Source organism: Cyclopterus lumpus, chromosome 4 (genome assembly GCF_009769545.1).
Source record: "Cyclopterus lumpus isolate fCycLum1 chromosome 4, fCycLum1.pri, whole genome shotgun sequence".
Classification (NCBI taxonomy): Eukaryota; Metazoa; Chordata; class Actinopteri; order Perciformes; family Cyclopteridae; genus Cyclopterus; species Cyclopterus lumpus.
Window position 1 is genome coordinate 20,200,789 of NC_046969.1, and position 108,882 is coordinate 20,309,670.

The window sequence follows — 108,882 nt, forward strand, 5'->3', positions numbered from 1 at the left end:
AGTACTTGCTTTGATTGAAAATGATATTGGTAGTAGTAATTTTAATCATGTATTATAAGCTGCTTAGAACTAGTTGGGTATTAAAACGGGTCATAATTCTCTATAACTATTTAGAATTGCTGTGAAAACATCTCCTCAAAACAACTGTATTTATTCACGTTCAGAAAAATCGACCTTGCTCCGGAAATTTTTTCTATTGCTTTTTTCACAGTGTAATATTTGTGTTCTGTGCAAAAGTATTCATGAGAAAACCCCAAACCGTGATACGATCTGAACCGCGAGCTTTGTGATCCAAAGCAAAAGAAACCTTTTGCTATTTTCCATCACAAAATACAGCTAGCTAGCTAACATCAGCATGAGCAATTGAAGGGCAGAAGATTTTTTTTCATATATATTTCTAAAACAGAATTTCGGTCTGAGAAAGAAACTGGGTGTACGTTAATTGACGGATTTATACCAATTCATAGTCAGTGACGTTTAAAAAGGCAGCACTTTACCCTTCTGGGATGATGTGGGCTTGTACTGTCAGATGATAACGGTGTTTTAGCTAAATGAGGGCCAGTGATAGTAATAATGAGTGTGATTACCACAACAAAGACTAATTGAGAGAGCAATAGTGAATAGATGCTCGAGAAAATCAGCTGTACCTCCATCATCTGTAATTGACATGCACAACGTGACGTATGCTATATTCATGCGAACAGACCCACATAAACACACAACAATAACAAGGAATCATTGTTGTTGCCTCCAAATAAAGTCGAGACGGGCACTCAAACGGACATAAATAAAGTTGTTGGTGATGATGATTGGTTGCTCTTGTCTGTCTCAGCCAGTGTGACGTGGAGTAGAAGGTGGAAGAGTGGACATGACAAAGCAGTCGAGACAGTCGGCCGTCATCGACCGGCTGGGATGTATCTCCTGGATGATGTCAGCTAGAAGAAGCATACGTTTGAGATCAAGGTATTAACTGAATTAACTTGTTTTTTATAATATATCTCAATGAGACCAAACGCATCACAAACCATTGTGAACCACTGAGTTGAGTGCATATGTGGTCCTGTGAGCTCAAATGACATTTATCGAGTACGATCACATTTTACACTTAAAAGAACATTCCACAAACAGATAAAATGCGTTTTAAAACAAACAAGAATTTTGAGATCTGTATTGTTGTCAGAAAAAATATAATACTTAGTATTCGGTTTATTGGTGTTTTTAAACAATTGGAGCTTTCACTTTTTGCTTGTATCGATGGCTCGAGATGTGACCCCCTGCGGAGGCGAGACCCCTTTTGTTCGTCAGTCAGTGGGCTTTTGGTGAGTAATGCCGGCTGTTGGCACCCACATTGAGCACATGTCATCTGTGGGCTGAGATGTTTTTTGGTTACAGTGATTGGATCGGCCGCGTGCACGAGAAGAGGACAACGCAAAACTAAAGTCTCTGACACAATAGGCACTAACAGGAGTGTCGATCTTGCACTGCACACTGAGTATAAAGTAGGTGTAAAGTCCAAGCGCGAGCTCCTCTCAGCTCAAGTTGCACAATGGGTACCTGTCAAGGACTACTTTTTTATTCATTCAGCCAGTAGGATTGAATTTCAATCACTGCCTCAGTGCGGGTGTTCCTGAAGTGCTCATGTCATGGTAACTTCACAGAAAAGGGATATTTTTCCCTTGAATGCGTCATTCGGTAGAGCAGATTATAACTCATTATAAACAGTGAGGGAACAGTGATGAGGACTTATTGAAACGTCAGAGCAGAGGACTCACCATGGCCGTGTGCTGCCTCTTTTTCAGTCCAGCTACACAGAGAGAAAGTCAACATTGAAAAGGCATTTCATATTCATCTTTTATTTTACGTTCAATTTCAACCTGTGCCATTGCGCCTCTATTGGTTATTGATGAGAGTGTGTCCGCTCGGACAGATGCTCACACAGACGACTCCACCCAGCCGAGACAATTTGACGACTTTCCGTCAGGGGGGGGGGAGCGAGCAGCATTCTCGCTTCTGAGTACATTCGTTCGCTCGCACCGGGCCGAGGGCAGAGGAGCTTGATTGGTCACAGAGCCGTGAGAGACACAGATAGGATTCAGACATCCAGCTGCGTTTGAGGACTGAGTGTGATGGTGGTGATAGTGATGGTCTAATTTCCACGTGTTTTGATGCTCCGTTTCTGTAATGGACTGCCGATCTGTCCGAGGTGTCCCCGCCTTCTGTCCGGCAAACTGCAAAGTATTTTCTGTCTTGGCATGAACCTATATCATGCAACAATAGGTTTTGATCGTATTTGACAATGAAATCTTGAATACTGTTCAGCTTAATATGTGCAAAACATATCCCTAAGTCCTAAATACTTAAAGCAAACCCTCAGTGTGTTACTATTACTCATGAGACTACAGCTAGCAGCCAGTGAGCTTCTGTCCAAGAGTAACTAAATCCTCCTACCAGCACCTCTAAAGCTTGCTAAGAAACACTTGTTTATTTCATCTGTATGAAAACAAATATGGTATGGTTTAAACAAGCAGGATGATGCAGGTAATATAGTATAACATAGAAGTGGTAATTAGTGAGCTTTAAAGGTGCTGGTTGAACCAGGCCGTCTGTTTCCATGGTGCCAATGTGAGCTTACTGTCTATCTAACTCTCCCCCAAGCAAATAAGCCACTTCCCAAACTGTCAAACTGCTCCTTTAAGCTTTTAAAACTTTAAAGACCAATATTTCCATTGATAATATATCTTCACCTGTTGCATCCGTTATTTGTCTACTCTTCATGTTCCATACCCTCCATTTTCTTCTTTTCTTCGCCCATCCTCTCTCCTCCAGACTCGCCTGGTCACATGGTCTCTGGCTGCAGATTTAGGGGGAGCGAGGGGATTAGCTGTAGATTTTTTTTTTTCCTTTACTCTCCGTAAGACAAGAGAGTATAGATTTCCTTCACAACCTGGCTTATTAAAGGAATACGTCACCCACATAATAAACATTTCTACATCAATTATTCACCATGTGTTTACCTTGAATTCCTGAAGAAAACCTGTTTTCCTTGCATGCCTTGACGGTCCATGGACAATCCGAAACACAATGCAGGGTGTGTTATTCTGCTTTAGCCCCCACAATCACGGCTCACTTTACATTGCAGCAGCTTTTCTTGAATTTAAAGGCGATGTAATGTGCATTACCTTTCACAATAACACGCAGCGTTGATAAAGACGAGCCAGCGAGACTTCCGAAACACAGTAACACAGATAATGAGCCTGCACGTTTTTTTTTTCCGATTTAAAATGTATCATTTATTGGAAGAAGCTCTATCAAATGTGTTTTCATTGTGTACAATAACAATTGTTAAAAAAAAAGGTCACACTGTGTGGCACCCAAAGCTAATTGAAGTCTTAACATTTAGATGAGGGTATTACACAAAGACCAGATATCAGCCGATTAACCATCTGCTCTTTCCTGTTCCAAACTATCATTATATCAGCCTTTAAAATCGGGCAGCCTCTAAATCTAATCATTTTCCTGAATATTTTATGTGACGTTCACTCACACAGTCCATACCCACCATGTCCTGACTATTGTGTGACTCAGCCCGAGTGCCCTTGTTCAGTCCGCCGCCCGGTAATGATCTTTAATAATGATCTCTGCCGGGTTTTTTTTTTGTTTTCAGCTTGCTGTCTGCACCCTTTTTGGACTTGTTTGCTGACCTATTACTTAACCTGAAATGTAAATACAATTTATTCATTCGCGTTTGCCGATTCTGCTCGGTCTGGCCAACGGAAAAAACATGTCGGAAAAAACAAACTTCCCTCAGTTATTTATACACAGAGTAGAAGACAGAACAAACAACATACTTCATTGTCTGTGGCAAAGGTCTTGAGCAATATATTTGTGACCTCCGTGGCATGTTTGACGTAATAACCGCAGCTCGAGTGCAAAAACAAGAACTCTCAGGACAAACTAATAGACCTGTGAGTTAAATGCAGAACATAACATATCAGAGAGAGGAGTTTGAATTGCTTTTACCGCAGCAAAGTCACAGATGGATCAACCACAATGCTCTTCATCTTCACACAACAACCTCACTAACTGCGTACACTCCCTCACGACAACAATTCATGCTTCACATCTTGTTCTCCAGTATTTGACAGTTTCTCAGACACAATTTCATGGCTTTCTCTTCCTGAAGACTAAGATGTACGTCAGTCTGCCCCCCAAATGTTTCACCTCCACCACGGACATCTATTTGATTAATTATCTCGACGTAACTGTGTGGACATGAGTTTAACAGGAGAAGGTGGAGAAACAGTTACAATATAGCAGCAAACGATGAGTTGTCGTGATGAAATTGCCTGAACTTCTCGTGAATGTTGTTGTCAACTTTTCACAGAGTCATGACAAACCTTCTGGACAGTTGGTTACTTGGATAGTTACCGAATTTGACCTTTTGGCCTCTTCTCCAGTGTTTGGAAAAGGAAAACATGTTCTTCTGTTTGCTTTCTTGATTTTTACGGTGTCTTTGATCCGTTCAATCTGTTGTGTCGTCCAACGTGACCACGGGGTGAAATCCAGCCGGTGCTTTTGGTGACGGTCTATACATTAACTGGGAGTGAACCAAGACCTGAGCTCAGTGATGGAGCGGGGAACTGAGGGCCTTCTGGGAATTGGTGCTGCCACTCTCTTTAACAATAACACCCAACTCTACAGTCAAGAGGAATTCAACCCCCTCACCCGAACTTAACAAACCCATTTTGGGGATGAAAGAAACGTAATTTGGTTCAATTAGCAAAGTAATGTGGGCCAAGCACCCTTTTCAAAAAAAAATTCCCTTTTTTGCACAAACTCACACATTTGGCTCCACAATCAATACACTTCAAAAGAACAGATGTTACAAAAAATGTCCCACAAGAGTGTGATTTGATTGAAGTTTGTCATTAGCGACATCAATAAGTGCCTAAATGTGCTTTTAAAGTGCTTTAAAAACAAAAGCAACAGGTAGCTTGTGTGGGAAAAACAAACGTCCGGAATATATCAGTGTTCCTCTGTCGCTGGTGAAAGAATCTGCCTGCAGATGTGATGAATACCTGCAGGCAGATTTTTCATTAGAATCCAATACTCGTCTCTCACACCAGCCCTCCTCACCCCTCCTCTCTCTCCCCCACAGGGAGCATTATCTCTCATATTTTCTCAACCTCATCCTCCATCTCTTTTCCCAATCCCCTCTTTAATTTCACCTCTAGTCTGCTCTCACACACACACATACACACACACACTGCGTCATGGCCAGTATCTATAAATTACATTATACTCTCATTTGCTCACTGTTGGCTGTTGCCACAGTAACAGTGTTAAGATAATAGTTTAACATAATGACAGAAGAATGAACCAGAGACAAACCTGTTTAATAAAATATGATGATCAAACCTAAAATGAAATAAAGAGGTCCCAGGTGGACCTACCTGCTGCTCATGCTGAAACAGCTTCACTCTCACACTAATATTGGGTTTTTATCGTTATTTTAAATATTATTATCAAACTACCATGTTCACTCTTAATTTGTAAAATCCATATAGGACAACAAAGTATTCTTTATATTTAATCAGGCAATCTCAGTGAGATTAATGTCTCCTTTTCAATAGAAACCAGAGAACAAGAAACATTCCCAGGAACGCAATAAGCTAAATATCAGCTGCTCTTGCTGTGGAAAAGAAACCAGTCGGAGACACAAAGCACAAGCTGGAGCAAATCCAGAGAACTCCGTAGTTGCAACTGGGAACAAAATATTGCGCCACAGCCTGCCGAATGAATCCTAAAAAAAAAACAGGAATATTAAAGTGAACTGATTTAAGCTGCGGAATATATTTTCCGGTTTCTACAAAGCCCCCTGCGACACATGAGGAGAACGTTAAGCTCTGTGGTTGAATTATTATTTTTGTCTCCACAGTCTTTTGTACCTTTTTGCATCAGATATGTTCTAGTGCAGAATCTTTTGTATGATAAAAAAAGTCCTCCAACTTGTCTCTGCAGGAGAAAGAAATTAACAACATCCTTAGAAACCCAAAATAAATCCCTCCACAATCACAGGTGTATTTGAAAATGAGACGGGGTCGCCGGAGAGAGCCTGCGTCACCGGCTCCTGTAACTCAGTGCAATCTCTCGTTTCTTTCATCAGCTCCACTTGAATTGAAATGCGCTCCGGCAGATGACTGTCCACATTTTAAGATAAATCTGCATCCACTGCAACACTTCGTATCCATAATATCCACCTATGCTTCTAAAATTGTAAAGAGGATCGAGTGTGTTGTAGCTCAATACCTATCGTCACTGTTATTAATTTAACTCTACATTTTAATAGTGAACTACTGTTGGACACAAGGAAAGACAAAATTCATGTCACACTGCTACTGTTAATATTGCTCTGGTTTAAATAGTACCACAGACCATGTTCCTGAATGGTAAACCAGGTAAATGGACCTGTGCTTGTGCACTACATGACATCATTCACACCCATTCATACACTGATGGGATGGATACGGGAGCAATTTGGCGTTAAGTGTCTAGCCGAAAGACACAGCGAAATGGAGTAGCGGAGCAGGGGATCGAACCGCCGCTCTGATTGACGGGGATGACCCTGCTCTATCACTGAGCCATAGGAGTCTGCATTGTAAATGAAATAATAACAGGTCTTATTTAGGTAACTTTATACTAGACTATATTAGGGATGCATTATGTTAGTTAACTTCATATACGCTGCACGGTGGTGCAGTGCCTGTCGCCTCTCAGCAAGAGGGCCCCGGGTTCGGATCCCGCGCTGGGCGGTCCTTCTGTGTGGAGTTTGCATGTTTTCCCCGTGTCAGCGTGGGTTCCCTCTGGGTTCTCCAGCTTCCTGCCAGTCCAAAGACATGCAGTTCAGGTTAGTTGGACTCTAAATGTCCCGTAGGTGTGAATGTGAATGGTTGTGTGTCTCTACTTGTGCCCTGTGAAGTGAACCCCGCCTTCGCCCAATGTCAGCTAAGGAACTTCATATACTGTGTTTGAAAAAAAATCAATGAGCATTTGAAAAGGCAAAACTGTTCTCTGTTTTTGTTATGATAACAATAAATCATCACTCATCACTTGAAAAACTTAGCTGAAAAACTATTTCATTATTCATGCTAGATCAGAAGGAACGTTTTGTAAAGTTACTGAAACTACTTTTGAATCTGAACTGATGATCGATGCAACAAAAGCACTTTGTATTCTTCAGAGCCCTGCGGTACCTTAGTAAACATTTTTATTATATATATATTGCTGTGTAGTCGGGTCTCTTGGCTGTGTGTGTTTCCTGCAAACTGCCACACTTAATGAGCTGTTGATTGTTAATCTGCACTGTTTATAAAGGTTTAATTAATGTCTTTTAAATGCCTTCCTGCACATGGACACATAGTTGTTTGATTATACAAAGTGCTTCGAGTCTGGACCATCAAATTCCGTTATTTGTCAAATTAGGTCCAGTTTATATACAGTATTGTACATCACTATTAAGATAAGATGATTTATTCTGATTGAGCAGGATTTTATTAATACAAAATTAAGTTTTCCCCTCAATATGGAAACACAGAGCTTTACTGTTTCTCCTGCAGCACTCAGATCGTGCTCACCTCGTTACTCACATCTTTAGACCTTTAGTCTAAATATTCTCTTTTATTACAGTCCAAAGCCCTTAATGCAGTCACTCTGTCTCTTAAGACTCAGTTCTTTGCACCTCACGGCCCCGTGCTGCCCCGCTGTTGTCTTCGCTGCAGACAGCTTCCCTCATGCTTCACACCCCGGCTGATAAGAGGCAGAAGGAGTGAGACAAACACAGGTGGGGGGGTTCAGGAAGAGCAGAGAGGTAAAAATAGGGGAGGTTAGAAGGGAAGATGGGGTGAAGGAAAATGAAAGAGCAAGACAGAGAGACACCGGTCCAGACGAAGAAAGGCCGACAGTCAGCGCCATTTCGTGAGAGAGAGAAAAGGAGTGGGTGGACAGGCTCTGAAGGAGGTGGGCGGCAGTGGAGGGGACCCCGGGGGGAGGCCAAAAGCTTCCTCGCTCCTCACTTCCAATTTTACTACCCCTTCTATTCATTTGAGGGCGACGCATAACGATCCTGCTCCTCCTGTGAAGAAGTGTGCATCATCGTCTGGCTCTGGTGTCTCTCTCCTGCTTTAATAGTTGAAATGATATCAGTCTTTGAGGCATCTGAGTCAACAAAGGGTCAGTATTTGCATTGTTATGAGTCTGTTGATTAAGAGCGATGGGCCCGGAGCTGCTCTCCTCTCCATTACCTGTCTAATTACACCTCTGGTGATGAAGGAGAGAAGAAGGGAAACCTCATTATCTCTAAAAGCCTTGTCGCTCTGGTTTGGAGCAGCAGCGTGTAAAGATTAGATCTGGACTGTCAGTTTTCACTGAGAATATTTTTTAAAAGAACAATGACAGAACAAAAACTGGTGAGAATTAAATATTAACCATTAAAAATGTTTGACACATTGCAAGCTGAGAGGCCACATATTCTTTTGTTCTTCATTTTTTGGATCAAATTGTTTTTGAACACATTATAAAAAACAGTGTTTGACAAATCATTTGGTGTTGTTAAAAATGCGTGAAGAACGATGCATTCACCTCGTACTGTTAGCCACCACTGCTCTCACGTATATGATGCGTGCAGTAGCCGGTTTTAATAATTAATGTGTTGGTATCCGTAGAGGCATCGGTGATGCTGAACCCTGGTGCTACTTGTTTGTGTTATCGCCGACCCCGAATTAAAACGTGGGTGTACACAAAATCAAAAACTGTAGCTCAAAGCAATAGTTTTATGCAATATGTTTTGTGAAGTATGATCTTTAGCTTTTCTGACAAAGGTTAGATGAAAAGATTGCCATATGTGCGGCAAATATGAAGCTCCAGCCAGCAGCTGGTGAGCTTAGAGTCGCACAAAGACTGGAAATCAACACCTTCACTAAGCTTTCAGTACCAATTATTTCATCAAGGCTTGATCATGAATGTACAGGAGATGTGTGTGTGTGTGTGTGTGTATGTGTGTGTGTGTGTGTGTGTGTGTGTGTGTGTGTGTGTGTGTGTGTGTGTGTGTGTGCTTGTTTGTGTGTGAGCTGCATGGCTATTCTGGTTGTTGTCTATCGAGCGATGGAGATGCACGTCGCCTGCTTTGTAAAATCCATGAGTCTTTTCCACCGCAGCAAAACAGAAAAAGAGAAATATTAGTTCCTGGATGTTACTTCAGTTTTATAAGTACGACAACTACAGAGATCAAGAAGGTGTAACGCACACTGACTCAACTCCACGCATGCTGTATCATTTGTCAGTAACGGTTCAGAAGCTTGAGAGGTTGCATTGATTTGCATCATGTGTCGGCGCTCTATTCAGTAATAAAATGTATTGGGTGAAGGTTAATTATAACTTCAACATCAAGAGTTCAAATATAATCATGTCAAATTTAGTTTTCGCAGGAAATATTATATATATATATATATATATATATATATATATATATAATATTAAATGCAATTACATATTTTGTATACATTTGAATTATATGTTTTACACAAATAACCAGTATAGATGTTATAGCGGTGTCACTCCAACACTGGAATTTACCATGTGTCGTGTTTTGTGTGTGTAAAAGAAAGCAAACATTGAATCACATGAGATATTAAATGTTCTTCTTTCATTTAATGCATCGATTTCAAGCGGCAGATCAAATATTTTTGATTTGGAGACAGAGAAAAAGAAGCTCGCCACACAGAATCTGAATAGTTTTAACCTCCTGTGGACTTACTTGATACTTTTTCCTCATGCTCCAATGTTGTGGCCTGTGCTACAAAACCAGTAAAACAGACCACATATTAACAAAACAATTTTCTATCATGCGTTCTAATGTAAAAATCTCCATTTCTTTGGATGGAGATGCTGGGGAGCGACTGCTAGTCTAATGACATTCATGTCTGAGAATGAGGGGAACCCTGTTGAGATGAATGCTGAAGGCCCCCTCGCGTCGGGGAATGTCTCTCTGCTCATTTTAGTTATCCACAACTTTTCAAAACCCCCGCAGAGATTTTAGTGTTTTGACGACAGTAAAGCTCACCGAGTCATGGAATCAGCTGTTCTGCTAAAAGTGCAAACTCCCCATTATTATTATGAACAGGGGAAGACTCCTTAAACCTCATTTCGCCCCAAAATGTTCATGTTTTGTTCTAATAACATTCTAACATTTTGGGATCCCAGTAGGAATGGCCAATGTATAGATATCATATTGATAAATGACACTGTAGATTTTGGATATCGTAATAAGTGTTGTCTTTTTCCTGATTTTAAAGCCGTGTTACAGTCACGTGTTAATGAATTAATTGGTTTATTTAATTACCAGTCTATATCCACATTACTGACGAGTTAAAAAAAGGTTAATTTGCAAATATTTTGAGAAAGCACTCAATCGTCAGTCTTACATCATCTTGCCATATCGATCGATACCTCAATATTTGGTCAAAAATATTGTGATTACGGCTGAAACGATTCCTTGGAGTAACTGTCTAAAGATCATCAAAGCTTTGTTTAACCTTCGTTAACTTCATAACACAAGGTCTAAGCAGCCTGTAATGTATAACACTAATGTGATCAAAACACAATAAATAGAAAATACAATAATTATTTCCTGCACATTGATTTTTCTTAAAAAGGAAACCAATTAGTTGTTCCATCTTATTTTTTTCTTTTGGATATTTACAGTTGCTCCTTAATAAATCAAAATTATTATTTATAATACGCTTCCTCAATTAATCAATGGCATATTGATTACTAAAATAATGATAGTCATTTTTCATCGCCCAGCCCTCGATCCAAGTAGTTGCAGATTCAATCACCCAATCAATGATAAAGTTAATGATCCGAATCATAGAAACCTGGTACAGTATGACAGTCATAACATATTGATAGTAGAATGTGATTTTTCTTGTCACATCAAAGCACAGTGATGTAATCACAGCCATGATAGCTGCTTTAATTGGCTCAAGGAGGGTTTTTATTGCACTGATAGGAAGCAAGACAGGAAACGGAGGACCCCAGGTAAACACAGGAAGTCCTCCGCCTCTGGCTAAGTCGGAGGGAAAAGGACATTCGAGACGGAGAGGTACCTTTGTGCTCAATCATAGATTTTAAGCATTACATTTCCCCCTGAAGTGTCTCCAGCCTCTGTATTCATTTGCACAGCGCTTTAATCTGGGCTTTCTCTCTGTGCTGCAGAGGGATTCAGCACCGAATGTCGCACCGCGGTGAAGTTGTTTTATTTTGTTGGGTCTTTTTGTCTTGTCATTTCCTGTTTTATTTTGAAATAGTAACTCTCCTCGCGTTTCAGGTCCCTTGTCCTTCCTCATGTGTCACCTGTCTGATTGTCTTGCCTAATTCCTGATTGTGTCCACCTGTCTCCACTTCCCTCATGTGTACTTATAGTCGGCGTCTTCCCTTGTCCTGTGCCAGTGTGTTCGTTTCTGTCCTTGCGGCCCCTCTAGCCCTGCCATTGTACCAAGTCTTGAAATACCAAGCCATCGTTTTCCGTTTTCATTGGATTCCTCCCAGAGAGTGATTTTTGATTTTGTATGTTTTTGTGTCTAAGATTTAGGTTGTTTGTTAAAGTTTTCATAGTCTTTTGTTTCCTCCATAAGGAGTGATTTTGGTTTAGATAATCTTTCGTAGTGCCTCCAGTTTTTAAGGAGTGTTTTTGTTTTCCTCCAAGAGTGGAGTGATCTTTGTTTTTTGATAATCTTTTATAGCCCTGCTTTTTCCTTTTTCCTTTTTGGAGAGTCCGTCTTACAAATAAAGACAACTTTACCTGGAAGACCCTGCATTTGTGTCCTGTGTTCTGCCCGGACGTGACACCGAAGACGAGATGACAGCTGAACCCCCCTAAACACGAGCTATTCAGTGGCAGAGGAAACCCGACCCGGAGATCATGATTTGACATTTGTAAAATAAAGAGGATTCATTGTGTCACGATTCATCATCCGAGGTCTCGGGTTACCCTCTGTCCTTAATTAAAATGTGCCATTGTTAGTCTGGGCCTGGAGCGCAGAGGAGGCATTAGATGATGGTGAGAAAGTAGAGACAGCTGTGAGTTGTTTTATTAGAATAATAACGAGACGAAGCAATGAAATATGTGTGCCTTTATGCGCCGGTAAATTTCAGGCAGATGCATTATTGCACCTTGTTCCTACATTTAAATAAAACTTCTCAACATTCTCAAGTTAAGAATCACTTTAAGAATGCCTTTATTATTGGTTTTCTGACGCAAGTTGTCATTTTGTCTCATGTATTATTGTTGGTTTCACCTTATGCTCAAGTTCACACACATAGATCCACAAATACACAACAAGGTGATGGACATATTCCTGCAGGTCACCCAGACATGCCTCGAAAATATTATTACCGTGTTGTTAGGCACGGGTAAGTGCTCCATAATGTGTTGCTTTGAAAGGTCGAGAGTGCATGTAAATAACCACCCCAACCACCACGATGCTCTCCACTTATCTCAAGTAGAGACGTACTTTGTGTTTTCTTCTCAGATTCTACCATGGGTGAAGTTGGGTTCGCCTTCACTGGTTTCCCTTGCTGAAAGAAATAGTTCAGCATTTCGTCTTTTCATGTTTTTTATAACACTTCGATGAGAAGATTCATACCGCTTGTCTATTATGGAGCTCGAGCCAGAAGAGCTTCGCTTATCTTAGACAGGAAGCAGGAAGCCTGGCTCCATCCAAAGGTTAAAGATCCTCACCAGCAGCTCCAATTTAAAGACAACCAGACTGTCATATAAAATTAGTGTCGCTAATACTTCAATATTTAAATATTTGTTTATTTAATGCAAGGTCATATTGCCATCGCAATATTGAACAATGTTATCGCACATCACAAATTTACCCTCGCATCGTGCAGACCGACTGTACCTTCATATCTAAAAGTGCATTACTTGAGCCATTGCTTGTAGTGTTAGCACTGTTAGCACTGTTAACACTGTTAACACTGTTAGCACTGTTAGCACTGTTAGCTCAGCTGTTGACATGTTAAAATAAATTAATATAAATGCTTCCAAACTCGTATTGAGCAACTCTAACATACAGACATGAGTATGATCGATGTTGTTGTCTTACTCTTTGCAATAAAGCGAATAAACGCACGACATGTCAAACTGTTGCTTTACTTTAAAATGCTGGAAATAGTTTTCGGCAAATGTGTATATTTATTTTTGCCGTATCTATCTTGTGTAAATATGGGTAAGTCTGCAGGTATTTGTGTGTCACAGCCCTCCACAGATGGAAGTAGCCTCATCACAGCTCTCAAAGGTCAGGCTCATCCACCTCGTCTAATCAAACAGCCATTAGTGTACAAAATGTAAATAGGCTCCCCAGATCTCTACACTGATGCATGCAGGTTACAGCCCCTCTGTCACAACCCCTTAATTCAGCCACATAGACACACACTTTTGTTGGGCTCAGTTTCAAGGAACCTTCTCTCGAGGTAATTACACCATTATATTCATCTATTTCTGTAATTATACCTCCAGCAAACACTATGCCCCGTACCACCGAGCAGAGAGCCTCTGAATCAGTGGATCAAATGTCTTCGGTTCCCCCCTGGAGCAGGATTTATTCATTTCTTCTCTTTTCATTCAGCATAAAAGGATAGAACCTCTCTGGTTCTCCTTGATTGACATTAAAACTTGTTCAGGACAATTTAATCAGGACTATCGACTGATTAAATTCCAAGAACTTAATGAACTTAATGTTAATCCAACTGTAAAATCCTAAAAGATGACTCTTTATGATTTAATGTGTACACGATTTAAAAACATAACTTTCTTTGGACTTCAAAGGCTCTGTCGCGAGAAGTTATTTTATGTGGGAATCATTTGACAGATTTAATTTATGGTGCCCCCGAATAAATAGTCTATTTGACGATTCGTAATCGACACTCAGTGAGCCTGCGCTCCTCAAACCAACACGACATCCCTGAGCTTGTCAATTCATTACTTAAACCTTTTAGTTTTTTCTAATGATTGAACATCCTAAAATATGCATTCATATTTAATAAACAGACATGCTGGAGCTTTATCATGCGTGACCTAATGCAGATGAAGTCGAGGTATGGGCTAACCAGTTCTTGAATGTTTTTTCAAAGGTTTACCTTTTTTAACAGACTTTAAACTAAACCGGAGAAGATGTGGGTGATTCACCAACATGATAAGTAGAAAAAGTAAAAGATGGTGTCTACTTATATCAAACTGAACCAACAGAAGATACACTTAATTGCTCCGAGCTTTGTGGGAGGCTGGCTCATGTTGGAGAAAAGCCACCATGTGTGCCGAAATTACAGTGAGCATCTGCGTCGTGTTTTCAAAATTCTCTCAGAGATACTAAAAGACAAAAGACTGAGGCAGATGAATAAGAGAAAAAACATTTTTCACCCATTATGAGATGGTTTGTTTTATTGTTTATTACCCTGCTTGCTGTGAAACCTCTGGGACTTAAATTGTAAGGGGGAGCAAACAAAGTTGTTGACAATATCTCTGATGTATCACTTTAGCTTATTTGGCTTTATGGGACAACGACAGAGTGTCCAGTATGATGATGTAAAGACAGCTCAGACGCAGGAGTCCAGGTGACCAGTCCACTTCATACTACCATCAAACCAACACAATGAATCCCTTTATCATTAATTAATAATTGTCAATAGTTTTATGTAAGTTTTTGACTTGCAGAGGTACACATATTCCAATTCCTGACCCCACAGATCATAAAGAAACAAGGAACCATGTTGGTATTACATCCCACATACTGTATGTAAGGATCATGCTAACATTATTCATGTTCTTTTAACATAGAAGTATTGATATTAAAGTGACCCATCCCCTTGTTGATTAAAATACGCTTAAAATGTTCTGTTTCAAGCCGCACACGAGGACACTGAGCTAAGACGGTGATTAAAACTGATATTGGACTCAATACAAACCATCAAATTGGACTTTTGTATTCATTGATTGACACTTACTTATTTGTGTTAGTCCTCCACGTCTGCAGCTTCTTTATTGTTGGGACCAGGATTCAGCACTTTACCGATAGACCGCTCAGGGTCTGAATCCAGAGCGTTTGCTGTTCTCAGATCTGCTTCTCCAGGTCACTTCCTCATTCATGAAAGCATAAAGACTGAGAAAGCGGAGAAGGCTGAGAATGTAGAAGGCAGAAAGAGATGAAGACAAACGGAAGGATTGGTACATTTAAAAAATCAAGGGGAGATAAACAGATGCAGATAGACTAAAAGGAGAACCAGTGGATGAGAGCAGGAGGGAGAGCCAGAAAAAAGCGAGAGGGCCAGAAAAAAGAAATGATTGATGCGAAATTCTGCTGCCTGTGCTGCCTGAGCCCAATTTCAATGCCATTATGCTATATAATCATTATAATGATGCATCATTTAGCGCTCTGTAGTCCTGCTCTGACTGGTGCAGTCGCACCAATCCAGAGCTCCGTTCCTCCACAACGCCTTCCCCGCTCTCTCCTGCTCCTGTGGATCCAGACAAAGGGCGAGAACAAAGGCCGCGTGTGGGCGCAGCTGATTATCCTGAAGGCTAACGGGCAGCTAAGATTAGGAGCCCGCACTCTGGGAAAAAGGCCAGCTGACGCGGTGATGATGGCGTCATTTCTTCCTACCGTGTTCGTACGGAGGTCTTCATACAATTCATAAGACTTGTGCTTTTCTGGTTTGATACAGTAACTTACTTTGAAGTCATGAGGACAAACTGATCTTCTTGGTGAATGTGCATGTTTGATTTAATAAGTTCATGAGGTTGGTTGTTATCACGTTGCTGGTATTGTTTCTCACTCGCATTCCTTACTGAAATTAATGATGATGCCACCGAGAGACAGGACCCAAACGCCGACAACGTTGAAAATAAACTTTATCCTTCACTTAACCAGTGGAACTACTTAAATTGAGGAATACGAGGTCTAACACAAGCAATCATTAGGGATCTAACCAGGACGGACCAACACTGGGGAATGAGACAAACAGGGTTTAAATACACAGGGAAGGTGCAGGTGATTGGACACAGGAGGAAACAATCAGGGACAGGAAGTGCAGGTAAACAGAGGACACGAGAGACGGGGACTTCAAAATAAAACAGGAAACAATAAACTCCAGATCCTGCCAGATGAAGAGAGAAACAATAGTTCAATAGTCTTTATAATGTTTAAAAAGACCCAAAAAAGTTATAATTCAAAGAGATGAGGGAAGAAAAAGAAAGGAGAAAAGATCCACATTCAAGTGTGTACCACTCGTTAAACACTCTGGGAAGCTGTTTCTCATTCAATATTTATAAAAGCTGCACATGTTATCCATGTGGTGTACATTTGGGTAACTTGAATCATCTTTCTTTCATTTCCGCTGCATGGCTGTGTCTTGGCAATAATGTGATGCCCTCGGAAATTGTTACCCGAGGATCCAAAGTTTGTGGCACTCTCTCTCTCTGACTCCCAGGTGGTAGAATACGCTCGTAAAAAAAATCAGCCACACGCCATCTGTCTCTGTAATACTCATTACTCTCCTCCTGGAAGGAAACACAGAACTCCTGCTAACTCCCTGCAGCTTCGAGGCTAAATAAGCAGTCCCACACTGGAGCCGGCTGGCAGAAATAACACACAGTGGATGAGTAACCGACTTTCAGACTTGTTCATAAGCTGTGTGGCGCAGACGTAACAGGAATCAGGAATCGTGTGACCACTGGACCAAACATGGGTTTTATAAAAGCTTAATCAACTGCTGGATAAAACCATCAGCTAAAATCCCAGTGGCAGTGGCTTAAAGGATTACATAACCCCCCAAAATGACCATTTGTAGATCAATAACTGACCCTCTTTTCTTGGATTTGTAAAGAAAACATTTCTCCTGCCATGCTTCCACTATGAAAGAATCCCAAAACATAGAAAGCCTTTGATGAATTTGATTAAATGGGGGATGCATTTAATAAACTACATCAAAACATCGGATTACAGTCTCTCAAACAACTCGAGCAGTACAACCCAAGTCTCATCGAGTTGGATGCTCACTGCATTTTCCCTAAAACCTTACTATTTAGAAAATGTCTCACGCTAGCTCAGTGCTTGGCTCCATCGCCAATGTCCATTTATTTTATTTAATTTGTAGAAAAAATGGTTTGTACAAAAAGGTTTGTACAATCTTATTTCTATTAATCGATTTAAAAATAGTTGTTGATTGCAGCCAAAGTCAAATGCATGCACAAGACTTCTCTTCCCCCTTGAAATATGTTATCTGTTCTTTTTATGTAAATGAAGGTAAAACATGCGTCTGAAGAGCCAGAAGTAGCATTACATTAAATGTACATTAAAGTGCTCCACTGAAGAAGTGTCACGTTCTCTCCTCAGCCTGTAATTGTGCAGGACAGACAGCCAAAGCCACTGTTGGAGAGTTCTCCCAGAGAGCTGCTGCTCTACGTTCTCTACATGCACCGCTGAGTGCCATAATTACTTCTCTCACATTTCAGGAGCCTGTGCAGCACCACTCACGTGGAGAGGTTTCAACATTGCTCCACCAGTCAATTGCATTCGCAGGCAAATTACGTGGAGGAACATGGAGACACATGTTTTTAAAATGTTTTATTCTGGTACAAACGCAACTGCATAGGAGCCAAAAAAGGACACGTTAAATGTCTTATTGAGATAAAGTAGACTGTTGTTGGTATTACTGCCCCGTGTGGCCAAACGCGGTAATACAGTGTTAATGAAATGGCACCTGAAATAGTTGTTTAACAGGTTTAAATAGGTTAAGTTACAGTTATGTTGGCCTCACACAATTTCAAAAAAATTTTGTAACGACGATGCTCGACCACAGGAATCCCTGATCAATTCTTCTGTTCAGGAAGCTCCAACGTTTGTCGGCACAAATTAGCTAAGAAGCCGGCTCTAGCTAACGGGATTTATGAGCGACAGTCCTCATTGTAGCGACAGTCCTCATTGTAACTACAGTCGCCACATAGAAACGACAGGGCTGCTTAAGTCTACCTTTGTTTGAATTAAAGGACTCGCTGTTGCAAAATGACCTATTAATGATATGGTTACTCTGCCGCCGCTCTCATTGTAAACTGCATATGGAATGGAAAGTTCAACAGACGTAGGAACAGTTATTAAAGGCTGAGTGCATGAAAGCTAAACATGAGGATTCTTGAAGACATTTGAGCTACGAAGCCTTTTGTTTTGAACTTATTGCATTTATTGATCAAACACCAGCTTCTTATTCTCAGACGTTTTTGTGAACCTTTATTGAAAACCATTTGCAAATTCTCTCTTATTTGCACCGCCCTCCCCACCACCGTCACTCCAGACAAACTAAAACTAAATTAGTCCTTGCAGAGTAATACAACCCGGAGCTTTTAAAATATTGTACGGACTGAACTACAGCTCTAAGCCAGACCAGAGTAGACTATGTATCCCCCCGGGGAGGAGGAGCGGGCCACCAAAACAAACCCTCTTCATTTAATCTGCTCACTTGATGCGGATCTCATATCTCGACGGCGTCTCCCCCAGCTACAAATATATGTGTTTGTACTTTTCCATTTGGTTGGGTGTCAGCGGTCAGGGACGATAATGAGGTAAACAGTGTATAGCTCACTGAGTGAGTGGAAAAAATAACTTTTTGGAAACTTTAATGTTATGTACTTGCGTGAGAGGAGGAGGAGGTGAAGGAGACATACAATACATCAACGTTAATAACGGTTTGTGTGTGTGTGTGTGGGTGGGTGTGTGTGTGTGTGTGTGTGTGTGTGTGTGTGTATCTTGCTGTGACATTGAGCCCCAAGGGAGATAAGAGCAGATGATCGGCGGTCTCGCTCTTCCTTTAGTTTTGTGCTCCATTAGATTAAATGATGAGAGTAATAAAAAAACACAATAGCTTCTTGTGTTGCAGGAAGACAATTGCAGCAGCTGAACACAACTTCATTGTCTTTTATATATATATATATATATATATATATATATATATATATATATATATATAAAATGACATTGAATATATTTGAATATATTGTTAGTAACCTCGGTGGCTCTTTATAAACTTGCCTCTCTTTATGCGATTCATTGTATTTTACATGATCAGATGACCTCTTGTGCAATAAAAAAGACTCTTTGTTGCAGTTAGTAAGAAATAACTAGTGTTTTTATTTTATTTGTAATTCACAGAGAATTAGATTATAAATGTACTAACCTCATAAATCCAAACCTTTGGGGATTTCAGCTTCAATTCAAATTTGAATTAAAAACCTTTTGTCTCCTTTTTTGTAAAATTGTAAGTTAAATGAAGGTGGTTTCCTGAAAGCTTTCGGGGTTACAAGTGTATGATGCAGCATATTATTTATGTCAAGTAACTCCGGCACATAAAGCTCTCTGAGCGCTGCTGTGGGACTCTGGGATATCGTACCCGGTGCTCTCAGACAGCGATGTGGTGTGTTCATGCTGCGCCGTCGCCGTGGTACCCGAGCAGCCTCCAGTTCCTAATGACCCGTCTGTGTGGCAGAGATTTAGAGACGCGTACAAAAGTAGAGACACACCAGGGGAGCCGCGACTGCAATTCATCTTAATTTTAATTGGGAACATTTGATGTACTCCCTCCTCCACGTTAATAAACCAAAAGCCCGACAGCAGTTTCTAAAAAAACTCATCAATACACAAAGTGCAGGCAGAGCCAGGTGTTGCTGAGCAGAGAACACTTCAGAAGATGTATTGTCCTTCTTTTTCCTCTTCCTTTTCCTCTTTTTCACCATTGACAACATCAATGCCATCATGCAGCTGAATTATTTGCCGTGATGATATCTCCAACAACATCAACAAACAATAAGCCCATAAACCGGCTGGTTATAGAACATGAACGGAAGTAAAGAGCAACATTACTTTCGATTTTATTACTGAATAAAATCTCGATTGTGCTTCTTTTTTTTTTTTTTAAATGTCAGAGACAAAAAGCAGGTCAAGGATTTATCGATCAGCTATCAGACTCTTGCCCCCTGTGAGTCGAGCAATGTTCTCCAAACAGCACACGGCGAGGCTACAAAGGGCCGGCTGCTGTTGCCAATTCTGGAGCTGTTTTAGGAAAAAACCCAAGTGGAGTAAAAAAACGTGTGCTCATATGCTTCGATGGCTTCGAAAAGACCTGTCGAAGAAACCCGCCTCTGCCCCTGTGGAAAGGCGCCGGGTGGGTACAGTGGTGGGATCCAATTCAACATCACAAACTACAGCTTCGACAATCAGTTTCATCTGAGCCTCTCTGAACGTTCACAGCCTCACTTCGCTGCCAGGCTTTGGGTCTCATTGTGTTCTACAGGTGTTTATATTATCGCGGCTATTTTTACCCACTAATCTTGACAGGGAATTGCAGTGATTGCAGCCGCGCTAGAGTCTGGGTCTACATCTTTATATGTGTGCAGCGTGTATGTTTGATAAGTGCACAGCAGGCGTGTATCTGCTTTGAGGAACATTGTAGGAAATGGAAAAGCTTTGGCCCTCTCTTATCAGCAACAGACAGTCCACAGCAACAAACCAGGCAGGAAAAAAGGATTTTTAAAAAGCCCACCGGCTAACCTGCGCTGCACATCTACAGCTCTGCCTCCGCACAGGAGATCACACACGCTGCTGGACTTCTCCCCAGTCGCTCAGCACCCAGGGGAGCTGAGCAAATGTAAACCGGGGTTAAGGCAGGATGGGCTTGACGGGAACAGCGATGGCAGCTGACGGAGTTCGTGGGTACGTCGTTTGAGATTTACATGAACAAATCCCTAATTATCAGCAATGGCCACCAAAGCCTGGCCTCCCACCTGTTGTCAAATCCCCTCATCTTTGCCAGCATAGACACTATTTAGGAGACTTGCACACGGTCTCAGAGGAATTAATCATTTTAAATGTCAGCCATGTGATGGAACGTACGCTGCATTGTGTGATCGAAGGAATACAACGCACAATTGGCTAACCTCCAGTTTAAACACCAATGGGGCTGTGAGGTGTCGTAAAACACACAATCATTGGTGATGCACTCAGTTGTGTTATCCCTTGCGGGCCGCACCGGCCAACAGGTTAAGAGTAGTGAGCGAGGAGTCAGCAGTCAGTCAGGTATTGCCCTGTATTGGCACAGTACGGTTGAGTTTTTGCATGTTTACGCTGCAATAAACTGAGTTATATGAATAAAAACAAATATCTTGCACGTATATGTCCTCGTGATTTAGTGTTCTGCCCCCAAATTGTTATGTGTTGCATCAGATACACCAAGTGGTGTAGAATGGTATTGCAATTTGGTTCTTATATTTATCCCTCCTCTCTTGCCGTAGTTAGTTCCTTTTTGGTTTCTGACTCTATTTTGAGGACATGCTGCAGTTACTTTTCACTTTCACTGTTTAGTAGCTTTGGAAGGTCTAAGTCTGTACGTACTCAAGATGTAGCATGTACATATCTACTCCAATATATTATCTGTGTATTTGCTGTTTTAGTATAACATTTATATTGTAGTAATATATGCTAATCCCAATCTCAATGAACATCTATGTTAAAATTATCTTGTTTTTTCTTTCATTATGGCTATTTGCTGAATCATAGTTTTATATTGTGTATACGTGTATGTGTATAGACAGTTATATTTCTACAATTTTACAAAGAAAAGAAAGATGCTCACTAAAAGCCTGACACTCTACTACAGATTCCTGGGTCTTTATTTCATGGATCTATATACTGTAATATATCTGCTAAACTTTCCTGTACAAGCAACAGCAGAATAATTGGTATATTTTTTATTTTAACCTGCAGGAAGTTGCTCATGTTAATGTTGCAAATATAGTGGAGTGGAGGTAACCATTAAATACCAAGGCACCTTCACTGCAGACAAAACTGTTGGACTGAGGCAGAAGGACCCCAAACATTGTGACCGTTTTCCCCTTAACGGATGCAACACCTGTGTTTGAAATGAGTTCGGCGTGAAACAAAATCCCACGTGTCAATCCGGTGCAAACCCAGGTGTTTTATTTGCAAACTGCGAGTCACAGCGAGCGTGTGATTGCAGCCGCCTGCAAGATGAGTATTAGTCTTGGTGACAGAGAACACACAGACACACACACACACACACACGCACACACACAGACAAAGGGAAGCAAAAGGGGTGCGTTTCAAAAGTTGCTTTTTAATATTAAACTAGAACACAAAAGAATTGCCAGCTTCCTCCACCTGAGTCTACACCGAATCATTCACTGTCACCCTATGAGAGGAGGTTTCCCAAAGCCAAAAAAGTAGTTCTCTAGACAATCAGTTTGTGCTGTCGGTAAACAGCACAGCAAATACAGCAGTTGAAACTCAATCAAAGGTAGTCATCAGTAAATGTACAGTAACATTGTGTAGCAAGTGTGGAGATCAAAACAACTTTATATACAATGAACAAAAGAGCAGCCGAAACCACAAAACAGACACACTGGGAGCTAATGTTCGCCTCCCATCAAGGTCAGCTATTTTAATGAATTTTAATGTCCACTCAACACTCAATGATGCAGCTGATGGGGGGAAAGTGTAACACGGCCTCTAATCAAAATGCTAAAATTCCCATCTCGAAATATAAATAAGATGCACTGGGATTTCAGACCTCATTGTTAATATGATTTATCCATAACCGGCAGATCGCATGTTGGATTTTTTTCTTCCAGCGTCTTCTGTGCTCAGGTTCATGGTATTGAGTTTTGCATAAATGGTATTGAGCGTTGCATAATCTGCTGTTGGCTTTATTGCTTTACGGAGACTGAATGTTCAAGCGTACAAAACAGGCACATTTCAGATTCTACGACCATTTGTATATTTGACATTGTGAAAAATAGAGCGTTAAGCACTGTAAACAGCTTTAGATGATTTTTTGGGCACTTTACGGCAGTGGAAACGAGTTTGAGCCTTGACACCTTATAATTTGATATGGCAAACTTTTGTGTTTAAACTATTTACTCATCCAGCAGTTAAGAAATGCTAATTCATTAATTAGAAAATGTTATAAAAAATGTAATTACATTAAAAAATATATATATATATATTTTATTTGTTAATTTTTTTAATGACATTTTCTAATTAATATATATATCCATCCATCCATCCATTTTCAATACCGCTTATCCTCATTAGGGTCGCGGGGGTGCTGGAGCCTATCCCAGCTGACATAGGGCGAAGGCAGGGGACACCCTGGACAGGCCGCCAGTCCATCGAGGGCACATGTAGGGACATACAACCATTCACTCTCACATTCACACCTATGGGCAATTTAGAGATCAATTAACCTGCAGCATGTCTTTGGACTGTGGGAGGAAGCCGGAGAGCCCGGAGAGAACCCACGCTGCCACGGGGAGAACATGCAAACTCCACACAGAAGGACCGCTCCGACCGGGAATCGAACCCGCAGCCCTCTTGCTGTGAGGCGACAGTGCTAGCCACTACACCACCGTGCAGCCCTAATATATATATATGTATATATATATGTATATATATATACATATATATATATGTATATGTATATATATGTATATATGTATATATATATATATATATATATATATATATATATATATATATATATATAGTTTCCACATTTTCTACAACTAGGCCAACTTGTCTTTCGTCCACATCACATTAGATGCACCTGTTGTGCTTTTCGCTTGTTTTTTAACACAGTCTGTATTTTATCCACATGCAACACCATTAAACAAAGGCACAATAACCCACTGGTGGTCACGCAATCTCTCCCGCACACAATAATTTAAGGAGGCGGTGCCGAACAGATGGCAATACTGCCAGCGTGAGACAACTAGTCAATAAGGATTTAGGCTCTCTGACGAAGACTCCGTGTTGACGTTGATCGCAGATAGAAAAATCCCCCAATTCAGGATGTCTGATAATAAATGGTGCAGTAGATTGTAACTCATGTATTGCCATTCATGTTACATAATAGAAAACGTGTTTGCGTTTACAGTTTATGTTTGAACCCAAGTGTACCTGGTGGACCCAAATGAAATGTGAGTGGCAGGTTGGTGTATCCAAACACTTGTAAAAGTAATTACTCCGTTAATGGCAGCCGAGTACTTCATAGCATCTCTGCCTCGGCTTACGGTTCAATTCAGTCATTGCACAACCAAACACTCAAAATAGAGAGGGGGGGGGGGTATACTGCTTCGTCGCTCCCTGATCAGAAGTCACTTAAGTCGAGTAGTCTCTCCCAATCTCCCTAAACGTCTTCATGTTTTCTACTTGAGAGGAAGAGGAGGAGAGAGTGGGGTGGTGGAGGTGAGAGATGAGAGATGAGTACGAACTTGGCATTTTGTTCTCCACCGTCCTCCTTCAATAAGACTTGATGAGGGAGAAGAGGAGCCGGAGGAGGAGGAGGAGGGGACAGAAGCATGGAGGATGGACGATGGTCAGATTTTTGCCTCAGAAAAAATAAAATCCTAGAAAAAGAAGTGACATTTTGGCCTTCGCCAGTGGAAGTGAGGCGTGCAGGCGGAGTCCAGAACCCTCGTTTTCCTCAGATGACTCCGTAGTCCCTGAGAGACTTGAGCAACACCGTGTCCTTGATGTCGCTGAAGACCCTGCGGATGTTGTTGGTGTCTGTGGCGCAGGTGAAGTGCGGGTACAGAGTCTTCCACTCGTCCCTGTTGTCGTGGTTGACGGCCTGCTGCTCGTACAACTTGCAGATGTAGTTCTTGGCGTCCTCGGGGTCACGCCTCTTCCCTGTAAAAAGGTGTGAGAAGGACAGTGAAAGATGAATTTAGCTTGGGTGTCAGTCAAATGCCAGAAAATTAACTATTATCGATTAGTTGTTTGTGATTTCTTTTTTTAAGAAGAAATACCAAATGTTCCTTTGTTCCATTTTTTTCCTCTTTGTCTTATGTGATAACAAATCAATATTTTCAGGTTTTTGTTTTTGGACTGTTGAGAGTCAAAAGAAGCTATTCGAAGATGTCATTTTTGTTTCAGGAGATTGTAAAAGGAACTTTCTTCATGATTAAAACTAGCTGTTCATTGCAGCCTGAATAAATAAATACAACTGCTAGAAGACTAGATTAAAGATTAACTACCATATCTTCAGTATTTCCTGAATAATGAAAGCACAATCAGAGTAACTTCCAGGCACCATTCAGGATATTTGCACATCTCTTAGTTCATTAATCCTGCGTGATTATCACATGAAACAACATGTTGTTATAATGCAACAGTATTATCAAACAAAATTAAGCGAGGCTACAAATACAGAAACATAATCCCTCATTATTCTCTTCACCTTGAGACAAAAGAAAAAGCTCTTCAAAAAGTTCTGCTTCATAATTTCCCAACCGGAGTCATTTTGTTGGATGAAGAGCAGTTGCAGCTCACAAGTGCAAATTGAATGACAAGATGATTGCAGGCAGTTTTCATAACCACAGTAATACAAATTCATTGTTGGGACTGGCGGGCATTTTCTTGAGTTTTCTTGTTTATTATTTCTGTAAATAGTTATTACACGATAACTGCCTCTGTTATGCCATCGGGGTGTTGTGAGAAGACGTAAAAGCAAAAGCTGAAGCACTGAAAAAAAAGCCTGCTGGATAAAAAACATTGGAGCATCACCATTACAGAAGGGCAACGAGAGAGGATCCCATTTATTAGGGGACGGACTAACTAATAAGAATTGTACTTCATTGATTAAGTTCATCATTCTTTCAATTAATCTCTTTAATGGAAAAAAATTGTGCAAAACAAAAGTTCCCATGGCCCATAGTGACGTCGTTAAAGTGGCTTTTTTTGTTCAACTAACGACAAACAACTTTGTCATATTAGATAGTAAACTAGACATTTGGGGGTTTTGAACTGATGGTGAAATAAAACAAGCTATCGTAATAGATTACCTCGGGCTGTGGGAAATGCTTTTTATAATCAAAATGAGCGAATAATCGAGGACATAGAGAGACAATCTAACTAAAATAATCATTGGTTGCGGCCATAAATCCAACAGAAAAAGCTGGGAGCAGGCGATTGTGATATTGCTCGCTCGATAAATGACTTCTGCGTCACCAGAATAATCATTTAATCCAGCGCCAAGCTTCTCACTGTGTTAACATCTTATAGGACTCCTGCAAGGCTACTTTAACAACAGCAGCCTTCACGTGTCGTTACAGCGGTTAGAAAGGCCCACGGTCTCCACACAGGAACACGGCAGCATCAGCAGCAAACAGCAGCCAGAGCTGGGAGCAGCTGTTGTTAACGTTAAATGGACATCAAGTAGCTTGACCCTGTATGAGTCACTATTTTAACACTGGTGGTGAAACACTGTGGTCACACTGCATAACACACACACACACACACACACAAACAATTACCACCTTGCACTCAGATTTAGACCCAGGGTTTAGCGGGGGGTGGGTGATGGGGGGATGGATGCAGGGCTTGTGTGAAGCTCAGTATCGGTCTGGGTTGCCATGGGTAACAGAGGGAGAGAGGGTGGAGGTTGGGGGATCGCATGGTGGTGGGGACTGTTAGGGCACACCAGCAGAGCTACAGGCTGCAGCCACATCATTAAGCACACCAAGTACCTGAAAGTGACTCATTTGCAACTGTGTGTGTGTGTGTGTGTGTGTGTGTGTGTGTGTGTGTGTGTGCGTGCGAGAAATAACGCTCGCTATAAAAGATGTAATGATAGCTGGCTATGCTGACACCAGGACAGTGATGGAGAGTTCAGACTCAGGGACACGCTGCGGCTGAAATCACTATCATTTTTTTTTTTTTTTTTAAAGACACATTATTGCTCGTGGCTGCAGCAGGATGTGAGGAGGTCGCTTCAGGCCCAAAGCAAATTGGTCAGAAGAGGAAAACAACATTGCAAGCCTCGTATTTATAGCTCTCAAAACTAATCATCCACGATTGTGTCCGCTTCAAATAATCAAGACTGTCCTACGAATGATATTTATTTATTTGTTTTATTGCTCGGTGGGAGAACTGAACCAAATATAAGGGTTTACCATCCCGGTCCGAATTGACTTGAGCACATCTAGAAAACCCGTTACTATAGTGACTCTTATGCTACCCTAGAAACACCTTCAGGATTTAGATTTTAGATTTAGACTTGGATTCAATTCTGCTTCACTTTACTGCGATGTGGAAGTGAACATTCACCCAGACCTGGATGGAGATTAGCATGTTTAATACGTGGTTAAAGTCAGAGGGGAGCCTGCATGAAACCCGATGCTGCCTTTGTATGAAGACGTTAAAATTAGTGACATTAGGAAATTATTGTTTGGTGGCGGTACTTTACAAAATGTCAATGTGTAATATTTCAGTCTGGAAAGCGGTGGCCATTAGTACCATGTTACCTCGATAACAACAAACACACACGGGCATCCTCAGCTTACCTGTGAAGCTTGGAAAGTATTTCTGCAGGTCAGAGGTCTGCACTTTGTCTGTCAGGATGTCAGTCTTGTTGAGGAAGAGGATGATGGAGGTGTTGAAGAACCAAGGGGAATGGATGGTGGTGTAGAACAAAGCCAGACTCTCATGCATACGGTTCTGAAAACCGATATGGGGGGGGGGGTTAATGAATTTGTTGGCAGACTAAAAAGTGGCTGCGACAGATAAACGGCTTAGTGCGAGAGGAAGGGAGGGAGGGAGGAAGGGAGGGAGGGACATAAGGAGCCAAGGGCTAGAGAGGCTAAGGGAAGAGAGAGGGGAGGTTTTCTTGTGCAAGAGTGAAACCTGCTGGTGGACGGATGAAATGACTACAATGAAATAGGTTTGGATGAGACACACAAGAGAAGATGGATGTATGGATGTACTACTCTACTGCATTTCAGAGGTTAATACATCACGTTCTATTTACTATATTTATATAACAGCTGTAGTTACTAGTTCATTTTAAAATCCTCCTATCAGTTGATGGAATATGTTACATTTTTAAAGATGAAACGACCAAACCGTTTAGAAAGCGGGTAGAAGTGGCTTCACCTCGACTAATTACATTGTTAAATGTCTGTATATGTTAATGCTGTAGTAATAATAATCCAATAATATAGGTCCGCAACTAACAATTATTTTTAGTTTTCTGTCACTGAACTACGACTATTAATTGCTGCAGCTCCACAAAAACAAACTGTATACATACCAACATTTGTGTCTCTTCTGCATAATGATGAATTAAATACTTTTACTTCTAATAGAGTCTTCTGGTATAACTACTTTTACTTCAGTAGAGGATCTTGGTTCTGATAGGTGAGGTTGTTTCTGTTATTTTGTCCACCTGTGGTAGACAGAGTGTCGGGAGACAGACATATCTCTCAGTGCTCTTACAATGGTATCCTTCTCCTCCAGGACCTGGTCGTACTCGCTCAGGGAGGCCAGGAAGATGAGGGAGGTGACGTCTTCAAAGCAGTGGATCCACTTCCGACGCTCTGACTTCTGACCGCCCACGTCCACGATCCTGTCAGGAAGAGTACAGTTTGAACCCTCCGACAAGAAATCGAAACGGGCAATCATCAGTGCTACGTCTGTTCAAAATGAACATGTACGCAGAGTATTATCCATCCGGTATGGTTCTGGACTTCACAAAGCTGAACAAAGCTCTGACTACGAGGTTAAAGTGGCAATAGGCATGATGTAATGGCTGTAGAATGATGACACGCCTTTTAGATTGGTTCCCTATAAGCCTCACTTTCACTGTGAGATTATGTCTTCTTTTTTTATAACACAAAGGAAGAGGATAGTGCTTTTGTTTACCTCGGTAGCTTTCCCCAGTAACTAAAGAGTATCAGTGTGAGCAGACATGGCCTGTGTTGGTAGTAGCCAACAATATCACCACTTGGAAACGTTGGGGCAGAGGGAAGTTGTCTGTTTACACTTCAAACTTCTGTGATGTCTACACTGTTCACCTGATACGGACGGAAACGCAGTCACATCAACCTCAGTGTTGTTGCCTAATCGACAAAACCCTGAAATATTCCGGTTAACAGATGATCACAAATAGGAATTGTCGTTTCATTTTGATGTTTGACTCGTCGAACCGAGTCAGAGCTTTTCTTCCGTTCGGATGTTTTGATTCAGAGCTATACCTCGTGATTTAAGAGCAGGTGTCATTTCATTTGGGAACACGGTGTTCCATCCAAAGTGAACTTTGATCTTTTGTCTGCTTGGCTGTAGTCAGATCCTCCTCTGGCTTCAGAAAGAAACATGTTATAAATAAACCCGGAGAGCGACACCTCTTTGTACGGACTCAGAAATGTGATCCGGTTGCATCCGAACGGACAAAGCTTCTTCTTCTTCTTTTTTTTCCTGACAGGTTGGTAGTCTGAAGACCGGTCACCTTAGTGTGATGGTCTTGATGGTGAAGGAGTAGTCGTGGATGCCCGTGGTGGGGAATCGAACTCGCAGCACGTCCTGTTCTGTGGGGATGTAGTCCGGGGCGGAGATGCGGTCCAGGTTACTCATGTAGCTGACGGGGAGAAGAAGAAAAAGAACGTCTTTCTCATGAGTCTGTTTTGAGCGCGAGTAAAACACATTGCCTCATATCGTTTACACCAAATCAGGCCTCAACCGTGTTAAACAAATGGAAGTGACACAAGATATACGATGGTATATATGTGTGTATATATATATATATATATATATATATATATATATTAAAAAAACAGTGATTAAAAATCCAAGAAGGGAGTAGAGTGAGTCCATATCTCCCTGTGTACAGGCGACAGCTTTATGGCCAGTGTTGATACAAGCTGTCATTAGCTCCTGCCTTGTCTCTTATCACACACACACACACACCGGGATGATTGAGCTGCTGGGTACATACAGCAATAGAAAAGAGAAAACAGAGGCAGGCTGAGCCTTTGTTCTGTGACACATCAGATACTTTCAGCGTGAGGCTCATGTCTAGTGGATGTTAAATCTTTTGACGCGGATTCAAACGACTCGACTTGTTCAGGGTTTTCTAAACAATTCGCTTCTTCAGAGACTCGTTGATCAACTGGTGGTTTTGAATGGAAAAGAAGAAGTCTGGATGCAGTGCAGTGTGTAAAGAACTAGCCCCCTCCAGTGGCGTCAGTGCAAAACCACTACGAACTTGTTCTGGGTGATACAATGACAACCAAGGATGTGGGGCTGAAACGAAGCGAGGCCCTCTTTTTAAGATAATATTAAGATTGTTTGCTTTGTAATCACAAACATAAAAGAAAACTACAACTGAGAATAAAAAAAAAAATGGAAACTAATAAGTACACACAGCTTCTCTTGCCTTCAACGGTTAGAAATAAATTCAACTTTTCTAGACGGACAGTTTTTCTTTCGCCGTGTGTCCACTTGCAAGTTTGGGTACAAAGGTCAGATGTGGCATAAACAAACAATATAACAATATGTCGCCGCACGGTCTTTTGTCATACACCGGTTAGTACAGAAACGGTGACGTTGTCACTGCAGTTGTGTTAATAATATTTCACTTTTTAGCATGTTCCGATTGTTTTATTTACACCTCTTTGACTGAATGATAATGAATGATCTGTTTGTGTCTCATTCTTGAAGCAATCTAGTGACGCAGACAGTTTTAGTCACTTGGCAAACAATTGACAACAACGACTTCGGTCACTGAACATAAGCTGGTTCTGGAAAACGGGAATTTTCTGTCTTACTGTATTTCATGCTAACTTAAATATCGATTGAATGATTCATGAGATTAATAAATTATGACGTGAACTTCTAGTCATAATAATATAAGAATATACCCTTTGACACCACCTGAAGTGTTTGCATTTCCTTTGATCCTAGATGTCTCTATGGCAAAGTATACAGTAAAAACATGTACCACAGTAGAGTATTTCCATTTGGTCATTGAGGAGGTGTGATCTCCCTCTGATGGCCTGTCCTAACTCAGGGTGGGGTACAGTGTACGGAGCTTTGAGCTACTCACTACTCCGTGGAGTCCAGGAGCTGGTACTCGCAGCGCCGGCTGTAACAGACCCGGAGGCCCGAATCTGACCAGAGGCGGCGGACTGCGTCCACGTAGCCTCGCTCCAGCTGGCTGACGTGCACTGTGTTGATGTCCTGCAGCCACTTGGCGTAGATCTGGAAGACGGCGAGAGAGATCGGCACATACAAGTTTGTGCGGCAAATTTCTTTTTGTGACGTTTCACAAAGCTCTTCGGTGCTCATGGAGATACTGCCTGCTTCTTTGTATAGACGACAACACGCTGAGTGTGTGTTTTGATGCCTTATGTTTAATGTGGGCACAATCCCGCGACTCCAGTGAGTGCACTTGCCCTGATGCCCGCACACCTGTGCTGACCTATTTGTTTGTCTGTGTGTGTGTGTGTGTGTGTGTGTGTGTGTGTGTGTGTGTGTGTGTCTGTGTGTGTGTGTGTGTGTGTGTCTCTGTGTGTGTGTGTGTGTGTGTGTGTGTGTGTGTGTGTGTGTGTGTGTGTGTGTGTGTGTGTGTGTGTGTGTGTGTGTGTGTGTGTGTGTGTGTGTGTGCTCCTCCAGTCTAACGATACCTGCAATCGATCGTTCTTGTGCTCGGATCCACACAAACAAAAAATACTTTTGGTTTGGTTTCAGCCAATCGCCGCAAGATTATACATACAGCAGCAGCTACAACCCATACAGCCTGTAGGTTCGCCTGCCTACAGACAAGTTGGAACACAGAGATATCTGAGCCCTGTGGCTAGCAGCTAGCAGCTAACAGCTAACAGCTAGGAGCTAACACCGCGAACAACAGCAACAGTGCTGACAGAGCTTCAACCGGTGGGGGGCGTTGTGCTTCTGCGACAACGCGGCCCCGCCTCGTACCTCGTTCTCTGGGTTGAAGTAGGGGATTCTGAGAGAGGTCATGGCTCCTGTCATGGCCTTCATGGCTGTGAGAATGTTCTGGAAGATGCATTTGGCAAAGGTCCTCCTCTCCTCCTCTGAGAAGCCTCGTCCGTGGATGATCCTCATCTGTCGGATGAAGGTGGTTTTCCCGCTCTCACCGGTACCTAAGAAAATAATAATGATCCAAGATGATTATTACAGTTTTGGCATCGGGGCCGCTCAGAGGTGTTGGCGCTATCGGCTCCCTGTGTGTTTATTCATGCTTTGCCTGTGTCTTTGTGGGTTCCTTCCAAGTTTCCCAATGTGCGGCTTTAGGAAAGAAGGGTAGCGCTAAAAATCCAAGTTGTCAGAAGCTGAATTTGAACAAGACAATACAGTGAGTTATGACAGACGTCATTTCTCAGCTACTTCTGCAGTGAAGGGACGAAAAGATAACATCAGTAAACCACAACAGAAGAACAAGGTGACGCTGTTGAACCGGACGTCACTCTAGTAGATGCATATTTTCTCCCCGCTGTTAATTTTCAGCCCCAAGGTCAAATAGTGTCTCAGATAAATAGACCCACTTTATTTAGTAGATTATTGTATTGACACTTTACGGCTTCCTTTGTTGTATCTATTTTTCTGTATCTCATCACACGGAGAGGTCGACAGGCTGCAGAGCAACAGTGATTTAGTTGCTGTTGAGCGTGTTCTCTGTGGATGTGTATCAATCAGCCATCTGCAAGAGGAAACTGAAACTCTTCTTATTCCACGAAACAGCCTTTTGAAGAATAGCATTTATTCCTCCAACCGAACAGTGTTTTATTGACAGTCCTGTTCCCGTACACAAACGTTTGCTTACTGTCATGCTCTGCAGTGATGCGGGAAATGAAACTGGGCAATGATTCAATGTTATTGTTTACTTTCCACATCATGGCAGGGTTTCCCCCAGGACATTTACCGGAGGTGGTTAAACACTATGTCTGTATTGCCCCAAAATAAGACTGCAAGTCAGTGAAAAAATGCATCTTTCTGTACCTCCTGTGCTAATGACTTCAAACTAAAACAAAGAGAGAAATACAGCGATCCGACTTTCTCAGTCCCGATAAGCAAGTGGTCTAAACTTTTTTAATTCCAGTATACAATGTATAAAGTATACAAACATAGAATCTCATTGAATAACTCTGCCCTATTGTCATTGATACGCAATCCAGCTATTTGCGTCATTGTCGACCCGATATCTGATATCGGTATACATATCAGTGCATCCCTATGTGTACCTGCATGTACCTGTGTACCTATCTGACTCCATTGGGACATTAAGCAAGGAGTGCCTCTGTAGCTAAGTTGTCACCATAACTGTAATGCCCTCGGTTAGAATCCGGCCGTGGGTGTGTGTGGGTGTGTGTGTGTGTGTGTGTGTGTGTGTGTGTGTGTGTGTGTGTGTGTGTGTGTGTGTGTGTGTGGGACCCCACCCCACCCCTCACCCCTCTCTCTCTACCCCATTTGTCATGCCCTCCATCCAAAAGTCATCCAGTCAGCTGTGGAGAAGGCTTGTATGTTTTAGTGGTTTCAGGTACAACCGATCCCAATCTGGACCATACTTTACATACTCACACTGTGACACACATCACATAGTGTTCTCAATTGGCTACCAAACAGGCTACCAAACAGGCCCAGCAGTTTTAATTTGCATGGCGGCCGTGCCTTTATCGTGGCCTCAAGTGTCTCATGTGTATTACATATTGTATTTGGTTAATTCATCTATTCGCTTTTCACAGGCCTCATATACTGTCTCCATTAACATACAAGGTGAACAAAGGTGCTCTGTGTGCAATCACTGACCCAGCAGGAGGATTTTAATTTCCCTTCTCTCCTTCTTCTTCTGCTGCTTGAGGATCCTCTTGATCTCTTTGTCCACAGCCATGTTTGTCTTCTCCTCCTCGGACAGACAGCACACACACCTGCGGTGGCACCAGTGCCAGCAGCCCTCCATGGTCAAACCCACTGAAATGAAACTGTTAATGAATAATCAGCTTTATTTAATGAGCCGATAAGGAGCGATCATAAACACGTCGCCAAGTTGCCCGGTGTCCGTTTGATGTCTTTGACGTTTTTACTTTCTTGGTAACTCATTAGACCTGTCAGGATTTAGTCTAACACACACACAAACACACACACACACACACACACACACACACACACACACACCGGAAATGTCACTTTGACAGTAATCTGCGCCTATAACAAGAGTTGTAAAGCCGTCTTTGACAAATTCACCTGATTGAGTGTGTTTTAAATCAACTTCTGCCGCTGTTGTAATTCAAGTTGGTTCAAGAGGGAGTTTATGAAAGTTACAAACAAACAAAACAATAAAGCTCCTAACCTCCAAATCAGTCCGTCACACTCCCTGAAGTCGAGCCGGTTGACACTGATTGTTCCTCGCGGTCCATTTCCCACGGTGTCCCCCAAGTCCACGTCCACCTGCGGCTAACGGCTACTGTCGCTGCGGCAAGCGAGCGGCGTCATTGGCCCCGCTGACAACGGCCGATAAACCAGCTCTTTTTTTTTTATGGGGGTGTTTTTTCAGCCCACTCGAAACAACCTGCCGCTCGAGAAAGTCCACCGCGCCTACAGAGGAATGTTCAGTCTCTGTGGTCCGCTGGAAACACTCTGTATCAGGAATGCGCTGTGGGCGACGACGCGGCAAGAGAGCGGCAAACAGCCGCGGCAGCGCCGGAAGTCACACGATCGTGCCTACAAAATAAGAGCACGCAGTTGCTCTTCTACCTAGTTGTTAAGACAACAATGCGAGAAAGAAATTAGTTTTTTTTCTTCTCATTGTAAAAGCGTACTTAAATACGATGTCATACATACTTTCTTTATCTGTGGATTGCCATATTTTGCTAGATTTACATGCAAAACATATGATCATTGTGTGCAGTAAGGTGCAATTTCATGTAATATACTACCTAATAGTATATTTTTGTTTTAAACATATCTCTCACAAGGGCCATTATCTACATACGCACTTAAAGTACATTTTGTGTAAAATACTGCAATACTTTTTACATACGTTTGGAATTATTTACTTTCTCTAGGAATAGAGCATTTCTTTTCATGCAGAAAAAACACCTGCTACATGACATCCCTGAATTGTGACCAAGCGTGCAACATGCTCTAGAAGTTGAATCCACTGTACCTAGTGCAGCAGTATAGTTATTCCCCGACAGTGTGTGATTCATTGTTGATACTGACCACTCCTCTGATATATTGTTCCAAAGCAAATATCAGTAAGTGGGTCACAAGTGGGATGATGACGTGAATGGATGTGTCAAAATACACAATGCTTTTCAAAAAAGCCGAAACAGCTACTACAAGTGTTGACAGTAAATGTAATTGGCTAATGTCTACAACTGGGTTTTACATGACTTAAGTTTCTGGTTCATGCGGTCCTTTTGACATTGTTGGCACTGACATGAAAAGTCCAGTTCATGATGCATGATTCTCTCAATCACATACATTTATTTGGTTTGTGGCACATGGATTTATTTATGACATCAGAATCAATTTATGTGGCATGGAATAATCCCTGGAACCCTGAGCATGTAGCCGGAGTCTGTGTTTTAGGATATTAATGTTTATCTAAAAGAAGATCAAAAAAGTAGAACAAGTCAAAGGTTATTTATTCATTTTTGTTCATGTGTTATCTATGTTTCTGTTCCTGTATGTCTTTAGTCGAGTATATCTTTTTCAAATAAAGTGATTGTCTCTGTAGAACTATTTAACTTCGGTGTTTAATTTACTTACAGTACTTTGGTGTTTTGCACGAGCCGGCACCAAAGTGCTGAGCCTGTTCAAACAACAGACTTATTTTGAAAATCGCTTGCCGGAAGTTGTGATTGTTTAATTAAGTTTGGTTTGACAGCAGTATGAATGAGTGCGCTGCGCTGCGGATAAAGTTTCGGCTGCTGAAGAGGCTCCTCTGCTTCATGTTTCAGCTGAGGGAGAGCGAGTGAAATCACGGACTGAAGTTTCACAGTTATTATTTATTACATAAGCTGATAGTTTCAACTCAACATTGCCAGATTTTTAGCTCATAACAGTTTTTATATTATATATTATTATTGTTGGTGCTCAGTGTACATTTGGAAACGTAACTGATATTAATTCCAAATAATACAATATAACACATAAGAATACTAACATCTAAAGCATTTACATGCTATAAACACATATATAATGATATATCAGGACACCCACACAATAAAGCGCAGACTCTATAAACTCAGAAATACTAAACGCATGAGTGTGAATCACAGTGTCAGAGCAGGTTATTAATCACCCTGTAGGTGTTTTTGGGTGCAGAGATGAAGAGTACAAGAGGTATTTTGTTGCTCCTCCTTGGCTGCTTATTTGGGTGTCAATCTTTTGTCTCGGCCAGCAGAACCGGTTGGTTCAGGCTCTCATGGTCTCATATAGAGATCACCTGAGCTCTGCATTGCCATGGAAACAAGGTGAGGTAAAAGCCCAAGAGGGAGGTGTGTGTGGACATAAGTTTAAATTGTTTATATTTCCTGCGTTTATAAAAGCGTATGGAATACAATTGTGTCAAGAGGTGTTATTCCTGTAATGTAAGTGTGTGTTTGATATTTGAGTATAAGGAGATATAACACATCCCTATTGTTTTTGAGGATACATGTTTGTATTTGATTCTTTGAAAGACAGCTTGTATAAATCATACATCATTTATGTATATGAATTAGAGTAAATCAAGTAGTTTTTTTTCCATAAAATACAGTCTAGTAATCATAGCAATGTGTTAACATCTGTAAACGTGTGCTTCGACAAATGTGTGTGTGTCAATTTCCATTGTTTAAGGAATTTTCCCCTCCACATTCTATGGCATGAAAGCGCACGCGCGCGCGCGCGAGAGAGAGAGAGAGAAGGAAGAAAAAAGACAACAAAAAAATTCGATCAGGGAATTCAGCAGGCGTGGGGTGATGCAGGAACAGGAAGAGTTGCCTCATCCTTCCAGTTACAGGAAGTTATCGGTTTCTCTCGTGTTCTCATGGGGCATGAGGTGATTACTCTGACTCTCCAGGAGTGACACAGCGCTCCCTCTGAGGAGGTGGTGCTCCGTGCAGGTGTCGTTTCAGCACCGTCGCAGGAGGAGGAAGAAGAAGAAGAAGCGCGAGGAAGAGGAGACTTTGTCCTCTGCCTGCCGATCAATTATTAATCTGACACCGTGACACTCTGCAGATGATGGAGCACCGCAGTCTGTTTCCTCTCGCTTCTGCATTCAAACGGTTGCTCAGCAAGACTGAGGAGTTGTTCACGTTCAAACAATTCAGATTCAATCAAAGTGCTCTTTAATGGTTCCCTATAAAAGCCATGTGAAAGGGGACCCCTTTAAAGTATACAGCAGCGTTAAGTTATGTGAAAAGAATGTAAACATGTCGAGCACAATATTCATGTATCATCTTGCGACCCCTGAGATGTATCTTGCGACCCCTTGGTGGGCTCCCACCCCACAGGTTGGCAACCACTACAGGACAGTATTTCTTTGAATCAGTTCATTTGATTTGACATTAGATTACAAATACTTTAACATAATGTCAGGAGATGGCTTAACCAATGAATTAAAATGCGAAGAAGAAGAAGAAAAAGAGACTCAATTAAAAGATATACTAAAAAAAGATAACACTGTTTTACGACATATATAAGTGTTTGTGAAGGAGGTTCAAAGTGAGTGAACATACAATCCTCTCTGAAGGCTGAGCTGAGATAAGGGAAGGTCAGGCTGTAATCTCATGAGTCATAACTGAGGATCTTCCTGATCGTACCGAGAACCAGTTTGTTGATATCTGATGTTGTTCGTTCTTTTGGTTTATTATCTCTGGCAATTGAGCTTCGGGAGTTTAAACCATGAATTGTATTCACATAGATTCACATCTATTTCACTTCTTTTTTTTTTGGATCGAACTATTGAAATGTTTTAGGGTAGTTGATGTGATTGCTGTACTCCACCTATGACAATATCATTGTCTGTAAATTAAGATTTGAATGTGATTCAAAGCCTCGTATACATTCACGTGGATGTTTCTTCTCCTCGAGTGAGTTCCAGATGTTTAGGTGAGGCACTTCTTGAAAGGAGGTCAAGACACACGCAGCACTTATTTTCATGAGAGGACCTTTTTAAAAAAAATGTTGCCAGATTCCTTTGTAGTTTATTCAACCTCAGGCTTGCGACTACATCCCATGTCCACAAGATGTCACCTCACTCAACACTTCTGTCTGCCAGCTCATTGACACCTCAAGGTGTCAGATACAACTAGGAGGGAACCCTTGGCCAGCGTCATAATCACTGCCATTCGGTGACTTTATGAATGTAAAGTTCAGTCACTAGAGAAGCATTTTGACATCTGCATTCACTTTTTGAAAAACAGTGAGTTAACAACTCTCTACTGCAGTGGTGGAAAGTCACTAACGACGTTTCTTCATGCTGTACTGAGGTTCAACTTTGAGGTTCTGCTGCTTCACTTGATTATTTTCTATTTTCTGCCACTTTTTCTACTTTTTCTTCACTTCATTTGAGAGGGTTTTTTACTCCATTACCTTGATTTGACCGCTATGCTAACTGTGAAATATGATACAAATATGTTACAGATTAAATACCCCAACAGTGTAAAAGGTAGAGTAGAATGCAAATAAAAAGGGTACATTGAAACAGAAGAAATTAAATCCAAAGAAGACATATTGAAACATATTTACATAAAAACAGAGTACAATAGGAGCTACTTTAAAAGATGGAACAGGAACTGGATGGTGAGTGCTGATAGATATCAATAGATATACATTTTGTGTGCGAGCTGGCTTCAAAAAGGAGCTGCCCTTCTTATAATGAATATATTTTACAGGGACAAACTATCGTTACAGATGTTTTTAATTGCACAGGGGACTCTATCATCTTACCTTTAAATTCAAATTAAGCTTTTCTCTCACCAGCGACACAATGTTGGTTACATGTTAATTCAAAAATACTAAAAATAATAATCACAATAAACGATAATTCTAATAAAAGGATAATTACATTTTATTTTTTTGGTAGTGAGAGGAATGCAAAAGTAGCTCAGAAAAGAGGAATTCCCTGTGACCCTTGTGGGGCCCCACAGGGTGGAGTGGAGTATGAGGGTGGCAACTATATTGGTTGGGGTTCATATGGCACACTCTTTTTTTCCACTGCATCTGAATTTTTGTCCCAGTTTAGATAAATCCATACAAGCACAACCGAGTAAGAAACCGTAGGAGCCGATCTGCAGAGAGGCCAGAAATGTGGGATTGGCATCTGAGGAGGCCAATCGCATTCCAGGGATGGCGCTGTTACATTAACCAATATACTGTATGGTAATATAATAACATAATACTCCAATTGGCACTAGTCTGCGTAATTCAATTCAATTTTCAATTCAGTTTATTTTGTATAGCCCAAAATCACAAATTAGTCTCAGAGGGCTATGCAATCTGTACACATACGACAGACCGCTCATCGGATCAGGAAAAACCCTTTCACAGGGCATCAGCAGGGCCATGGCAGGAGGCAGGGCCAAGGAGGCATGAGGCATCGCGAAAGAGGACAGACCAATGAGGTCGGCCTTTGAGGCAGGAGGCACAGAGAAGGAGGCAGGGCCATTGGGAAGGAGGCCAGGTCCAGGCCATAGGCAGGATGCAGCAAGCCGGGGCAAGGAACCAGGTCCAATGGACCCTATGAGACGTGAAGTCACAAAGACTCCGGGGAGGAAGTAGAGTTAGTAATGTGCAATGGAGAGATGTAAATGCATCCATAAGGAGAGAGAGAAGAGTAGATAGGAGCTCAGTGTATCCTAAAACTTTATTTTTATTTTTTAGTAGTCCTGGCAACGGGGACGCTGGTGAAACTCCCTGCTGGATGCTGTCCACCGCTGGACAGCACGCTGCTGCCTGGACAATCCTGGACAACTGGCGTTGGCTGGCTAGCCGACAGTCTCTTGCTGGTTGGCCGGCGGTCTCTTGCTGGCCGGCGGCTGCCGGCGAGCCGACCGACTCCCTGATCCATGCTGTTGCTCTGAGGCTGGTTGCCTCTCAGCGGTCCTGGTGCTCCGGTGGTCCGGTCCGTGGTTGGCGATTGCATCCTCCCTGGCTGGCATGTAGTGTTCCACCTCACAGCTCCTCGGCCTCAACAGCTTCTCTGCTCCTCCGTTCATTTCGGCCATCGTGGCCCTTGGACTCCTTCGTCGGGCCCGTTGCATCCACAGAGCCTCCCGCGGAGGGTTTGTTTGCTCCTGGCCTGATCGCTCCACGCTTTCCATCCCCTCCCTCTGGTCGGCCGAGCGCATCGCTGAAGCTCTTCATCACAACAACAGTCCCCAAGAGCGAGATGGTGGCACGAAATTAGGAACTGTTACAGCTCCCCCAGCACCCTCTACTCTTCCTGCTGACTCCACTCCCCAAAATCGGACTGGTACACTCCAAGAAGTTGTCCTTTTATGCAGTTCTTTGGTTCCCCTATTTTAGTTTGTCTGTTCTGCTTTATTTTGTATTTGTAATTTTCTATTTCTCTATTGTGTTCATTGCCTATATGGCATTGTCTCCTTTGCCTCATGTATTTTCTGAAATATTTACTTGTATTGATGTTATGTTTTTACCTTGCTTCTATGTAGAGCACTTTGTAAACCCTGTTTTTAAAGGTGCTATATAAATAAATGTATTATTATAAAACGTCCCCCCAGCTGCCTATGAGCCTATAGCAGCATATTTAAGGGCTGGACCAGGGCAAACCTAATATAGCCCTGTTAGGAAGGCTGGGAGCCATGGGGGCAGGACTCAAAGACAGACTCGAAACAAGGTAGTCAGGTTCAAAAACAAAGTCTTTACTTCAGGCAGGGTTCGGTACACGGGTAATCAGAGAGGCAGGGGTATCCGAATCGGCAGGCAAAGAGTCACGAGTGGACAGAAACCGGTCAAAGCACGGGAAGGCACACAGGGGTTAATCGCTGGTAAGCTCATGGAGGTTAAGAGACACACTGGCAAAGAACAAAACGTAGACACAGATGAAATACACAGGGGAATGAGACACAGATGCAAGCAATGAGGGCGGGGCTTGCAATCACACAGGAGGGCGACACACAGGGAGGGAGGAGTCTGAAACGAGAGACAAGGTGGGTGGCAGAAAACACAACAGAAACAGACAGTGACAACAAAAACTACCCAGAAGGTCTGGGCGTTACAAGCCCTAACTATAAGCACTATTAAGAGGAAAGTCTTAAGTCTTAAATGTGGTGACTGTGTCTGCCTCCTGGACTGAAAGTGGAAGCTGGTTCCATAAAAGAGGAGCTTGATAACTCAAGGCTCTGTCTCCATCCTATTTTTTAGGACTCTAGGAGTTGTTTCATTTTCAAAACGTAAGGTACACTACTGTATTATACTTCTACTACGTTTTAATACATTACTGTACATTTATTTGTCAGATTTTTTACTTTACAGATTAAGATTTTACAGGCACGCTTGTAAAATACAATATATTGTGATAGATACTTTTTTTAAAGTTATGTAATCACTAATAACGATCCTTTGATATGAATGAACACGTGTACATGCTTGTGTGTCTTATGTGTAACATTACAAAGTAAATGCAAGGCTTTATGTTTATTCATAGGTTTTCTGGAAACCATGAGACACTTGACGAATCAGGAAAAGCCTTTTCAAATATTGACAGTATCTGTGGCGTGAACTGTTTTGTTTGATGACAACGTGTTCTTTTTGGCAGAGAAACAGAGTTGATATAGAGGTAGAATTAAACTTTTTAAATTGGAATTTTTGCTAATGTGGGTTCTATTTTGTCACGAAATGTTGCTTCAAGCTTTGTGTTGCAGATATTGGTGGAAGAAAGAAATCATTTCTGAATTAAAAGTACTAATACAACAATGTGAAAATACTCTTGCATTCAAAAGTCCTTCTTAAATAAAATTACACAAGTATAATTAGCTCTAATTATAACTAAAGTGTCAAAAGCAAAAGTAAAGGTTCCACATAAAAATGTCCCCCGGCTGTGAGTGACATATCGTTCTATGCAACAATGTGTAAGCATTTGCACTCTTGCAGCTGCTTGAAGAGGCTGGTTTTATCTCATAGAGTTAGGTACTTTAGTGCAATATTAAACAATTTTATTCTTAAAAAAACCAATGTATTTTTAGGCCTGTGCTCGAAAATTGCATACCCAATCTAAAAAGGGAGTTATCTCTGCAACCACAAGGGCTATCTGAATACTTTGGGTGTTATAATAAAGGCCACACATGTGATCTTTTGTTCAGATGTGTAAATATCAGTCTATATGTTACTGGTTAAAGAGTAAATGAAGATGACACACAGCAATGGTTATTATATTTTTACAATTATTTTAGTTGGTGTTTGAGTTGTGTTTGAAGTAACTGACTTATTCTTGTAGCCCGGTTCCCATTGTTTAATTTGATGTTCAGCATTATGATATTTGCTCAAAATTATGCAATATTGATCCCTAACTATGCCACTAGCCCCACCAATGAATAGTGTTTTTTTCTATATGTAAAACAATTTATCCAAAAAGTAACCACATAGCTGACAGAAAATCATAAAAAGTACAATATTTGGCTGTGACGTATCGGGAAAATTAAATATATAGTAACATGAAATAGAAATAACCAAGTAAATTCATATTTCAAAATAGCAAGCTACTACATATTTTAACTTGTGGATCTTTGCATATTCATTGGACAATTGTGCCTAAAACTACCACCTGGATAGCTCTATGATTTTAAATTCAGATATATTGTACATATTTGAACAGCATCTTTTCATATTTGTATTGTAATGTTTTCCCATTTCATATTGATAGTTCTTTATTTTTCATTTTTTATTAAAATTCTTGTTATGATGTTCATGTTATGCACCAATATGCCAAAGCAGATTCATTCAAACGCACTTATCTGCTTGCAGGTAGACGTTTGAATACTTTTCAGAGGTGGACTTGTGACACTGAAAAGGCCACAGTAAAGATCAACATCTGTCATCATCAGGATGAGCACACAGTTTGTGGAGGCTCTGATCTTTGACAGGAGATGGGCGTTGCCCGTCCAGCCAAATGTCTGTTGCTTTCGCTGACACGCCTCCGAGAGGAAGACTTCCTCTCAAGCAAACTTAGGAAGTTAACCATCCGGCAAAAAACCGCCTCAAACGCCCACAAGCGCCGTTCTCATTCGCCGTGCCGCTTGTCCATCAATTATATCCCGAGCGACGTCAGCAGCAGCGCTACACCGGGGCTGAGCAGTGGGTGACGAAGAGCAATCACCACCACCACCAGGAAAAAATACCAGGAGCGATAAAATGCACGGACTACATGGGTCCATTTGACAGTCAAATAGACGGTTGGGTGTTTTGAGGGTTCGTTACTGGCGACGCCTTTTTGGGGAAAAACTATTTTAATACAATAAAGGTGCTCTGTCAAGACGAGCGTTCTGGTTTTTAACCAGTTGGCTGCTTTTTTTCCAGGGATGGCTATCTGAGCTAACCTAGCTAGCTAACGATTAGCCTGCCCGTTTAGCCCCACTGGTCTGTTGGCGTCTCCAACGACTCTCAGCGCGGTTCTAAAGCGGTACTTTTCGGTCGGTTCGCTCCCAACGGTTGTCGTCCCGTCGAGTAGCTCGTGGCAGCGGGCGAGCCTAACCGTTTGTTCAGTAGATGGACAGTTTTGACGTTTTGCGCTCGTCGTCACTGCGCGGGCGTACAGTGTTGGTTTCGGGGCGGCTAGCCTTGTACTCGGCCGGGCAACCAGCGGAGGGATTGTACAAATGTGGCAGCCAGTACTGTCCCACTGTCTCTGGGAACGAAGTTGGTAATTTGGAATAAATAAAACGGATTTCTTTTTTTTATTTTTTACTTGTGGTCTTAGTTAAGGAGCTCCGTTGAGAAGATATTTAACATATTGGGACGCTGACAATCCATCAAGTTGTCACGTTAGCTTGGTGACAACGTTAGCAGTATTTAGCCTTACAAGCTAGTGGACGTTACCCAAACTAATTTCTTTTTTTTCTTTCTTCTTTCTTTCCGGAAAGTGTATACAATATAATGGTTATTTCCAGATTCGGTAGTCATCTCGGATGTTTGCGGACGTGTGGCGTTGCAAAATTGTGTGTGTGATCGGCGGTCAGTGCCTGTAGGATCTACAAAAGACTTTGACGTAGCTGTCAAATATTTGACACTTGACAACAGTTTTGCCATCAGCAAGACGGCCGAATCCTGCACCGAGCCGTTCACGCTCCATTATCAGCGTCTGGATATATAACTTGTTGAAATCGGACTGTTGCTCATTAATTGATACTCGTGTGTGTGAGAGAGAGAGGTGTAGCCCGGGGGCCCTTGTCAGACGGGCTTTTCAGCTCATGCGGTGATGACTTTAGACTCCATGATGGCTTGTTGCCTGAGTGAAGAGGGAAAGGAGTCCAAACGAATCAACGCAGAGATCGAGAAACAACTCCGGCGAGACAAAAGGGACGCGAGACGGGAGCTGAAGCTGCTTCTGCTGGGTAAGCTGGCATGCACGGGTTTCACAGACCGCCTCACATTAGGACATTTGCACTTCTTTGCTACTTCTTGACGAGACACACACACACACACACACACACACACAGGGCCAAATGCTTTTGCATCAATGCTATTGATTTGATTGTATTGTAAAGGATTTGCATGCAAAACACTGCAACCACAATTGCACAAGCCACATGTTACCAGTCACCACAGGATTTGTGTGTGATGTGAAATGCAAATCAAAATTCAGATGGTTACTCCCCCCTCTAACGGGTGCTCTTAAATATATGAATGAAATTTCCAACAACATGCTGTCTGTACTGCGGTCATAGCTCCCATCTTGGGTCAGTCCTCTTTCTGCTTTTACCTCCACAGCTTAATTAAAAGCCCTCTGACATTGTCAGGTTCATGACAACCTTATAAGCAAGACGTGTTAGACGACCACTCGCAAGATGCAGGAGGCTGTCTTCACTTCATGTAGTCTGACCTCGTGAGATGGTTTTTCCGGCTTCATTTTGGCTTTGTTGTGATATTGCTGCAACTCACAAAGCATAAATGGACACACTACTGCATCAGAAAATGGGTTGTAACATTTGAAGTCTGTTTCTTTAAATCGACTCCATTTAATGTCACGTAAATATACATGGTTATCCTCCGAGTATAAATATGTTTGTTAGTTAAGTTTAGCTTCTCCCAACCAGCTGTGAACATTTCCCTCTTCTTCCTGTCGTCGCCTTCCCCCTTACCATAGTTTCACCTGCCTGTTAAACATGGCTTTAATACAGATTACGAGTTTGTTTTAATTAAGTCTACGACAAGAGAGACCTAATTCTCTTGGTGTCTGGTCCAGAAAAGGCCTTTGCTGAGGTGTCCCACTTGGGAGAAATGCATGTTCTCCAAAGAATAGGCTCTGCCATCCACAGACTCATTTTCATGTTTAAAGAGGAGTTGCAGAGATGTTGTGCGTTTTTATGAAATGTTATATTGACAGAGAAAGCTGTTTTGCTTATGCCACACAACTTGAGTCCAAGTTTAGCGTTGGCTACAAACGGCATCACTATAACTTGCTGAAGTATTATGCATTGAGTACACTTCAGTAACTAGTTTGTCACAAGTGACTGAATTCACACTGTCTGGCTTTTTAGGATGCAACAACGTCCACTGAAAGGGATAGCAGTGTATAAATGTGCACATTTCCTTGCTGTGGGACTAATAAAGGATCATCTTATCGTACGAAAAAACAATGAATGACTCTGTTCTCAAACAATTCATGTTTATGAGTCGCATCATTGTCAGAGCCTCAGGGGAGCTGTACTTGTTGAATGCGGAAAAATAATAAGTTGCATCTTTGCTAACAGAAGATGTTCTTTTATTAGCAAGTTGAGTAGTGGATGCCTAATGGGCTTAGAATATGACCCATAATATCTTTGCAGAAAGCACTTTCCACATGCACATTGTTAAATGGATGGCCAGATGTTGAAACGGTATAAATCCACCCTATTCTCCAAGATGCAGCAGTAGTCTTTACTCCTTTCACCTTAACTACGTCAGTAGGTGTTACGTTGGAAGTTTCAATGAAACAGAAATGCGAAAAGGAGCACGCTCAAACTGTGGCAGCTGGCGGTGACACTTCCTGTGGCAAGCACAGCCAAGATCTTTGTCATATTTAACTCAATTTGATGTAGAAATCTATTCTGTGTTTAACCTGTGAGTCAAATTTCCCTTTAGGGACAATCAAATTTAAGTTGTGCACATGATGTTTTTTGTTTATAGGTTTGAACCATTACCATGCAGTTTCAGGTGCATTACCACCACCGTCTGGACCGGAGTAGGGAAACCAGATGCAGTCCTATTTGTGATCTAGTTATCTCAGACGTCGAACACGTATACGTTGCTATGGGTAAACATACGTGTTTTAAATTGTGACTATAAAGGGCAGATGGGGCTTTTGATTAGAGGATTGTTAAATACTGCTACAGCCTGATCTGTAGATGTGGGTCAGTGGTTGGCAGGTCTGTCTTTCAATCAGAGGATTGGCGGTTCGATCCTCTGCTTGCCCCAGTCGATGTGTCCTTGAGCAAGACATTCGACCCTGAATTGCTCCCCTAAGCTGTTCTACGGTGTATGATTGTAAGTCGCTTTGGATAAAAGTGTTGGCTAAATGTAATGTGACGTCTCAGTGGGACTGAATGTTACGTGATATCCTTCATGTAAAATGGCAACCAAAAAGAAAATGATGGTTGGCAACACAAAAGGCATCTGTTGGCCAACATATCGCCAAACATTGATTAGAAATATAAAAGTGTTGTTGGCTGAGTGTTATTGTCCTTCCTTTCCTGCTCACAGATGAGATGCTGGGATGATGACTCACTCCAAGATATTGATTTGGAAGACATCCCTTTTCCGTCCTCGCAACCTAAATATTTTTTTCCGTTAAATGCTTAAGTACAATTTGCAGGAGTCATTTTTGTTTCGGCTTGTGGTGGGAGTCTGCTGTCATTATTTAAGCTTGTGTGAACATTATCTAAAGTCTATTTAACCACTACATTGTGAGTTATAGTGCACTCTGGTTGTCTCACTTCATTTGGAACCTATTATAGACCCCTTTGATCCTTTTTTTTTTTTTTTTTTTTGGACCTTCACGCAAAGTGTATCTTATGTTTTTGACTGTATATCGCGTCTTGAATCTTTTCTCCAATGGCTTGTGACTGCTTAAATTCACTGTTTGACAAATTGGGAAAAGAGATAACAAACTTCAATGAAGAAAGTTTTGGGGATTTGCTCACTAATGTTGCAGCTGCAACCAAATATTTCTTAAAACCATTTATTTAACTTGTTATAGTTTGTTGCAGTGAGACATACTTTCTTGTGACCTTTTAAGGAGCAGTGCTGTTTTATTTTCAAGAGTCTTTTAAAAAAAATATATTTTAAAGCACATACAACTATTTCAGCTGTTTATCAGCAACGGGCAGGCTTTCCGCAACAGTGTGGTTAGCTAGTGCATGGTAGAAATGCCGACTTGAGGAGGAACCAGGGTCAGAGCAGTGCTCTGCCGCCTGCTGTAGCTAATGAAAGTCACAAGTAATTATGTGTGTGCAGCCGGAGCCCAGGGAGCTGCAGTAAAGACACCTGTTTGTGAGCTGTCTTCAGTACGGGACCTTTTTTCAAATTGTGGGAATGACTGTCGAACTGCTGATGTTCATTTTCACATTGATATCTTCTCTAACTGAAATTGGCAGATGCACACGAAAGTATATTCTCGTGATGACCAAATACTTTATTATTCATGTGATTTCATATTCTCGGGATTGTCTGGCAAGCATGTCTTTTATGACTAGAAACTTAACTCATAACATGTAAGTATCTCATAACGAGAGGAGAGAAGAAAAAAAAAAGCACATTCGTCATCGTGGCGGTGTGCAAACTAACTCGAGACTTCACTTCAATGTGGATCCACTGTTGACTGAAGGCTCAGCCATGAATTAAAAAAAAAACCTGTAAAACGTGACGAGGCATACTCTACACACTGAAAGGAAAAACCTTATTTTGCTTCAGATCTCCACAAAAATCACACCAAAATACCTTTTTTGAATTCACTTTTATGTCAATGAAGTTGTCACTCGCAGTCAGACTAAATCAAAAGAATCGTTTTTTTAAATCGTTCAGCCCTATAGACTAGGGATTTTGAAAGTCTTACACCGTGCACCACCCTCAGTCAATTTCACCAAAAACTGCTGGCTGAAAATGACACTATACAGTGAGACTGAACCAAAACAGTGAGCTGAAAAGATGCCATTGAGCTTAGAAGAGCTGGACAGGTGATTATCTGAGCTCACTAAATGACCCCTATCGCATACATGTATTGTAATCCATTGCTTATATTTAAATACTGATGAAAGCTGGTTTCAGCATACCCATTCATAGGTTTTGGGGTATTTGTGGTTCATCAGGTCCCTGACTTTTGATCTAGTTGGAATTTTACCTAGAATTTCCTCGTGCCTTTCATTTAAATGCAGCGCCACATGCGTGTTTATTATGGGTTTACAACGCCACTATGAGCATCTATGAGCAGAGTCATATTGACGACACCGGGAGACGATTCTGTACTCCTGAACCAGCTAAGGCCCCGGGCCTCATGATATTTACCTGAATTCATAATTGTGTGTGTGTGCATGAACATCTACATACGCACACACTTCATCTGTCAATGTGCACACCGCTCAAACAGGCCAATAATATCTGGGTTAATGAGTGTTTGTTTTTTGGCAACACCCAAGGATGTCTCATGCATGGACCCTACCTACTCCTATTATGGTTTCTCTTAGTAAGTCTTTCAGTAAGCCAAACAGATAAGCCCTGTGTTAGCCATATTTATTTGGATCCTTGTTAGCTGCTGCCAAGGTAACGGCAGGCATTGCAGAGTTTTGTAGAACTAACAAAATTGCAGACTATACAGATGAACAACCCACACACGAGAGGATAGAATGACCCCAAAGAGACTTGCTTTTTAGACTGTGAGAACAGTGGCATTGTGGGACATTGTAGGACTGGCCTGTGGTACCCAGCTATCCTCACAGGTGCACTAGCACTGCTGAAGGCAGAGTTGGCAGATCTCTTTCTGTATCCTTACTCCCACAACTGTATGTCTAACAGCGCTGACTGACTCTCAGCCAAGGTTGATAATGCTAATCGTCACCCACGTGAGCTTATTTCCAAGAAATTTCTCAAATTGCTGAACTCGTGCAGCCTGACCTGGTGTGTGCCAAGTGACTGCCCAAGTGACTGCCAGTTAGTTTAGGCAAATGCATATTGGTTTATGTTATATTTTTTTTTTTATAAAACATTTTTTTTCATCCACCACTAAAGTCTCATGTCCTTTCAGTTCTGTTCCACTTAGCAGTAAATTGTGTCTAAACAGATCAAACCCTTTCAACCTGGCTGTACATCACAGCTATCAGTGGGATACTGAATACATGTTCATAATGCTGCTCAATAAATTACTGCCAGGACATCTATTTATTTCTTGACCCAATATGACTTGCATGGCACCATTTTCCTGTCAACAGGAAGCATTGCCTGCCAGTGGAGGTCTAACATTGTATTTATTCTGGTGCGCGTTAGATTATAGTTGTCAAGTGTATTACTGATGAAAATCAGTTGGTGATATTTGTGATTAAGTAATTTACATTTACTTTTAGGCGTTGTTACTTTTCACTGTCATATTTAATAATACATTTTTTTTGTCTTGTCAGACCAAAAAATAAATGTATACTTGCTCCAAATCCACTGTGATGTTTATAGTCCAAAACTGAAAATAAAACCCTTTTTACATTTAAGAAGCTGAAACCAGATCATTTGGGGTATTTTTGCTTGAAAATGTACTGAAACAATTAAGAGATTATCTAAATAGTTGCTGATTAATCCAGCATAATGCCGTGTTTAGTTATCCGGTTATAGTAGTAGATATCATATGTCTCCTGTGTGGCTTTTTATACATAAGGCAATGCTTGTGAAGATTGACATCTACTTGGCAAGACGAGTTAAGTAAACGCAATGTCCGACAAAACTAACAATCTTTTCACAAAATGCTTTACTGACTATCAACGCAACTGCTGCAATATCAGCTATGATTAAGACACACAATGTGATGACTAACTGCCTCTGCTTTGCCTTCACAGTGTGAGACTTTCATACTTAATGTTTTGCAGAGTTTATCTGGAAATTATACTTTGTGGTCAGTTTATTAAGGAACACACGATATATAACTAATGCAGTCTTGAGGTTTACGCGGTGTTAAAACTTTTTTATTTTGTGTGCCGTAATGTGTGTTGCCGTTTCATTGCCTATTACTGAGAAGGCTTATTTTCTTTTTGACCACCCCATTTATATCAATGGATGAACCATGCTGTGAAAAATGCTGCAGATAAACATGGGAAGAAATTCCATCTGACCTTAAATGGCCAATCGTTAGGATTCATGGGGGCTTTATTAGTAATAATAGTATTTATGACTTTTCATTTATCACCTGAAACTAAGATTGTTTTTTGTTTTTCGTAAGTTTAAAATGAGCCCTTCACATCTGATGTCTCCATATGAAAGAGGTCCCCTTAACCGAGTCCGCACCGATAAACAGACCACCTCCACCCAGGCTCTAGAAGGGGGCTTTTGTGGTTTTGCGTTGCCGGCCACCGTAGTCCCGAGACACGCTTGTGAAACTGCAGTAACGTGAGCTGCAGAATGCAAACCTGTCTGAATGCCGTTGCTCCTAAAGTCGTGTTATTATGGTAATGATGGCCTCTGAGCGAGGGCAAATGGCGTTACCAAGGTTTTGAAATCGGCGGCTCGCATTACCGCAGCCTTGGAAAGGGAGACGTGAGAGGAGGGGGTATTCATTTGGTAACAGTCTGCACCAAATCCTAGGAAAAAAAATCTTATATTTTTATTTCATTTTCATGTATAAAGTTTTAGTTTTGTTTCCTCATTGCTTTTAGTGTACATGTACTGTAGCAGACATCCCCACCATCTATTTAGAGCCATTTGTATGCAGCCCTGAGCTCCTGGGCCTGGCAGATTGAAAAATTGAGTTTCACAATGTGGTACGAAGGCAAGGCAAGTAGGTGTTTGTAGTTCCTCACTGTTTATCTGGCAGCGCTGTAGGTTGAGCAAACTAAAGTTGACACACCCAGAGTTTCGGCTGAGGCAGCAAGGCCCGTGAGAGACTGCCCAGTGCAGCATTTGTTTTATCGTGCGTCCAAAAATCTAACCGTTCTGGATACCTAAAAAGCGTCAAAGTTATTTTTGTATGTTTACACAGCTACGCATTAGCAGAGGGCAAGTTCCCAACTCAGTCTTGGACTAGGAAGAAGGAAGTGAAGTTGAAGACGGTTCACAATGGACTGAGGAACTGCAGCAAAAAACCTCTGTACAGTGGGAAATACTGTTTCAGTATTTTTTTTAAATTAAATGGGAACCAAAATAGGCAACATGATTTCAAATGGACATGTACGTGCTTTAGAAGGAAAAGTATGCTAGGAATGATCTAAAAACTGGAATTGAAATCCTGTGCTTACTTCCCCCCCTCCCCCCACCCCCCTCTCGCAGTCTCTCTTTCTCTTTCTCAGCATAGATCTGTCTGTCTCTTGTAGTCCACTTGCTCCACACAGACATTTTAAACATTCAAATGTAACTCTGGGACGATGGATGTGTTTTTTTAAATTTTAAGGTCAGTTCGGAAAGAATATGACGGGAAGGGAATATTATATTCATTAATATGTTTTCATTAGTGTATAAACTGAGACTTGTGATTTTGTTAGAATGAGCCCTTTTATATCTACATGGGGAGCGAGACACTATCAGCCATTACATCCACCTATATCTATGAATCTGTCAGTTTTGGCTGACTATCGGGCCTTGTCACTAAACAGCTGTATAATACAGTGGTTTGTTCTCCACCTTCTTGGTCCTCCTGTCCACCTATTACCAATTTTCGTTTCTTTCATGTCCCATGTGGTCTTGTATCTGTAGCTATACACGCGCACACACACACACTTCTTAAGCAAGCAGGTCATACTGTATTCATAGCAGCTGCACACTGAAGCATCTGCCAATATGATATATACAAGTATTGTGACACTCTGTCAATGCACAGACGGTAAAGTTGGCCAAATTGTGTTTTTTTTTTTTATCTGCAGATCTGGAATCGGGCTTTTGATAAAACAGTTTTTAGGATTTGAGTAACACGGTAATGTCAAAGTTCCAATAAGCGCGGGTTGGTATTATTCTTAAATGTTTTGGTTATATTTGTTGACATTGTCATGACATGCCGACAGCAATTGATGAATACAATTCTCTTGCACGCAATGATCACACGGAAAGGAGCCCTAAAGGGACAGATGCCGCTAGATTTAGCCATTTTTAAGCTAGTGCTGCAAGCTACTTTCATTGGAAAAGGGTTTGCATTACTGGGCTGGGTTTTTAGATTGGATCCATTTTTTTTTTTTTTTTTTCTTTTGGTAGTTTTTCAAGATTTTCAAGTTTATTTTTTGTGTTTCCACCAGATCTCAAGAACCAAATTAGGTGAATTATACAGATAATGGATATGCACAGACTTTGTTTAATAGGGCATTCATGTTGTGTTTTATGACTGAATGTTTGCAAGTGTGAAGTTTTGAGGATACCAGCAGAAGTGGGGGAAAATACCAGGAACACCTGTTCACAATCGGTTGAATTTTTTTTTTTCTTCCTGTATCTTTCTCTTCTAATTACGTACTTGACTGCATTGAATCGACAAGTTAAAAGCAAAGTATGAATATATTCTAAAAAAACTCTTTCGGTGCTTCAGCTAGTTTAATGGTCCAACACCTAATGTCTAATTTGGCACCTGGTTGTAGGCTCACTGACTCTCTTGCACTTTCTCCCTTTGACAAAAAGTTGGGGAAATCTATGACAAATGTTTAAACACGTGACAGCGTATCATATAAAGTGATCTTGATCTGCAAAGTAACTAACACTTTCATAGAAATTAAGTCGAATGAAAAGTACATTATGTTCCCTTGAGTAATTTCTTTAAAACATTTTTTTTTATTGTGCAGTTTGTTACTTTCCCCACTGCCTGATATTGATACAGTTAGTGCCTGCTTGTTGGGTTTGTCGAATCAATGCTATAAACCACAATGGTTCTGGTCCAACAGAACTTTTTGAAGAGTGGTACCAAGACTCGGGCACTAAACCCAGAGCTCTGCTCCGACAGTCAAAATGTTCTTGGAGAAGTTCCTGGGGATGAAAAGAGACGCCAGACAGTCATTCAGTTCCTGTACAGTCAGACAGGCCTTCAGCGAACCTTTCCCAACACGGAGCTGAAGTGGACATCGCTTCCTGTTTGAAGCGATGTCCACTTTTAGTTTTAAGGAATCATTTACTTAGAGCTCCCTTTGCCTCCACTCTGTCACACCTCCTTCCTTTCCCTCTTGTCTCCTCGACTCCCTTTTTGTTCTTTCCCTTTCAACGTGAATGCCAAACCCTGCTTCAAGTTATTTCTCTTTATGTAAACCACAGCTGAAATGTCTGCCGTGGCCTTCGGCTGGCCTGACCCAATGAAACGTATCTGTTTTTAAATATTTTCTTCCTGTTCTTTGTGAGTTAATGGTTATTTAACAGAATGACTAATACCCCGGTCTTGTGTTGCAAGGTACTTAAAAAAGGTATTGTGATACCCGCTATGCCGTTAAAAAAACAAATAAGGTACTATACCCTATCTTATTAGAAGTCGTAATCATAAGTTGCGTCAATGTGCAACAGCAGGTTAGTTTGTGTGTTCAGCGTCCTGCCTCCAGTCCCTACAGGCATAGTGGCCACGACAACCCTTTTTTCCCTGACAAATGGGAATAAACATAATTCATCTAACATCATGCACATGGTTTGCATTTATATTGTTTCAGTGTTTCCCATAGCCCATGAAGACGTCCTTAATGTCTTGTGTTGGCCACAACTCAAGAGTATTCAGTTTACTGTCACAAAGGAGTGAAGAAACCAGAAAAGTATTCACATTTGAAAATCTTGAGTCATCGAATTTTGACCTGTCGTGTTATCTATCTAGATTATTTTTGTGTGAGTTGCCTAGTTTTTGAGATATCGGCCCGTCGAGATGTCAGCTTTCTCAAATATAATCGGACTATATGGCGGTTGGCTCAGAGCGCCAAGAAAAAACATTTGAACATCCTCAACAGCAATGTCTCTTTCCGGATATCAAGATAATCCACAGACTATTTTATTTTAACCATCGTTCTTACACTACAGTTAAGAAGAAAAATATTTATTTTAGATTTTGTGGTAACATTTCAATTATGGATTTAAAGTTGTGCGCTTTCAAAACCTAAAAGTATCCTCTATTCAGAAGAAAATGCTCTCAAGATTCAAATATTTGTCTATTATTGGGTTTCATAACCTTTTAATTCCCATAGGCTGGGAGTAGAGTCCTGGCTGAGGACATTGTGGGATTAAAAAGAAATACACGCTAAAGTTGCATGTTTGAGGCTCTGTGAAGACGTACTCAAGCATATCAGCTGGTGTTTTCTGCCATGTATTTATGAGTCCAGGACAGGAGTTGCCATGGCAACTAGCATTACCCCTCAGGAGTAGCTCCAGTGAATGTACAGTAGCTTGTCAGTGATAGATGCTTCTGCTGGGTTTTCCATCTAGGCCGGAGAACAATGGGATCTGTTGAACAGACGGGTCCATTTTTATTTATATCGTCCAGTATTACAAATCCCAAATTTCCCTAATGGGGAACAGTATGTTCAGCGTTTGACACCCTCTGTCCCTTTTGAACCTGGCTTGTCATCTCTCCTTTGGTTTGTGTGTGTTTGGAAAATACAAACACACAGGAATACACACACACGTGCTCGAACAACAAAGCTGGCGTATTTCTTCCACGTAACCTCCCGTTATTTCTCTGCTTGGCAATTTATGAAAGCAGAGAAAATGTACCCTCTGTATTTTTCTTTTCTTAAGCCCTCACATCTCCCTTCTCTCCAGCGTTTTAGTCAATGGTAAAGTGAACTCTCCAGTGCTGTGTCCTGACGATTGCTATTTATGTCCCTCTCTCAAAGACATACTCTGTCTGAAGGGGAAACTCCAATGTTGCCTGACCTGCTTTCCACAGTGAGAGATCCTGTGTGGTTAGATGACAGGCGTCGCTCAGGGCACTCCTTCACTGTACACTCAACTGCTCTTCTGTCAGCGACAGTCACAGTTGACTCTCGTCATCCTTGGAAGACATTTCGGCTACTTTTATCTTGAATACCAGCTGTACTTTATCGCACAAAGCACATTCCTTAATCTAATCAGCCACTACAGTTCTGTCTGCACAATGTGGCCATTAACATGCGCGGTGTGCAGCTTTCCCTGTTATGTCACTGTTGGACACATTGGAGGCTGTAGACTAAAACATGTCCTCTTCAGTACACAGTGTCGCATCTGTGTTTTGCCGCTTTGTGGTTATATTGGCTGTTCCACCATTCCGATCCAGACCGAAAAATCTAATCGTGAAAGTTTGGTCAGATATTCATGGTCATTAGAGGATGATTCCCACTGACCTTTCTTTTAGCGCCACCATGAGGTTGACATTCTTAAAGTGTCTTAAACTCTTCAATGAATTGCCAAAATTAAATTGTGTCCAGCACTTTGGTACACGTCAACTAAATGACTTTCCCATGAGCCTCATCTGTTCTTTGTGTTTCTTGTTAACAATCAAATATTAGCACGCTAACGCACCAAACTAACTTCTGTTTGTGCTACATTAGTGTATCTGCATGCATGCATGGATGTCATAAACGTTTGTCAGCATATATGGTTTGCAGGTGCAGTCTGTGTAGTTATTTAGATTGTGTTTAACTTTTTTGAAACGTCCATGAAATACCAAACATTGCTCATGTAAATCAAATAGCCTTGGGTTATGTATCGGTTCAAACAACATACCGTCTGTAATTTGATTGGCGTCACATGGTATCTTTTAGATTTGACTTTGATTATACTTGTACATTTATTTTATAGCAAATAAAGTAATATTGAGATGAATTTATATTGAAAATAACTGTAGCAGCCCTAGTTAGGACCAGCAGGACAAAGACATGAAGGAGGGAAATCGTAGAGAATACGTTTAGCTGAAGCTGCAGTGACTCAGGCTTTAATGTTGAGAGAAGTGAGATGGAGATCAGTGGTGGAGAACTTGAGCAGGATTGTAGAGGAAGAAAATAGGTGGTGGATTGGGGGTGGAATAGAGGTGGTCTGAAAAGGGCTGCATAGTGAAACTCGGAAGTTGGGTTTTACCGCGACCTGCCTTAACTTCTGAATGTCCCTCTTTAGTTGATGTCCTCCGTATACAAAACTCAGACTCTTTTATCCCGACTGTTGCGTCCCCGAAGCTTGGAGTGGTAGCTTGCTCACTAAATATCTGCATGTATAGATCCAGCTGTGGAAGCTCTCTTGGAGAAGTTGGTGTGTGAGGGATCTGTGGGCTTCTGTGTATTTTTTTTTTTTCTCTGACTAGGTATTTCTGTGCATGTGCCTGGTCACTGCGATAGAAAAGTGGAGTGAACTCTGTTTACCCGGCTCTCTGTTGAGCTGAGGTGAGCCGTGCAGCCCTCGTGTGGCTACTATGGGCTGCTCCACTTATACAGCAAAAACAGTGATTAAATTTCATTGTTGCATTGCACATTTGGCCACATATATTTTTAGACTTTGGTTTATGTCCCTTACTCAAGATTTCGAATCTCATATTTCTTGATCACGAGAAGTGCATACAACCCTTTAGTAAGTAACATTAGTTAATTTTTGAAAGCTACTAAAGATGTTCTAGTTTTTAATGAGATGAAAAGGTAATTCAACAAAAAGGGAGCCAGGAGATGACCCCATGTGGAAGACTGCCCGTTCAGCGAACTAGCCTGTACTGGTAAAACCCAGACCGCGTTGGCATTGAGGTCTGGCTCACTGCCTGGGGGCATGATGGTGTGGATTCTTTCAGTCTTGTGTATCAGCAGCAGGTTGGAGGTGGACGGGCAAGGTCAGCGTGTTGCAAAGGCTGGCCAATTTATTACCACAGAAATATGAGTTGTATAAAAAGGCTCACATTTGACCGACATTTTTATCCTTTGTGGACTTTTGAGGGAACTGCTTAGAATCCTACTGTTGGTTTGCTCTGAGAAATACATTTGCTGACTACATTATTGTGAAAGAGCTACTTCACGTTTTTAATTTATTTGGAGGGTGGCTGGATTAGAGCTCATCTTGGGGTATTGTAGCGTTGGCCACGTTTTCAAGCAAATGTTTGAATTTAATACATTCATACTTGTTCTACTGATTTCTAGCATCGATGCCTCATTTAGCTAGTTTCACATTATACACTCTTTAATTTTCATAAAAGTCTGCACAAGAATTATCACCACGTCACAGGTTAGTTTTTTCCAATTGTTCGTGAGCACTGTAGGATACTAGAGTGTCCTACAGTGCCTACGGCTCAGTGCACTGTCAGCAAATGCCTGTATCCATTTATGAGCGTCTTTGAGTTGTCGTCTAACCACCCGTTTCTTTTTGTCTTCCTTTTTTAGGTACTGGAGAGAGTGGCAAGAGCACCTTCATCAAGCAAATGAGAATAATCCATGGGTCAGGCTACACAGATGAGGATAAGAAGGGCTTCACCAAACTGGTTTACCAGAACATCTTCACCTCAATGCAGGCCATGATCCGGGCAACTGAGACCCTCAAGATCCCGTACAAGTACGAACAGAACAAGGTGCGTACTTTGTGTACCAGGTTCACACTTCCTTAGAGCTAGCTCAAAATTCAGTTCACATTAGAATTAACTTAACTAAGTTCCTAGTCCCAAAAGAATTAGCTAGTTTACGTTAATTTCCTGCGCTCCATACTCGTCGGATGCCGAGTGTCAGGCGTGAGTCAAAACCTGCGTGCACATAGAAACAGGTGCACACACAGAACAGTATCTGCAAGCTAGGAAAAGCATCTTTCCGACGAAGCACGTGCACAAATACGGTTGCACAAGCTTTGGGCTGTGACCAGCTGCCTTAATGCTCACAACTCACTTGCTGGTCAAGTTAACTTCTTTTTTTTAAAGATAATATTTTAGGCGTTTTTACCTTATTTGACAGTGTAGAATCGGAGACTGGAAATGGAGCTGGAGTCAAACCGGGGAGGTTTGGCCTGCACTGTAAGTTTAGTTTGAGACTTTGGAGACGTGGGTTGGAATAGACAGTGGCTGATGTCTCCGTTCTACACCTGTGAGTGGCATGTAAAATAGTGTTTGTCTTTTACGCTTAACATGTTGATTAGTTGCAAAAGGATATGTTCACCGTTCAATGAACACACTCTTTAAGCAGGTCATGCACAACGCTGATTTAAGGATGAAAATGTTCTTTTGGGAAATGAATATCCACGTCCAAATACTTGGTTATACTTGCTAGTTTGTGAGGCACATGCACTGCTGAGCAGCTACTGCACTTTATACAATTCCCACGCTTCCTAAAAAGACAACTAAAACAAAAACGTAACAAAGTTCATGGGAGCTACCGGCTGCCGTTAATACATTTCCGTGTTTTTGTTAAAAGTGTGCTTTTCTTGTCTTGCTTTGTTTGTTGTTCTCCCAGAACAATGCCCAGGTGGTGCGTGAGGTGGACGTGGAGAAGATTTCATCATTCGAGCAGCCGTACACTAGTGCGATAAAGATGCTGTGGGCTGACCCTGGCATCCAGGAGGCCTATGATCGCAGGAGAGAATACCAGCTCTCTGACTCAACCAAATAGTATGTCTGCTAGAATTACTTAATGTGTAGATGCAGCATCACTCACTGTGCAATTGTGAAGATATCTAATAACAGTTTCCAATGTAAGACACGTGGAAAGAAATCACAGATGCATAAAAAAAGTTGCCAGATGTTCAGAGACCTTTTTCAGCAGCTTCCTCACTGTGGTATCATGCACTCGACCCGAGGAAGGGAAGAGAGTTGAGGCACATGAGCCGAGTCATGGAAAAGGAAATGTTGGCAGATTTATAAACGACTCCTAATAATATCCGAGCTAATTCCAACCTACATTAATCCATTTCAGACTTATGGCTTATGGCTCCTTTAAAAAGTTGAGGATTGGGGGTAAAATGAAAGCGTCTACCTAGTTTGAAGAACTACAACTGGCTCATGCAATATATATTTGTTTGAATGTTTTGCAATTGTAAGTGTTTTTTTATAAGTCTGATCTTTGTGCATGAGGTCTCGTACTGTGGAGACTGTTGTTTTGCCCACATGTGCATCTTTATCATATGCTCCTTCCACAGTTACCTTAGTGACTTAGAGCGAATAACATCAGAGAGGTACATGCCCACTCAGCAGGATGTGCTGCGGGTTCGAGTGCCTACCACCGGTATCATTGAGTACCCATTTGACCTGGAGCACATTATCTTCAGGTACTGGTGTCAAGTGCTGCCGATGATGTCACTGGTTGGCTTGCTACTCAACAGTTGGCCAGCCAGTTAAAAACCGTCGCTGCCGTTATCTCCCGTCTACTCTGTGCTGCACAGATCTCAGCACTTTAACACATCCCTGATGGTACACTCTCAAAGACTGGCCTCAAGACCTTTCAAGTCTCGCTAGAAAGGCAGTTGTTTTTATTTCAAAGTTGGCTTCTTGTGTGCTACATCATCTTTTTGGAGTAGAGTTCAAAGTTCCTGCTTCCTTAAACCTTCACCTTGAGCACTTTGAGGGGAAGCAGATGATACACTTGAGGAATGTTTTGTCTTTGGGAGCTGGCATCAAGGATGAAGCTACATTTCTGAGAACTTGGGGTAGAGGTACAAAACGTCATCTAATCCCTTCATAACTCTTGGGAACGGCTTTCTGCAGTTAAATCTGGACTGATCCACTTGCTTTGGGAGGGGGTGTGCTGTGTCGGCTGTTATTCTTCACTTCCTCTTTCCCCCCCCTCTGTCTTTTGTTGTCCTTCCTGTCTCTAGCTATCTAAGTGATCTGGATCGTATTGCTGAACCGTCCTATCTACCAACTCAACAGGACGTGCTTAGGGTTCGAATCCCAACCACTGGGATCATAGAATACCCTTTCGACTTGCAAAGCATCATTTTCAGGTAGAAGAAGAACAACACTACTTTGACTAACTAACCCTACTTCTTTTTTCATTTTAAATCAAAAGGCCACCTTAAGTCAACATCTTTGTCATCTACAACATTTCTTTATGTCCTAATGTTGTCTAAATATATGTCCCCAGTCCATGGTATTAATTGTAGTCATAGAATTTATTAGGGTTGATCCAGAATAGTCTACTATTAGACGGTTTGATTTAAGAAGTCTGATACGACTACCAGTCTCGCAGTCAAATCGTTGCTCTGGCGGAACAAATCTGGTCATGAAACGAAAGATTGTTCCATTCCAGTTGTATCCCCCATACAACTGGAATGGAACAATCCTTCGTTTCATGACCAGATGTCGGTCTCATTTTTGTCGTTAGTAGGTCAAAACAAGCAATTTGATGACTTGGGGAATTGTGGGCATTTTTTAAAACATTTTTTTTTTGGGGGGCAAACAGTTAATTTGCTGTTATAGCTTATAATGGAAATAAACATACTTCTACACTTAAACATATTAACGGCAGTCTCTAATTTGCCACAGTAAAAACAAGCCTAGATTGTGTAATTGTAAGAAGCTGTGTAAATAATTATGTACAAATGCTTCATGACTGCTCGAGCGGTACGCTATGAAGTTTGCATGTTTAGAAAAAAGGCTCATGAAGACCACAATGTTATAGTTTTTCTGTGTAGTCCAGACGCATAGCCTCCAGGACTTGGCACAGAAACAGTCTTAGGACCCGCCACCAATACGGAGAGCAGCTTCCCTTCCTCCATCTCTTGCAACAAAAAAAAGAAGATGAGAAGATGGAGTTGGACACAGTGAACAAGAGCGATTACAGAAGAGTGCGAATCGATAGGAAGCCATCATGTCAGCCCCCTCCTACGCTTGGCAAGGCTAGAAATAACTCTGCTTGCAATGAGGTTGTGCTGAAGAGGTTCCCAGCCTCCCTGCTGCAGCTAGCCGATAGGCTCGGCTCGGCTGTGCTGCTGCTGGTGAATCACTACATGCTCTCAATGACATCAGTCTTGTGTTTAGTGGCCGGAAATACATATATGAAGTGGAAATAAATGTAAGATCTCAGGTTTTATTGGAAAAAGAGCCCCATTATTGAGGTGTCTTTTAGTTTCGTGATTCATGAGGATGACTTGTCGTATTCATGTCATTTTAACATGGAAGATACTCTATTTTGGATGAAAAGTTTCTCAGGCTTAAGCTCATGTATAGTAACGAGCACATGTGGCGTTATACTGCCTCTGCTTACAGTTGAGGGCCGTAGCTGCAACAAGGAAGCCTTTCATATACACATCTCCATTAGACTTGCTTCCTTCTCTGCTAATTGGCTTTTGAAATCTCAGAAAATGTAATTTCACTTGGCCTATTCAGCATAGGAGAGCTTAGCGTACTAAGTAGGTCACTCATCCTTTCTAGAGAAAGAAAAAACGGAGGTTGTCTGATGTGAAGGGGTTTTATTTTAGTCTTGCTTTTCTGGAGGACATTTATCAATGCCCTCCCTCCTTCTGACTGAGTTCACCTTTTTGTGTTGTGTGATCAACGTTTCACTTTCTTTTGAATGATATTGGGTGAAGACTTGAACTGGAACGATCACAATTAAATTAATTGTAGTTAACAGTTTAGTTGGTACATATCAACAGATCAAACAATCTGACTTTTACCTTTCTGCTCCGCTTATCTACAGCATTAGCGTTTCAGTCAATTTCTTTGATTTAATTACATTTTCTCAAACTCATCTAAACAAAAACATTTAAGTTGAACTTTTTGTTAAAACCAGGTCATTCGAGAGTCAATCCACATCTCCTACCTCCAGAATTGAAACCCATTCGATAAGCTCATGATTACATTTCTCGCATTCTTCTTGATTTTCATATTTAATATTCCACCTTTTCCTCTTCTGTTTTCTTTGAACAACCCCCCTTGTCCTCCAAGCTCCATCTGTTGCTCCTCTCATATCCTTCACGTTTAGTACCTTTTTGTAGGCACTTCTAAACAAACTTATTTCTGCTGCGAGGACTCTCCTGCGTCTCCTTTTGAGGAGAAAGGGGTTGCATTGTTTGTACACACACATGCACACTTCCATGTAGTTCCTCTGGTTCTGCATAGAGAAGGTTTGCTTTGTCCCCTCCATGATTCACGCTGCAGATTCTCCGTTCACGTTTCTTCTGTTTGTATTATCAGTGCAAAAGGGGTGTTTGTCTTGAACTACGCAAGGCTCATTTGATACAAGTTATGTTAAACTAGTAGCAATAGTGAGACCACACTGCCCTTGAAATGGATTGATTGGGTACAATGCTTGGTGGAAATTACATATTTAGGACATACTATACAAGACCATAGCCTCTTTGCACTGATACATTTTCTACTTGAAAAACATAATCCTGTCTTGTGAACCTGCTTCCTTGGCTGTTGGCTTTAGGGTATAACACAAGTTCAATCTTTGAGATAATGTGTTTTTATCATTTCTTCTCTTTGATGTGATTCTTTTTCCGCCACCTGTTCCATTCAGGATGGTGGATGTGGGGGGTCAGAGGTCAGAGAGGAGAAAGTGGATCCACTGCTTTGAGAACGTCACCTCCATCATGTTTCTGGTGGCGCTCAGCGAGTACGACCAAGTCCTGGTGGAGTCGGACAACGAGGTGAGACGGAGACACAGAAGTAGTTGTGATTTCTGAACGGTTGAGTGCATGCGCAACATTTTATCAGGCTGCATTCATAATGAGGCTTCAAGTCCTGTCATATTTTAACATGACGTCACAAGACATTCTCTGGATTTCTCTCCAAATTCAGCGTCTTAAACATCCTACAGCTGGAATAGGATATTCAAACATAAATTGCAATAATTCACATTATTTGGACAAATGTTGTTCACCAGCTGCACTACGTAACATTTTTATATTAAGCGTGAATTAATTGACTGTCAATCACCAGACTCTCATTACCTATCAGCTCCATAAAGTGTTAAAGCGGGTTTCAGCCTATTGTTTAGGTTTTACAAACCCCGGCTTTAATGTTTTGGTTCATTCACATGGCTCTCATGACCTTAATTTCTATCCACAGAAACAGGCAGCAGCTGTTTTCAGTAAAATACAACAAAATGTTTATAAAGCTCTGATGCTCATAGACCAAAATAGATGAAAGGAGATTGAATATTGGGCTTGCGTTACACCACTTAAATTGAATGCTAATGTTGCTCTGTGTCTGCTGGATGTGTAAGCATGCTAACACGTTCACCATGTCAATTGTCTACGGTCATAATACGTCAATGTTGTGTTCACAGCGTAGGCTCTCTCAGCACACTCCACGGCTAAATAGTCCGTAAATGTCGTTGGCGCTCTCCTCTTTGACTGTTGAGATAGGAAATAATAAAGCTAATTTGATCGCCCCTGCATAGCCTCTACTCCTCTCCTGACAACAAACCCTTTCTCTGACCAGAGGCTTGTTTCATGAAGGGAGCTGAACGTACCCACGATGTCTTTAAGGTATCTGACTACTAACTAACCTGAACAACCATGATTCCGCTAAGCGGCCCCACGAAGCTGGTTATCAACTCGGTAATTCAACCCAGGTTTTTCCAATCTCTGCTGTCAGCAGAGCGGCGCATTTTAAAAAATAAAGAGAGAACTATAATATCGGAAAAATACGTAGAAGTTAAACGCATGATTCAGGCTGAAAGTAACATGGTTTAAACTGCCAAATGAAGGAAGGACAGCAGGCAAAATAAATCGCCTGCTGCGTGAATGCTTAAATTAACAGATCTAATGCAACAACACACACAAGTGAATATATGATGAGGGAATATATTCTGATTTTCTTTTAAAATGTTCCTCAAGTCCGTTTCACACCCCCGAGGTTACAGATGAAAGAATAAGGCTAAACTATTGTCCCACGCCATCAGAATGCATCTGCAACACATTAGCCAATATAATTCATACATATAATTCTAGTCAGATCTATCGTGCTGTAGCTGACAGTGATATTATACATCTGTTCATTTATTCAATGATTCATTGCCATTGATTGTTTGTTTAGTCTGGATTAGGACTTTGACTTCTTTGTCTTTGTGTAAAACTCATTTACGATCTACGCACCGAGCTTTGATTGGTCAGTGGGCGGTGCTTTTATACAAGTTGATCTGTTATCTCTAACATAACCTGCTGCGGAGCAGGTCAGGTGTTCAGCATAAGTAACCATGGTGATCTATCCTGGTAAGAAGTGAACCTCCGTTGTGAAACTGAAAACCCAGAGTTAACCCTGAAGTTACCTCGATAACCCCAAATCCTGTTTCGTGAAACAGGCCTGCGGTCACATGACAAATGGGTTTCATAATCCAGGCCCAGCTGCCTGCTCGACTCACTTCATGTGCGGCAGCTTCGTGGTCAACCGTGTCAATGTTTGTCCACTTTGGCAGGAGTTTAACGCACACATACTGAACTTTATCTTCACTGGGCCTGCTCAGGTGGAGAGCCGTTATTATACACACAAGGACCTTTTTTGCAGGTTGCTGTTTATTTTCTTTTTTTCTGCTTGTAATATACCGTGTGGTCGCAGGTGGTCGGCCCCGCCGGACAATTTCGATTCTGTTACTGAGCTCCGTTTCTAAATGGTTGCCGGCTGAGACGAGGCCGGGCGGCATTCGGGCATCGTGGTCTGCAGAGATTATCCTGTCGTGTTGACAGGCTTGAGACCGAGACTTTGACCCTTCGGACCAGTCGGAGCCTGACGAGATTGTTTTCAAACATCTTTGATTTCATCGGGTCTCGTCTGGCCGGGGTCATATTGTGTCTTGCCAAGACTAAACCTGGGGAGTGATGTTTGCTTCCAAGGAGTTTAGCTCAGAATAAGGAAGAAGAGTCATGTTTGACAGCGCCTCTAAGCTTTTAGTAGTTTACGTGAGTAGGTTCCCAACTCCACTTGCTATGTTTTCTTTGGAGGAATACATCTTATGTTTGGAACGTTTCTCAATTAATTAAAATACCAGGGAAAGTCTTGAGCCATTTTTGGGGTTGTTTTGACAATCTTGAGTGTTCCCTGACTGTTTCTCATCCATTACTACAATATCCTGTATTCTGAGTACATGCTACATTCCAGTTGATGTCATCCAGCTACAAAGTCTGACAAACGCAAAACTAATACGAGAGTATTTGCGTCTCTAACTGGCCATTGATCCCAGCTAAGCTATGTTAATGTTAGTAATCATAATGAGAGGTGAAGGTAACATATAATATTGCAAGTTTTAATAAATCAACTTAAATGTTTCCTGGTTAAATGTTTCATGTATTTGTCTTTGAAGAGAAACTGAATGTTGGTTTCATTTGGCTGCATTTGTATTATTGCTGTCGACTGGATTGTTTTTCAGTTTCATCTTTGAATTAAGTCCCGCTATGGCAGACGTCCAGGGACCCTTTCACCAAACACAGAAGGTGTATTGCACTGGAATTCGGTTCCATTGGTCATTGCTATTAGCGCTGTTCAGCTTCAAAGTTTTATAAAATATAGTTATAGGTAAATGGCAACCGAGGTAGAAAAAACAGCTAAAAAAGTAGGAAATGGGGGCTTTACTTTCTCACATTCAGACTCGCCACCAGTAAAGTAACCGGCACACACTTTTCAGCACTGCGTTCAGTTATTCCCAACAATGAACAAAGGTCTGTTCATTGTTGGGGGCTGCTAGTTGAACGTTAACCCCAAAACTTTTAATAGAGAGAATCCTAATGTAATGAAATGTGTACCGTGTGAAATGTATATTAACCCGTAGTATCTGTACATAGGCCAGAAATGATCAAACCTCTGCTGCGTTCAGTGTAGCGCGAGCTGAATCTGAGAAGTATGCTAAATGCATCCTAACCTTGTGTTCATGTTCCTGCTTTCTTTTTCTGTCTTGTTAGAATCGAATGGAGGAGAGTAAAGCCCTGTTCAGGACCATCATCACATATCCATGGTTCCAAAACTCCTCCGTCATCCTCTTCCTCAACAAGAAGGACTTGCTGGAGGAGAAGATCATGTATTCTCACTTGGTTGACTACTTCCCAGAGTTTGATGGTAATTTGACTTTTTATTTTAATTTCTTTGACTAGACATCTTAACGACAACATTCATTGTATTTAGTCTGCCATCCCTGCATGGTTGTGTAGTGTAGGACCATGCCATGTTCAGCAGTGAATTATATTCAAGCATTAATTTAATAAAATATCCACACAGGGGGGAAGTTGAGCCATCGGTCAAGCTCTGTCAGTAATGCTGTGGCTATATTATTATTATTATTATTATTATTATTATTATTATAATATTTTTTTTAAAGGCTGTTTACATTCTGAACACCCAACTTGCTTCTTGCAACTGCTTCTAATCTTAACCTTGGAAGTGGCTGTATCTATCCCATAATTGTCAGTTTCATTACTTGCACACATCGACAGGAACCTTTCACTTATATCTTTGATTGTACAGTGACACCCTGTGGTTATGATGATGTACTACAATGTAAACTAATATATTTGACTGAACAAGCTAGTTCTGTTTAATGTTATTGTTAGGACGCTCATATTTTAAATAATGCTGATAAATGACACACACAAAAACAATACAGGTTAAATTATGCTCAGGTGATGCGACACAAACAATGGTCTGCTCTTCTTCCAGGCCCCCAGAGGGACGGCCAAGCGGGTCGGGAGTTCATCTTGAAGATGTTTGTGGACTTGAACCCAGACAGTGACAAGATCATCTACTCCCATTTCACATGCGCCACCGACACGGAGAACATCCGCTTTGTCTTTGCTGCCGTCAAAGACACCATCCTGCAGCTCAACCTCAAAGAGTACAACCTGGTGTGAAAAGAGAAACGAATAAGAGAGGAAGAGAGAGAGAGCGAGAGAGAGAGAGAGAGAAAGAGAGAGCAAGACCTGCAGCCCCCACCCCCCACCCACACACACAATGCAGAGTCCACTTCTAGAAACACACACACACCTGCATGCAACACACTGCTGCTCAAAGAGTTGAGCGTTGCTTCATTCTTTACCAGAACAACACCACGCTCTGTCCCCACTGAGCTCCCTGGTTGTTTTAAAAGAATGGTTATCTTCTTTGTGGTTCTGATAATTGCTCCTCTTGTACAAACACAGATATATATATATATATATATATATATATATATATCTGTGTGTATATATATATATATATATATATATATATATATATATATATATATTTATTAAAAAAAACACAACACTCCCTCCATTTGTCCCCCCTCTCTTTTTGGTCTGGTTCTGGTCTGCTCCAGGGATCCTCCTGATCCTCATTCGGGCCTGGGCCCTGCTCACATGTTTTCTGTCTTTACACTACATTATCACCAGTGCTTGTGTGTTCGAGGTGGGTAGAGGGCCTTCTGTGGGTAGACGAGGCTTGAAAGAACCAAGGGCTCTTTCCACTTCTTCTTATTTAACCCATGCATGCTATACACTACAGCAGGAGGGCATGAGGCCAGACTGCAGAACCTGGACTCTGCTGCTGTGCAAAGGATAACTAATTATGATGATGATAGGAATATATTATCAGGCAGTGCTGGGGTGCAGTGAGGTACTTGGTTCCCCTGGGTATTGAATTGTGTATTTTATTTTTTATTTTCTTTTGTTCACTCTGCCCCAGAAGCTCTGTTGAATGTAAATAATGTTTTCATGCTCGACAGACGACTACACGTTCTCTGTAGACTTTAAATATGTTCATGCTATGTTAACTTCTTGGTTATATTATTACTTTTGATCTTCAGTTACAATATAATTGAAGATGATTACTCCAAGGAATGCAATGCTCCTTTTCCAAGTGTTAACATACATGGGGAAACTAAGAATTAAGAGACAACACTATCGGTATTTACATACTGTTTATCAACACACATTGTATCACATTGCCAAATTAAAACCACCTACTTTTTGTTTCTGTAAATATAATTGCGTAGCTAGTATCCTGTTCACCTCCTTAAGTGTGCAGATACTAACAAATGTATTTGGAAACCGTTTTTGCCAAAATTGAAGTGCTTCAATAATTAAGTGGATCCTTCAGTCGTCGATGGCATAACAATTCTCTTTGTGTGGCATTTCTTCACGTCGACTGTTGTCCGAGACACACACACACACACACACACACACACACGTATTAATTAGTACTGTGATTTATTTTGTTCCCTTTAGATGGTGAGAATAATCTTCCTGTGCACAACAAATGATGCCAGATCAGTACAGTGCAATAGTCGGTTGTAGATGAGGTTCTTGCCCTGCAAGTTAGTTGGTCTTTGATCATCCATATGGCTTCTCTCTGTAATCCACTTTATTTTGTTATATTATTGGGCCAACATTTGATGAACTGTAATGGATAGCAAGAGAGTAAATGGTTCTGTTTTGTATGTCTTATTTATCAAACAGATCTGAGTATTGTTAATACAGTAAATGAGACTTCCTCCCTAGTTTCAGCTCAAAGTTTTTCCCAACTGAGGAGACGGGAGGAGATTTTATACTGCTGTGAAATATCAAAACAATTTTATGGACAAGTGTTCTATCTTTCTAATGATACTTCATGTATTTAGTTATCGCAATTCTGTTTTGAAATGTTTGGCAATGGGGGGGCGGGGGGGGAGAAACATTTTCCATGTTGGGTTTGTGCTTTATGCAAATAGGAACATGAAAACAGACAAAAAAACGTAGTGGTTGAATATTTACCGTTCAAGGATGCTTGCATTTTTATTTTTATTTTAATTGTGAAGGATATGTGTTGGACTTTGGTACCAACCCCATATCGTGTCTCTGGCCTAGTAGTTGTTTGAATATTCCATTAAGCTGAACGTTGATAGGTGGCTATTTTTGTCTTCACAATGTAATTCAGGTAAGTTTTCATCACAAGGGCTACTAGCAGCTTTGGTAGAAATTACATGACTCTATGAACGGCATGGAGCAAAAGGTGCAATTAATTCACGAGGGAGGGGGGGCAATGAATGAATAAGTGTGTTGGCATCCTGTTGCGGGTGATGGCCGCAGGTTCAGTGAAGGAGGAATGCAGCAGTCCACAGATGCCTACCCGACGTTCCCGAGGGGGAAGTCTGCTGGCTGTCTGGCTCTTTGTTCACCATCTTTTGGCCTTTAGAGGAGGAGACTGGCTAACGACGGACGCTTCGGGGGTTTTCCTAGGTGCAATAGCATGTTTTTAGTGTCCTGGCTATCGCTAAACTAACCATCCTCTTACTGTCGTGAATTATATGCTGATCTTCTTGGCTTTATAATATTTTCCACTATGTGGTTATGCATATTTGGCTTATCTTCTCATTGGTGGTGTATCCGTGTTTTGACTTTGGCTGCGTTGGAGCGAGACGAAGGGGAGATCTCGGGACATTGTGACCTTTCTGTGCACATTGAGAGGGCTGAAGGGGTCAGATTAAACATCAAAGAAGTTATTTCAGATCCTGCCGTACTCCCTCTGTGCATCTTAAGAGTTTGCCAAAAAAGGTTTACAAATGGAGAAAAGCAGTATGATCCGAGTTTTAGGGGGATTTACCCACCTATGTATTACTTAGCCTTGGTTTTTATTCACATGTACCCAGTGTGTGTAATTTTCACATCTTTAGTGTAAATGTGTACATTGTGTTGATAAAGCCATCATCTTTAGACTGTGTGCATCCTGAGACACTTAATGAAGAAGGGACGTGTGTATTTATGCCAAGTGCCATAACTTTCCATGAGCTGAGACGACATTGGAGATGTTGAATAGCGCCGACTTTGACGAGTCCAGTTATTCCTGCGGAGATCTAGTTTTTCCAGCGTGCGTTGGTCGTGGGTTAATCTTTGGTGCTTCAGTAAACATTTAAAGGCCTTTTCTTGACCAGTTTGTCCCGTGTACAGGGCGACACTTTTCACACTCACTCGCTAACAGAAGTCACAATTCAGCACCTTTTCAGTTTGCAATGAAGAGCTTATGTATTTTGATATGCGGATGAATAAACTAGCTGTCAAACTGTAACTGAGCTTGGAGAAGTTTTGTGTTCTGCTTTACTGCGGGGATAACATGGTGTTGTGTGTGTGTGTGTGTGTGTGTGTGTCTTTCTTAAATCCTCAGTTTGGCTTTTCAGGAAGCACACTTCATTCCCCTGAACTATGAGTTCCCACCTTATGGGCAGGTGTGTGTGGGTCTTTTTATTTTTAATTTCTTTTACTTTGAAGTTATTGTGTTTGTAGATGAGCAGCTGCACAGCGACTGGACTTCTGTGAGGATGATTAACAAAAGTAAGGTGGCCACAACCGGCACCGGTGTTGGCATGATGTTGTCCTCTTTTTAAAACGTTTGGAATCAGATGTCACATGCTTACTATTTGTGCAATTCATGCCTCGTCCAGTTGGGCCCCTCGCAGCCACAGGACCAACACAGGAACACGTCACACGGTTACCCCACCAGTAATTAGTCAACAGCAGAGCTGAGTCATTTCCTCTTCCATTGATTTATATTGCATTTGCTTTGCGTAGATTGCATTGTTTTAGGGGGTTTGTACGACGATCCAGTTCAAAACACTGCGCCAAACAAATTAAGTGAGCCATAGAAAAAAATCTGAAAAATTAATAATTTTGTCATATCCTGACCCAGAGCTCGAAGGTAAAACTTTTTTTTTTCTCCCCTAAATGAAGCTTGTGTGTCAAGCCTCAGTATTAATGTATTTATTGAAACACTTGTTAAGTGAAGGTACTGAAATGCCCATTATAATATTTTGGTGGTTATAATTGAGAGCGAGTTAGTGAATGAATGAATCTGCTGTGCGTTTACATGTCCGCCATTCTCTGCTCTTATAACCCCCCCCCCCCCCCCTCCTCCTCCTCCTTAACTTGATTGGACTGCGTGTTCTCTCCCCGGGTCGAAGGCACTGAAACTGCACCACTGCAATGGGCCTGCATTCATGCAACTTACATGTCCGTTCAAGCGCGCTCGTTGGTACTCTTTGAGGTATGTGTGTGTGTGTGTATGTATGTGTACACTTTTAATGGCTATTGCTTATGCTTGAGATCCATTCTGATTAGAGGGATGGACATACAGTGATATTAAAAGCTCTCTTTGCATCTTTTATTTTGTTTCTTTTGTAAGGTTGACACGCCTTACTTAACACGTGTATTTAGGACCACTTAAGATGACAGACTTTTTTTTAAAGAGTAAAAAAATAAACTTTGTGTAGTGGTGTACAAATTGAAAGTAATGTATTTTTGTTTGATTTCTTTCCTCTTTTTTTTTTTTTTTAAGTATACCAAATGTAAATGATGTACAATGAGTGTGCCAATCCCCTTTCTTTGTAAAACCAGACTCTTAACAAGTGCCAATGTTGTGAAAAGTCAGAGGGCCTGTGAATTTCATGGTCCAGTTTTTAAAAGAAATAAACACTTAAGTATGTGATTAATTAACTAAAAAAAGGACAATTTTATTCTATATTTAAGATTATTGATGAACTGCTGTTTTTAAAGATAAATGTCATTTTAATTGCATGTGTTTGTCAGGTTGGGGAGGGAGTGGGTGGGTGAGATACTGTATTCATGCAACACCCTCTTGAAAAGGGTCCTAATGGTTATTGATTTACAGTATTTTAGCCATATTTCTCTTTTGTATGTTTCATTTCAACCACTGTTGCCTGAACCTCATTCAAACATGAAAATGATTTTCATAGCCTTCTCCTTTTAAATGTTTTAAATTGGAATAAAATATGTTCCTATACTCTCTCTCATTGCTTCCTTGTACATTTCCTTTTGGGTGAGAAAGTGTTTGTTTTACATTGTGATTGAAGAGCCATACACATGTTTATGTCTATACATTGTGTGTACTTTACATAACTGCCAACAATTTTCAGACCACACTTTTTAATCTGAATGCGTTTCCTTACCTTCTGGTAAATTGTTATTTTACATTCTTTTCAGTACAATGTTTAAATTAAGATGATTATCATCCAACACAAACTTAACTTTGAACAAAAAAACGGTGGTCATAGAGCTGGATCTCCACATTTAGTTGAATACCTTTTGTGGCATTATTCAGTAGCTCCTGCAAGAGGGAACGCATCTGAAGAACTACAGCATGCTTTGAAAAAAATGGTTAATTGGCAGCTCTAATATAAACTCCACATGTAATTTGTATTAAATGGACTGAAATGTGCACATATTCTGGTGTGTCCCTGTAGCAGCTAATGTGACTGTCTAGTCTTTGAAAAACAGTGAACTCCTGCTTGTAAATTAATGTGAATCTCAATTAAGATTTCATAACCAACGGAATAACAATACACAAGTTACAGTTGTTGCGAGAATAAATAACAGTTATTGGAAGAGAAAATTATACAGGATTTAGAGCATTAATATAGCGCCAAACAATTTACTGTGTACTATATACAGTGGATTTAAAAAAAAAATAAAACATTTAATAGAACTTCTCAGTATTTCAAAAATTCTGGCTACGGCACAATATGGATATGACAAATATAGGTGTTTATTAATACTGCAAACTCTGCATACTTATCGATTTGCTTACTTGAAGTTTTTTTTTTTTTTAATGAGTTTTGTCCATTCTGTGAGGTGACTGAGGCATTTACAGCCATAGACTATTAAAAGGTTATATTTATATTCATATAATGTATGTTCGTATTATTGTAGGGGCTTGACCTGCGCGCAGATACTTACACCATGACATACACACACACACACGCACATCACGCCTCCAGTGACCGCGAGGCTGTGCGGTGAACTGTCCACGCGAGGCGCTCGTTGCCCAGACATCAGCCGGCTGACGGCGTAGATCCGCGGCGTGTAGATCCGCGCTCCCCGCTCGTCTACCCGCCGTGTTTCTGTGTGGGGCGTTCAGCTCTCTACCCTCCAGCTCCGGGAATTGGACTGACTTTCTAGCTTCGCTGCCGCTGACAAATCCACTGTTTCTCCGGCGACTTCCTCGGATAAAACGTTCAGAGTCTAACTGAAGCCCGAACAGCTTAATTTGAAGTTGATTTGCCGTCTGAGCGACAACCCGGAATTTTTGTTTCCTCCCTGTCCGACTCGCGCGACTTCTTTGTAGCCGTTGGACGGAACGGAGTTTCAACTTAAAACGAACCCGCAGACATTTTGTTATTTCTGAGAATTACAGCGGTTTTTTTTTTCCTCCTACTTTTTTTTTTATCAACGTACTCGCGGCTGGTGGAAAGAGCGAGCGAACTGAAAAGCTTTTTTTTTTTAAAAGACCACCACAAAAGCGAAGGAGGACACCATTACTCTCCCCGCTCACTAAGCTAAATCCAAACACCGCTGGGTGCGTAACGTTTTTTTTTTTTTAATTTACATGCGTTGAGCTCTCATCGCTGCCGCTCGTGCGTTGAGGCGGAAGGCTTTGCAACTGCGATGGATCATTTTGACTGACAGCTTTTGAAGAATTAGCTAGCTTAGCCAGCGAGGAGCACTTGGTGGCGGTTTCCTGTTCACAGACGCGACGCAGTAAAGACGGGACAGGTTAAAGACTAATGGTCTTGCTTCACCCGAGACGAGACACCGACTCTTTCACCTCGCGAACGACGGCAAAGTGCATCACTTATATTCGGCTTCATTCTTTTTCGGGAGGGGGGGTCGCTAGCTCCTGTTAGCTAGTCATCTTGCTAACGCTGGACGGCTCCTGTGTTCGGCTAGCTTTGGACAAAGGACCAACGCAAGGAGACATATAAACACGGGGCACTCAGTTGATCGTGTTAAGGAAGGAAAGCAACAAACAAGGAATTGACATGATGTTTCCACAATCAAGACACTCAGTAAGTGGTTTTTAATTAATTAATTGTTTAATGTATTTATTCCTCCAGAATGTAGGTACTGGCTCTCCAGTAACAACCAACTGATTTATCCAGGCAGGTTAGCTAGGTAGGGACATTATGCATGCGAGTTGTTTTGTTGGCTGCATGTTGTAATTTAATTGGAGGTTTTTATAAGAAACTGTTTTTTTGGGGCGGGGGCAGTAGTCACGTTGTTTTTATAACTGCAGTGTTTAGTTCTGGTAAGTTCTGCAGAAGATGTGTTGGTTGGGGATTATAGAGACACGATGGGAGAACCCCCCTTTTTTTAATTTAGAGTTTAAACTTTTTTTTCCAGATGATGGTGTCCTCCAAATTAAACAACTCTAATGAATGCTGTCATATTTCACGGATATATGATTTTTACACCCTTGTGTCAGTGTATTTTCAATGTGGCTGCATTCTCTAAAATGCCATAACTATATATATATATATATATATATATATATATATATATATATATATATATATATATATATATATATATATATATATATATTACGGTTTTTGGCTGTGGTTTCTTGTAACAAAATACAAATTATGTTGTCACTGTCATTTTGTGTATACTGAACCACAAACAAAACTGTCCACTATTATGTGCAGGTAGGTGTTTTATGATAGTAAAAAAAAAAACATCTCCGCAATTCCCCTAAATCTCAAGTTTCCATGGTAACAGAAACTAATTCCAGGGCATGCAAGTATCAGTGATGAGAGCCCATTGGTCAAATATTTATTTTTAAGTGACTAGAAATATCCAGTTGTGTCAGTACTGCTCTGGAGCTGTGTTGAAAATAATGTGTGTTTCTGGCCAACTCAATTGGCTGCTTATGGCGCAACAAGAAACTTGTCTGAAACGGAAATATGGTGACATACCTGTATTTCCACCTCCCATTTTTGCCTGCCATTTCACCTTTCCCCTTTCAAGGGCAAATCTAACAAAAGGGCATTTGTTTTCGGCCCGACGCAGGTTAACACAACACCAAGAAGACTGTTCTGTTGCCAGGGACTATGCCCTCTGCTTCTCCCTGGCAACGTCTTGTCACCACCACGAGTACTTTTGCTGCTCAAAGCGGAAGAGTTGTTTGCCGAAGTTAGAACCTGAATGTCTTTTGTGACTTGAATGGGTTTGCCCTTTGGCGGTCAGTGTGTGTGGCAGCCTGATTGTGGCACTGCTGCTGAGCTGATGTGTGTTCCCAGACCAGGGCACAGAATGTGAGGATTTGGGAACCTCTGGCCTCGCTTGTCAAATGACTGAAATCCTGTATAAGCTGTGCTTCCTACCGAGTTCACCGTTGGTGTTCTGTAACTGATGAGGTAAAAAGATGTTTGGGCTGTGTTCTCAGAAATCATATCTTCAATCTAATATATGTCACTCTATTGGGGGCTCTATTTTAGATTAAAAGGGCAAACACAAATTTGGGATATAAAAGCCTTCGTACTTCTGCTCAAAAACTCAACAGTGAACATTTCACATTTGCAGTTGGAAGTTTAGTCCCCATTATCTTCACCGTGTGTCCCCCCCGGCCCCCACCAGAGGAAACCTTTTAGTCAGGCTGTACTGTGTCACTGCCACTTTTGTATATCCCAAAGTCGGACTGTTTTTCAGTTTTGTCAAAAGTATGATTGCCCATTCATAATTATTTTTCAGTTAATATTTAGCTGCATATTTAATTTCAGGGAATCACTGGGGTGAGATTCCACTTTAGAGCCCAGGTTTCACCACCCTCCTTCCTCTGGGTGAAGAGGTGGTGAGAACTCAGTCAGCTTCTCCAAGGTGAGAGACGCTGGGCCACTCCCGCCGGCCTTCCCGCCTGATAGGTTATTTTTCTAATCCAATTGAGTGCCCTTATGCTGCTTGATTGGAGTATAAAACCCAACACACAGGATTAAAAATGGGGTTTGGGGAATTTAAAATGTCTGTTCAGTCGTTCTGCAGCTGCTTTACTTTAACATGCTCCTCCAACAAGCCATTTCCAACCCTCCACAAGTACATCTGTATACTGACCCCCCCCGCCCAAATCTACTGTAGCTTTAAACATAAATATACAGTGCACACACGTCTTCCCCCTTCAATTCCTCTTCTTCCTCAGCTGCAGCTGCTGTCACCAGAGCCTAAAGATGGGGAGAATGTGTGACACTCGTATAGATATGAGTGTCAAAGATAAGGAGCTGGAGGATGAGAGAATAACAGCACCGCCTCATAATAACAAATGATGGATCCCTCAAACTGACTGTCAGCACAGAATCTGCTTTAACCCTATTTTCCTTTTTGTTTTCTCTTTACTAACATTAGTGTTAAACTTCCATATATATATATATATATACACACACACACACACTCAAAAGCTGTATACTTCCACCAGGATATGCACAATCAAGGATCCGCTCATGTGTGATGTGTCTAATTTAAATCAGCAGAGGAAGCTGTATTGGCGGTAGTGGTGATGTGTGGTCACATTGCATTAAAATAATGTTAAGGCGTTTCCTGTGTGAATCATACAAGATGTTGCCTTTGCCTTTTATACCGTATTTTGTTAATATAAACAGTATGTGAACTGCCTCATGGCGTTTAGCTGATTCATGTAGAATAAAAGAAAGATTTTTCTGTCTCATACTGGGTCAGGACATTTTTCCCCCATTCGTATTGTAGCTGCTTTCGTTCCAGAGATGCTCATTACGGGTTCACTGCCATCTTCCTCAGGCTGACATTTTGTTTGTTATATTGGGTACATATAGGATGCTCAAAAATAATAGTCATGCCCAGTGGAAGTGTTCACTTTTTTTTATACATTTGCGAGGATTTGTTAAAGAATAACAAACTGTTAACATAGCGAAATCACAATATCGTTATTTTGTCTTGAAAGCAAAAACTATAAGCAATGAATTCAGACCTATGTTTTTTTTAGATGGGTGTCCCATGTAGACACAGAAGACCACGTGAAAGGATTTGTGTGTCTTTTAAGTCAATGAGTGCATTTTAATTCACTGTCACCGGTTACGGGCACAGTTCATTGGTTTAATACGAAAAAGCCTCATTTGATAGCAGCACAGTGCCTGACCCAGTTGATAGCATTTGCCATATTGTTTGGGTGTTGATTAATCCTAATGCAGCTTCAACAAAGCTGGCTGTGGCGTGAAAGTGGAGCAACAGAAAGGCCCGGTGCCAAAGCCGGAGAGTAGCGCAAGTAATATGGAGGCAAAATCTCTCGAGTCCCCTGAGCCCATGCTCCACTGTAGAGATGGCCACAGGTTGTACACACAGACACACTCCCTCCTCCTCCTGCTTGTCTCCCTTTATCATGTGTTTCCTCCCAGATCTGATGTAGTGGAGGGAGGGTCAGGGGCAGAGGGTGCACAGGCATTATTAAGCCCACTTGAATTAACAGGACAGCCCCCAGCCTTTCCTCTAAAGCCTCCAGCTGGGGGGAGCTTAATCCCCATGGTCCCCTGTCTCGCCCATTAAACAAACTCCCCCCCCCCACCCCCACCCCTTCTCTGTCGCTCCGCTGCACACACACTCACAAACGCGTGTGTTTGTGCGTGTGTGAGCAACAAGCCTGGCTGTGTGTTTGTCCGTGGGGGGTATTAGACATTGAAGCGCGCATACGCATTCGCACACAGAAGAAAGCATGAGCACAGCATCGAACATGCACTTTAGCTCTCCTCTCTGCTGGTAATTATCGCTCTAGTACATGCAAAGAAATAAAAGGATTTTTCATTTTCTCTCATCAACAGCACGGACACACGCACACGCACACACACACACACACACACACACATGGACATTCTTCCCAGCCTCAAGGGTCTTATCTGCTTTTTGTATCTGTGGAACAAATTGAATGTGGGGCTTGACACACGCAGGCCAGCAGATGTCTGGGTCGTTAAGGTTAGGCCAGCTGATTAGCATGACAAACAGAGCCCCGCAGAGCCCCCAAAAAACCCCACCCTGCAGGAGGCCCTGCTGTTGAGTGGTCGAGTAGAGGCCATGGGTCACAGGTGATGTTGATTTTTGTGAAGGGCCACAGTGGATGATTGTCAAATTGCTTTGGGGTTGGTTGAAAGAGAGGGGTGGAGACTGGTGCAGCCCTTCTCTTCTTGAACACACACTGACTTGCACTCAAGTAGGCAGAGAAGTTACATTTAAATACACATTCAAACACACTGACTTATACCCCCTTCATGCAGAAGACCTGTGCACCCTTTGTATCCACACTTTCTTTTTAAATAGTTTTTTTTAGGCTTTTTGTTCCTTTTACTCTATGGCGCCAGGATAAGGATGACAGGAAACGTGGGTGGAGAGAGAGATATTTAACAAGGGTCTCCCAGATGGACTCTAACCGGGAAAGTGGTTTGCGGTTGTCATCTTAACCCTTTAAACACATATAGGGAATATCAACATTTTCCTCAGGCATAATACAAAAAACGGACTAAAATAACAATATACTAACTTACTGTGCACAAAATATGAACTTCCATGGCCTGTGCTATTTCTGTCAATGTCAGTAAACACGTCGCAACTTGTGGAAAAATGTGATTTACGAGGTTGTAAATGGCACAAAAGGGGTGAGGGGGTCATATGGACTATTCTTGGGAAGAAACAAAACATCATTTTGGTGGCAGGAATAGACTATTTCAACGTAAATTGTATTGCTAAGCAACAGCTTGGGTCTTCCGGACGTTCCTCCGTTTTCTTTCGTCCACACAGAAACTGTAAATGAACAAAAGCATCATTGCTCTCCAGTGCAACAGGGACGTCAGCCACCAGTGTGACAGCAGGCAACAACAAAACCAAAAGGTGTGAGGCGTGAGAGGTGTGTTGACCCATAATCTAGTCTGCTTTTAATTTTAAGTGTTTATTTTAAAGCGTGAGACCCGCCTTGTAAACTAAGTTTGAAAAATAAAACTTTTGTTTGCCACTAAATCTGTCCGTTTCAGTATATAGAGGAAGATTATAGAGGATGATCTTAATTACTAATTTTCAGGCAGGATAAAAAAAGCATTCCAAAAAATATGGCTGAAACGCTCACTTTGGCTGAAATATGGCTGAAACACCCTGTTTTAAAACGCAAACATATTACTCTGGATGTAGCCTGAGATGCCTTATTTAGTGGTTGAATGCCAAAATATTTAAATTCATTCTTTCAGGAGAGCATTTTTTAAAAGGTCTGCATATTATACAATTGTAGGTGTGTTCACATTAATGTGAACATGTATAAAGCAAAACAAAAACGTGCACACATTCTATGCACCATCCCTTTGGAGTTCACGGCGTACACCAGAGCAGCTTCTGGCTTGGAGGAAAAACTGAATCAAGGCGACAGAAAACATGTCGCCACTCTGAAGGATTCAGTCCCTGCTGGGCCAATCAGTTACTCAACTTTCATCTTGTGGTTATTTGCTTTGTTGGACAGAAATAGCTAAAAAAAAAAAAGAATGCATCTGGACTCAATAAAATCGAAGTAAATTTAATTTACAGATTAAAAGACCACATAAACAAGCTGTGGCTTACTCATAAGGCTCAGGCAAGGCTAAAGGAATACAAGACTGTGTGGTTTATTGTTATGAGAAGAAAAAAAACATACTATGAAATAACCAAGAACTTTGTCAAAATGAATGTTGCCATGCAATGAGAAACCCCAACGTTGCTTTTAACATTGATTAAAATATGATTTGCAAGTTATATCTCTACCTCTTTGTCTGCCTTACATAAAGTACTGCAGCGATCAGAAAGAATGTGAAATATAAATAAAATCAGATGTCAACTGAACTGAGTCGAACCGTGTGTGTGCAACTCATTACCATTCTACTTTTTTCACGTGCACGCACCATCGGGTGTGGGTGTGTGTGTGTGTGTGTGTGTGTGTGTGTGTGTGTGTGTGTGTGGAATGAAGCGGCTGCATCAGTATTCAGCAGTGGCGCCCTGCGAGGCGTGTGTGGGAGGAGGGAGGGAGGGTGGTGGAGGTGGGTGGGGCAGCCCTTCCTCAGAGCAGAACGGTGCGATGGGCTGGAACAAAGCGGCACAACGGGGGGCTGCCGTGGCCCGCCTCGGCCAGGGCCCCCTAGACCTGCCAAAACGCAAGGCACTGCACCAGTTCCGACAAGAGAATTCGCTGCTCTGTTTGTGTGCCTAAGAGCAGGAAGGCCCCGGCGGAAACAATGTGCCACCTCAGCTCCACCACGATCTCAGACAGACACCATGAGGATTCACAGCAAGGCAATGAAAACCTCCCTCGTTCAGGAGGAGAGGGTGAGGACGGACGTCCACTATGAGACAGCACTGGTTTCTATGGTTCTATTCACACTGCGTGTTGGCAGGTATTATCACCACCCTGCTTTATGGCCGGTGCCCTGCTAGTCCTGAGTGCAAGCGGCCACCATCCTTATTACACATGCTTGATATTTGATATTTATAACGAGACACCCTGTTAACTGTGCCACTCAGGCTAATTATTATTTTTTTTGTCTAAGGGGGTATTTAAATTAAAAATAGAAGGTTTAAAAAAAAAAAAAAAAAAACACTCGTGGGTGCATTGGTTTGGGTTTGTTGCTACAGGTACCAGTAAGAGCTCAAAGTGTCCAGAAGTCCAGATTTAGCAATAGATTTAAGAATTATCGAACACTGAAACACTGCACAGCGGTATACGATACTACAAGACATTTTGTGAAGAGCGTTTGAGAGAGAAATGATAGAATTACACCGTTCATGTCACAAAGTGTTCTACCAGAATAGATTTATCTGGCTTGCTGTATGACATGGTGTTGTGTTGTTGCAAAAGTTTTGTCTTTGCCTATAAGAGAGAGAGAGAATAATAATAATACAAATGTAAAGGTCATATCTTTACTTTCTCACCTCTGCATTCCTGGCAAACTGCCAGACACAGACTTGCTTGTTGGGTTGTCAGTTTCGAAAAAAAAATGTAAACAAAGTGGCCCATTCGTCCACCTTCCAGTGAAGGAAAGGTGTGAAGGGAAAAGCACTCTGTGTTGAGGCACGCTAAAGCCTCTGTAACTATTACAAATTAAACTATAACTTTAGTGCGGGCGTTGAGCAGATGAAACAGAAGTCCCCTGGTGTCAGCCACATGCCGGCAAACCAGCTTTCTGCTTTCATTGTCCACTTATTTGTTGCGAACTTTAGGACTAATCTTCCTTTCCTCCCTCCATGTCTTTCCTCCTTCTCGGCTGTTGTAAGTAATAACCTTGGTTTTTACAAGCAGGCATCAATCATCTGCACAACCGTACTGGGTGTAATCTTAAAGCCCCCCTTCTGCGAGGCTGGCTTTAATCTCAGCCATGGTCTCCAAACCCACAGCCCTGTCGGCCTCACCACTTTCCCCACTCTTGACAAATTGCCCATTTCCCTTGGCTTTGCAATCTCTGCACTTTTTTCCTCTGTGTGTGCGTGTTGTGTTACAGTATGCAGGCCCCCACCTTGTTCCTGCTATGTTTGTGTTTGTGTGTGTTTGGGGGGGGGGGTAAAGTTTACGATATTTTTGTGCGTCTGTGTTTGCAAGACAGTGTGCCTTAAGTGTCACGTTTGTGTGTGTTGGTACTGCACGCTTGGCTGGCCTTGCACAGGGGGTCAAGAAGACGGTTCTGCAGAGTGGGGAGGGAGGCCGAGCCATGCCAAGCCTATGTTTGCAAGGGCACTTCACTCGAAGTGATAAAAGTAGAATAATCCTCTTTAAAGCGTCTTAACGAGGTCAAATCTGTTGGGCTGAAAGGGGGGGAGGTGTGTGTGTGTGTGTGTGTGTGTGTGTGTGTGTGTGTTGGGATAACGCTGTAGAAATGGGGGTAAGCCTTGGCTTGGTTCGTGAGAGATAATAATCAAAATCAAATTCCTGGCCCAAACAGGATTAGGCTCTCCATGTGCTCCAAAGCCCCTGTCCAGAGCGGCTGAAGACACAATCCTATTCCTCAGCTTCCTCTGATACACACACACGTACACTAAACACACACACACACACACACACTCTGAGCAGTTAACGTAGCAAGGCGCACTTGGCCCAGACAGAGTTGGCCGGGGAGAGCTTGGACGCGGGCCAGTTAGCCCTGTCCCCCTCTCAGTTCACTGGGCACATACGCTTTAGTCCAAACACTAATCTGGGATATTTAGATGGAATTGTTTGGTTGCAGCTATTCTTAGACGGAGGATGTGATCTTGTTTGGTGCTGGTGTATTAGCAAAAGGCTTAAGCCCTCAACGTCTGGCTCGGTAAATCATGTCATGATGGATTTTTGCTGAGCGGTGTGCCCACATGTTAAACACATACCCCACATGTTGTATTCACCAATACACAGAGCCAGACATAATTATTCCCTTCAGCTGGGTGACTGCGACACGTAGACTCTTATTTTAGAGGAAATGAGCCCAGAAGTGATGGGAGTATCTTGATATGGTTTACAGAGTTGTGTTGAATTACTCTCACCCTATCTAAACACCACTTTTTGGACCTGCTTTTAGCCCTTTACACAAAAGCATTTTTTCATAAACAACTCGCATCTAGGCTTGAATTTACTCTTTTAATTTCTAACCTCATCATTGAACTCAGACTATTTTGCTGTCAACATGAATACTTCCCCTTCTTCTCAGTCATTGCGTTATCTTTGAATAGTAATGTGTCTGGGTCTGAGATGGACAGAGGAGGTGGATGGCTCAAATGGCATCCATGGGACTGTTGCTATGGAGCTAACAGACAGCCTGGCGTTGAGAAATAGGCCAACTGCTCGCCCGTGTAGATCTTCGGTATTCATTTAAAAGTGGGAGAGAGAGCGAGAGAGAGATAACATCCAGTCATTAGTGAGTGATTACAATGCTAAGGCCTATCCCTGCACCCAACACACACGTATACCACACACAAACTCACTCTAACTGAGATGTAAACAGCCAGGCAGGGCTCCAGGAAATACAATCCCCACACTGCCACTACCCTCGGGCAGGATTTATACTGAGGAGGATGTTTTCCAATGTATCCTGCTGTTATTGTCTGTGTGTATTGTAATTGTCCGTGTGCTTTGCTTGTGTGTCCAAATACTCCACTGAATGTATGTACTGTATTCATGTATTGTACACGTGTGTGTGTGTGTGAGAGAGAGAGAGAGAGAGAGAGAGAGAGAGAGAGAGAGAGAGAGAGAGAGAGAGAGAGAGAGAGAGAGAGAGAATCCCCCCTCCCCCACCCCCGTTAATCTCCATCCCTTCCCATCGCCTTTGTCGACTGATCTATGGAGCAGAAACAGCCTTAGCCTGATTCTTATTTAAAATAGACATTATGTTTCACAGTAGATTTCACATGGATTGGAGCAGATGATGAGGCCAGGAAGGGTGTGGGTGGGGGGGTTATGATGAGTGGGCTTGGGTTGGTGGATGGGGGCGGGGCAGCAATTTCCTGAAACGATGAATCCCATTTATTCGCTGAAGACTGTCTCAATTGCCTCACCAGCGCACAAAGCTTTTTAATGCTTTAATTACGTCTCAAAGGAGCAGGGCAGAATCAAATTAGAGATTGTCCTACATTTAGGTGTGTGTGTGTGCGTGTGTTGCATTTGATAGAGAATGTGTGTGTGGGCTGTTGTATCCTTGTGTATGATTCATGGCAGTGAATATTTGTTCCTCTGGCAGCCAAGAATCATACATACAGGCTTATCACACTCCACACACAGATGCACACACACCTATTCAATGTTAAGGCTCTCTGTTTTGCTCTAACACACACATCTTTCTCTGTCACAATCACACTGTCTAGGCTATTCCTCTGTAACGCAAACAAAAAAGCTGCACACAAACACACACGTTAGCCTCTCGCTTGCACAAACACATTTTTACTTACACAGCGTGTAGGCACCTTTTTTTTTTTTGTCACAGCAGATGGCACGTGTCACAATATTCCGGCAGTATTTCATTAACATTATGGGCATCCATCTGTTGTGGGCTCTCAGGCCCCCACATAGCACCATGTTTTGGTCACTGACAGAGAGAGGGATAATAAACATTGTTAGCTGTGTGTATTGCGTGGAGCCAGGAGACGCCCGCATAGTCTGGTTGCGTAGTGGCAAAAGTATCAGCACAGCTCTGTGAGAATCGTCCTTCAAACTCCTGGTCTTTACAGAACGTTTTATCCAGGATTTAGGCAGCTTTGTGATGACCTTGATTAACACTAAAGTGTACTTGGTAACATATTTTACATCATTAGCAAAACAATACAATTTCATATGACTGTTTCAATACTTGTGTCTCTGGCAGCCAAGAATCATGTCCTAATTCTCAAATGGTTGTGGTTCCCTTCCTGTCCTGGTGGCATGGTTGTAAGCTAGCGTGTACATTAACATCACCTCCAGCTATGCTTTCAAATTATTATCGGTCACATATGGCCACATTTGATCTGGGGTCAGAAAATACATACTTTTTTTTTTTTTTGCTGTAGAGTTCTGATCAATGTTAGAAATCTTCGAGGCATTTCAAGTAGAAGGTGAAGTGTGACAGTTATCTTGTTGCCCCAAGCAACCAGATGCCGACTACTGTCAACTACTTCTTTTTTTTTTTTAGACGTTGCAACCATTACACCCACATTTTAAAAAAATAATTAAAAAAAAGCCCAAAAACCATTTCATATACAACATATGTTTGACTATACACATGCTTACATCACTACACATATACATGGAGTGTATTAGTACTTTGTGCACAGGAACATTACCATTAGCCCCAGAGACCGGCGGGTTTAATGCCACTCCAGAGGAGGACACAATCTGTTTGTTGTGGGAGCTTGGTGAAATTGAGAATGAGGTGCACTTTTTGTTTTACTGTCCTACATACGAGGACATAAGAGATGTATTCTTTTGTAAAATGACTTCCATTTATGTTGATTTCTTTTCACTTGAAGACTGAAAAACTTGAGTTGTGCTTCAGGAAAGGAACCTTTTTTGCAGCGGATTTTATTTGCCAGTCCTGGGAGAGAAGGCAGAATATTTTGTTAGGATCGGGCGATAGAGTAACCTGTAATTATAGCAACAAAAGTCAACAAAATGTTTTTATCTAACGAAATATCCTTCTCCAAAACATATTTGTTGGCAATCACTGCAGTCAAAAAAGTGTTTTCTCTCCGCCGTTCAGTACACAAAGGGTGGTACGCTCATTTAAAATGGAAAGTTCTTGCCCTCCTTTTCTTTTCCTTTCCCTCGTCTTCTTCTGTATTCCCAGTGGAACAGGTTGCCCAACCTGGGGCTGTTGACCAAGAGACTTTGGTATTTTAAACGTTTGCATACTGCGCTACACAGGAAGGAAATCGGATCTAGGGCAACAACTTTACCCTCAGGCACAGGGGGATGGGGTGGGGGGTAACCTGTAGGCAGACACACACAAAAATACACTGGGTGTGTTGAGAAACCATACGAGTACATGGAAACGGTTACTGCAGTGTGAGTTACATGGCTGCCTGTAGCTAAGTGCCTTGTGTTGACACAGGCTCTGTGTGGCACAGACCCATATATCCGAGCTGTTGTTTGCGGATTTCGGTCCACGCCATACGGGCCGGAATGATGATGGAAAAGGTTATTCTGCTTTACAGAAGGCGCTTCTGTCTCTGAGTAGCGGCGTGGTTTGTGTGGATTGGGGCTTCTGTGTTAGGCGGATAATGTGAGCACTTCTCATGGCATTTGAAAGCCTAATGGCGGAGGTCACTGTTTTCTGGGAATGTATTTTTTTTTTTTTATCACCTAACTATCCATCTCTCTCTTCCAACCTTAATGCGTCTTGTAACACAATCTGAACTATTCAATTTGATGTCCAAACCAATATAATAGCAATAGTATATGTATTCCCCCCCGACGGCTTCACAAAGAATTCATCCCCAACCCTAAACCCTGTTAGAGCAAAGCACTGCCTACTGAGCCGGAAATCAAAAACTAATTCAGCCTTTTTGAAGTAAGCAGGTTCATTCCTGCAACCTCAAGCAATCCTGACGCTTAGCATATTCTCCGGCCATGGTTCTGTGAATGCGAAGCAGCCTATTTGTAGTTAAAAATGAAGCTGAGCGACATGCTGTGGGGAGCAGGGTACAAAGCGACAGGTCATTCCTAACAGCGGCAGGCTAGCTTCCCGTAAGTGCAGCAATCAGATTCCCTTATGGTATTTTATGCCTGCTCGATCGTAGTGGGAAAATGTCGATTCTTTTTTTATTTTATTTTATTATTATTTTTTTCTTCCTCTTTCCCCACCTGACCCATTAAGCAGCTTGCTGAGAAATAATGAGATTTTGTCCCTATTTGGGTTTGATGCTGGCTGTGCTCTAACACACAACCAGGCCATCCACTGCTGCCTGGGGAATGTAGTGTGGACAGAATTACAATAAGGGCTAATGGCAACATCCAGGCTAGGCGACAGAGCGATGGTGTAGCTCGCCGTGTGAGCCTCACACAGAGTCTTTCTGACATGACATGAGTGTCATTTGGTGTACAGTTTTATCCAATGTGCCTTTCAGTGAACACTCAAAGTTTGGCAGGCCAAATTATGAAATGAACCTCTAACCCTCAGTAGGCTAGTGCTGTTACACAGGCCCACATTGGACACCATGGTATCACTCTAAAAATAATCACTTAATGACTAATGGTTCTGATTATTTTCATTCATTTCAATTTTAAATTACAATTTCAAATAATGAATGAATGTCCAAACTGTTTTCTTGATTAATTGATAATAGTAAATGGAATAAAATGATAGAACATTCTCAAAAGTGCTTCCCATAATTTGGTAACATGTTCAGATGTGTGTTTTTTCCACCAAAACCCCCCCCCAAAATACTCAGTTACAACAATATAAAATCTGTACATCAACCCGATCCGTTCAACTATTGACTGCTATAGTCATTTATTTTCTGTAAACTTGTTCAAAATGTTCCCTTCCCTGTTTGCCTTGGCTGTGTGTTATATCCCCATTTCTGCAACACACACAAGGGCCTTTTCTCATTTCTCAGTTTGTATATGATCGATTCCTCTCCTCGCCTCCTCTCCTTACATCTTGGTCCCTAACACCTGAGATGCTCGCGCAGACATCAACGAACAGAGACCGGGAGAGAGGAGGCACCCGGCATGTAACAAAATAAGACCTCCCTCCTTCGGACGTGACGTCAATTAAATATGACGTGTGGCACAGCTGCACCATCTGTCCATTGTTTAGTTATAGCCCACCGCTGTGTTTTATGATCTGTCAGATGAGCATAACAGCGCTTATGACAACTTTTAAATATTTCATTTGAATTAAATTCACAATTTTGTGTGTCACGCCTCTTTCATACGTCATGGGTGCCGATAAATTCTTCCACGAAGGATCCACCTGTGCTCTGCTCATGGCTCCTCTCCTCAAAATGCATTTTGGGAATTAAGACACTTGAGTAGATTTGCGGGTCACAGGGCAGAAGGAGAGCGGAGATGTGGAGGCACAACGTGGAGAAAAAAGAGAAAAGTGGCAGGTGTTGTAGTCGTTCTTGTTGTGATGTGTGCTGCGTTGATGATTAGGGAGAAAACTATAGCCTTTGGGTGCATTGTTTCTTTTGATATGTTTTTTTTTCTTTCTTGTACTTGCTATTAATATGGAAAGATACCTTTTTTACATTTCTTTTAACGGAAACATCAAATGTATATCACTCTCCCTTACTCCACTTATGACTCCCCAACAAGCACATCTATGAGTGTGACGGCACAATGTAAGAATTTAAGATACTTTTTATTTGGCGCTAAATCTTTTCAAAACCACAAAAGACTCAACGCCAAGTTCCCTACACTAAAATGTCTAAATGTGTGTTACCATCATTATTTATACTAGCAAGATATGCTCCAGCATAAGCATGTAGCTTTACCTAATCCTAATTGAATGTTGGAATAACAGTAAGTAATGTTGGAATAATAACACACATTGGATTATAACTTAAATGGGCTGTTACGGCTCGCAACGTATGCTTTTGTTCGTTATGTTCATGGGTAATAACTCTCTTGGTTGCTTTTGCACTGTTAAAAACAGTTAAAGGACAGAGAGTCTGGGTTATGTAGAAGGTTATATAGAAGGTTAAATGAGGGTGTGTCAACAACCATTTATGGCTAATTGTGTTAGGCTTGTGTGCAGGCTCATAATTTCACAGTAATTTATATATATATAACAGAATAGTGCATACATAAGAGTTTAAAAATCTGGCCAAAACAATGGGTATGCACTTTTCTGCTTTTGTGCATGTACAGTTTTAGACTTGAATCAACACATGGCAGACAGCATTTGACCCCTTGTGTGTTGAAACGTACCCGGTGGACTGCGTCAAATTGAAAACTGCTTGATTTCATGTTCATGTTTTTAATAACTTCTCTCCGTCGGCTCTCTTTCTCGTCTTGTGTCATTTCACTCGATTTTAACTGTATTTTTGTCTTGTGTTTTTCTCTTTGGCAGGCTTCATCGCAGCAGCTGAAATTCACAACCTCTGACTCCTGTGACAGGATCAAGGATGAGTTCCAGTTCCTCCAAGCACAATACCACAGGTGCGAACAGAAACACGTGTACATGCACACCAGATAGGCAAACGCACACAAATACAAAGGAGAAGCAGTTCTTTGACAAACATAGCATATCTCCAGGCTATACATGTATCACTTAGTGTTTTCCTTTTATTGCACACATTTTTGTAACAGTAGCCACACTGTTAAACGGCAGATTTTGAGCTGTGGTATTGCTGCCACATCTTAGGTTTTAATGTGAATGTATGACTTAGTTAGTTTAGTTTGTACTCTTCCAATTAATAAATTCCTATTCGATGCTAAGCCACTGTTACTTTTGGTCAGTGCACAGCCGATCAGATTAACGTGCAAAACGGTGCATTTATCTAGAGTCAAGCACACAATTCAACATGTATGAGGACTAAATACATATGTTCGTAAATGTGGGGTTTTAAGAAAATTCCTCTGGACATCAATAGTCACTCCTAAACAACTAAAATAACAGTCTGAGAACTCCCCAATTTGTATCCTCGAAAAACTTAATATTTTGCTGGAGATTGAGGGACACAGCAGTCAACTGTGATAAAATTAAGACGTCTGCCATTGTTCCACCTCAATTCCACCACTACACTGCACACCAAGGCAACATCCTTTATTGACTCGTACCTAAATCAATCTCGTTTACCCTCGCCCATTGATCTCGCTTTACTGCTTAAATACCGCTACAGTGCCAGTAGTCTGAGGCACTTCCAAAGTGCCCGGTTGACCTCAACTGATCTGTTTGATAGCAGTTTTAAAGAGGGGGGACGCCACAGGGTCTGCATCTCTTCGAGAGATCCTCTCTTTGTGAGAGGGGAGTCTTTGAAGCCCGCCTTCCTTCCTGAGGAGGTTGTTTTGTTCCTCTGTACCCAGAACCTTCCAGAGGCTTGCCTCTGCCGGTTACAGAGACAGTCGAAGGCAGATGAAAGCCTGACAAATTGTGTGCAAAATTCCTGCTCTGGTCTGATCGCTCTTGTTTGCGGAGGATTCTGAGGCAGCAATAACACCCGGCGCGTCTTTTTTTTCTCGCCTTTGGTTTTTGTAATTCCCACAACGATGAGCAGCACCGTTTAACCCTCTTCAGAGAGCCAGGGCGCAGTTGAAAGAATACCTTTTTTGTCTGAGCATACAGAACATGCATACAGTGCCTATTGACTCAGGAGGGGGGGCTGGAGTGGGGTGAGGGGCTTGGAAGACACAGACGAGGCTTTGTAGCGCTTTGCTGCTGTGCCGTGCTTGTCTGTTGCCGAAGCCTTTAAAAGGCAAACGTACCGCAGGCGATCCCCTGGGTATAGTAGCAAGCATTGTAGCTGTCGCTGTCTTCTTCCTCCCACCCCCCTCCTCTTCTCCCTCCTCTTCTCCCCTCCCCTCGTTCACATGCATAAATAGATCAGGGAATACATAAATCAAAATAAAGATGACAGCAGGAGCGATTTAGAGACGGAAGAATCGGCAATAAAACTCCATCAAAGTGTCGTTTGAGAGCAGCGGTGCAGGCCCGGGGGCTGCTGAGCACCAATCAGACGAGGCACAAAGCCAATCCCAGGTAGGCTGTCAGCGGGGATGCCTGTCGTCATGACAACCAACCACACAGCCTACGCATGTACACAGGGATAGCAGGAAGGGTGTTATGTAGGTGGGAAGGGGAGGCTGCTTATCCACACACAAGAATAGGTGGCAGAAAAAATGTTGTCCATCAACCCCAACAAAGAAGCTCCCATCCTATGTATGTAAAGATGGGCAACATGCCCGCTCCCCAAAAATCAAAACATCTTGATCGCCCCGAGGTAGTAAACTCAAAAAGCATCTTGTGTATTACTGGTAGGCACAAAAGTAACGGCATTATTTGAGATTGTCCAAAGCTTTTGTAATGTTCTGCATTTAAAGATCATTTTAAATAAGGATGATAGCATATGAGGCCATTGTTTGACCTCATTACATTTTAGAGGGAAGAAAAACAACCTCTGAGACTTTTGTGATGGTAATTGACAGTAAATAAGCAACGGACGGAACACATCAGGATGCCAGAGATTATTAGGCTGTTAACTTTGAATTTGGAAAGAGGGTCTGTGTATTGAGCTGAATAAGGGGTGTTTTTGGGAGCACCATGAGTGCTCCGTCACATACTGGGTCATTACAGGATTTCTGTTTGCTCTTTTTCTGAAATAAATATAATATAAGCAAAAGTTTCTGAACTGGGTGGCATGGTGGGACTGTCAACATGCAGCAAGTATTCCCTGCAGCCTTTTCTGAATGGAGTTTGGAGGGATTCCTGGGTTCTCTGATAAATTGTCCTGTGAATATGTTGTGAGCCCACAACAAGTCCCCAATACATGCAGAATTGGCTCCAGTCCGGGGATAGAACACGGATGAATGAATTATCTCCGTATGCTGTGAAGAACAAATAAGACAAAAATAAATACCAGCAGACAGAGTTTGACCATTTAAAAAGGTTTGGCACTTGGTGTCCTTAAGCCATAAATGAATGGTTTTTCATCAAAAACATTTTTCCCAGAAAGCAGTTCTCCACTCTATTTTAAAAACTCCAATAACCTTTCACACATCTTTTTTTTTGAAAAGTCAGATTTCGCTGCAAGCAGACAAGTGGAATTATTGTGATATGCATCATAAGCCCCAGAACACCGCATCAGCCATATAGTTAAATAAGACATAGTTACTTATGATTAAATTCTGAGTGACAAAAAACGGGTTTACTAAAAACGGCGTATGCAAAGGTAGCCGGTGTAAATAAAGCGCATCATAAAAACTTTAATTTACTGTTGCCTAGATCTTTTATGGTTACTTTGATGTTCAGTTCCAGATTTATTTGTTAATTACTTTGGAGTTTCAGGTTCAGTTCCAGATTTATAGAGGCTATATATTGCGTTTCGCCTCGGTTATTCAGATTGATTATTATATCGTCTTTTGACAGTTGTTAAATTTATACTGACAGATGTGTAAAGCACAAGCATGAACTCAACTCTTTTAAATATCAAATATGATACTTAATTATATATATACGTTTCAGTGTTCTAATGCCCATCATCCTCATAATGTCATCACGTCCAATAAACAAGGATGAACACTGAACCAAAACTGAAGTTAACCACAGCCAACGCTGCAGCTGCTGCAATAATTATAGAAGAAGCACAATACTGTGCGTATGCGTGCGCTCACATTATTGGCCCCGTGTAACACCGTGTTCAGTCTGCCAGTTAAGACTAACAGCGATGAAGATTCGGGCAGCTCTCGCTGTAATCGAGCTGTCATTCCCGCAGACAGCTGAGAAGAACATCCCGGCATAAATATACACACCATCAAACAGGTTTCAGACTTATCCTAAATCTGAAACTATCCACCGTGTGCCTGCGCATATCTTTATTTGATCTGAGTCTTATCCTGTCCTCACATCGGATGATGCCTTCTGAGACTGGCACGTCATAACTGGCTGCTTCAGTCAAAAGGCATCGAGGGGGAATTTATTTTTTTCCCTCTGTCTTTTTCATTTGACGATCTGGGTTACTTGTTGACGCGTCCTCCTTTGTCCTGTCGCCTCGCGTGACATCAACGCTGACATGATTACAGCTAATGGCTGTCACAGGGACCGGGTCGCAGGAAACGCTCCCAACACTATATTTAGACTTTTTACTTCACTGCCTCTTCTCTGATTTAGAAAGCAGACATTTCGGCTCGACACCATATCTGGAGTTCAGTTTGACCTCCTCCTCTCGATTGGCATCTTGTCAAGCTCGGAGAAAACCGCTGCCACTGACTAGTGAAGGTGTGCATGATGATGACGGCGCTAATGATGATGATGGAGGCGGTGGTGGGGATGGAGATGATAATGGTAGCCGAGACGATGACAATGGAGGTGGTGCTGATGATGAAGGTGGGAGGCGGTGATGAGGGTTGAAGTGATGATGACAGTGCCGTTGGTGATGATGATGATGATGATGATGATGAAGGGGGTAGAAGTCACCTGGTGTCAGCACTTCAGAGAGAACACTGTCCAGCTTACTAACCTACTTTGACTGCTCTCCCCTCTTTCACCAGTTTGAAGCTGGAGTGTGACAAGTTGGCCAGTGAGAAGTCAGAGATGCAGCGTCATTATATCATGGTGAGTGAAGCTGTGTGTGTGTGTGTGTGTGTTTTGCACCAGAGGTGATAGTTTGTCATCTTTTCACTGTTCTTACATAAATATGTTGTTTATATGCAGTTAAATGATCTACTGTTGTTCTTATGTTCTCATTCGCTCTGTTAATTAATACTCTTTCAGTGCTCTTTCTTCTCATGTCTCTTTTCTTGCTGCTTGTTTCTATATATATGACCCTCTGTTCTATGTACAGTACTCACAGAAATTGCATACACTAAGATAATTGCTTAGATCTTGGAATGCGAAGACTCAAACACAATCTTATGTTTTAAAGGGCCAGTGTGGAGCATTTTCGAGATATTTATAACTCTCTCCATTAGGTGTATAATCACCTCAATTTAAGAATCAGGATTTTTGTTTGCTTAATGAGCCCCTCATGTCTACATAGGGTGCCTTTTGCTTTTTTCATATTACTGCAATATGAAAAGATACAGGCAGCACATCCAACTGGCCTTGTGACTGTTGACCAAACAGACAAAGCATAGAACGTTATGTGAATGTACACAGCTTTTTTTCAGTCACGCCGAGGCTGTCCACCCAAGAAAAACTGACGGCATCTGTAGTTTTTTCACAATTGTGCTCAAATTACAATTGTTTACGTTCAAGTGACAATGGCCTCTAGCAGGCCAAAGGAGTCATGGCTGTTGTCCATCAGGAGCAAAGAAAGAAGTCAGGTGACTATATTATAGAGCCACAAAGGAGCATATTTGAGCATATCCAAAAGGAGCCACCCTAAAGACCTGAGTGAATCGCCCAACTGCCTCTGACTTGCTGGTACTCGTTTCCTTCATTGGTTGCCTTTGTCATAGAAGAGGGGAAAAAAATATTGGTGAACTTGCAAAATAGATAGAGGAGACTGACGCACAAAACAAAAGACCAATGACAGGCTTATACCCACAGTCTACTTCGGGTGAGTCAGACACCAGACTAGCTTCTTAGTGACTGTCAATGTTTCTTTTAACCGTGACCACATTCGTTCGCTTCCCTGAACAACGTTGTTTTTGTGCTTGAACCCAACCGTTCCTAAACCTAACCGTATCCACAGTGTTGTCTCATAAAACAGAATATTTTTTACAATGGTGATGTATTTTGTAATTTGATTGAGACTTGCTGGTTAAATCTTTTTCTGTGCCATCGACATGGCAAGGAGCAACTATAAAGTCATTTTTCCAACGGGAATCGATTCAGACATCACAATTCTATTGTGTATAACGTGTGTGGCCTCGTTTAGTCTCGTTTAGTTGGCTTCAACAGTTAACTTAATTTTTCCATTTTTATTTTTCTATTAATTTTATTTTACTACGTTAATGCTAAGCACCAATACATGTTTTGTATGTGAAACCTACTGCAATTAAACTGATTCTGACTGATAACACAACCAACGTTGACCAAAGATACGACCATAGTTGCAATAAATTGCGCCTGTCGTTGATTATTCTCTCCCTTTGTGTTTCTGGAGGCACTGTATGTGTGCAATATCTCTCCCAACCCCCTCCATTTCCTCTCTTTGCCCCCGTCTCTCTCCACACATACACAGTCACACACAAACATGCACACATACACACACACAGATGTGCTCGCCTGCTCTCTGCTCCACCTCAGGGCTAATCTCATTGTTGCTGGCCATGGCTGTGTTGCCGTCTGATGTTTTGCCTCTAATTGATCCTCTGACTGGCTTTAATCTCATCTAATCTGTGCCGCCGCACTGCTCTCTCCACCATCAGCCAGCAGACACACTCGCTCACATACACACTTCCTCTGTGTGTGTTTCAGGCAAGTGCGAGTGCATACAATCTCACACACACACACACAGTCATTGTCGGCCTGATAGCATCCGTACACTCGGATAAATATACACATTTGGACAGGAAAGCACAATCTTGCAAAAAGATCTGATGGAAACCTGATGCCACAAAATGTTCTGTTTATCTATTTAAACGGACGTTCACAACTAAATGTATTTTATTTTGCGCTTTGTATGTTTAATTACTGTAAATTATACAGATTAAGGTAAAAGTTGAATTGAGATTTATGTGGTTTGCAGAAACCCAGTTTCCTTAATTGTACATGATTTCTTTGCTGATCGGGTGAATGTCCGGCAGGATGTGTGTTAGGCTAAAGGGTGGCATTACCAGTAAGGAAAGAAAAATTAAGGGTTTTCATCATGGTTTGAAGTTTAACTGCAGTGGTGTCGTTTTGGCCCAAAGAAGCTGTATTTTCGATGACCGCTGTCCTCAGAATATATATTTTTTTGTCTGTCATTCCAGTTCACTTGTGTGCCAAATCCAAACACTGAGAACCAGACAAAGCCACACACATGCAAAGAGTAACTAGAAAGTTCAGCTCTGTCAGTCCGTCTATCTTATCTGTTCTGTGTATGATTTGGCCCCTTGAACCTTAGAATCCAGTATTCATAATCTATTGCGATCTGAAAAATAAGACTCGCTGTGTATAAGTGCAACAGTCCAGTCTTTGTAAACTGGCTTTTTGCCCGTTATTCTCTTCGTTAACATTAGGTGGAAGATTCAAGTGAGCTTCGCTAAACAAATAATCTTGGTACCAAACTATCCGAACATTATTGTCGAAGCATTTTGGATATAGAACCACAGATGTAAAAATAAAATGTTTATGGTGATGTCATAAAATATGACTGCAGACATTTGAAGCTTTGTTCGGAAACCTCGATTGAAGCTTAAATATAGAAAAAAGAAATGACATTGGGTACAGCTCTACTTTTGCTGCCTTCTTTTAAAAACGCAGCTGGTTACAAAAGAAAAAGCGACAAAAAAGTCACCTGTGGAGTTGTCACTCAGTGAGACAGCGGAGGCAACACGAACAAACGAAACAGTTCTGCAATGTATTTCATGATCAAGCTTTATGCGCCTCGGTTTTTCCAAAGATGAGATGTTTTCCTCTGAAAACAAAGGGATCTTCCTCAGTCCAAACCGTCCTCAGATTCCTCTCAAAATGTACTGAATGCAATATGGCTTTCCCCTCCCTCCCTCCCAAACTCCTAATGCACACCCTCACTCAAACAAAGCCACGCCACGCCACGCCACGCCCACGCCCACGCCCACACACACACACACACACACACACACACACACACACACACACACACACACACACACACACACACACACACACACACACACACACACACACACACACACACACACACACACACACACACACACACACACACACACACACACACACACACACACACACACACTTTCAATCGCACTTCCACTCCATCAGGGGCAGGCCCGGCCTTGTATCCCCACAACAGCCAACCCCCTCCCCCCACTCCTTCTCTAATAGCGTATCAGGTTGCCCCACTCCCCCGGCCAGCGGCAGCACCTCCATTTCCCCAGCGCTGTAATTACTTTAGGGAGCTTCCGTGTGGGCGCGAGCAGCTACTGTGTGTGTGTGTGTGTGTGTGTGCGCGCGTGTGCATTCACGTACAAGATGGTGTGAGATCGAACAGCAAAAGACAACAATCGTGCGCGCAGTGTACATTTATGTGTGAGAGATGTGTGTGTTGTTTGTTTTCCAGTGACTGAGCCAGGTCGTGCCCCCCCCCCCCCCCCCCAGACAGAGTGGGTGATTAACAGGGTTGACGCCTAGAGGGTGGCCCTCTCATTAACACTGAACACACACACACACAATCGCGCACACACACTCTCTCTCTCTACTGTGTGTTTTGTTTGTCTCTTTTGTGTGTGTGTATGCAGATGTGTTTGTTAGTGGGAATAGGTTTAGAGTTATTAAGATGTCAAAGATGTGTAGTAGGGTTGGGCGATCGTATCTATTTTCATATCGTCTGATCGTGGTTAATTAAGATTACCAATAGTCGATCTGATCGCCACAGGGCGACATGGCTCAACATCTGACAAAGCTTTGGAACAATAATACCTTTAGGCTTTTTGCAAGCAATGCAGTGGAAGCTAAGTGAATAAACATTTTAAAAAGAGAAACAAATCTATTTAATGGCATTGTCTCCTCCGTTCAAACAGCAGCTTCCTTTTTAAAAGTCTGTGTGTCTGTGCTATTCAACAATATCACAGGATTGCGTTAACATGAGGCTCTTATCTTTAACATCATATTTCAAATCATATCCATAACTAGTGCTGTACCGAATAGATTAGAGCTTCATTCATAACTTTGACCTTTGTATTATTTTTAATAACTTAGATAAACATTGTGTTCAGTAGTCCACCTTCTTATCCCCTCTCTAGCTTATCAACCGCTCTCTGTTTAGATATAAATATGCGTGCGTGTATATGTAAAGTCCAGTTATGACGCACTATTTAGATTTCTTCATTAACGGCGCTGAGCAACTACTAATTCAACTATTCATTCTTTTTAAGAATGCCGGCTGAAAAGGCCAATTTTAGTCTAGTTTTAGTGTTATCCAAATAAGCGTCAGCTGTTCACAGTAACGGTTCCATAATAACGTGTTGGACCTCCTGTGCATAAGTCTGGGAAAAAGGTTTTTGATGCTTGTGTTATAACTTTATCACTTTGCTTTATTCTCTCCTCTTTTCCAGTACTATGAGATGTCCTACGGGCTCAATATTGAGATGCACAAACAGGTGAGTTAATGTTTTTTAAACATGCATGTGCCATTTACATAAAGTCTGAACCTGTTGTCAGTTTGCTTTGGCAAATGGCTGCGAATACTACAGTTCCCATGTCGCCGTTGCCACGGATAATCTAAAGAGACGTCTGTAAGTGAAACACAAGTTGAGCTTTTTCACTAAACTTGGTGCTGACAGGAAGCAGGGAATCATTTTCTTAAGCACAACTTTTCTCCTGTGCACCTGCCCACCAAGTAGACAATATTCCTTTTGATGTGCTGTGAGGAAACCAGCAAGAGCCACAAATTATTGCTGCTGCAATTTCAGAACATTTAAGTTTTTTTCTTTGATTATTTTTTTTTCTTCTTTCTTTAAACTTCTGCCTGCCATTAGTGTTTCAGATGACATACTTTTAAACTTGGAGATTTGTCAAAGTATCGAGGACCATCAGTCCTTCAACATTTCAGTTTTTTTTCATACTGATGATTCAACCGTGGGACTTTCATGGCCATCAAAAGCTTGGAGGCGTTCCAGCTTCCAGTGACTTCACATCGCCTATGCGACAGAAACAAAAACTGCTTCTTTTTTTTTACTTTCAGAACCTTGAGCTTCCAAAATAACTTCTCTCACGTTGTTATTCTGTTGACGCAGACACAGCTGTGCATTCCCAAAACCCATTTCCCCCCACTGTGCACCTGCAGCTCACTGATTGGCAGGTGTGAATTACAGAGATAATCTCCCTTCACTTTGGGAGCATTCAGGGACATTTGAATGATGTCACCTGAGGCCGTGTGTAGAAATGCAGGCGCCAAAGGGGGTAAGCGTTAGTGCTGCTGCCAAATCAATTTGAGTTCACTTTATCCACAGTGATGGTGTATAAGGAAGTTAATTTTAGTGGAAAGTTCATATTAATTTGGGAACACGTCCTAAATTATGTAGTGACAACTTCTTGCATAAAATCAAGAACCCCCCCCAGACTTTTAAATTCAGTGAAAACAGTCCAGCTAGCATCAGTTGGCCATTTTGATGAAGAAAGGAAGAGGCAGGGGAGGAGTGAAAAGATGATATCCATACACTTTGTCTGGCTGAAGCTGGGGGAGTAATTTATGCTCAGTCTGTAGGAGGGAGAGAGCGATGGGCCTCCAAAGGGCCGGCCCTTATCGGTGACCTCGTCTGGCGCTGCCCTTCCACACACACACAAACACACATACTGTCTTATGATTGACGGCGCACACTGACAGCCATATTGGGAGATCCGAGTATGCTTTGACAAATGGACACGCGCGTGTGCGCGCGCACCCACACACACACACACACACACACACACACACACACACAGAATTAGAGGCTTCCGTGATTTAAAGACCTTCACATATTTGCACCCACACAAACTCTGAGGCAGGAAGACTGCTATGATGCATGCGGGACAAACAGACACACAGACTGTTACAGGCACACACACACGCACACACACACACACTGAGCTTTATTGTGCACTTCGTCCCACCCCATTCCTTTATCTCACAGGAATGAAATTCACAGTCACAAGTGTTAGTGTGTGCGTGCATGTGTGTGTGTTTTTGTTTCAAATGTGTGTGTGTGTGTCCAGAAGTCTTTGTGTGATTTTGTACATTTACTCATGCATTGTCCTATTGGCTGTCAGCAATTTAATAAAAAATGAGTGTGCATGTATCCCCCTATAGTGTGTGTGTGTGTGTGTGTGTGTGTGTGTGTGTGCGCTCATAAGCAGTTGTGGGTTTCTGTTGATGCGTATTCCTGTTAGTGTGTGTGTGTGGGTGTGTGTGTGTGTGTGTTCTTGCTTTGTGCACAGTATGAGTGGGTGCGGAGCATCTCTAGTTCCATTAGAGAGTTGAAATTGAAGGGGATGTGTGGAAACGAGTGTCGAGGAGCATTCATGTCTAGGCCTATTGTGCACAGCCAGTGCGTGCTCCCTCCTCCTCCTCCTCCTCCTCCTCCTCCTCCTCCTCCTCCTCCCTCTCCCTCTTTTCCACCGCTGTCTCTATTTCCCCCTCTTTCTTTCTTTCTCTCTCACGCACTCTCACACATTCAATTGCTCCCTCTTGATCACTCTGTCCCACTCAATTCAAAAAATATCTGTCTCTCTCTCCCCCCTCCATGTTTTGTCTTGGTGAAGAGAAGCAAGGTTGAGTTGTGGATGAACTGTGAATATGTTGAATGAAGCCCCGTGGTTGCTGGTCCCTCTTTGTCTTTCTGTTCGTTTTTCTGTTTTTCTTCCTCCATGTTTAGTCTTGGATGTGTGTCCTGCTGTATGACAATAACTCTTCATCTATGTTTTGCTTATGTTGTATACAGTGTCGGTGCTTTCATTACATGTCTAAATAATGTACAAGCAGTCGTCATTACACGCGCTGTACTTTTTTCCGCAACTTATTTAAAAAGTTGAGCTGCAGAAGACCTCTGGGCCAGTTGCTCTTGTATCCAGATCCATAAGTAAACGTAGTGGAGCTGAAATAATGTCCATTAATTGATAAGTGGATGAGCTGAAGTTTAATCAGTATCAAAAGTACTCCTGAGGCAGAATGGACCTTGGTCCATGCTCAACATTTTACATTATCATGTGTTCTTATTGTAATTGCAACTATATCATATGCTATTGGATTATATAACTGATGTGTTAACTTGCAGGCAGCATTGTAATGTTTAGCTAGTTTAATTGGAATTACCTTAAATACATTTTGGTAGTTAAATCTATACTAATGGATAATATAAGATATGTTTGTATGTAAAATATGAATTAGAACTAGCCACTATAGTCATGTAAATGTAGTAATGACAAAAATGAAGACTATTTCCTTCTGAAATATTGTGGAATAGGAAAAGTAAATACTCCATCATTGTACTTAAGAATGCTGATTAAATGCACTCGACAAGCATGGCTGCTTGTTAGATTAGGTATATACTGTATATATATATTTTTTTATAGGTTTAATCTTTTTAAGGTATTTCAGAAATGATAAAGAACTATGATATCTGGTTGTATTGTTGGCAGGAAGCAGCAGCACAAGACTCTGAAACAGAGAATCTCATTCAGGGACAGAAGCAGGAAGTCTGAACTGTTAGGTTTGTTTAGGCTGCCTTACGTGCTTTCTTGAAACAGATTCTTAATCAACTCAACACGTTTCCATGTGAGTCGACAGTTTTCAAATTACGAAAGATAATTTAGAGATGGATGACAAGATAAGATGGGTTACTATAGACAAATATCCTAAATTGACGTAAAGACGCAAAGACATCCTCGCTGTATTTGTGCCCGAGCCCACTTTTATTTCGCCGTGTGTTTTATTTTATACAATGCTCTCGTCAGTGAATGTGTGCTCCAGCAGCACTTGAGGAAAGCTGGAAAGAAGCAGAGGAAAATGTAGAGGCAGGACAAAGGAGAAGAAGCGTTCAGACAGATAAAAGCTGAGGGAGACACAGAGAGGCGGATAATAGAGAGCACAGATAAAAAAAAGGAAACGGAGGCTGGGTTGTGGGAGGGGAGGGGGGGGGGGAGAAAGAGAGAGAGAGAGAGGCATAAAGGGCACTGAAAAAGAGAAAGAGCCATAGTTAGCATGGAGCGAGTCCCGCAGAGACATTTTAGAGAGACATTTTAGAGATGTCAGGGAGTATGTATGTGTAAAGATGAGCGGATAGGAGTGAAGCGCTTGATGGGGAGCTGTGCTCTGCATGCCTAATGATGGTTAGGAGGGCCCCTCTCTCCTCATCGTGCCACGAATTAGGCTCTGACACAATTACTGCTGCTTTGCATATCTCAGACGGATTGGATGATTACCAACCAAATGTGATAATAGACCTGTGTGTGTGTGCCCCTCCCCCGCCCCCCACCAAGAGTTTGCGAAAGAGTATAGAGTACAAGCAACTTAATTAATGAGGTGAATAAAGGGATTTTGATATGCCTGGTGTGTGTGTGTGTGTGTGTGTGTGATGCAAGATATGTGTGCCCGAGTTTGGGAAGGTCAGAGCAGATGTTTCCCATACTGATGAGTGTGTGTGGTTTGAATCATAAGGGTTTAAAGGATAAAACTGGTGGCTTGCTTTAGTTTTTTCTTTGTCAACAAATCCCATGAAAAGACCAAAAACAACAAATGGATTGAATCATTCATTTGTATTATTCACCCCTGTGTGTTTTTAATCCTGTGCCGATTGTAAAAATGTTGCGCTCCAAACCGGATCAGGATGGTCTTGGCGAGAGCACGAATGGATGTTGTTTGCACTCCTTTTTCCATTGTGCACAAAGAACGGCACATGCTGAGCTTTAATGTGTCCCAAAAGCATTGAAACAATACAAAGTAATAAACACATTTCACATGACAAAAGGGCACTGTTTCGGACCACACTTACAAAAAAAAAACCTGCCATTCGAACTCCCATTTCAAAGGTTTTCCCCACCCCCTGCTGCTACGTAGCAAGCGTCACGTTGGCTGGTGATAATGGTGCAACAAATCTAACGAGAGTGAGGGAGCTGTCAGCATTGCATAGGCCGTTCACGCCCACATAGTCCCGAGAGGAGGACAAATCAGGCGAAACACCTGTGTGGGTGGACTAATGCCCGACTTGACTTGGCCGGGAGACAACTTCTTTATCTTTCACGTCATTCCTCTATCGCTTGGCCACGTTTACAGTTGAAGAGGGCTCTGTGCTCCTATTGGTTAAAGTCATGGTGATGCGAGGCTGATGTGGCAGTGTCTCTGTCAGGACGTTGATGGGTGGACCAGTACTGTGGACTACGTGGAATAAAACGATTGATTGCCCAAGCCGACGCCCATTGTGTGTTATCGGGCTGCCCTTGTGTAGTCGGCATTTGGGTGTTTAGTGGCTTTAAAAACAGTGAGTCACACTGTTGCCCTGGCTGACATATTCCTTCATTGAACATTGAAATGGATATTGAATCAATCTCGTGCACGCCATGTTCCCTAGAGCACCAAACGTGTATTCATCTGCATCAAAATAGTCCCCAACTCCTGTTTGAGTAGCGTTTGCTTAAAATTACAGCGCCACCAGCTTTTTTTGTTGTTGAGGAAACTACTTTTCGTGACCAGTTTATCTGGTGAACAATGAGTGTTCGACAAGCCAGAGATGTGGTTTTGGTCTTTTCTAAGGAGTTGTTGGCAATAACTAAAATGTAGAGCACCGCCTGTGTTATCCCTTAACTAAAAGACCCCTCTCTCTCTCTCCGCAGGCTGAGATAGTGAAGAGATTGAACGGGATCTGCGCACAAGTCCTCCCCTACCTGTCTCAGGAGGTAAGCACACACACTGACCTCTGAGCCTCAGCACAGTTTCCTTACATCCTGGAATGAGATCACCCTCATTACCGCTCCACCTCCCCGACCCCTCGCTCGGCATTCCTTCCTCTTCTTCTCTCCTCTCCTCCCGTCATTCATCATCACTCTCCTCCCCGTGTTCCTTTCCAACTCACTTTCACTTTATTCATCCCTCCCCCACTCTCCTCTGCCATATTCAATTTGTCCTCCCTATTTTCCCTCCCCCTCCCTTTATCCCTTCCTCCTCCTCCATCTCCTCCATCCCCCTTCTCTTTTCCTTATACATGTGTGTGTTCGACTGTGTCAGCGTAATAAATGGTTGTGTGATTCAGATAAGCCGTGCCCTTATCTGCCCACCAGGGCGTTGACCTCCTCCCATTACAGCACACCAGCCAACCATCCATTCACCGGTGTCATACAACACACAAGGCTTGTGTGTGTGTGTGTGTGTGTGTGTGTGTGTGTGTCTCCGTGTGTGTGCGACTGGATGAATAACTGAATGGCCGGAGGGAGGGGGGGGGGGGGTGCATCACCAGAGAAGGTTGACGTTCTCTGTTGGGACTATTGATATTGATCTAACCTCTCCATCTCTTCCCCCCCCCCCCCCCCCCCCCCCCCCCAACTCTCCTTTCCTTGTTTCTGTCTCGCTTTTGTTGTCTCTCTCACTATCCCTCCCTCGTCTTCACCCCAATCCTAACCCCCACCACCCACCCAACCACCGTCTCCAGCACCAGCAGCAGGTCCTGGCAGCCATAGAGAGGGCCAAGCAGGTCACCCCCCCAGAGATGAACTCCATCATAAGGGTATGATGTTCCAGCCCCCAGCCCCCCTTGAGGGTCTTATGATGGCTAGAAAGCACAATTATTGATCATTCTCACTTATTCTATTGTTTTGTTTAATGGCCTTCATTTATTGGCTTACACTTTGAAATATTTAACATATATATTTTGAACTATCTGAACTGAAATTGGTCAGATACTGACTTAAATAGCTGGAACAGGTATCATAAACTATCATTTTAATTAATAACAATTAAAGCACATTTATATCTATGTATTTGTTTGTTATATTTTGCTTTACAAAGTTAGAAAAGCAATGTTTAAGTCCAGGGTCAGATCGGTGCATCACTACTCCACCCCCCCCACTACATGGGCACAATTTTGATCATTAGAATAGCAAGATTAGCTAGCTTGCTAAATTACTGAATCAATATGGGTGGGGCATTAGCCAGCTAGCTGTAATCCTTCATCTCTGGGGCTTTAACGTTAGCCGGCTACACTTCATCAATATAAGCCTTGTAGTAGCTAGCTTAGCTACTTCATCATTTTACCAGAGGTTTAGTATTAGCTAGCTGAGCCACTCCATCATTTTACTATGGGTCTAGTGTGAGCTAGCTGAGCCACTCCATCATTTTACTATGGGTCTAGTGTGAGCTAGCTTAGCCACTCCATCACTGTGATGCATGAAGAGGCGCCTTGCTTTTGTCTCTGTGTGTACTGCTATAGATACAGAGGATACTGGTCTCCATAGGCCTGTTTTTAGGACTGGAGCTGCTCTTCTTAGCATCGGGAGCCACAGGACGTAGTCCATTTTCTATATTTCTCTTCCATAGCTGCTAATATTATACTTAAACATCAAATATAGGTCGAGGACGAGGAGCATATAAGTTCTGGTTTGAATGTAAAGCAGAGCTGTTTACTTTGGAGGTGTAGCTTGTGCAAACTGGGGCAATTGGATCCAGTTTATGAGGAGTCAGTCCGGATTGTCATAAAATCCACCCACTGATGTGTCGTGATGTCACGTGTGTGCACAGCAGCTAGTGCTGAGAAATGATCAGGCTTGCTTGTAACAATATGTCTGTCTTTATGTTAAAATGAAACATTTGTATTCCGCAGTATTTGTATGTGTTATATTGTAAAGCCTCTGTGTGTCATCTATAAGACATTTGTGTACAGTATTCTCCCCTCTTGATTGTTTTCTTGGGGCTGTATAGATTGAAATTGCATCCGTTATAAATAAGTTATGTGTGCTGAAGACTTTCCATCTCCTACCGAGCACGTATTTTAGAGTTGATATGAGCCTTCCATCTATCCTATTGTGCCCGAGCTATTAGCGCTGTGCCTCCGGGGTTATATATAACACATCATTGGTGATGCATAATAGGTCTGTGCATTGCATATTTTGCCTTTCCCTCAGTGTTTTTGCAGTGATGTGTGTGTCGGGTCCATCCTGCTGTGCCTAAGTTGTGTCTGGTTGTCTTCCATGTAGCAGCAGCTCCAGGCTCACCAGCTGTCTCAGCTCCAGGGCCTGGCCCTGCCCATGACCCCCCTGCCGCTGGGCCTGAGCCAGCCAAACCTCCCCGCCGTCACCACCTCCTCCGGTCTCTTCTCCCTCTCCTCCCTGCTGGCCTCCCAAGCCCAGCTGGCCAAGGAGGAGAAAGCCTCACGTGACGGAGTTGACAGCCACCGTGAGGAGGACGGAGACAAGTCTGATTAGATGGTGTCCCCATTCAGCTCCGCTTTTTGTCCAGAGACCTGAATCCCTAGATCTGAGCCCCCTTGGCCTACAGCCTCTCCCCTGGTCTCCCTTTCGCTGACCTTAGCTAACATGGGCTTCAATCCCATCAACACAGCTCCAGCTACAGACCCCTAACCAACTCCCTTTATTGGGAGGGCTTTGGCACCTGCCCCTTCTGCCAGACTAGTCCTGATTGCTTCATATTTACCATACATAGGTTGTTTCTTTTTGCTTTCTTCTCTCTATCACCATCAGTGTCTCCTGTCTCTTTTCTTTAAATACTGTATCTCTTTTTGGCATGTGATTAAGCTTCAGTTATTACGTGTTTATTTTTTTGATCAGTACTGCTTTCTATTTCAGTTCCTTCCTTCCGCTCCATCTCTCAGTTCTTATTCCTGTTTAGGTTTCAGTTTTCTTTTCTCCATAACTCTATTCCTCCACTCACGCCCACCACTTGCCTCTGTTCTAAGATGGTCCTTGTTATGCAGGACTGATCTGTGACACTGAACTGCAGGCTAAACGTTCTTTGGCAAGCTGTAATACTATTCAGAAACAACACAGGATTCCTACCAACTTAATTTTCCCAACAAAGAGGTCTGACAGAGATCCGTGGTGTTGATATTTTTTTGGCAGTACAGATTGCATGCATTCATTCCAAGCTACACGTTGGCTTTGAGTTTAAATGGTGGATTGTTATGGAGCAGAGAAGTGGTTTTGAATTGTGCCCTCGTGTCCTGGTTAAAGAGAGAATCATCACACACATGCATGCAAACACACACACACACACACACACACACACACGGCCAAACCAAAACACTGCTGCTAGAGCAGAATTGTTATATTGGGAAGACGGCTCCAGTTGACAAACTAAATTTATATCAAGAAAGGAAAAGCACCTCCTTAGAGCAAACTTCCTGCTGAGTAGTTACAAACCCACCTCAGGAAGTAATTCACCCGAATCCCCGTCTGACCCTGCGGGTGCGTTCGGTACGATGCATCCCACCCCGCACCTCGACTGAAAGGCAACCTTCTCTTGGTTAAATGAACAGAGATGCTGCTCGCCTCCTGCACCCTCCCATTCACCCTTTGCATCTTTAATGTGCACTATTATTAGAGCGGGCACCGAGGGGAGACGGTGTGCATGTTGTGTGTTTGACAGCAGAGGGCAGTGTGTGTCTTCCTCCTCGATGGGTTCAGAGCAGCAGCAACAACAACAACAACAACAACAGGACAAAGACAGAGAACAGGCACTTTCACAAGAGGGAATAGATTATTCACCCACTTTGTGTGTACAAACTTAATATACAAAAACTAGACTGGTGACATTAATCTCTGCATGCGGTCATTCCCAGTCTCTGTCATGATCCAGTTCTTTAATCTGTTTTAGGGAACGTCTCGGTGTGAAACGGACCCTTGATTTTGAGCCGTCTGTAATTTATGATTTAAATACGGTACATTTTGATTCGCTGTACAGACCTGTCACTCGTCAGACCAACACTACATTATTCAGGCGGTTTTACACCCATGTACAACACCGAGTGGAAAATCTCCATGACCTGAGAAAAGAAAATCAGCGCAGCTCACACAGATGAAGCACAAGCGTCCGCCACAGCTGCTCCGATGAGTAAAGACTGCCCCACAGGCCCTGTTTTGAATTAGCTCGTCCGATTAGGCCTCTCGTCAGGTGGAAGTTTGGCCAAACCATGCTGGGGATAATGTGACGTGTTCAACATGTCCGTATCCAAAACTTTTATAGTGCCCTCAAAAATAGCATAGCATACAATAGTAGCATACAAACTGAGATTGTGTGAAGTTGTTCTACAAACCCCGACACACACACACACACACACTCTTTCTTAGCCTCCTCTCTGAATTAACGGCTACACTGTGAGAATTAATTAGATTTAAAAATTAACAATCCTTGAATTTGGGAAAACGCCACTCCAAACCACCTTTTGGCTTAATGACGATAAAGCACATTTTTATTATTTAAGAGATTCACAAAAGGAAAAAATGTACACAAATTGCACGTTATGGCCAAAAGTTCAGACGACATACTATTGGTGGGACGACTCCTTCGATGGCGCTCTTTGCGGTGCATATATGTGGATACATGAACCAGGTGTGTATAAGTTGTACAGGTTTGATACACACAGATGAAACGTGTTGCTGTTCCTTCTACAACTAAAGCTGGCAGCACATCGTCCTCCCACACACTTTGTGTGTCGGGCTACATGCTGTACTCGTAGTGATATGCAGAGCGTGTAGACACTGCGGCTTACACACACACACACACGTCAATGCATGTCTGCCGGGGAAACGAGATTGATTTTCTTTCTAGTTGAGACATTTTTTTCAAAAGAATGTTTGGTCCAAACTTTTCTGTGATCAATGCACTTGTTTTTGTTTTTCCCCTCTTATTTGTTTTTAAATATTAATCAATATGAACTAGAACGAGAGTTACAAAGCTGACGTTATAAACATACAAATTAAATTCTATGTATTTGTTCAAGTAGTTGGAGGCGCTTGCCTCCGTATACAGTTATACATAGAAAGCTTTATGTGTATATAGCTGCATCTTTTCTTGTCTGTCCTGGATGATTCTTGTGCTATTGTGTTACAAAACTGATGTGACACCAGGGGGGAAACTGCAGTACGTTGACCTTTTGCCCTTTGACCCCTTTTCTCTTCTGACCCGCCCCCCCATGCCCTCTACTCCCACACCACATCCCACCTTCCCGACTTTTTGCCCCCATAGCGTGAAGCATTGTAAGCGTTTTGAGCTTTGTAAAGGTCTTTTTTTAAATACTTATTTTGTGCATAATGTAAAACCTGAAAGTGTGTACTTTGGCAAAAAAAAAATGTTTTGTGTCTGAAATCATAGCTTCATTGAAACAACAACAAAAAAAGAAACTATTAAAAAGTACAACAAACATTTACTATAAATAATATGAAATGTTCTGCAGTAAGGAAGGACTTCTGGTGCCTTACAAATAAAGTCAATCAAATCATAAGAACCTCTTCTGTGACTCTTTGTGTGTGTGTGTGTGTGTGTGTGTGTGTGTGTGGGTGGTGGTTAGAAGGCCTATCAAAGCTTTTTCCCTGTACTTAAGTTCTGGTAACCTCAGTGTGGTGAACTCAGGGTCACCGTCCCAGCAGAAGGTGAGTGCTGCTGCCTCTGAATGTTTAAACTCAATGCTTTTTTTTGCCAAGTGAGCCAAATATGGTTTAGTTAAACATCCCACATTTAGGCAGGTATTGGTTCTAGTTCATCTCATCCAGGTGTGAGAATAAACGTTCTTGTTGAAGTAAGGTGATCTTAACCCGGCTGAAAAGAAAGTGTCCTTGAGCAAGACGCTTCACTGCTCCTTGGCAACTAAGGGTGGGTTAAATGCAGAGGAGAATTTCCCCGCTGTGGGATTAATACAGGATACATAAAACTACTCTTTGTTTCAGTTTTTTCATGTATTTTATTAATATTTTAGGAAAAAAATGAAGGCCCAACATCTAAAAGTTTGGTAAGAAAATGTCTATCTCAGAAACTAAGCCGCACAATCAAGTATTTGGTATGAATGCATACATTGAATATCAAAGATGTGCTTATGTGCATTATGCAGGGGGGGAAAGCATTCAATATGGAAGACTTAAAAAAGCTGATGTTAACATGTTCCCCTCATCTTTCTGGAAATCCAGATGTTGACTTTTAAAACAGATTTTCCCCGTGACCTAAACATTTTAAATTTCTACTTTTGAAAACTTGCCCACAGATCGACCATATCAGATTTCAAATAAGACGAGGGCCTTTTCCCTTTTATTAAATATGGTCTTGGCACACTGCAGTGATACAGAAATGCATA

The 108,882-nt window shown here is 41.9% G+C and overlaps 3 protein-coding genes across 7 annotated transcripts; 2 read left to right on the forward strand and 1 right to left on the reverse strand.

Moving 5' to 3' along the window:
* Positions 1-23,645: 23,645 nt before the first annotated feature.
* On the reverse strand, positions 23,646-34,539 carry LOC117729677 (guanine nucleotide-binding protein subunit alpha-14-like). 2 transcript variants are annotated; one of them, XM_034530963.1, is made up of 8 exons: positions 34,267-34,539; positions 33,726-33,887; positions 31,878-32,062; positions 31,003-31,157; positions 29,407-29,535; positions 28,398-28,527; positions 27,467-27,620; positions 23,646-24,812 (listed from the first exon to the last, which is right to left on the reverse strand). In XM_034530963.1, the coding sequence occupies exons 2-8, from the start codon at positions 33,874-33,876 to the stop codon at positions 24,607-24,609; spliced, it is 1,110 nt and encodes a 369-aa protein (XP_034386854.1). In that variant the 5' UTR covers positions 33,877-33,887; positions 34,267-34,539; the 3' UTR covers positions 23,646-24,606. The 2 variants fall into 2 exon arrangements, with proteins under 2 accessions (XP_034386854.1, XP_034386855.1); XM_034530964.1 differs by having other exon boundaries at positions 33,726-33,898.
* An 8,522-nt stretch (positions 34,540-43,061) lies between these two features.
* Positions 43,062-67,039, forward strand: LOC117729273 (guanine nucleotide-binding protein G(q) subunit alpha-like). 3 transcript variants are annotated; one of them, XM_034530197.1, is made up of 8 exons: positions 43,124-44,476; positions 57,581-57,765; positions 58,634-58,788; positions 59,316-59,444; positions 59,991-60,119; positions 62,642-62,771; positions 66,021-66,174; positions 66,772-67,039. In XM_034530197.1, the coding sequence occupies exons 1-8, from the start codon at positions 44,341-44,343 to the stop codon at positions 66,960-66,962; spliced, it is 1,209 nt and encodes a 402-aa protein (XP_034386088.1). In that variant the 5' UTR covers positions 43,124-44,340; the 3' UTR covers positions 66,963-67,039. The 3 variants fall into 3 exon arrangements, with proteins under 3 accessions (XP_034386089.1, XP_034386088.1, XP_034386090.1); XM_034530198.1 differs by lacking the exon at positions 59,316-59,444 and having other exon boundaries at positions 43,062-44,476; XM_034530199.1 differs by lacking the exon at positions 59,991-60,119 and having other exon boundaries at positions 43,126-44,476.
* Positions 67,040-72,851: 5,812 nt separating this feature from the next.
* tle5 (TLE family member 5, transcriptional modulator) lies at positions 72,852-108,039 on the forward strand. 2 transcript variants are annotated; one of them, XM_034529905.1, is made up of 7 exons: positions 72,852-73,921; positions 88,385-88,473; positions 92,521-92,584; positions 97,174-97,218; positions 102,425-102,487; positions 103,237-103,311; positions 104,777-108,039. In XM_034529905.1, the coding sequence occupies exons 1-7, from the start codon at positions 73,895-73,897 to the stop codon at positions 105,002-105,004; spliced, it is 591 nt and encodes a 196-aa protein (XP_034385796.1). In that variant the 5' UTR covers positions 72,852-73,894; the 3' UTR covers positions 105,005-108,039. The 2 variants fall into 2 exon arrangements, with proteins under 2 accessions (XP_034385796.1, XP_034385797.1); XM_034529906.1 differs by having other exon boundaries at positions 72,884-73,921; positions 104,780-108,039.
* Positions 108,040-108,882: the final 843 nt, after the last annotated feature.

Bases quoted from the DNA above. Each gene is read 5' to 3' on its own strand.
- LOC117729677 (XM_034530963.1), bottom strand. From the start codon at position 33,876: ATGGAGGGCTGCTGGCACTGGTGCCACCGCAGGTGTGTGTGCTGTCTG. The intron at 32,063-33,725 runs GTCAGTGATTGC...TTATTTTCTTAG, and splicing joins AATTAAAATCCTCCTGCTGG to GTACCGGTGAGAGCGGGAAA. The intron at 31,158-31,877 runs GTACGAGGCGGG...GCCGTCTTCCAG, and splicing joins ACTTCAACCCAGAGAACGAG to ATCTACGCCAAGTGGCTGCA.
- tle5 (XM_034529905.1), top strand. From the start codon at position 73,895: ATGATGTTTCCACAATCAAGACACTCA. The intron at 102,488-103,236 runs GTAAGCACACAC...CACCGTCTCCAG, and splicing joins TCCCCTACCTGTCTCAGGAG to CACCAGCAGCAGGTCCTGGC. The intron at 103,312-104,776 runs GTATGATGTTCC...TCTTCCATGTAG, and splicing joins AGATGAACTCCATCATAAGG to CAGCAGCTCCAGGCTCACCA.
- LOC117729273 (XM_034530197.1), top strand. From the start codon at position 44,341: ATGACTTTAGACTCCATGATGGCTTGTTGCCTGAGTGAAGAGGGAAAG. The intron at 58,789-59,315 runs GTATGTCTGCTA...CTCCTTCCACAG, and splicing joins CTCTCTGACTCAACCAAATA to TTACCTTAGTGACTTAGAGC. The intron at 60,120-62,641 runs GTAGAAGAAGAA...TGTTCCATTCAG, and splicing joins TTGCAAAGCATCATTTTCAG to GATGGTGGATGTGGGGGGTC.